General features: G+C 37.5%; 1 protein-coding gene and 2 long non-coding RNA genes across 3 annotated transcripts; 1 reads left to right on the top strand and 2 right to left on the bottom strand.

Moving 5' to 3' along the window:
* Nucleotides 1-35533: 35533 nt before the first annotated feature.
* LOC148217071 (uncharacterized) lies at nt 35534-95264 on the top strand. The gene is made up of 3 exons (XR_015796002.1): nt 35534-35676; nt 51894-51990; nt 95091-95264. It is a non-coding gene; the product is annotated as an uncharacterized LOC148217071 (long non-coding RNA).
* LOC148217070 (uncharacterized) lies at nt 78487-126127 on the bottom strand. The gene is made up of 3 exons (XR_015796001.1): nt 126004-126127; nt 81389-81468; nt 78487-78641 (listed from the first exon to the last, which is right to left on the bottom strand). It is a non-coding gene; the product is annotated as an uncharacterized LOC148217070 (long non-coding RNA).
* A 5443-nt stretch (nt 126128-131570) lies between these two features.
* Nucleotides 131571-143031, bottom strand: GJA1 (gap junction protein alpha 1). Its single transcript, XM_007431733.4, has 2 exons — nt 142795-143031; nt 131571-135087 (listed from the first exon to the last, which is right to left on the bottom strand). Exon 2 carries the CDS (start codon nt 135069-135071, stop codon nt 133923-133925), a length of 1149 nt encoding a protein of 382 aa, XP_007431795.1. The 5' UTR covers nt 135072-135087; nt 142795-143031; the 3' UTR covers nt 131571-133922.
* Nucleotides 143032-144179: the final 1148 nt, after the last annotated feature.

Genomic DNA, 144179 nt, shown 5'->3' with positions numbered 1-144179 from the left:
CCTGCTTGTGATTCACATAATGGCATAGTTGGTCTGTTCAGCCCCCTCCATCTGTATGGTCCTGAGTTCAGCTGACTGTAGCATGGCCTGACACCGCAGTTATATCTGAAACTTCAGCCAAGCAGCTCTTCTGCATGTTTCCATGGCTGCCTAAAAGGGAAGCCTTTCATAAGTGTGTGTTTCATTCCCCTGAGCTTTAAACATCTGCCTCTAGCATCTGTTTTTCATCAAAGCAAAATCCAGGGTTCCCATCAATGGGCAATATGAAACAGATAAAAAGAAACCTGTAAGTGTTGCATTGACAGCTGAGCTTTCAACTTTCTTCTTCCTACTTAGATCTTTTGCCAAAGAACCCAACTTGTCATTTCAGTTTTTCCAGAAATCACCTCCTTTTATCCCTAAACATCCAAGGTCCCTTACCATAATCTAGTCAGTTAAAAATCTTCAGTTTTTGCAGGCATAAGAAACCCTGAACCAGGGTTTAAAATAATTAAAATTTTAATTATTTATTAAAATAATAGGGCCAAATATGTTATACTCGTCCAAATAATTTGATTGTTGTTCTGATATACCACAATATTATTTTTTTTCTCCCTTGCCTTTCTTTTCCATTCTATGGACTACCTATTTAATTGACTTTATTCCTCCATTGTGTGTACTGAAAAATTTATGGGATTAGTAGTCCAAATATTGATAAATCACACGCAAAAAGATCTTTCATTTACAAAGCCCTTTATTGTTTACACTCCAGAAAAGCTAATAGACTTCAAGGAACCTGAAATGAAAGCTGAGCTACAACCTAGTCCCCCAGTTTAGCCAGCAGCTATGAAGCTTCTTATAACAACGCAGATAAAGGGATAGCTGTTTAATCTAGAAGTTATCCAAGTTTTGTCTATATTTTCATTCCACTAAATAATAATGGAAACTTTATTTTAGCAATGTCCCAAAACATTAAAGTCATTCATTCGTATCTGGGCTCTTACTATATATCCCCTTCCAGGGAGGTAGTAAAGCAATACAGAATCATGTGATTTAGAACAAGGCACATTTATTTTGGCAAGAAACCTTCCACTACTGCCCTAACAGGCCAGTTTTCATGCAATTTGGATTTTGGTTTTATAAATGACTAAATATTTATTTCTGATGGCAAGGGAAATTAGGCTGCAATCTCCCTTGTCTCCACTATTTAATATTGTTTGTCCATGAATATGTACTAAGAATTACATATGCATATAATATATCCCTACTGGGGAATTCATGGAGTAGGCAGTCTACAAATGCTTGCATGTATAAATAAATAAACAAACAAACAAACAAATAAATATTCCCACTTGCGAGACAGAGATCTCTGTGTCAAAACATGGGTTTTTATCTCCTTCCTTCCTTCCTTCCTTCCTTCCTTCCTTCCTTCCTTCCTTCCTTCCTTCCTTCCTTCCTTCCTTCCTTCCTTCCTTCCTTCCTTCCTTCCTTCCTTCCTTCCTTTCCAAAAGAAATTCAAATAAATTATCTAGAAAATTGGTGGAGGTTTTCAAAAATCAGTTTATGTCTTTAAGGTTTGACTTAATATACCATGTTGTATTTTTTAATAAATTGCTAGATCTGAATATTTGTGTTTCATGAAAGAACAAAACATTATAGTATTATAATTAAATCATGTATTTAACAAATTCATGTACTTTAGATGGATTCCAGAGCTGTGAGAGCTTTGAACCCCTCGTATGAGGCAGCCATAATCATAACTGCTGTACAAAGGGGCCGGCATTAAGTTGGTAAGCAACTTAACTCCTAGTTGAGCTTGGAGAGCAATGAATTTCATGCATATAAGCCATGAAGAATGGAAAATATATAAGTCAAATGAGGCATTGATGGAAAGATTACAGAGCCATATAAATCAGATCGTAAATCTAGAGAAATTGGAAGGGAATTTAAAGACTGGTTTGGATGTCCATGAAGTCCTTTAACATAGATATTGGCATAACAACTATAATAGTTTCCAGCCAATGCAGCAAATGTTGGTAGAAATGTGGCTCCTTGATCTGGGCTACAAAACCCCAGATGATCAGCAGGAGTGATCCATGTAGCACCAGGAGAGCAAAGTCCATACTGAGGTATTAGTATTAGTCTGGCCCTAAGACTGAAAGACAAGATGTAAGAGGAATCAGATGCAAATGTGCAGAGGGTTACATCTATCTGAATTCCTTCTTATTCTCAATCAGAACCAAGAAGAAATTCAGGTGTATTGTTTTTATTGATATTTGTATTTGTTCATTGGGTTTTTTGTTTGGTTGTTTAATTATGTGAGCTGCCCAGGTCACAAATGTAAGATGGACAGCTATACCACTTGAATTAATAAATAAAGAGGAAAGTTTAAAAGGGTACCATATAAAAGCATAGGTCATGTTGTTCATTGCTAAAGTGACATATTCTTAAGGTGTTTCTTTCAGTGGTCTTACATGTGCATGTCAGCCCTTCAGGGTAGATCAGACTAGGAAACCAATGGCATGTAGATTAATATTACTTTTATTGTAACATCTATAGTAACAGAGTCTTGCAATTCTGAATGTGCTTCCCACCTCCCTCCCTTTATCTTTATGTGAATTAGGCAGGGACTTATCTGAGATATTTACTCATATTACATTCTCGGTCCTGGCTCAGGACCCTTTTATTTGGCCATTGTCTTGGTAGTGGCTTTTCCTCCTGTCCTTCAAGGCCATTCCCTCTGTCCTCTATAGTGTATTACTCTAGACTTTGTTGTGGTTATAAACTTATATTCACTTTGTTTTGTCATCCTTTAACGCTAACTGAAATATGTTGGTTCCTGACAAAACAGGTCCACTATAAAAGTATAAATGTTGCAGAAGTGTGAAGGAGTTTCCCCAAAGCATCAGGAAGGTGAAGTAATTTATCACTTGTGGGAGTAATGGAGTGGGGAAAATGGATGGACTGAAGGAAATACCAGACCTGGTTATGGTTTTTTTCCTCTTCTGTCAGTGATGCAGAAGAAAGGATTCTCATTTTGAGGATGTACTGACATTCTCCAGCCAACTGGGACAAAGCAGAGGAATTCTTCTGCATTAATATGAATTGAAGCATGTTTTATTTTCTTCCCCAGCATGCTCAAACCAGCTAAATTCAGATCTTAATATTAGGTCAAGTGACCTTCAGCTTGATTAGAGGATTTCTAGCCTTCCTGCATATGGATCTGGAAAAATTTGCTTATTTCAACAATGATTGTCCCCTCAGTGGGCACCTCTTTCTTTCCAACCTTTAAACAATTGCAAGCAAAGAAATATGTAAGAAAAATGTCCACATCTGTGATCCCATGGGGCTTTTAAAGCACGAGGCAATCACAGCCCTGCTGCATAGATTCTCTATAGCATCCATACCATGTTTGTGATAAACCTCAATGTCTGAAATGCTCCCAAATCTTTGTAAGCAAACGTGTCTGGCAACTCAACCTTGCCATGAACACTGACATGGTTTCCGTTTGAAAAGTAAACCAGCAAGAGCTTCCTTTGTGAGGTTAGTGAGGATTTGGAAGAAGTAAAAATTCTGTTTCTACATAACTCCAGCCTCCATGTCGGACCAAGCGCTGCATGATGTTTGCAAGTTTTGTTGTTTCTATAAATATAATTACACCATATGTTATAAACCCTTTATCCTTTGGGGGAACAATTTAATCCCTTGCTCATTTGATCAAAACCATATGATATATCCTTGAAGAAAGTAGTATTTGTCTCATGTAAGAATTCCATCAGTTGGGAAAAGCCATTGCTCTCTGTTTCCTTGGAATGATGGAAATGGAGCCTGAAGTTGCCTGTCAGGAGGATAGGCAAGATCCTCCATTGTCTTCCTTTGGAAAGAAATAGGTATTGTTTAGTTCTGCCCCAGCCCCCAAGGCATAGGACCAGCACTATCATTATATAAAACAACACAGCCACTTCAAGCAGTGGGTTGGATGTATGGTGAATTGGGACCAAGTCCTCATCCATTGCTTTCCTGACTCTTATCCCTATCTGGAGCAGAAGCTTCATTATGTCTAAAGCATACAACTCTCTGGAAGAAGTAACTACTCTGGCCAGGTGTCTTGACGTGCTGCCCTAAGGGCATCTTCAAAGCAGTGCATTTTGAGATGGTTGCAGTGGTGATGGGGGTCCTCCTCCCACTCCAGGTGAGATTTCCTTGGTTGTCCCTGACAAGGTAAACTAAAGGTAGGTTGCTGAAACATATTTTGTTCTCAAAATGGCCACTTTTGTTTCTGAATTCAAAGCAAAACCATGAGTCCTGAGACTTTTGTTTTAAAGTCAAAACAAAACTTGCTGTTTTAGATATTTTCCAGAAGGTTTAAAAAAAATCTCCCATTTCATGGTAATTTTTTTCCTGTAAATCGAGCAGCAGGTAGAAGTCATGAGTGAAAAGAGCAGAGCAGGCGGCTTCTTTGGAATTCCATTGTTTTCAATGGCCAGTCAGAACACTGCCAACCTGAAATGTTTGGACAAAAATGTTTTGAGTGGGACTGCTTTGTTCTGGTTTCAAAACAAATATCATTTCCCTTTCTGTGCAATCTCCCTAGTATGTGCCATGAAGTCCTCATCATGTTTGGTGTATAGATAACTGAAATACAAAAGGTTACTTCTCAGTTCATGCATTTTCAAGACAACAGCTATAATGTTGAATTTGGGGAAAAGTAGGAAGTATGATGTTGATGCATCACTGTTTCATTAGTTACATACATGATACACATGTGTTGGAAAAGGAATTCATGTTGGATCATCTGCAGAAATGTTTCGTTCTTTTTTCTTTTTATGCTGATATGTAGAAAAAGTCATATTCGATCCTGATTCTCTATAATTTCCTTTTTGGCTGCATAACCTCAAATGTATATCCAGTTTGGCACAGCAGCTTATAAAGGTCATCACAGACCTGGGAGAGATGCTAAAAGGGCAACCAAAATTATTAGAGGGCTAGTGCCATTCTCCTACAAAGTAAGTCCATAGGAATTTGGGCTCTTTACCTTGGAATGAAGGAAGGTTGACATGATAGAGGTATATAAAATCAGACACAGCTTAGATACTCTGGATAGTTTACAGGTAGTCCTCATTTAGTGACCACAATTGGGACTAGCAACTCAGTCATTAAACAAAGCAGTCACTAAGTGAAATTGCAACTGTGCTTATGAACTTACTTCAGTTTTCCTTGGTTTTAAAGACCTGAGGAGGTCATAAATACGAGGATTAGTCACAAAGTTACTTTTTCATCATCATCATAACTGCAAACTGTCACTAAACAAGACAGTCACTAAACTAGGACTACTTCTACTTCTTTTGCAGGTCTATTTATTCAAATTAATAGTGAGGAGACTCAGGACAAGGATACTGTTTTAACTATAAGTCCATAGTTAAACTGTGTTTGCCTTTTGTCTCTTGCCTGGTTCATTGTCATATATATGTACAGAATTTGTACTGTTTTTCTTTTCAAAATGCTTCTTTCCCAATTGGCAATCCATTAAATGTTTCTGTAGCTTTGTATACTAACTTGTTCAGTTTTCCTCCCTTCCTCCTAGATCCAGAACGGAGGTGCAATTTGTTCCTGGGAAGTGGTAATTTTGAAAGAAAAATATTGGTTTGGAATGTTCAGGAAGTAATAATAGCAACATACCATATCAAATTGAAGCAGATGAATTAACCTCATACGGTTTGATTTCTCATTTTAGCTTTATTGAAAGGAGAAAGTGTGTTTATCAAATGGAAGGTAGATACTTTCTGGGATCCCAAGTGTAAAATATATTTGTTCAGTTCAGAAAAGCTGATGATGGGCTTTCCTGCTGGGCTTTTAATGAATTATGTAAGTACTTAAATGTATAATCACAGAGTGTGCATAGAAAAACTTGTTATTTGAACTCGTTGATTCTCATGTTTTATGTAATTTTATTTCATTGTAATAGCCCCTAAACAATGATGGGACAATCTATACCCCATATCACACAGCACATTGATAAAATGAAATCCTTTTACTAAGGACATCTCTATCTATCCACAAACAGGGTACAGCAACATCTGACTGGCCAATATGGCCATTTGCTAATCATTGGCATTTGGGTGCTGCTGCTGCTGCTGCTGCTGATGATGATGATGATTTAGAGGAATATCTGGATAGATTCTAATTTCAACAAATGAGAAGAAGCAGTGTCTTCTAATGAAGAAAGACAAATCTGGCTTAGCACTCCATCTTCAATCCAGAACTGATTCTTGGCATATTTCTACATCTCTCTCACACTATCTCTACGTCATTTCCGCCTTCTTTTTGGCTCACCTTTAAAGGAAAAGACGTAGAACATTCCACTGAGTGAACTGAATTGCAAAATATTAGCTCATTCAATTATTAGCTTGTTTGTTATAACTTCCATTTGACATTTTCCCCAAAGAGAGTAAAAATTGTAAAAGGGCCATAAAATGGATGGTAGGAATCCAAGGAGCAAATAAAATAAGATTGAGCTGTGCAGCAAAACTGCATTGGAAGTGTAATCAATAAACATTCTGTCACATTTTATGGCCCCAACATTTTAGCCATGGCAGTAGACTATATACAATGGATGGAAAGTCAACAGAATTAACTATATGCTTTAAGAAAAGGATCTGGAAAAGGAAGGGAAGGGAAGGGAAGGGAAGGGAAGGGAAGGGAAGGGAAGGGAAAAGCTGGGTCATGGGTATTCATTTTGAGCACGTATAGGACAACCCAAAGCCACAATCCAATGTGGTGGAAGCCTGTGTGTATATATGATTCTGTTTCTCTAATAAATATAACCCTTTTGTGTGATTCATTAATATGTGACTGGAGAAGGCAATTATTTAGATGTCCTTCAAGTTTGGAACTATATACTTTGAAGAAAACTCTTAGGGCTCATATTGAATGTCTTGTTGCAGGGGAGGGTGTCTCAAGCAACACTGTCTTCTATTTGTAATCCATTCTTTTCTGTTTCTTATTAGTAAATTCATAAAGGAGGGGAAAATGGAACAGCCGAATAATATCTTGAAACTGATAGCACTAGGACTGTCCATCTAGAAGTACATAGAGATTCCAAAACCATCAAACTAAGAATCATGAAATCATACTGAGAATTTTATGAGTCAATACAGTTTTCCTAAATCAAAGCTGGAAGATGTCATACTCTGAGGATTGGTTCACATATAAGCATATTTTTATAATTTGATATCCCATTGCCCAGTGGCACATATTTGATGGCGTAAAGTGTTTCCATTGGCAATCTTTCCTAGATGTTATAGCCCATGAACGTGAAACATCCGGTAGGTATTTAATCAGAATCTAGGACCTAAACATAGTGCTGAAACTATGGCAGCGTATCTAGGAAACAGTACACCAAAGTGGCAACAAAGAAAAGTTGGCATTTCAAGGACATTTCACTCTCCAATGCAATTTATTCTCCTCTCTCATTACCTTTAATGTAAACCTTTTTTCTGCATATAAATTTCCCTTATATGTATGCACTTTTTCAATACTTCTTTCTCAAATGTGTGCTGTTTTTATGATCTGTTTGCACCAAAGACAGATACAAGTTCTGTCATCAGTGCTGTGACAGAATCCATATTCGCAGATCATGCCACTTTGTTCTAAAAGAATGTTACAGTGGATTACATTCCTAACCTTAACATGGAATTTATAATCTTCATAGATGATAAGCAAAATGTTTTGCCCCAAAGTGTATCATCTTATAGTAGTTTACATTAAATAGCATTTCAGTGCCATTCTCCCAGTTTTTCTCTCTTTTTTTTAAATCACCCTACATGATGTTTGTAATGTTAGCAAACTTGGCCACCACATAACTCACCCCAAAATTTCAGATCATTTATGAACATTAACTGTCATTCTATTCTATTCTATTCTATTCTATTCTATTCTATTCTATTCTATTCTATTCTATTCTATTCTATTCTATTCTATTCTGCTCCGCTCCGCTCCACCCCCCACTCCACCCCACCCCACCCCACCCTATCCCATCAGGTTTTTGATAAAAAAGGGCCTCTCCTCTAATTCCATGAAAGCAAAGTTTGCTCAGAAACCTTTCCAAGACATGTACACACATACACACACACACACACTCCCAGTGCCTCCCAAAACAACACCCCCACACACATCAGCAAACGACTTTACTGGGCTCCAACCTCACTCTACCCAAGACTTATGGGGAAAGCCAGCTCTTGAAGGATTTCTGGAAGGCCAGGAGGGTAGGGGCTGGCCAGATCTCAGGGGGAATGGTGTTCCCAAGGGCAGGGGCCACTAATGAAAAGGCTCGCTGCCTAGGTCCTGCTAGATGGCAACATTTAAGGGAAGGGACTTTGAGCACACCCACCTATGTGACACAGTGGAACAGGCAGATCCCCTTAGCTGAGGTGGTCCTGCAAATAACTTGGTCCTGTACCATTCAGAGTTTTAAAGGTGATCACCAGCACATTGAATTGCAGCCAGAAAGAAATTGGAAGCCAACCCAGCTCCTGTTGTGCAACTTGAGCAACTTGGGCAAACTGTGGACACCCAAAACTGCACACACCACTGCATTCTGGACCAGTTGCAATTTCCAGATGGTCTTTAAGTGCAGCCCCATGTAGAACACATTGCAGTAATCTGGGAAGTGACCAGGGCATGAGAGACCATGAGCAAGGCCTTTCAGTCCAGGAAAGGGCACAATTGGTGCACAGGTTAATCTGTGCAAAGGCCCTCCTAGCCATGGCTGCCATCTGCTCCTTGAGGAGGACCCCCAAATTGTCTGTTAGCTCTTCCTGGGGAAGTACAACCCCAGCAATGGTCAGAGATGATATCTCACCAGATCCAGGGGGACAAAAGTCCCAGAGCTACTGCATTTTGCTGTGGTTGAGTCAGAGCCAATTCCTCACCATCCAATCCCTTAGACCCTCCAGGAACTGGTCCAACAACTTGTTGGGGTCACTTGGTCAGTCAAAGGTGGAGATGTATTGCTGGGTATTATCAGCATACTAACGATACTTCACCCTGTGGCATTGGATGACCTCTCCCAGCAGTCTTGTGTAGATGTTTAAGAAGAGGAGTGAAAGACCCAAGCTCTGAGGCACCCCACATTGTAGGGCCTTAGGGCTCGACCTCCCTCCCAACACTGACTAGAACCTGCCACAGAGGAAGGAGGAGAACCACCACAAAAAGGTGCCCTCCATTCCCAACTCTTTGAGGTCATCAAGAAGTACACCATGATTAATGGTATCTGAGAGATCCTGGAGGATCAATGGGTTTAAGTGAAATACAGCACTGAAGCTAATTCCTAATGGTCTCCTGAAATTTTACATTGCTACCTATTCATGCTTAGCTACTGAGGCTCACTTTCTTCAGTACTGTTGAATACAGAGCTTGATGCCTTTAAAGAAAATGAAGGAGTTGCAGACTTCTTTTCATATGCAGCATGTAAAAGAACTAGACATAGAAAGAGACAGAAAAAGATATTCCTGATGGGGGTCTGTTTATATTCTGGATAGGGACTAAAGCAGTGCTCTAGAAAAATTTAAAGATCTAGCCTAAACCCTTCTTATTTAACAAGCAAAATTGTGCCTAAGAATGAAAGAATAAAAGAACAAAGCAGTCCTTGTCTTTATCTAAATTTGAATTTATAGTGATAACAGTGGGCTAACACTGACAGGTGAATCTCTGAAAGGTGATGAGGTCAGCAGATAGATGTTGGTGGGGGGAGGGGAGATCCCAATGAAAAACGTAAATAGACCTATCAGCAATTTTATAATACAAAAAATGGAAAAACAAAGTCTTCATTTGGTGAATGAAACAGCATTTTTCCCCCCTTTCTGATGATTTTTTGCTTAGGATTTTAAGAGAGTCTCAAACTTGATACCAAGATCCTCTCTGTCAGCACATAAGAATTTAGGATGAGCTATATTTTAGATGGCCGAAGTGGAGAAATGCCACGAATTATACCAGGGACTCTCTGTGTTATAGACCGATCCAGAAAGAGCAGATGCGGGTACACTGCAATCCAGTACAGGCCTTGGACCCACAGATCAGTAACTCCAGTGGCTTCCAAGGCCATGAGTTAGTCAAAAAGTATCTTAAGTTGGAAGAACAAACATCAGAAGTTTTGAAATGTAAGATTATGGAAAGTTTACATAGATGTTCTCTTGTGGTGTATATCAGTAAAACTAAACATTCTAGTCTTATTCATATTTGCTTAGAAAGAAGTCACACTGATTTCAAACATTTTTACTCTGAAGTAACTCCCATTTAAATTTATTTGAATAAATGTTCTTCTTCCAGATTGATACATGAAGATAAAGGTTAAAAAATTCAGTGTTACAAACTTATGAAACAATAAGCCATTAAAAGCATAGTAAGTGGAGTTAAGATTGGTTCAAAATGGGGAGAAGATAGTGATGGATGAAACCCTGATTCTATTTTCTTTAACGGTTCTAATTTCTAAACCCAGCATTTTTACATTTACCATCCTTTGTGTGTTTAAATAGTCAGCCACAAAAATGCAGTCCATTGGTTTGTCAAAAACAAGAGTCAAGGAAGAGGAGGAAACTGTAAGGAATTTTGCATATATAATAAAAGGCTGAAATGTTTCATTTTTCAAGAAATAAATATCTTAAATGGTTTTTAACAGGCACTTATTTTCATTTCAAAGTAAGTCTATTAAACATTTTAAAAAGCTATTTTTCAGTAACTTAAGCACAAAGGAAAAAAAAATTAAATATATTTAACACATATGTGCATATTCCAATGATTAAAAACAGTCCAACTGAATTAAAGCAATCTTACTGCACATAAATATATATATATCTTTCATTCCAAGAAAGGATTACTTAGGAGATTGAAAAAAAAATTTTGGAAAATAACATTTTGGTAAGACAGAGTATTGAAAAAAATAAAATAAAACTGATTGAGCTCTACTAGTAAATACATTCTAAATCTAAGTCTTCCAAATAAATAAACAAATACAGTTTGTTACTAAGATTTCCATGTTGCTCCCTTTCAAACTCACTCTGAGCAGTGCCCATTTAGTACAGTGACTAACTGCGTAATCTTTCCCAGTGACTAAAGTGTCAATGGCCATTTAGAGACACGTTTCAGTGACTTGTTTGTGGAAGTCCCAGGGCATTTCTGAATGGCAGCCTAAGCTGCTTGTCTTGCATGTTGCTCTCAGCTGTTTCTGAAGCTTTAAAAAATTCCAGTCCAATTTGCAGTAGTTTCGTATGGGGCCAGGTTGGTGCTCTGTCCAGACTGTGGCCACCAGAGACCCTTGCTGGTTGTTCCCTGCCTCTTGTCCTTCCCATCCTTTCAGAAAAGTCAAGCCTCACTGGCTGGCTCCTATGTGAGTGGGTTTTCCAGTTCCTGCCTTTTAAGATTCATTTTCTCCTTACTAGTCCTCATTCTTTTCATTTGCTTTTCCAGATGTTTACCCACATGGATACCTACATACATCTTTCTAATGACCAGTCGCTAGAGGTGTGGGCTGGGTCCAACTGGAGCTAGGGCTGTCACTAGACTGGAATGAAGCCCAGTAGGCCAGTTGCTCAAAAGGGCTTAAGATGGCTCAGGATGGAAAACAGTACCTTTGAAGTGTAGCTCCAAAACAAAGGCAGGAGGGTGCATTTACCATAGGCTGGGAGTGGGTAGAAAACAATATCATCCATTCCTGCACTCAAGAAATTGTAGGTGGCCCATACTAGCAATGGTGCAAGCAGAAAATGTGGATTTGGCTCAGTGAAAAAATAGAATGAGCTATTGAACATAAAAAAACATTTTCAGGGTAGAGAATGTTCTATCTACTGTTTCAGTTATTGGACTATAACATTCTCCTTAATAATATTCCATGATCTTCCACCAGGAATATTCACATCACCCTGCACATGATAAGCATTCATAATTCTTATTGGCCTTATAATTCCTTATTGTCTGTATTTCTGAAAACCTTGGGATTTAGCCAATTCCCTGATGTGAGTGATGTCATTTTGGCTAGATAAGTCTCAGTAGTCACACCTGATTATCAGAAAAAGAGAGACCATATACAATAACACTGTCAAATCAGTAAGATAAACACAAGTTAAAAAGTCAAATAAAAAATTAAACAGCTGAGTGAAATAAGAGCAATTTAATTCCATGTTTAAAATATAAAGACTTTGTTCTTAAAACCCAATTTATTTCAGATGTCTGGAAGAATAGAAAAAAAATCTTAATAATAATCAAATATGGCAACTGAACAGTAAAATGGGAACACTTTATCACCAGAATGCTAGCCTTTTCTTTGTTTCTTACCACCTTCATGATCTCATTTGGACATTTGATATGGCCAAAAAAATAAAAATAAAATAATCTTTAGAATATCTGTTAAAATAGCCATGCTATATTGAATCTGGAAATAAAGTGATGCTAGTATAGGTATCTTAAAATTAAAAAAGATGTTTTGTCGGTGAGCTGTTCCAATGAACAATCTGACTGTTGAGTTTTGGACTAATAAGAAGTTTCTAAACCATTTCTAAGAGCAGACCTACATGCAACCTATTGTGCAAGTCTAAATGATGATCCAAAGATTGGATTATAATATAGGTAGTAGACTATACTTGTTGAAAAGAGATCAGACCAAGTGCATCATCTAAAACTGGTTTGGTTTTTGTTTGTTTGTTTGTTTTTAAAACACAAAACTTCTTGCCATTGAGGACTTTGATGCCTTAAATGACAGAGCTGGATCATGGAGACCTGCAAGGACATGGGCCTGATTCTTCATGGACAGTATAATCCCATTGAACTGATATTGAAGCCCCCTTCCCAAATCCAGGTGTACCTCCATTATGTCAGAACTGAGCATCAGTTTATAGGCCTTATTGAACTAGGCCCAGACACACAATCAGATTTGAAGTAGACTATATAATGCTCTGCTTATAAGAAGCAAACCTCCTTCCTCTTGCACACTCTTGTACACTCTGCACACATACCAACATCCCATCCTATCCCATCACATGCATGGAAGCTGGTTCCACATATATGGTAGATAATCTGATTTAGAGATCTACAAATTTAATCACAAGCTGAGTCATATGGGCATCCTTTTCTTCTTTGTTCATGATGGAGGCAAGTTAGGGGCATCTGCAGAGGGGAGCAGGTAGTGAAACATTCATTATAACTTTATGATACCAAATGTGCATGCTCGTGTTAGACACTGGGATGTAAGTACACAGGTAAGATTTATATCATGATGCCACTGTACATGTGTTAGCTTGCTGCAGATACCTGTGAGGCAGACTCCATGTTTATATTTTCTATTTAACCTTTTTGGGAGAGATGTTATGAAGATTACTGCAGAGGGATCTTTACTAATGTACTCTACATGTTATTGTGCTTGTAAGGGCTTTCTCTTTCTACCCTTTTATGTTCATACTTCTAAAGCCTGACATTCTCTGTAATACAGTATATTCAGGAGAGGGTGTGATTGAATGATCAAAGGTCAATAAAGACTATGTAACTGATAGTATAATAACATGCATTTATTCACCTAACAGAGGGGTTTTAGAGCACTTGTTACATAAAACAGAGGAGGCAGAACACTGTGTCTTTGTTTCAATAACCAATATTTTATCATCTTAAATGTGAGACAAATGCCAGAGAGCTGAAAGTACAGAGGAGAAGAGGAATTCAAAGATTTTAAAAGCAGTGAAAGAGAAGAATGAGGCCTAATTCATCACGAACAAATGCGTAGAACAATTTTCATTAAGATCATTCTTCCCACACTTAGTATTTTAAATTCTAAGGATAAATGAATCTGTCAAGCCTAAGGAAAAGAGAGAAATGGAATAAGTAAAAAGAAAAAGAACAGATGAAAAGTAAATGATTAAAATGCAGTATACACTAAGACAAAAAGAAATTCTCTTATGAAGCAACGACTAGAAGAACAGGGTAGGCCAGCCTCTTCCTTGTGCTCTGGAGGTCATTCTGCTTCCTTGGGAATTTTGGGAATTGTTGACCCAAGAGAAGATGTCAATGGTAACCTATTGTAGAATCCTGGTCTAGCTTCTAACTTTTTAGCATGTTTGAATGAAAATGTCTTCATTTGTTGGACATTAAAGTTTATAACGTCTCAGTATTTAGAATGGAAAGAACTTGAATCCCAGCAAAAACTGCAATGGAAAAAAATGTGTTTTTTCCTTTGAAAAACATTTGATTGATTACAATGGGCAAAAGGTTTGCATTCACAATTATGTCTTAAAAGTTTCTATTTCAGAGCTTTTATCCTTACTATCTTGGCTTGACTAGGATTAGAGGAACAAAGAAGTTTACCATGAGAGGCAGTATTGTTGTTGATATGATTCTTCCTATTTTTGCCAAAGCATCTTGACAACAGCCTGTGTTTCATCTGCATATTAAGAAACTATTCACTGGGCAGCATAAAACAGATGCTTGCAATACAGGATATTTTTTTAACCTAAAATATACTGTCATTAATGTGGGAAGGGAGGCAGGGAGGCAGGGAGGCAGGCAGGCAGGCAGGCAGGCAGGCAGGCAGGCAGGAAGGAAGGAAGGAAGGGAGCCAAATTGATTTAAAATGATAGGTATTATCTTTCCATGACAAGAGGTTTCATTTTTGTTCTTTCCAATCCAGTGGAATGTTGGAAATAAATTACATAAAGAGGGTTGAGATTCTGTTTTTCAGCAGGATAACTCTCCAGTAACAGAATTTAGTGGGATTAAATTTGGTGAGAGAACTTGGAGGGAGGGAGGGAGGGAGGGAGGGAGGATAAACCTGAAAATGCACCAGATCTGGCCAAGGGTTGCAGAAGGAAACATTGCAGAAAAAATTCTCCCAATGCATCCCCATGGGAGAGTCAGTTAGGGTGTGGTCCAGATTTAGCCAATGGCTCCATTTGAAGACCTCCTCCCTCCTGATTGTGTGACCCAGAATAATATATATGCAGCTCACCCTCCGCTTCCCAGTGCACGTGTGCATGCAAACACATACAGATGCAACACAAGGGCAAAGCAGAAACACATGCACAGACACAAGAAGTTACTTTGTTACACAAAGAAAATAGAGGCCTCCCTTGGGGCGCTACTGATAAAGGGGTTGGAAAGAATTCCAGGAGCCAGGCTCTGGAGGCTTTTCCTGCCTGGTTCTTTATTTCAAAGCCAGCCTCCAGTGGCCAAGTGGCTGTGATGTGCCCAGAAGGGCTGAGGTGCTGCTTGTTCCAGAGAAGTACTTACACACAGGGAAGAAACAGAAACTGTGTCAATTTTTGTGAATAGAGTACAGCTTACTTGATACAGTTATGGGATATGAGTGCATGTGAGAAGCTTACAACCAAACCATCGAGTGCCAGATTAGCAGCAATCAGAAAACAGACTAAAAACTGCCTCAAGGGAAGTTACACTTTTGGGGTGGGGGAAAAAGGAGGGGGAGAGTGCTGTGGCCTCATTAACAAGAGAGGACTTTTCCTCCCTCCAGTCCCAGCACACGACAAAACCATTAACTCATGGCCATTGCACATTTACAGTATAAGGTTTGTCTGTGTGTTTTGGAGGCTTTAACAAAACTGTAAAATAGGATTGTAAAGCCTAGTGGAGGCATAACACACTTTTAAAAAAAAAAATTAGTTCTCCCCACCCCCCCCTTTTTTTAAACTCCTGTTTCCCCAAAGCTGTGGAAAATAGGCATTTTCCACTGAATTTCAACAGATTGGGGAGCTCCCGTGCTACCTAAATAGGACTGGGATCTGTGTTCAGCCTACAGGCCCTAAACTGCCTATTACTTCCTAGGAAGCAATCTGAATTCAGTGAAAACCTGTATTCATTTTATTTGTGGCTCTTTTTCACCCATAGCTCTTGTCCACAGGGATTTAAAGAAAAATGTTATTTGTCCGCATTTCTTCTGGGTTTGAAGGCACCTTGTCCTCATGCCTACTCCATTGTGTTAGACCATTTCAGAGCAGTTCTCAAAGTATCAAAATATGGGTTACATGGCCCTGTCTCTTAAATTTTAACACTTTTTTGGTCCAAAATCATTAAGTGTCTTTGTTAAATCCCCAGAATTATAGTTTTGTTTTCCCCTGAATATTTTGGAAATATTCTACAATGTCCCAGATGAGTGCACTTGCACATAAAAATATATCAATCTCAATATGAGCTTTGCCATATCACCATCCATTCCATTTGCAAATTATTGCCAACACAGGTTAAATCCAACTTGTCATTTCCCCACAAATCTACAGGTCATGATGTGTAGATCTCAAATTTTAGTTTGCAGAAAGACCATTGCTCAACCCAAGATTGCCAATAACTGAACTCTGAGAATACCAGCCAAGCCCAATTCAGTTCTTCAGTCTTGCAAGTCACTGAGTGTATTCCATATATCAAGAACTTCTAATGATCCCTAAATCCTCTCCTTCATTTTAGACAAAAAAAGAAACAAACAAAATCTAGCATTGTGCAAAGATTTGATGCTCAAAATCAATCAAGACAAACTGGAACTGATTCTGAATCAATTCATATCTATTCAGATTAGGGTGCTTTCTATGCATTCACACATGGGTTTTAATGATCCAGAATGAATGGAATCCCATTCAAAGATTTGGTCTGAGTCAACTTGGATGTCTGAAATGAATTGAATCAGTTTTAAAATCAACTTGACTGCTCAAATCAAAATGATTTTCTGAACTGATCAGCACAAACACACACACACACACACACACTTTTTCCAAGGAAGCTGAGCCTTTAGGACCTTGTAGCACATTGCCACTGTATTGCTATCAATGTTGTGCCATATGTAGTGGCATTCCAACACAGAGCAAGGAATACTTGTTGTATGGTGTGCTTCTATAGAAGTTTTCCCCTCTGAGGTTTCTTTAACCAGTCTCTAAGGCCTGAGTGAAGGCAATAAAACAAGTTTCATGTGGCTGTGGAACATTTTTAAAACTATTCCTTCACATGAGAAGTCTACTTGAAATGGGACCACACTGTCTTTTATTGAAGCAAGTTAGAACTGGGCCTCAGTAATTTTCCTCCCTGGCAAAAATCCACATTTCCTTCATGGGTTCATAGACCGAATAAAATTACATCAGCTAATATTGTACCCCCAGTGCATTCACTGTTTGTGTGCTTGCTTTTAAATCTTCATCATTTACATAGCTGTTAACCTAGTTAACCCTTGGCAGACATCCATTAATGTCAAATGGTTCCTAACAATAATTTAAGTTCTTGGGAGTTCACCAATTTTTTTCTGAAAGCAGCTTTTGCAAATGTCAAAATATTAACTCCAAAACAAATCCAGAGAACTTTATGATTTCTGTCTTCCTCTGCACTCCAAGCAAGGAAGTTAGCAGTTCATAAAATACATCCACTTCTACTTTTGGCTAGCAGGAACATAGGAGAGTTGTGTTAATCTATCAGTGGAGCAAGGCTTAAATCCACATTAAAACTGAGTATGGATAACAGCGAGTTGTGCAATCTAGGCCAGTTAGAACTTCCAGAAGAACTGGAAGTTCTTGAGCAAGAAATGTATGTTTGGAATTATAAACATACTTTGAAAGAAAGAGGATTTATTTGTGAACTGAGAAAGAGAACAGAGGAAATATTAACTATTGTAAGTGCTTGTTAATCAAACTTGATAGAATGAAAAATTAGTATCCAAGATATTTATTATCATGTGCCATCAAATTGTTTTCGACTCCTAGTGACCACATAGATAGATTTTCTCCATGGATTTTAAATTCTCTCAGTCATTGAAATATGCAAATAACAAAGGAATATGACAGAATGATTCCAGTGAATAATCATAGAATAATAAGTGGGGATCCAGGTTAAATTAACTGAACTTCACTCACATTTCTTTGATTCTAAATAAACTTCAGTGGATAGAATTTCTTTTGTTCATGAACAGATCCTGCAGAGAGATCAACTGGCAAAATAACAAAGGCCATTTTCATCATTTTCCCTTTCTTCCTGAAATGTTCCATTTCTCTGAACACATTTGGGCGATGTACAAAGGGGTGTGGGTGAAGAAAAGAAAAATATTCCTCCTACTAAAGGATTTATAACTCTGAAAAGCCAAGGGGCAAAATAGTCATTTGAGTCCACCTTTCTTCCTGTGTCATCCTATTCCAATGTAAGTTTTTCACCATTACTTTTTCTCCATTAAATCAATGGCTCAGTAGTAGGAATGTATAGAGAAGCACAAAATAACTTCAGGGTTGTAGCTTGACTTACTGGGTTTATTGCCTTGAATGAAAAGGTTCAATCCATCCAATAATTCCAAATACTGAACTGTAGTTTGGAATGGGCTTCCTTCATGTTTTGAGCTAAGGGCCATTACCTCCCCACCCACCACTCAACCCACTAACCAAAAAGGAATATTCTCAACATTGGCATTACAATGAGCCAAAGTATTACAAACACCTTCCATGGATTTCAGTGAGCCCCAAATCGGAATAATTAATCCAGAATGAATGAATGATTTATTATGGGCAATGGCCAGCAACTTAAATAAATTACAGGAATTATAACCTCTAAATAGACAATATATACTGGCTATTATATTGTGTATAGTAACATAACAAGTTCTTATATATAGTAACAGTAACATAAAAGCAGCAATTAGTGAAGGAGCTGAATTAGCAGTTGTTCTGGCATCCCTTTGTTATCAGGTACTGTACTACATAGATCCCCATCTGCTCAACTGTTTCAATCACCCTGAGCCTCAAGGATAGGGCAATTCCTCATATGGAGACTTAGTAAATCTGCCTTCTAACAGAGCAGATGAAGTTATTAAACTGAGTCTGAGAGAATACACTGTGATGGCTGGATAGAATCAATGTGATAAATTATTAGCTAGCTGCAGATCTGAATTCAGTCTTCAGGGTCTAAGATCATTAGATACAAGATTTAAATCATTTTGCCCTTCAGCATCCATTGTTTAAGAAGCAACCTAGCTGCTTAAACAGCTAAGTATAAACAGCAAGTTCTTTGGAAAGCCATAAGTCACAGTTTAGCCTATGGGGTCCTTCTCCAGGCTGAATAAAATTTATTAAGAATTGTTAGAGAAACCAAACCCACCAGGTAGCAATTAAGTTTTAGCCAGCAATTCAAGACTGCCAGTAGGTATAAGTCTCCACCTTGGATAAACCAGGACCCAGTTGCATGATAGCATTGGGTACCTGAAATCCTGCCCTCAGGAACTAAGATTACACTATTTCTATAAGGGAATAACTAGGAGATGGTCCTAATTCAACACTACATAAAAGATGAGCCAAATATTTGACTGAATTAATCCAGATCCTATCTAGTATTTTTTGCTTATTTCCCAAGTCTAAAAGTATATCAGTAAAGCACTTTGCTTAACATCAATAATATATATTTTCATGTAATATAGTTTAGGCTGTGTGTGTGTGTGTTTGTGTGTGTGTGCTCTTTAAACACTTCAGTAGAGCTAAAAACTTTATCAGGAACAATTTTGAATATAAAGCTATCAAAAAGCTTCCAACTATTAGAACTAACTAAGCAAAAATAAAAGCAAAAGCAATGTGTAACATAAATAGTAGAAAAGCAGCCAACATAATCACTATTAAATACATATCATGAAAATGATACCAAATATGAGGATTAAAAAAAAAAAAACTTGTGCAGAAGGGGAAACCTGAATGGCTTGAGGTAATATATTCCAAAGGTTTAACCTCATGTAGAGAAGAAATTGTTACCTGTACCTGCCAACTGAACTTCTGTTGGTAATGTACAGTAGATCCTCTAGCAGGGGCTGTTGTTGGAACACCTGCAGAATCATGTAGGTGACATTTGTTCTTCTGATCTAGATTCCAAAACAATTTAAGCATTAAAAGGTAGAGCCAGCATACTTTGAATTAGGTCCAGAAATGAACTGGAAGGTAACGTTACATGATCACAAAAACTGACTCTAGAAATATGCATCAACTAAAGGCATTTTTTTGAAAGTAGGTCCATATGTTATAATAGTGTAACCTGGAATATCAGAAGCAGATGTAACTGGTAAAATCCATATTCAGGAAAAAAGTGATCCAGCCTTTTCTTGAACACCAAAGGCATGCCTGTTCATTACCAGCACCTTACGTTAATTGCCTAAGCTATGAACCTGTTCCTTAAGACAATTGGAATTTTACTTTTTTTATTCCTAAATTTATCAAATTATAAAAGGGACAAATTTTTAGTTTCAGAAATGTGTGGCTGCCAGGCATTGATAACCAAAATATGGGCAGTGTTAAAAGGCCAAATCCTATTTGCCTTCATGGGTAGAGAAATGAATTTGAACTTCGTTGTTTCAAGAGAGACAAGACCAACAGATTGGAGATTTATTTATTTTTTCATCAAAAGCTTAGGTTGCCCAACTCAAGAATGACTCTGGACGGCTTCACAATTAAAATCAGATATAAAGCAATATCATAGAAGAAAAAAAATAATCTCTCAGAGGGAACAAATAAAAAAGAAGACTCACCCCATTCCCTGACTTAAAGTGGCCCAACCACACACTAACCTAAGGCCTGAGGGAACAGCCAGGTTTTTAAAGCTTGTTTAAAGGCAGGTGGGAGAAAGGCCATAAGAATCACTCTGTTCTGCTTATATCAATATAAATTACCAAGGAGATATTGTCTCGTCTTGGCTGCATCAAAGTTCAGGGGCGGGGGGGGGGGGGCAGAATAATATAAAAGGCAAAATGGCAAATGTACAGAAGAGGCAGGGCTTCAATCATTCTGTCATGGTTGCCATCTTGTCTTTTTTGACATATGCATACACCCAACATAGTACTTGCTTGCCCTTGAGAAAATGATTGATAATGTGCATAAACAGAAAAAATAATACATCCCTATTGGATGTAGAAGATGCATCTCAGTCACACCATTTACCATTCAGAAATGAGAGCTACAGGGTAATAGGAAGTGGAATCCCATAGCCGTTCAGAAAAACAGATGTACTAATGATGCTTCCGAAAACGTAGCTGAAGACAATTCCATAACCTTGAAGAGCTTACGGGGAAAGGTTTACCCTGCCCTGTATCTGTTCTTAAATCTCACAGTGAACGAAAGGGACCTCTCTCTTGAGAACTAGACTATTGTCAAATCTAGATTGGTTCTGAGGTATCCATATTGTTAAAGAATTTGTAAGAGTATTAGCACCCTGAATTGTGTAGACATCCTGGCAATACCAGTTACCAGTCCTGATTCCTCCTCTTCCCCCTCTCCTTTTTTTTCTTTTATAAATCTCTCTCATAGCCGAAAATTGCCTTGACTACTCACCAAAATAGAAAGACGGGGTACAAATCAAATTAATAAAAACAATGCTTTTAGTAGGTCCTCTCAAAGCTTCAGAAAGACAGGGCACTTGAAGGACAGATTCTCTTTCTCAGTTTGCAGAAATGATTGTATTTTTGTAGTCTGTGTTAGAAGTTTTTGCTGGGTAAATTTATTTGTGGAAAAAAAACCTGAATGATATATTATTAAGAAAGAAAGAAAGAAAGAAAGAAAGAAAGAAAGAAAGAAAGAAAGAAAGAAAGAAAGAAAGAAAGAAAGAAAGAAAGAAAGAAAGAAAGGGAAAAAGGGAAAAAGGGAAAAAGGGAAAAAGGGAAAAAGGGAAAAAGGGAAAAAGGGAAAAAGGGAAAAAGGGAAAAAGGGAAAAAGGGAAAAGGAAAGATAGTGTACCATGAAGCATTATTTGTGGGAAAGGTATTTTCCTATATTATAAAGTTCTGTGATGATGGTCCAATACACAGAAGGGTCCTGCTCATAAGTAAATCTCTAATGCACAGCTTAATTCCACTAATAAGCATATTGACTTTCAGTGACAGAGTGGAACCTCTTTCTTGCAGCTACCCTTTCAGTCTACATTGCTTTTCCACATGCAGCTTTTCAGAAGCTTTTTCTCTGCCAAATTCCTCGAGATTCCCCTGTGAAAGTTCTCCCCTCCCCTGGCCACTTTCTTGCCTGTTAAAAATACCAGTTCCCCCAAAATCATTTGTCCTTTCTGGAATTCCATCTGTAATGCTGCCTGTCAGTATGAAGCTCATTTCATGAACATGTCCCATCTTTGAACTTCAAATTACAAGACAAGCATTTCCCATTCTCTGTGCTAAAGAGGACAAACTTTAGAACAGCTTCCCATAATTGTTCTGGAACTACATTTCCAGGCTCTATTTTACAAAGAAGTCAACAATATTTCCTTTGTTGATGCAATTCCCACTAGAAACAAAACAAAAAGATCCTGTTTGCTCTCATAGAGGTCACCGCTTCACATAAGAAAACAAAGAAAAACCTGAGACTATTGTATTTTCTTGACACTCAATGTATGGAATAGATGAAAAAAAAAAAAAGCAACCCTATTTACACATTTCCTGGATTCCACACTGCAAATGTTATTCTGTCTTCTCTGAAGGCCAAATCTTTACTTATTAGAAAGGATTTTGTAAAGTGTCCTTCATCAGGTCCAGAAGACCTTGTTCAGCTTTGCTCTGTGTACAGTCTCTTTGTGTACAGGCTATCCCTTTAAAGACTATGGGAAGCTGGTGATCTCTTTCCCATTTATGTGACAGCTGAATGAAGACAAGTAATGGTCTGGAGGACATCAGATTTTTTGAAGAAAATGGAACCTGTGGACCATCTACTTCACCTAACCATCCATTTTTAAATCTTGGTATTTAGAAACTTTTAGCAAGGCTCCATGACTCTGCTGAGATTGCTTGCATAGATAGTATTATATCTATACAGTAAACACAGTGGTTCTTGACTTCCCACATGGGTACTAGCCTGGCCATGTAGATTTCCCTTTCCTTTCTCCATAGTTAAAAAAAGATGTACTGGTAAGAAGGTCATCAGTACATGATGACTAGATAGAGGTAGCCCAAAAGTGATCCTCTTATTTTATTCCTATTTTGCTCAGCAAAAACTGGAGGCAGCCAGGAATTGCTATTAGCTGAGCTCACTCTATGTCCTGCTGATTGAATCTAATAACTGTGGGACCTGATGCCTGTACACCAGTGGTCTTTCCCTTTCACCTCTCCCATTAATTAGCCAAGAAGGAGAATAATACATGTTGCCAAAATGAATTAACCAGTGTCTCTCAGCTGATAGAGATAAGAACAAGGAAGGAATGATGAGGGAATTAGTTGAAAAGACTATACATGCTAATTCTCTCCTTTTAAACTGCAACATTATTCTAAAAATTGAGATAATGAATGCAAAGAGCTTCAAACATTTAGAAAAATGCTCTTAACATTAAAATGTTGTGAATGTTCAATAAGCTCCCAACTTTAGAATGCTAACTGTTGGATCACAGAATTAAAGATTCCAATAACTCCCTAGCTTGTACTAATTTAAAGAGTTATTCAGTCCATAAACATGTGACCTCAAACAACCCTACTTTTAGAGTTATTGCTTAATAGCATTTCTGCGTAAGCAGACTAGGGAAACAAAACATGGTTGGTTCATTCAGATAATTCTATCTGTTTGGGAACTTGTTGACAGTTTCTCTCTAGTTTTCCCCTTAGGTGGTCTGAAAAACACATTTGTCTGATCATTCTCAGATGCTGGTGTCCTATAAATTTGCACATTGTTTGTGTGTACTGCAAAATGAATAAAAATGCCTCTTAAATTGGCTTGTGCTGAAATCAAATTGGCTATGCCCTGAAATGAAATGAGAAAAGCTCTCCCTGCTGAAGCTAGAGTGATCTAGAGTGGATCAGAACACTAAGAGGAAATGCTATGCAAAGGTGTTGTCTCCTCTTTCTGTATATGGAACAATGCTATCCTATGACAAAAGAGCTACGGACAGTTTGCCTGCCTCAAAAAGTTGGCTCATAAAGTAAAATTCATATGCTTGTTTGGGAGTTCAGAGTCCTCTAAATCCAATAAACTAAATAAATAAAAATGGGAGTCCCCTCTTTTAACACATTTGTTTTTCAACTAAACAAATCCATATTTTTATTATTTCTCCAGTCTTTTTAATGAAATTGGGCAAAATGGCTATACCCTGATCAAGAATAACAGTTATTCTTTTTGGTGGAATTAAGGTGACATCGCCAGGTAACTGTCTTTACAAACTGGCAGGCTTGGATACCTATACTTTGTGCCACAGCAATAAGGAATGATGTGTTGAAATATAATGCATGTCTATTTGATTTTAAGGCAAATGCATCAAGTAGGCTAAAAATTGTGGTACATCTGGGACTTATTAATTTTTTTTTTGCAAATTCCTCACAGCACTTCAACTGTTAATGAGTAAGAGATAATAGAACTACAAGAATCAGAGCAAATTAAAAGCACATATTCTGCTTGGAAAAGCAGTGTTGTATTTATTGATTATATTTTTATTAGCTGAGCAATTCAACTGCAATTCAGCTGGCTATGTCTAAAGAGTGACTTCAATTCCCAAAACTAAACAGCACATGAGTAATAAACTAAACATGTCTAGTGATCTTCAGTGTGTGTGTGTAAGTCTGTAGATTTTCTTTTTTCCTTTTCTTATGTTGGAAACATACCTTCCTCATGCTGTTCACAGCTCTCTTTCTCTGTAAGGAGGAACAGTGAATTCTTATATCATATTATTTTCATCCTCCTCCATTCTAATGGGAAGGGGAAAGCACATAATTTTTTTGCTTATGCTGCTCTGTTAGAATTGCTAGATCAGCTCTTTGGCAACACATTCTGGAGTCCCAGTCTAAGTATTAGGAGACCAGCATTCAAATCTCATTAATCAGTTGGTCTACTGACATTGGTTTTTGACATTTGGTCATTTTCAGCCTAAATCATTTGCATTTAGGTAGAAGTGGAAATAGTTTGGTTCAACCAACTGGATTGGCTGGCTCAGGTTCAGATTAATATTTTGGGAGCCTGATATAGTATTTTGGACACTCCATATTTTAAGTGAGTTTCATAAAGGGTTCCTTCCTTCAATCAACCACTAGAAGTACCAACATTTCTGGGCTGCCTATTCATTCCTAATATAGATGGACTTATTTAAAGTATTCTTGTCTGAAACGTGTGTGTCAAAGGCTTGAAAAAACAAAAGATTATTGGCTGTGTTAACAATATTGCTTATTGAGGGTTCTGCTACAGCCTGTTTTCTTAGCATACATTTCAGAAACAAAACAGTGCTTTTCCATTTTGTCCCCTGCCTCAAGTCTGAAATAACACCCATACTTTTCCTCCCACTTTGTCTCTCCCTCTTCCCCCTGCCGTTTCCTCTTTTTTCTCTGGGGGAGAGTTCTCAGGTTTGAATTCCTCAGCATCAATGATCAAGAAAACACTATGGTACATTATGCAGATGTTTGAATCTGAACCTCCTTTGTTGCTAGGCATTTAACCTTATTTTACACTGGTCTGGATTTAAATCTATGGCCAGATATGGAGTTCTTTGGTAGCATAAAGAGGGATTTTCTTCTCACCCAGAGGTACAGGAAAGCATGCCATAGTTTATCCCAGAAGGACAACACAACCTGTCTAACTGTCAGGATTAGAGGCATGTTAAAGTAGAAGGAACAGTGGCCGATTCAAGGTTATGTTTCCCTGCCCACTTCATAAAGGCATGAATGGACAATGAAGACTATAAGCTCTCTAGCATCTATGATCTTGTAACATTTGGGAGAGATCTGCACCAGTCTGAAGCAAATGTCCTCTTGAGTACAGAGAGGTACCCAGCACACAGGCATGATCAGGAGAATATAATACCTCTGAGCAGCCACACAGCCTTGGAATCCTCAAGTTCCACATGTGTTGGACGTTTCCACTGGTTACATTTGAAACAAAAATGAAAATGAATCTCTTACATCTACTTAAGGCTGTCAATTCGTACAAGTCAAAGGTTTAAATTGCTAATTTTTCTGCCTCTGTGGAAAGAAAATTTTCTACTGCAAATGATGCTCTATTTTATAGCTTTTTCGTTTTAATTATTGTATTATATATTTTTTAAAAACCTTTTGGTCTAAATTGCTTATGTGCCATCAAGTCATTTTCAGCTCCTAGCAACCACATAGAGTTTTCTCCATGATGATCTATCCCTAATCTGTTCTTTCAGGTCTCCCAACAGTGCAGTCATCATCACCATAACTGAGTCCATCCACCTTGCTGCTGGTCATCCTCTTCTTCTCTTTCTTTCCACTTTTCCCAACATCAGAGCCTTCTCCAGAGAGTGGGTCTTCACATAATGTGTCCAAAATAGGATAATTTGAGTCTGGTCATTTGTGCCTCAAGTGAGAACTCTGAGTTGATTTGTTTGATATCCATCGGTTTGTTTTCTTGGCTGTCCACAATATTCTCAGGAGTCTTCTCCAACACCAAAGTTCAAAGGTGTCAGTATTCTTCCTATCTTGCTTCTTCAAAGTCCTAAAAGCACTTTTAGGCACTGAAAGGTTTAAGTAGCCAATTTGGTTTGTGAAACCCAGTGTTTTGCTACTCCTCTCACATTGCTTCCTTCAGGCTTTTGTAGGCCAAGAGCTGGGACCATATACAGATCTAAAACTCATGTTGCCTGCTTTCTCCTCCTGCCCCCTTTTTTTCTGAATTAATACCACCATGTTATTTTTCAAGCCAAAATAACATGGTATAAGGAACTAGGAATCTCCCCAACAGTAATCAGCCTGTATCTCTATTTCTACAGACAGTTAGTTTATCAGGAGGAAAAAAACTTTTATGGCCTTATGCAAACAGTACGTACTACATCAACCTAGGGCTCAAATACAGCTACAATTTGCGCAAACAGTTTGTATTTAAGTCAACAAACCCAAACCCTTTAAAATATTTAACAGTCATGAAATAAGCAAGGATATAATAAGAGAATTCTCTTGAAGTAAACTTTAAGAGCTGAACCCAAATAAATGAGGGGACAGAGTGAAATCCTCTTTGATGATTGATTAGAACACTTGGAGATGTGTTTAGCTTTAAAAAAAAAAATAGCCAGGCATAACAGAGAAAGAAGGCAGGTTAGAAATCTATAAAATTATGCACAGTACAGACAAACTAAAACTGGATAGGAAAATTTCCTCCTCTTTATATCATACAAAAACCTGGGATCATTGAATGAATGACATATTTGGGGTACATATGCATGCAACTCATATTGTGGTCACTCTCACTAACATTCAATGGGCCAGCATGTTGTTGTTATTATAAATCTTTTTTTGTCTGCTTTAAGCAAGGCTCCCAGACAGCCTTCAAAGTCCTTGTTTTACAAGCCAACAATCTAAGAGGATGGAAGGAAAAAAAAGAAAGAAAAACACAAGCCACTTCTTTAAGTCATTTTTTTGTAACCAGCAGCTGATCAGATGTCCACAGGGTGTGGTAAAAAAAAGTTAAGATGGTGGCTGCAATGATGTGATTGAAGCTCTGCCTTTTTTATGTCTGTGTGCACCATGGTGGCTGCCATCTTGACTTTTTTCACCATATCCTATGGACATCCCTGGCAGCTGAAATGGGAAAAGGGCAGATAGCCTGAAGGAATGCCAGCTAGGTGATGCTTGAAGAGAGACAAAGCAACAGATCTCTCAAAATGGGTTTCAGGCTAATCCTGCGTCCCTTCTCTCCCTCTGCTATTCTGGAGCTTGATGGCATGGCTGCCAGTAGATGCCAATGAGAGGGAATCCAAGTGTTGTTTGATCGAATTCAGGTTGCTTCCTCCATTTTGTTTTTCCTTGTTTTTGACATGAGTGGTCCAAAATGTCACAAGGAGCAAAATATAACACTGGGCCATGTTTTTTATGGGCTTACTTTTGGCAACCCTTGCTGGTAGCTGCTGACATTCCACCTAACAGGTGCTCGGCATGTGGCAAAGAGCAGCCATTTACGTGATGCATGTCTTCAGAACACAAGTAGGAAACGTAGGAAATGAGAAAAGCAGAAGGCAGGGAAATGTTTGGCAGCTCACTTAACTGAGCGGCAGTCGTGGATGATAAGGAGGAAAGCTGCAGTGGGCCTTTGCTTCCTAATATATCCAAGGAATCAGGATATGAATTTACTTCAAAGGAGAAAATGCCTGCAGATAGCTGTGTTCATGCTCAGGCAGCTCAGATGAAGAACCAAGAGGATTAGTTTATGAATTCCATACTGTTTTAGGGCTTCATCCTCTGAAAGATGAAAACAAATGCCTAGCACCACTCGTTATATTGCGCGTGTTTGCATTACTTGTCAAAAATGAACTGAGCTGAACTGTTTGTGTTGGTGCTGCTTGCTGCTTAGCCTTGCAAAACAGACAATAGCTTCAAGGTGTTATCATTGCACTTGCCAGTTCAAAGAATACACGCTGAAAGGTTTCAAGGTTCTTGGAGAAAAGATAATTTCAGGCCAATTTGTTTCCTTTTTGGCAGTTCCAAGCAATAGCAGAGCGAAAATACCACAAGGTCAGCTGCTACAAATGGCCATCAACAGAGGGAGGTGAAGGATGGATTCCCCCTCCTTTATCTACAACATTTAAAAAAAAATGACAAAAAACCAATCTGAGTGTTCAGGGTTTGCTTGGCTGATACCTAAACCTTGACACTGATAGCAGTTTATGTATGACACAGCTTTGTTGGATTTACATTGGAAAAATATTTGTATGTGTTGGATAATAAAGTGAATAATCTGCTGGAGAATCCTTAAGGAATAGTGATATAAACAGGAAAAGCCTTGGAGATTTCACAGCATCAATATTATTGGAAATGAGTTGCAGACATCACATATCGTTCAGTGCAACAGTTTAGTCCCTCACTAAATGAAGATGGCCCTATCACACAGCACTGAATACCTTAATAATCATTAGATGCACATCCTGCCTTCTCACCAGGAGTGAGAAGTGACTTACATAACATTCTCCCCTCCATTTTTCTCCACAGCAATAATCCTATGAAGTGATCCCTGGGAAAGGTGGTATAGACAGATTCCTGTAAGAAAAGATGGCCATCCTTCAAAGAAGTTAGGGGGAGAGAGAGAATCTAGCCTTTACAGGATTGACTACCATGTTATAAGTCAGAAAAAACACCAATCAATTTCTGAGTTCACTGGTGCATAACTTACCATAAGGAAAAACTTGAGGAGCTTAGTAAGAAGATATTGGTGGTGGTAGTGCTATCACTATGAAGGAGGAAAACCAAACCAAAGAGGAAGAGAAATAGATTACTATGGAAATAACTACCAAGTGAAAGAAGTGACTGAGAAATAGCTCAGATTCAACAGCCAGCAAAATTCAAAATATTTTTTAAAAAACCCAAGTAACAAAATTCAACAGTGCAAAAAAAAAAAAAAAAAAAAGGAAGTGGGGAAACAACAACACAAGGTAAGGAACCAACAAAAATTGTCTCCTTTCTACCTCACCATGATTATCACAGAGTTGTAAGTACCCTTTTATTTAAGAACCCTATGAAGTAAGATGAGGCAAGATGTAGTAACTCACCTGTGAGTTTCCATGACTGACATCTGGGGTGGGGAACTACTTGAACCTGAGAGTTCCCACTTCTGGTCCAAAACCTTATCTATTATACAACACCTACTCTCATAACAAGTATGAACTAACCATTCCATAGCCTGGGTAGATTTAAGAATCTACATCTTCCTTGCAACAATAACTACAATTATGCAGCTATACAACAGCTCATATTAACTTTTCATCTGCCCGGCATGTTGGCCTTCATTTTAAAGTTATCCCAGAGCAAATACACTCATTTTAAAATACAGAAAAACAGCTAAATTAGAGGTAAACCTAAAGATAATCTGGTCCTGGAGTAGATATTATCCTAGAAATGCTGAGGTAAACAGATACATCTTCAATCATTGTTCAAAAGACAACAAACTGACAGTCAACCAGGCAACTCTTGGAAGAGGTTTCTATAATTAGGGTGCTTTTATTGAGATGACCCTATCTCCTGCCACTGGGCTGTGAACCAAACCCACCAATGGGACTCTAAGCTAGACCTCTTCAGCTGTTCTTAATGAAGGACTTGGATGGTATTAGGGGAGGCAATCTTTTAAAGCCATTGCAACTTCAGCTCCTTACATTGAGCTCCATAGCTCATAGGCCACCAGTGTGGTGCTTTCAGCAATGGTGTTATGTGGCCCCATTTAACAATCAGGGAGCTGGGGTCTGCACCAATGGTAGCTTCTAGACCATCATCAAGACTAGCCCCACATGACATTTATCATAATTAACCAGGTAGCGTAAGTAGAACATTGATAATTGAGGTGCCACTATTTTCAAGTATACTTATACCAGGTATGTCAGCCAAATCTGGGTCCCTGGTACCTCTAGTGACATTAGAATTAAAGAAAGCCCTCAAACTATGCCTCTGTTCCTTCAGAAGGAGTGCTATTCCATTCACTATAGGCTACCTTTTCATTTCTTGGCCTGAGAACTACTTACACAGAGTATCTTAATCTTATCTGGATGCAGCTTCAGTTTCTTGGCCTTCATCCAGTCCACCATAGTCTCCAGGCAATTGTTAAGCATTTGTATATCCTCTCCTAATGCAGGTGAACTGGAAACATACACCTGAGTGTTACCACCCAGCTGTGATGTAGCAGCAATCTATAGCAGCCTCAGGTTGATATGGAACACCAGAGGAGAAAGGTATAAGTAAGAGTTTAACAATCTCAGAGAATAGGGCAAATTAAAGCAATTCCATATATCTATATATATGCCTTTCTTATTGTGTTTACTTAAATCATGTAACTTTGGCTGTATATTTCACATGGAATTGCTTTTTCTGAAAAGAGTGTTTGGAAGATTTGGCTAGGGAAGAAATTGCAAATGATACCCCATGCTGCCTGCCAAAATATTTCATTTCAGACCATTTGATTTTTCTCCCCCTTCCTTGGCTGTTGGTTGGACAGTAAATGCTTCTGCCAGATCTACAGGAAAGAAGGATTGTTGGCTATGAAGCTAAAAGCCCCAAAATTATCCTGATGGGAGATGAAGTGTGAAATGATTGTGTCCAGGTATGTATTCTTCTCACAAGAATGGGGGCGGGTGCAGCCTGCACTTCTTAGTGGCACAGACTCTTTCTGGGAAGAAAAAAAAAAGTCTTATTCTAAAAAGAGAATTATTTTTTTAGTAGCCATTACAACTAAATTTCCAGAGTGGGCAAGATCTCAAGATTCTATAGTACTTCTGTGCTCCCTGACCTGGAAATAATCTCTACTGAACACCTCTGAGTAAACATGCAAAAAAAATGTGCACTCCATGTGCCTTTAACTGTAAATCAAATATAACATGTTATGGGCAGCATTATATTCTCCATGACTGTTACTGCAGTTGTCATCATCACTACCTTTACATTCCATTTTTCTCCAAGGACCTGAAAACAGCATAAATATTTCTCCTGTCCCTTATTGCATCCTGAAATGCAAACTCTCTGAAATTAGGCTGAATGAGGAATAGGGCAGTTCCAGTCAGCCAAGGCCAAAGGATTGCAGAAGCCAGCCAGAGAACTTCATGGCCATCAGCAGGAATCTGAGCTATGAACTCTCTAATGCAGTGTTTCTCAACCTTGGCAGCTTGAAGATGCGTGGACTTCAACTCCCAGAATTTCCCAGCCAGCATGGCTGCTCTAACGACTTACCAATTAGGGCTGTGCAACATTTTGGATCTGAAGGCAAAAAGATGCTTCACAGCATGGGAAGCCCTCATGCAAGACCTATTTGCAACTGCTCAAAACAGCTTTGTCTTTTTCTAGATTAACATGGCTGCTGCTGTGGGATCCTGGGGTGGGGTGTGGGGAGAGATGCTTGGTTTAAGAGTTGCAGACTGGTGCTTCTTGTAAGTCCCTGTTGCACTCTGAAGTTTTTGAATCTGAAGTATATACGTAGGACACAAATAGCCAATGTATATAGGAGAAACATTGTTGAATTAGGACTGGAGAGATCCAAATTGGAGTCTGCCCTCAGCCATGAAAACTTTGGGGATGACTTTATACCAGACTCCCCCACTCAGCCTAATCTACCTCAAAAAGTTGTTGCTGCAAAGATAAAATGAAGGGAGATGGACTAATCCACCAGATATTAAGCTTTTATCCTCCAAAGACACCCTAGTGACTACCTGCAGATAGCTAAGTGTGAAAACTGTACAAAATAAGTGCTGCTCACTTTAGCCAGATTTTTGCTCCCTCTGGCTCTGCAAACAAAAATTATACAAATTGGTTCTATTAAGGGGTCTGCTGAACCCCTTCTTTTGCTGTAGGCATGGAATGATTATTATAAAAAGGGCTGTAGATGCCATGACCACTGGCAAATACTGGTCAAGCAGCAGCTGTGTTCAGCTCCTGCCTCTTCTGCATTCACAAAGCCAAACAACAAAGCCAGGTTCTCTTGTGAACCTCTACCAGGCATCCTCATGCATGAAATGTTTATTCAAGACAAGGCATTCAAGACAATATCCTTTGATAATCTGGGAAACTACCTTTCATCTTAGTTTTTATTTTCCTAAGACTAAATTGTCCCTAAAACCTTAACCTCAGTGTGTGTTGGAGGTAGTGGTGGAGGGACGGGTGGGAAGGCTGCTGGCATCTATAGAGAAGACTCTTTTCTTCTCCCTTGTTGTTGTCTCATCACCTTCCTGGTTTTTACCCTGTAAGGACTTACATGTGATTTCAAGATGACCATGCTGAAAAATAGTTTGCTTTGTTCTTGGAATTCGAAGTTCAAGAATCCGTGTCTTCAGTCTATCCACTTATAATCGTGACCTCTAGATTGCACTCTGTATGTGCAAGTTTTATTTTCTCAAATGGATTTCTGCAGTTAGCTCCTCTTCCTTTAAATGCTACCTCAATGGAGGTGTATAACTATCAGTTTTGATTTCATTTTTTCCAAACTGAAGTTCATTTTATCCCATTTCTACATTAGTTTGCAAATTAAAAGATTAAAAGCTATAGAAAAAGCTACAGTTATGAGCATATTTTTCATAATTTTGAGAATGTTGCCATATATATTTTGTTTGCCATTTATTTTAATATACTGTATGCAGTTATGTGAACATTTAATCAAATGCACCTTGGCATATTCTTTTAATTACTTTAATATGTTGTGCACATTTTTTTCTACTTCATGTATTTGATATGCATTTTTGAGTGCTGTAAAATTCAGAAAAGTGCAAATATCAAAGCAGAACTGTATTCATTTCCTGTATAGGTTCAGAAAAAGTGATTTATTTTTAAAGTTCATGTTCAGATCCAAACCAAACACATTTCTCATTAATTCCTAGCCACTATCCTCTCTCACTTATCTGGGATAACTTCCAATAATGAATCAAAGTTTTATTTTAAAATGTATTATGCCAATAACAAACTTTCCTGGAAAATCTCTGAGCTTGATTATTGATAGGAAACCTACCTTTATGGAAATTACAAAGGAATTGGTCCTTGTTTGGGCTCTTGATGATGAGGCTAAATTGGTGAAATTTGATCTGGCTAAAGGTGAAATTTGATCTGCAGATTTCTTAAACTATAATATCAATTTTGTCACATTTTTTACTTTTGGATGATGTCAGGAAGTCATGTGTGTTTATCCTGCTTCACTCCTAGTTGGAAACAAAGATGGTACAAAAAGTAAACATAATTTCCCATTAACTTCATTTTATCTTTGCTTCTTGGCAGGGAACTTGAATAGGAAATAAGGAGAAAGCAATCTGAGGACAGTCTTGAAATACCTTAAGGGAGGCTATTTTTATAAGTGACATTTCTATTTCCTGTCTCAAGCAAGCAGGCAGAAGTATAACAATATTTGTGTGCCTCTCTCCTTAAGAAAAAGATATTGGTATATTGGACAAGGCTTGGCTTGGGACATTCTTATAAAAATTGATTGAGCATTTACATTTGAAGTCAGCTAATGGGATTTTAAAACAGCATGCCCTTTTCACTGGCATGCTCTTTATGGCATGTCTCTTTTGTTACATACTTTTCAAATGGATGTCCTAGATGTAAAGTGGAGCCTGGCAAGTAAGAATGGCAAAGGTAAGCAGAGAACAAGGTATAGAAGATAAGAGTAAGATCAGAGTATAGTTCCTTGCTACACTTATGAATGGACATTTAAACAATACACAGATCGTCAACCTGGGAAACTCTTTGAAAGGCTGACTTGGTTGATTGGCACTTCAGCTAAAACACCCCTTTGATCACTGGAAAAGAGTGACCAACCACTTTGATTGGATTGATAACAGGGGCTCCTGGGCATACTTGTACATGCACAGGTACATAACCCTCTGCGATAAAAGGAAAACAGCTGATCAAGGAAGATTGGCTTCACCTTGGCCCTTCATCAAAGAGGAGCAGTCTGCCACCAGAAGGCACTACCTTCATGAGATGGAAACTACAGGAAGGCTAAACATCTCATTAAGGCAGATCCCAGCCAATCCATATTTAATCCATATGGGCCTAATACACTGTTGTCAACCTCAGTAGACAAACTATATGAAGCAGGTGCCTTGCCTGCCATTAATGAACTACCCAGTGCAACGCTAAAACAGCTGAAGTTTCCAGTGCTTATTCTAGAGAGTGGAATTTGTGGCTCACGGTTGATTTTTTGCATTTTGTCTTTCCTTCTCATACTAAAAATAATACCATCATACATTGCACCTGATGAAAATATTAGGATGTAGAGTTCCCAGAGGAAGAGTGAGGTATAACAAGTCAATATCATGTCTTACTCATCCAATCCTGCCCATGGGCTAATTGTGCATATAACAATAGCTGATGCTGCTTATGGGAATCTGATCAGCTGCTGACTCTCAGTACATGGTCAGAATCAGGATATCCTCAACGTACATATTGTCTGTGTCTGTGCATGTAATGGTCTATTCCTCCAAAATTAATATTTTAATTATTGTAAATGACCATAAAATGAGTCGCCTGGCCAGGAAGAAAACATCACAATGAAAGGAAACTAAAGTGATATTTGGAGCAATTGTTTTAATTCTGAATACACTGCTGCCTAGTTTCATTTATTTCCTGCCACTTTTTTAAAAAAGTAGGTTTCTCTTTTATCCCCATCTTTGTGTAAATCATTTCCTATTTTCAGATGAAAATGCATACCAAAAAAAAGATGACATATATTGGAAGTGTATCTGCACATATCTATTGCCTATATCGAACAGATGGGGAGTAAATTCTTATCAGTGAGAAATAATTCATTACACACCAGGATAAAGTGCTCTGGACTGCACAGCAGAAGATACAAAACCTTGTGAGAAAACAGTAGCATAATGCATCAGAACTAGAGTACTATAGGACTAAGAAGAATCAGATTCAAATCCACTTTCCATTTGTGGATGAACTTGAGCCAGTCTGGTACATAGGAAATCAATTTACATGGCTAGATTCTGGCATTGTGCTAAATGAGTTATAATGGTCTGGTTCACTAAGCCATCAACAAATCACACATTTACATATCTCAATGGCTGTGTTCACATTTCAAAGTGTACCAAAACCATACTATGCTCTAATAGTCTCATGCGGGGACAGCAGGTAGGGTTCCTATCATATCTCTACAATATTCCTTTCTGTCTCCATTCAGCATCCAGGAGGTTGCTTCTGGTTATGAGAAAGCAGATGCAAACTGGTCCATCTCCTGTGTATACAATGCACCTTGCAGCTTATACCTTCAGCTTTTTCAAGGATATCAAGGAGTCTTATCCCTTGTAGTTCCACAACTTATACAAAAAACATTTTGTATACAGGTAAAATATTTATTCTCTCTATTATGCCAAATTAATAGATCCTTCTCTCTTCTTGAAATTCAGTATTAAGTCACATATTTTCTTTGCAGAATACCTGAAGAAATGTTGGGGGTGGGGGGTGTTACTTAATGATACAATTATAGAGCGCAAAATAAATTGAGTCTGAATTTCCAAAGGCCATATTGCATTTGTAACACTTGTTTTAGGTTTTTTTCTTTAATGGGATTTCAGCATGTTGTAAGCTGCTCTGGGAAACCTCTCTTCTGAAAAGTGAGTGGCTTACAATTTTTTCAAATAAACAAACATATGAATCAATAAATAAATACTCTGGATAGGAGCATCATCAGTGTGCAATTCCTCAAGGCAGACTTAAGCTATTTTTACAGCTTGATCCAAAGTGTTTTTGAAAAGCAAAGCTCATTTATTACAACAGGATTTGCTGCCAAGAAATTACACATAGGATTAGGGTATTCAGCTTACCATTTAGGCCAGCAATTCCCAATTTGGCATCCTTCAGATATGTTGAAATAATGGTTCTCAGAATTCCCAACTAGTGGCCATGCTGTCTGGGGATTCTAGAAATTGTACTCCCTAAACTTTTGAAGGTCATCCTGTTGGGGAAGAGCTTGTCTAGGTTTACTAAATCTATTTACTTTACTTTAGCTGAGCTTAAAGCTAAATAGGCTGAGGTCAGGTTAGTACTTAGAAGGGAGGTCCCAGAGTATCCCAGAGTGGTAGGCTAGGTTGGGAATTTGGAAAAAGAAAGCTAGAAGAAGGCAATGGTTAATGGCTTCCATATTATTGGTAAGAAGATAACATAGATGGATCTAAGAGATCACCAGGAGTCAGGCTTGACTTGAAGAGGAATTTACCTTGTAAATATTTGAAGACTCAGATTGCTACAAAAGATCTGTGAAAAAGAGTGCCAACTGATAAATTAGTGCAGATGTCTGGTTGTGCCATACCACATAATTTTGCAAAAACAAAACAGATTATTTCAACATGCCTAGCAATAACAGAGATGATTCTGCCTGCTTGTTAGAGCTTTCTCTCTCTCTCTCTTTAACTTTTTTCCTTCCTTCAAGTACTTTTCCATTAATACTACTCTAAAGAGGGTGAGCTGACCTCCCCCCCCCCAAGTTTGCTGATTCATTTCTCACCAATTGGTTGAAATCAGCTCAATCAGGCATAAGCTTTCATTAGTTCCAATTAACATCTGGCCTTTCCTCTCCCTCTACAAAACATCAGAAGTCTTTGTTTGTTTGTTTTTTTTTGGTCTAATTCATTAATTTTTGGCTGCTGACAATAGAGCAAAATGTAAATACCCACTGCTATGACATGATCCTATTGTGGCTCCATTACTTCCATTTGTCTGGTTTTGCTCTGCAAATTATCACTTCTCACTGTTCTTGTGACTGTGAGCCAAAAGGGTTATATTTAAAAGCCCTGTAGGCCAGGCCAAAAGACATAAGGCAAACCACAGCCTTATGGTCGCCAAAAAAAGCTAGACAGAGGTATCCAGGTCACTAGGAATTGAGCTGGACTCAAGCAGAGAAGAAAAGGAAACAAGAAAACACTTCAACAGTGTTCAGCAACCATAACATGGAACATTTGTCCAGCACCTCTCAAATGTTCTAAAAGTTTTCACATCTGTTAGCTTGGTAATCTTCACATCAGGCCTGTGTGATTTACCACTTAAAAAAAAAAACAGATGAGCAAATCAATCCCTTTCACTTTTACATGTGTGAGTATGTGGAGAGGCAACTTGGGGCCTCTGTGAACCAGGCGTCAAAATTGCTGTAGGCAGGATGGATCTCCACTCATTTCAAATATTTCTGTCCCATTTTTCTGTTTAAAAAGTACTTTCATTCTGGACAGTAGGATATGTAGACATTGTGCCAAAATGTGCATCCATTTATAACAGCCGTGCTGGATTTTCTAAGTATGATCAGGACCAGGGAGAGAGTCAGCATTTCCCAGAAACTGCTGGCAGGGGGACAGGAGACTTCAGTTTGACCAGAGACCACACAGCACAACACCCCAATGTATAGTGCTGACTCAATGTCTCTGCCTATAGCCAGCTTCTACAATTTTGCTCAAATTCAGCTCCATTGCTAGTTCTAGGAACAGTAAAATATCATATTCCAGCTGTTGGTTTGTGCAAAGGAATACGATCAGCCACCCATCACCTGCTTCAGTGAAATCCTACTAGCCCCTGAGCACATCCAAGGGCTTTGAGAGCTTCCTGTTTACAGCTGTGTATCCTCTTGACCAGAGCATGCTGTGCTTCCCACATCCCCAGAGCCATACATAGATCCCTTGACTTCCTGTGCAGAATACTGTTTGCTTTCCTGTCACTACAGTGCATTTGTCCTGAGAACGGCCATCAGAATTTTCTCACAGCATTGTTAACAATTGGTCATTACCTTTTCTTTTCTTTTTGAAATACGTACTGTATCTTGGACATGGAAGTATTCTGGCTTATTACTTCACAAGGGAGAGTCTCAGGCCAGAGGAGGACAAATTCCTCTTCAACGTCTCTGTTAGTGCATAAATTTGCATATCCATGTAAATGATGCAAACTATTAACACATATTGTGACCCAGCCATCTGAAAGCCCATCTCTGTTCTCAGCATTCTTAACACTGATTTTGACTTGCAGCAGGATATGAGTTTTCAGGGCTCTTCTATCCTTCTGGAAGTTCTTTGAAGGAAACACTCTTTTGACCACCCACTAGCACTCTGTCCCAGTAATGTTCCCTCTTCTGCCAAAATGCTAATTTTCATCATATGGCAACGAAGCAGGGATGGTGAAGGTGAAGACAGTGAACATGATGGAAGATTGCTAGACCTTATAACACTAAATAATTTGAAATATGACATGTGGCAAAGGATAATCCTTTAGCACTTCTACCAAGCTGGAATAAATTTTCACCCAGCTATGATAAATTTTCTCAGAACATTCTGATTTCTTTTTATGGCAGCAGCAGCCGCAACAAGAATGAACATTCAAGTCTTGCCTGTATACTCTACATAAGATCTGCAATTGGTTCTCCAAGTGTTTAGTCTTGCCTAAAAACAGCTTTCATTTTTGTACTTGGATAGAAGACCACCAGAAAATACCAGTTGAGAAGTACTGATTATTAAGGAACTGCAAACAGTACAAGACTTGAAGCTATACATACCAATTTATTTTATCTCTGGTCCAACTTGTTAACCAAAACCAATATTGTCAAAAAAGACTGCACAATGGCAACTCAAAAAGAAAAAGTCTTTCCCTAACCTTTAAGGAATCCAAATCCAATAAAATGTTTTGATCCACCACAGCTGCTAAATGTCTAATTAAAACACACACACACACACAACACCTTATTCCAATTTATAATGTTAAAAGCAAACTTGTGATTTGTGGTTGTCAGCAAAAGCTCTCATTTAGTATGAAAACTAACTGGCAATAGTTTTTTTTTTTTTTTTTAATGTGACAGAATTTCAAAGGAAATGAGACTCAGGAGAAACGTGGCTGAAATCCATGACTGGAATCTATTTCTCTGGTTTTTCCCATCATTTGGCAACTGAGCTTCAGCAGTGAAAAAAAAAAAGAAAGGAAAAAGAAAAAAGTAAGTAAAAAAAAAACTTTTAACACAATGCTTCCAGAATACTTGACACAATTAAATCTTATTTTTGTTATATATCAAAAGACTTCCAGCTCACAATACTCTCAGAAAAGCAATAACAAGCTTAATGCTAGAAAATCAAATCTAATTCTTTCATTCAATACGGCTGCATTTACTATCAGTGAACTTTGTATTAGTTTACTTTGATTGTTAAGAATTGGTGGTGTTATTTTGAGAAGATGGGATTTTTATGTAACAACGTATTAACACTCTCCGTGACTCACAGGAAAATATCTAACCAAAAACAATATGAGAGAAATGTTCTCTGACTCCTGTGAACCTGCTGGGAAACTAAATCCTTTCTTTTAATCTACGACATTTTATTAGCAGCTGTGTCCTAAACTGCTGATATGTGAAGGTAAAGGAGATACTTTGACAATCAGCTTTATAATTCTGTTGTTTGATAATGGGCTAAGTCCATTAATTTGTAGAACTGGGAGTGGTAGAACCAAGAATTGTGATCTTGTAGTCTCAGCTGACACTTATAATTGTATAATGAACCAGGGTCACCAAAGAGATCACCTACAACTAGTATCAAGTTCCCAACATTCAAAATCATCACAGTACAATTATGCCACAACTGGAAAGCAGAAGGTTATTGTGCAGAGTGGATAATCACAAGAGAAATCCTCAGAGGGAACAAAACTGCAGAGCATAGCTTTGTCCCACATAGGCATTTGCATACAGAAGTTACCCAACACTGAGAAAGCATTTGCTGTTTGGAAGAGTGAAGTAATAGTCCCAAGGCTATTTAGTAAATCTATGTCAGAGAACTCCAAACCTGTGCAGAGCAAACGTCTTCAGAAAGGGAGCCAAGTCAGGTTAAGGTCTTCCAATTATCAAGGAACTCGACTGCTTCCCCTAAGGATAAGGAGACCTGAATATCTGCTAGGTTTTATATGTTCAGCAAATGGGAATCCAACCACTATATTTTTCTTCATCCCCAGATTGTGTTAAACCCAATCTGAGACATGCATATCACTGAGTACAACCTTTTTCAATCCTATTGCATGGTTTCAGGATCAGGTTGTTTTTTTTCTTCTTCTTTCTTTATCATGCAAGCTGATACAGAGTTCTAGAGGACTCAAAAACCTGCACACTCCTTTGTGACATTCGCTAGCCATATAGTTTTCTTATGGTCAAGAGAGCAGTTTTGCTTTTTAAAAGTTAAGTACCATATATGCAGTAGGGTCAGATTAAGCATGTAAAATATGAACAAGAAGTTCTATTTACGCCTGCAGGCATGACATGCACATAGAGGGACATGTGATCTCTGTCACACTGTTCCCTCATTCCCTCTCTCTGTTTGTTGAAGAATAGTGACCGTGCAAGTGAAAACAACCACAGGCTCTTTACCTTGCAATTGCTGGCTGAAAATAGCAGTTCTCCATTGCCAAATCTTATTCTTACTTCTGAGTAGTAATACTTGGTATTGCAAGCTTCTTTCTTTCCAGCAATGTTCCCCAAACACACAGCTTCCGACCACCCCAGCATATCCCATGACTACAGTTAATATCAAAGGAAGGGAGCAATAGCCATGAATCCTCAGCAGTACTGCATGTCAAACACAAATCAAATCAAGCTTTGTGATAAAGCTTGCAAAGTGCTTTAAAAAATTAAAATGATGATTTTAAAAAAAATCAGAGTAGAAAAGGAAAGGAAGAGCAAGAATGACAACTGAATCAGGATTCAGGAATCAGGATTCAGTTGTGCAATTGTAAAGAAGACAGAAACAGAGACAACACCTATGTCTTCATTATTAGGATTCTTCACCCCACCCTTGGGTCCAACACCAGTGATTGGCATCACTGGTTACCAACCAAATAGTATTTGCCCATCCATGAAGGCCCCTAACTATGCTGCTTTCCCCCTTTCTAAGTGCTGCTTGTTTGCCTATTCCCTATGAGGAAGTGAGCTGTGAAAGGAGTCAACGTTAACAGTTGCCTTACTCCATCTCCATGGATGGCTCTATAGATTGAGCCCAGATGGTGAGCAGATGGTCACAGCCAAGAATCAGCAAGGTGAAAAAAAGAGGAAGAATGGGCCTACCAGAGGCAGCCTGCCTAAACCCCCTTTCAGCTGAGAAAGCCTGAAGCAGTACTGTTTGATCCAATCATTATACCAAACACCGAGCATACAGCCAATGTGGCACTGTGGTTAAGAGGTTGAACTAGGACTGGGGGATCCAAGTGCAAGTTTCCTCTAGATCTTCTGCAGCTCAATATCTTTAGCCCAACCTACCTCTCAAGATAGCTGTTCTAAGGATAAAATGAAATCCCTTTTGAGCTATTGTGTCCAGTTCTGAGCACCACAGTTCAAAAAACTAAGAGTTCGTGATTGTGACAGGTGTAAATATCATAAACAAACAAACAAACGTGGCACTGTCCTAGTTCAACCTCTTAACCACAGTGCCACATTTGTTTGTTTGTTTATGATATTTACACCTGTCACAATCACGAACTCTTAGTTTTTTGAATTGTGGTGCCCAGAACTGGACACAATAGCTCAAAAGGGCAGTGGCAAATTAAAACAAGTTCAGAGAAGGGATAGCAAAGATGGTGAGGGGACTGAAAAGTGAGCCTTATGCGGAATGGTTTAAAGATCTTGATATGGGTTGTCACACAGAGATGGGAGTGGACTTGTTTTATATTATCTCCAAGGGCAGGGTCATAACTAGTATGTTAAAACTGCAAGGAAACATGTTTAGGCTAGACATCAAGAGGAACTTCCTGACTGTATTTGTGATCAGCCAGTGGGAAAGGCTGCCACATGAGTTCTCCTTTGCTTGCAGTTTTCAAACAGATTCCTGCACTGAACAGAGCGTTGGACTTGAGGGTCTAAATGCCCTTGCGACTCTGATTTCTGCTTATGTTTTTAATAACGTTTTTCTTCTCTCACATTACCAAATGCAATTTGAACGCAACTGTTGGAAGAGGGAATAAGTCCAATGCTTTGAAGGACCGGCCCTTTGAATTCTGGTCCTATCAAAAAAGCAGAATGTCAAAGTAAAATTAAATCAGTAATCAAAATACATATTTTTGGCTTCAGATTTAAAACATCTTCAAAGGTGCTCTTACTGTCACAGATAGATTGCTACATGCAAATTCTTCTCAGTATAAATTATTTTCAGACAGTAGAATATATTTCACAGTTCTTGCTCTTTAAAATACATTATTGCCTCTGTAAGCTTAAAAATGACCCACTTCTTATGTTTATGTTTATTCTTGGCTGTTATGTCTTGCAAAAGCATAATCTGTCACTGGATTCTCCCAGAATAGGCATAAACTTTGTAGAGGCTTGTCGTACGCATACCAAAGTGCATACTTGTTATACCCCCATGCTGAAAATTATATACACATAATTCATTGGCATTTGCTCAATGACAAGGGTCTATATTTGCTAGTATCCATCATTTCTAGGTACTTATTTTGCTAAATATAGAAGACTTTCCACCCTTCCAAATGTCTGACTCTGTAGAGCAAATTATACTGAATACTTTAAGGATGTCCTGAGTTTAGTAACAGTAGAAAGACTGCCATCTCTGTGGAGGATGAAGGCAGGGAACTGTGAAGAGAAGGGATAACAATTACTTGGAAGGCTACCTCACTGACTTCAGTGTAATTGCCTCCTGCTAAGTGTCACAGTACAGGTAGGATTATGGCCTTAGGCTCTAGGTAGGTTGATGCCTACAGAATGATAATACAGTTTGTCTTTCATTGTTTCATTGAATTCTAAGATGTACCATGGATATTTTAGAGTTCTTATGTAAGCATCCAAGAGTTGCTTTGGGTTGCAGCAGGATACAAATGGAACGAACAAATGAATAAAGAAAATGCCTCTACATCTCTACAGCACCCAAAATAAATCATTACAGTTATTTTCAACAACAAATTAAACTGAGGCTCAAACAATTAATTAAATGCTCAAAGGCTAAAAGCTGACAAATTTTGTTTAGCTAAGTTTTAGAGTATGGTACATACTTATCCTTCCAGGAGTACCTAGTACATTTTCACCATTTTTGCTACAGTCCCCGCATACTATATCAAAAGCTCTTCATAGACAGACAGATTCCTAGTTTTTGGAATACAACTGAGTAAGGCATTAACATATTTAAAGCTGAATTTCCACTCAAGAATCTAGTTCATTCTATTATCTAATCAAAAAGGAATTACTGATGGACATGACCAAAGCAATATATTACATCTCCACAGGAGAGAAGAACCTAGACCTTAGGAAGAAAACGAAAATTCTATTGTGCTTTTGTGACACCTAAATTACACCAATAAAAATCAGATCTTCATGAATCAAGATTTCTTTCTTTTTTTAAAGTACACATTTCCCTTCATACATTAGCATGTGTGTTCTATATGCCAGTGAGTATCATGTCATAAATGATATAAGAGAAAAGCAGGATAAAAATATTTTAAATAAATTAAAAATGAAGACTATAAAGAGATATGAGTATTTGCTCCATATTCACCATCATCATCATCAGGAAGTCCCATACTAAATAAACTTCCTTGCAACATAATTTTAGAATTGTCTTTCTGGGCAATATTATTTAAAAAAAAAACAGCTGTGTGGAAGAGAAATATTTTAGATTTTAAAACTGAATAATGCAGTTTCAGCTGAACTAAAGACCTTGAATATCTGATGTTTCCAGCAGACAATGTTAGCTCAACGATTGGAAAGAATACTACTTCCTGTTTTATCAACTTTACCTAAAGAGAACAGGGCATGATTCTAGAATCTTTCTTATATAAAGTATGTACTATAAGTTTTTTATTGTTATTATTTTGCAGCACAGGGACAAAGAACATTAAAAAAAACTTCTGGTCACAGTTTGACACTATTTTCTCTTTGAAATTTATACTAAAATTCATGTGAGAAAAGATCTGAAAAAGATTTCCTCCTGATAAATTTGGATTTAAATATATCAGGTTTTTATGATATATTTCATTTTCTGGAGTGATTGTGAACTGTGCAAAGTCTGATCAAGCAGGAGACCCTAAAGGAGAGTATAGCCATTCTTTGTGCTTCTCCTGAAACAGATTCCCACCAGATGGAAATATCATTAGTGAGCTGACCTTATGGTTACAAAGAATCTGTTGTATATTTACACTGATATCTTTTTCAGATATGTTTTATTTTCAGCTATGCACTGGTGCCACAGCCATATCAATTCAGTCCAAGGAAAGCACTCACCAGAAGGCCATTTATGCATTAGAAAAATATTTATATTGTTTCACAACTCACCATGCCCTCACTGAAAAATGAACAGCAATGCTACATGTGCAGTTTCCCTTAGTGGTGAGACAATCTAATTTGGTAGAGGGCTCACATCCCTTGGCGATATTTGTTCTCTACAAATCCATAAAGAGACTTTGCAGGAAAGTGTGTGAAATAAGGAGTCATATCAGGTGTGTTGTCAGTTCCTTTTGAGTGGAGATCTGCAGCTGTGGTGTAAAAACTCTTCAGGAGCTGCACAGATGGGGTTCAGGGTTAGCCATGGGTGGAGCCAAGACCCACATTCATAGGCATGCAGAGATCCCCTGTCACGCTCCCTCTTTCACACACAACCTTTCATATAGAGATGACAATGTTTGTGTGGAAGAGAGAGGAGAGAAGAGGGAGGAGGGAGAGAGGTTATGGTGTCTCCCTATTAGAGTTTCTGTATTAGCGGCAGAGGAACATTAATCCTGCTGGTCAAACCGCTGAGCCTGAGGCTTTAAGCCTATCTCTCTGTCCCAATTTCCTAGGAGAGACATGTAAGCAAAGCACAGATCAAAGAGTTTCTGCTTGCTTTGCCACCCCCAGGTGGTAATTCAACTGCAGTTTGGTGTTTTTCTTTTTTCTTTAATTGTAAATTGCACTCGCTCTTGTTCTCTCTCCTTCCTAAAATAGGGAGGGGAGGACTTATTTGATCTTTTTCAGAGAATATGCATTCCTTTACAACCCCATCTTCAGTCTGCCAGGAAGAAAAACAGAATAACTCTTTCATTACTGGACCTCTTCAAACCGGCCAAAAATTAAAAACAAAAACAAAACAAAAACACCCCCCAAAAACCTGTAAGTGCCAGAAAAGTTAACGCCTTTCACTCTGGGATGTTACCAAGTTTGGATCCTCATCACTTCCAAATTTCCCCATTAACAAAAGAAGCATCTTGATACTTCAAGAGAATATCTTCCAGAGAAGATAATATAGTTTTGCATGACCTTCAAGGTGAGTAAATTGAAGGTTTTATGCCAGTGTTGTCCAGACTTGGCCACTTTAAGATGAGTGGACTGTTGAAGTCTACTCATCTTAAAATTGCCAAGTTTGGACAACACTGTTTTATGCCATACCGCAAGACTTGCTGGCTTTTGCTGCACCAAAGTGGTAGGACACCTTTCTAGAAGTGCAGGGAACAAATGTATGCGTTTGTGGGACAAGGCTGCACAAAAATAGGAATATATTGGTGTGTAGGTCTTCCATAAAGTAACAATCAAAACATTAGGTTGTTTCTATTTGTTTTTAATATTACTCAAGTTAGAAAGAAAACAAGGCCTGAATCAGAAGTTCTGAATGTGAGGTTTTCTTTCTGAATTGAATCCTTGATGCAACTTTTAAAAAATTGCTATGTACTTCTGAGGACCCTTAACATTGCTTTACAGAGCTGTGCCATATAACTAAACATTGGGGCTGAAGAATTCAAATGCTAATTTGATTTTTTTAAAGCAAGAAAACAAGTGCTTAGAATACTGTCCCTGTTCTTTGGTTATTTCTTTTCCTTGTGCTGAATCTACTTTGTTGAGGATATTGGGGAGGAAAAAAAAAAGGATAGAAATGTTTACTTGAATAAGCAGGGAGAAAGGGGAAGAAATACTCCAAGCATTTTTGGTTGTTTCTATTCCAGTTTTACATTTATTGTAATTTTATATTGGTTAACTGCAGATATGAAATGTTCACAGTTATTCTAAAGGGATTTCTACCTACAGTTTTCACTCCATTTCCACCCACTCACATCTCTCACAAACCAGTCTGAAACTGACCTCTGATCATCTTCAGTTCACTACCATTCTTCTTGGAAGTAATAACACCCCCCTCCTTTGCCCTCACCCCACATAAAAGGAAGCAAATGTAAAACATTAGCACCCCTCATTCAGATTTGTGTAACTGGAGAAAGTCAAGCTGGAAGTGGCTGAACAACACACATACACACACTTATGGGGGAAGGAGTGGTGTGGAGCAATGTTTGTTGTGAAAGCACAATTCCTTTTGATTCTGTTAAAAACTTCGGCTAACTATCAAAATGCTGGCATTTTAGGAGGCTTTTTTTTACAATAACTCTAACCCTGGTTGCCAATTGTTTAGAAGCTCATTGTGTTGGGGAAGGAGAATAATTATTTTCTTCAGCTCAGATGCTCAAGTGGGAAATGGATGAGATAAAGGTTCACCCAGAAGTAGGCACTGCTTATCCTGTAGAAGCAAAGAAAACCAAAACTGACAGTTATTTTTATAGGGATTGTGAAACTGACTAGGAGGTGTAAGATGGAGTTTACTGATTTGCTTGTCTAGATTCCTTCAACAATATAATAAAGTTTCAGCAGACATGGAACAGAGCCATGCTTGTACCCAAGAGCTGGGAGGTATGATGAAACGAGCAAACCCAGTTAAAAACCCCACTATTCACAAGCCCCAACATTGCAAAATAAATAAATGACCCATCTTTGCAGCCAACTCTCATCTGAATGCAAAAGGCTGGCTCAGCTTTGAAACAAGCCAACATTGTGGGAGCAGCTCTGAAACAAGGTGGTGTGGGAGTCTTGCAAAGAGTATGTAGACAAATAAAGCAGTTTAATGACTCTAAATAAACTTCTGTATAACAACTGTGCTCTTCACATTTGCTGGAAAGTAGCAACAAGAGTTGCAGGTAACTGCTGCCACAGACACGCGTGGAGAGGGGAAGGGGTTAAAAAAAGTCAAAATGGCAGCTTCAGTCATATACTCAGAGCCCTGCTGCGTTTTCCAGGTGCACTCTGCATGCAAAAAAGGGACAGCGCTTCAATCATATGGGTGTGGCCACTATCTTGATGCTTTTGTGTCTCCTCAGTGGGTGTCCCAGACAGCTACCCTTGAGAAGGTCCATACTTGGCTGGGAGCAGCAGCATGCAGGAGTAAGAGAAAGGGCAGTGAAGGGGTGTGGAGTAGAAAAGCTGATTGTCACTACCAAGCTGTGGACATGGCAAGGAAGATTGGTAACCAAGGAGAAGGAACCCCTTCTCTTCTCCATGGTCTTTCCACATACTTTCCTGCCCATCCCCTTGTTTGAGTTCCAGCCTGCTTTAGAGGCAGCCTGACCCTAAGATGGAGGCCCCGGTGTGAGGGCACTTCCTCACCAAGTAAGCAGGCCATTTCAGCACTGAGGCCTACAGGATGGGTGGGTGAGCCTTTCTCCATTCCATAACAAATTGTGGACAGATTTGCACAGGATGTGGCAGGTTATTGGGAAAATATTGACTTTACTGCTCTTTTATACTACTTGAGAACTTAGGTTTACTGATCAATGAGTGAAGCCAACCTACTAACAAATGTCATTATTACTCATCCCAATATTTGAATATATTTATAAATGAATGATCCAAGAATGTTGCTTTTCATTATTAAAAGGGAATGAGAAACATTTTTTTTTTCTGGTCCATTGCCATTGATACAATTTGAATTATATTATCATTTCCTGATGTTTACTTTATCGTTCCTTCATGGCAATAAAACAAAAGTGTCACACATGCACTGGGTTTTCTTCTCCTCCTGCAGGGACATGCTGACATACATTTTAGGGACATGCCAAGAATATGAGATCACTCATTGAAACCATGACTCTTGGCATTATAAATCAAAAAGAGTTTCAAATACAGCGTTGTCCCAGTCAAAACCCATCTTCTTCTTTTTTTTTAATACAGCAAAATTCAGAAACTGAATTTCATGCATAAAATAATATATTTTAATGCATTCACTTACAGCTATTATTTTCATCTCCCATGATCATATTTACATCTTGGCACAGTGAAGTATATCCCAGAATCGTGCACATCAGCCATAAGCTGCCTCAATGAAATGCTTTTGGCTCATAGAAGATTGATGTTCTACTTTAACACTTTGCAAAGCCTACAAACTTTGCAGAGCCCAAGCTGTTTTATCTGAGGAGACATATCTGTCCTTCCTATATGGATCTGAAGCTTCTGGGTGTCTGATCAAAAGAATGAATTCTCAGAAGAAGAATTAGAATTTATTTACTTACTTAATTGGATTTCTTAAGGCCACCCAACTCCCAACAGACTCTGGGTGGCTTACAGTATGATTTGTTGATTCTTCCTGCCACAGGACATTCCAGTCCAACCTGTTTCCTATTTTGCCATCCAAGCCTTAAAGTGAACTTCAACTGGCCAGGGCAAGCTAGGTAATGAGAGTGAGAGAAATAGGCCACATCCACACAGCCTCTTTGCCCTGGTGCAAAGATGCCCCACTAACCATTTCCAGAGGACATATCTGCATGCCACCACCTGTATCTTACCATGCTCCTGTAATGAAGGCAGCCTGAAGTTGGCTTTGGGTGCTCCATTCTGGAAGTGGTGTTCTCTCTCTTATCCTGGCTCAGGATGATCAATGGGATGTGAAGGAGGAGGCTTGAAGTGAGACAGTCATGGGGTGATGATCCATTCAGCTCCCATTGATCTGGCAAGTCTATGATAGGACCAGTGGCTGCATCTCAAGTGCATGAATCCAGATGACCACTAAAGCACAGCCAAGAGGTACAAAAACTCTCTTTCTTGCCATATAACAGTCAAATGGACAGGATTTTTTTTTATTTTTTTAAAGTTTAGCTAACAGAATGAGGGAGGGAAAAAAAGAAAAGAAAATATAGTCTATGGTGTAACTGGAGCTGGTGCATGCCAATTGGAGGAGGCTTTTCACATGGTGAATGAAGTTCGGCAGGCGTCAGTGTGTGTCAGGGTTGTTTTTTTGAACTGGAGGTGTATTTTGTTCTGCACAGGTGGCAACTGACACAGAAAAGAAGACAGTGAAGACTTTTATGCCTTTTTACTATATACGGTGAGGTTATACACAGCAGGTATTTACAACAGGTATATACTGTATAACACAGTACTGGTGTTCACCTAAGTGTCAGGTTTCTTCCTAAGTCTCCCTCCTAGAGACTTTACCCCCTCTCTCTCTCCTGCTTTCTCCCCCTTTTTCTCCATCTCCATCCCCCACTTCTGGGCTTGACAAGAGAGAGAGTAAAAAGAAAGGAATGGGCTGGAATTTACTGTAGTGTGCTCAGCATGGCTTGACTGTTTCCTGGATCTGCTCAGCCAAACACCTATTGCTTCTTTGTTAGGGGAAGAACCTCTCTCAGGGTCTTCTGCCTAGTCCTTGCCCAGAGACCAGGGCTTCTCCACCAACAGCAGATCCCCTCCTTCTTCTCTTGGGTCTTGGATGAAGCCACTGCCTGCAGACAGCCAGGTCCCTCCTTCCCCTCTGGGTCTTCACTTCCCTTCTTCCAGGGAAGCCACCTGTGGACCATTCTTTTCCCTTTGCAACATTCTCTTTTCAGTGCGCCTCGTTCTAACATCAGGTGGTTTCACACTTTCCACCTCATTATCTGAGACTGACCCCAGCTGTTGCTCACTGTCCAACCCCACCTCTAATGACCGCTCAGCCTGCTGTTCGTCCGGTACTTCCTCATACTCTGACTCCAAATCAGACTCAGAGCAGACCATGACACTATGGTCTCTTACTATGGCTCTTCTCCCCCAATTGCTCAGTTTGGCCGGGTGACCAGCTCTTGGAAGAGTCTTGATTGTGCCAAACTTCTTCCATTTGAGAATTATGGAGGCCACTGTGCTCTTGAACCTTCAGTGCAGCAGAATTTTTTTTGTAGCCTTCCCCAGATCTGTGCCTTGCAATAATCCTGTCTCTGAGCTCTGCAGGCAGTTCCTTTGACCTCATGGCTTTTGCTCTGATACAGTATGCATTGTCAGCTGTGAGGCCTTCTGTAGAGAGGTGTGTGCCTTTCCAAATCATGTCCAATCAATTTACCACAGGTGGACTCCAATCAAGGTGTAGAAACAGCTCAGCAATGATCAAGAGAAATGGGAGGCACCTGAGCTGAATTTCAGTGTTGTTGCAAAGGGTCTGAATACTTATGCCAATGTGATATTTCAGTTTTTCCTTTTTAATAAATTTACAGACACTTCTAAAATTCTGTTTTCACTTTGTCATTATGGGGTACTGAGTGTAGATTAATGAGAAAAAAAATGAATTTGAACAATTGTAGTATCAGGCTGCAACATAACAAACTTGAAAAAAGTGAAGGGGGTCTGAATACTTTCCGAATGCACTGTATTAGATTCAATGCTCAAATTGATAATGAGAGTTCTTCTGACACCTACATAAAAGGAAGAAAGTCCCAACAATTGTTTTGGCTATTTAAAACCCTGAAAGATTGAGGATATACATCACTGAAACTTAAATCTTACTAACCAACTAATAGGAATCCTGCTATTGACCAATCACTACTGGATTAGAGTCATGTTTTCTTGGAAGGGACTTCATCAGAAGGACTGGCCCTGCTTCTGATTTTCCGAGTTGCTACTAGACCTCTGTAGCTACCTTTGCCTCCTTAGCTGCCTTGTTATGCCAGCAACAAGACAATCACCCTCTTACCAAAGCTGAGGGCACAGGATTCAACAGGGGCAACAGGGGACCTTGTCCTTGGTGAACCATACAGACAATATCAATGGGAATTGCCCTAGAGTTTGTTCATCAGCCAGAGAGAAATTTTGGATAACTCCCCAATCCAGAAATGATAAAAAACATCAATTGTTTAAGCAAGATATCTAATTCTTCTTTAGTTTTTTTTTAAAAAGGAGGATGTAGAATGTTTTTGGATCTTTTGAAGGGCAGCATGCCCAATTATAAAATGGGTATGAAATAAAAATAAATTAAAAAAATTAATTTATCCAGAAAAACCAGTTCATTTATGTGGCATCCCCAGATCTATGTGCGGCATATCTCCTTTTGCCCATCAAAGCTTACAAAGGTAACTCTAGCACTACCTTATCAATATAAGGTAATGTTCTCAGGGATGACATGAATACTATGAGTATTCAGAAGATACTAATATCTATTGTGGTTCACTTAAGTCAACAGGAAAGATGGCTATATTCTCAGCTTTACAATATCTTAGTCTGCTCTGCAGATGAATGGAACAGAATTCAGATCCCTCAGGCTTGTAATCAGTCTGAATACCATGATACCGTTACAGAAACTGGATATGATCATGGACATAGGAAAAGTTGTAGCTAACCAATGAAAATTTAATCACATTTGTTCAATTAATTTCCACATGGTACATGCACATGATTAACAACTCCAGAGTATATTATCCTACCAAGATTTAGTTCCCACCTCTCAGTTTTATTCTCATCCTCTGTGTAATCTACTGCTTCCCAAATGGGACTAGATCTCTTGAATCATTGTAATTTTTTCCCCTTTTGAAGGTTCTGCATTGACAGCTGGTTCTTTATTGCTGACTCATGGAATACCCTTAGAACAGACCATTAGAACAGCTATCAACATAGCCACCAACTTTATCAGGTGAGTAGGGAGGTGTTTTAAGTAATACTAGAACCTGATCAAAAGACATTTAGCCTTTCCTATTTACTCACAGAAGAGGAAACTTCCGTGAACTAATCCCAATGTCTTCTAGGAATCTAGGAGTCATGGAAATCATGAATTCACAATTAACTTTTTTTCCTGTGTTTCTTGAGATAAATTTCTATGAAGGTTATCATGACCTTTATATGTTTGTATATGGATAGTGATAGGATATACATAGATGGTAATAATGAACCAACTCCCATTTTAATGGCACTATTTTTCTTTCCGTGAAAATGGAGATAGGATATTTTCTGCTGCTTTTGAGGGGGTAGAAATAACTGAAGGGGGAGGCTGGCTAAGAACACTCCTGTTTATTCTTAAAAATGTTTCATTACCTTCCAGCCACTGAAGCTTTCCACAGACTCTTGAGTCTCAGATGGATTTGCTCTTCTTGTAACAAATGTCCATTTAATTGATTTTCATTGGCTGTCACCAGCAGCTGGAAAGATTTTTTTTCCCCCAAGAAAAAATTTTTTCTTTGCTACCTGATCATCAAATAATGTAAACCTTAATTAGTTTCATCCCCTCTCCCAAATTATTAACAAATTTCTCCTGTTCTATTCCCTGCCTGAAACTGGACTGAATTGCTTGACCTAGCACAAGAGCTATCCTTCTGTTGTTTGAATAGGGTTTTGAAGTCTCTTCTTCATCAGACAATGGTTGCTGTGGAGATCAGGGCCAGCTGGAAAGAACTTTCTAAACTGTAAATTCTGAACAGTTTGTCTTAAGGTTTCCACTTCTCTTTCATCAACTAGCATTCTTATGCCACTTCTTTAAGGAATAATAGGGAATTGTGTCCCTGCAATTCCAGCATACAATATAGAAATGCTTTTGAGAGAGCAATTACAAGGAAACATATCTTCTCTCAGGAAGAGAAAAGTAATTAAGGATTGATGTAAGGATTTTCAAGCAAAATAATATGCGTATTTCAGTTATTATTCTTAGAGTTGTTCCCAACATTAAGAAAATGTTTTATTTATTATTAATATCAATGTGCATGTTTGCCTCTACAGCCACTTTCATATCACTACCATTCCATGCCCCAATCTCTCAAAAGCATTTTGAAACTGCTTTGCAATTGTTCCTATTTCTGCTAACTTCAAATGCTTAGAACATGAAGGAGGTGAGTAGTGTCCTGTCCAGCTAACCAGTAGAAGAATGTAGATAATGACATTCAACCAGTTGCCCAACTCACGATAGTGCAAGTTGTGCAATAAAGTAACAAAAATCTCACTCTCCATTCTACTCAAAGATGAAAGATAATTGCTATCATCCTTCTCTCCTTTTTTGTTCATTACACGCATAAGTTGTTTTCGGTTAAGCCCACCCTCATAATTGCTTTCAGAGAAAGACACTAGCAGCCAAGACACCATTCTTCTGTTATACTGAAAAGACCCTTTTCAATGTATCCATTCTGTTGAATTGTAATAGGAGACAGGCATTATTACATTTTTTCATTCCATGAATACATTTCTCTGCACATACCATCTAGGTATGCATTTCTTAAAATGCAACTAAACTGGGAAGCGAACCCCATGTTTCTATACACCTGGTTCCAAAAGAGGATCTATATGCAAGTTTAATCTTTTAAAGTTTCTCCATCATGGGTATATTGAATGAACTTAAAAATCCCTTTTAGATCTTCATACTAAGCTCATAATAAATCTAAGTAGATTGTGCATGAATATGGCATAGTTTATGTTTGGCTTAGGACCCTCCCTAGTTCTGGTGTACCAATATTACAGGCTCAGTCTACTTGTGGTTTTGAATAACACCCTAGGAAGAACAACATTTATCCTAAACAATACTACTTTTTGTAGAGAGAACTGATACTAATGCTATGGGATCCATCCTTGGTTTATTATTGGATTTGCAACATAAAGCAGTATTTGCATATATTTACACAATTATTCTTAGCACTAGTCTTCAAAAAGATTGAACCATTTTATATGAAATGCTGACATCCAGGGAAGAGTCAGCAGAGATAGAAACTGATTCATAACACATTATCTACCTAGCTTTTAATATCCCGCAAAGAGAAATGTCTTCTCTATTTACTATGCATAATGGCAATAGATGATTCATTCATGAGAATGGAATCTTCAAAAGATTTGTATTTGTATTTTTTTTGTTTTTACAAATATGTTTAAATATTGCAAATTGTGATCACATCTGTTCTGATATAATATATTCTATTATAATGCACACACACACACACTTACTTGCAGTATACTTTCTGTCTTAATACTGCCCCCAAATGCTAGAATTCCTAGTGACATAATTTATGGAAAGTATTGACATGCCAATAACCTCAGCTGAAGGTTCTGGGATCAAAAAGTACTTTTTGCCCCAGAAGGAATTTTTCAAAGCAGAACTAGAAGCTAATGTTACTGGTGGATTAGTGTTAGCTTCCCATAATGCTAGTTGGGCTTTATATATTCATTAATAATGTTCAAAATCCAACTGAGTGAAAATCTCTTAATCCTGACAAATACTTAGGCCCATGTGTCACTGAGTATATATGCTGGTCTCGTTATTTTAGCAAAGGCTGAGTATCTGTGTAACCCATTGTCTGAATAAGAAAAATCAAACACGCAGTATTTGCTTCATGGATTGCAAAGTGAAAAAGTAAGCCTCCGTGAAGCAAAATAATCATTTTGGAAAACAAACTTTGAAGACAACTTTAATTATCAGTGCATAGATCTATGTAAGCAGCATTTCATCAGTACAATCCTATTCTTATTTTCTCAGGAGTAAATCCTTTTGTTCTTAGGGGGCGTGATCCCAGACAAATGTATTTAGTCTCACCAGATAACTTTGGACCAAACAAAAAACCCAAAATACAGCTTTTTTTTTTTTTTTTTTTAATGGCTTAGTGAGAGATAGGGTGAGGCATGAATCTGCTTATGGATCAGCATTACGTCTGTGAACTCGGTCATCATGGCTTATTCAAAACAAATAATGACATAATTCAATGTGTGAATCCAACTGATTTCTTTCAGCCTAACCTAGCATATCTATTAATCTCTCCAGGGTTGTTAAAAGAATAATATAGAAATCACCCTACATGTCTTGGAAGAAAGTTGAGATGGAATGTGATAGGAAAGAAATAATACGATAAACTTTAGGTTTGGTTTGCTTACACTGTACTTTTTTATGCCTTTTAAATTGGGTTTTGCTTACAGTTAAGAGTTGAGGCATGGAAAGCTGAGTTTTATATTTGTTAATTTTAATATTTTAGAGCTCTGTTTGGACTTTTGGCTGACAACTGGATAAGAAGATGTTATTTATTACTAAGAGATGGGTTATGGGATGAAGTGTTTTATATTTCTTAATTAAGAGGGGTGAGGAAATTATGAAATTGTTTATTACTTGTCATGATGAGGGTGGGAAGTTGCTTTTTTCAAAGGGGGGATTTGTTTGTATTCTTTTTTCTTTTCCTTTGTATTATCTTTTATTGTTCTTTTTAAAATCTTAATAAAATTATTGAAAAATAAAAATAAAAATGCAAACCAAGAAGCAACATCACTGAGTTTCATCCATCATGAAACTGAATTTCATAAAAGGCCTGCCTCCAGTGAGAAGAACTGAATGTAGAAAATACTTTAGAATAGCTCTTGCAGAATTTCCAGTTCTTAATCAGACCGCTAACCCCTGCTTAGTGCAGAGGTGTTCATACAATCTAATAGTTTTGCCAAAATGATGATATGACAAGTGTCACCTATTTTCTACATGTATGCAATGTCACAATGTCCAAACAAAATGGATGGAGCTTGTGTTGTGCCAGGTTAATGCCGTTTCATAATTTATCTTGCCCCCCCCCACCCCCAGATGGTTCAGTTCAAGAAATCAAGAACTAGAACCCACAAAGGATTTTTCAGAACTGCCTCTTTCAACTTCAGTCTGCTCTTTGTTATTCCAGGGTGCAGCTCATGGAACAGTGGATTTAGGTTACAGGAACACTAGCTTTGATGAAATGTTAGAATTTTTTTTTTCCAACAGTAAGAGCAATTTGGCAATGAAAACTTACCCAGAGACTTGGTAGGCTCCCATTTCCTGGATCCATTCAAGCAGAGAAATTGGCCTTCCAATTCCATAATTCCACATTTTCTTCAACAATTCAACAATTATTTTATGTTTCTTATTATTACTACAATGATTCTATTCTTCTATGGTTTTGTATTATTATTCCAAAGACCTAGTATCCTAAATTAAATAAGTTGAGTATTTTGCATGAATTTTTAATGTGTTAATGGAGCATGTAATGGTAAAGAATTTAAGAAGTTCTGAACCCAATAAATCTTTTTAAAAGAAATGATAGGTGGGACAATTCAAGTTATGAAATTCAGCCAATAAGTTTATAACATTGAGCCAGCAAAAAAATAGCTGCTTCTACTTTTCTGGCAACTTTAATTCACTTTACCTTCTTTAGTGACTAATCATGTACAGGCTATTCATATTAGCACACAATTAATGTGTCTGAAATGAAGAAAATACTAAGATTCAACTCCTCTACTTGCATGATACGTATATGCTACTAAGCACATGCAAAGAACATTAAAGAAGAGGGGGGAAAAGTTTCATAAGCAGAGCCACAAGCCATATATTTTATTTTCCCAAATATGCTTGAGGGACAACATTGTAGAGAAATGTGTATGAAATTCATATATTGCTTTTATTTTTACAATTGAAATTGTAGGTCATTAACCATGTTTTAAGACAAGTGTGGTAGGGATACCAGCTACCGTATGTGAGAGGCAAAAATACAGACCACCGCTAAATGGCAGTAAAGAGATATAGAAAACTGTAACCCTTTGCTTGCTGTCATCTACTGCTTATCTGGATTTTTGCAGCCCATGTATGTCAGTCCGAACCAGAAGGCATTTGAAATTAATATGACAGCCATACAAGGGCTATCAGCTGGCTATCCTGATATTCATTCATTGGTGGCTTTAGATATAGCACCAACTCATCACTTGCTTTATGGGGAAAATGGACAATGTATGAAAGATGAACTATATCCATAACTTTTCTCTCCATTTTCAATATTCACACATATTGAAAGAAGCTGTCTAAAGGTATTTGCAGACTGGGCCTTTGCATTTTGCACTAACTTCAGTTTCTAAATGGCCTCCAAAGGCAGAACTATGTAAAATGCATTGCAGTAGTTAAGTTGCATGGTGATAGGGGCATGAGTCATTGGTGTGGTGGTGAGGGCCACCTTCACTGATGTTTTCTGTCAATTGTCTTTTGTCTGGTTTTTAAAACTGCTGGTTCTTCAGATTTCTTTTTACATCAAACCAAAGTTCCAGAGAATGAAAAGATCCTACAAGCTTACTAACCCAACCCATTCCATAATATCAACATTTTTTTACTTTCGAAGAGTATATTCTATAGGCAAAAAGTAATTATTTTATCCTTTAAAAAGGGAAATCTGGATTTCTGTTTTTCACATTTCCAAAGTCAGCTGAAGGCAGTTTGCAGGATGATAGATTCATTCTATACATTCTATACATTCAGACACTGACTTACATAAAAGACTGGGCAACCTGAAACAGTAACTGGACTAACACAGTACAAGTCCAGTTACCTATTAACAATAGCTTTTTGGTTTAATAAACAGACAGGACCATTTTAGATCATTAAACAAGAATTTCTGCAATACTATAATCATATTTACAAAAATACTTTGGCATATTATGATGATAGTAGAATAAATGCAAAGAAGTTGATGCTTCTTATTTTTGTGTGATATAAGGTACACATGCTCTTTATAGATTATTAATTGTTATTCTACTTTCCCCAATAAGTAAGTAATTGAGAATTGGTTCATTTGGGTTACCAAACAAGATGGCTGGAATTCTTTTCCAGTATGATTTTTGCCTAAGCAGGTTCAAATATGCATGAGGGGCCTACATGAAGAGGACAATAGTGATTCTAGCAGTACTAGCTTGGGAGAGAAAAGAAGTGGTAAATAATTTTATGAGATGAAAGAAGCTTTCACTTTACAAAAAATACCAATAGAGGTAATGAGTGATGTTTGTGTGATAGAGGGTTTAAGCTCCTGGCCTATGACAAGAGATCCATGTTCAGATCCACCCTCAACCATGGAAACCCACTGGTGACTTTGTGCCAGTTTTCTCTCAGTCCAGTCCACTTCACTAGGTTGATGTTGGTATTATAGAGATAAAATGAAGGGACAACCCCATTTAAACCATCTTGAAATTCTGGGAAAAAGATGGGATATAATGATGATGACAATGATGATGACAACGATGATGAGTTTTATTTATTTCATAAGCTAAATGTACCTGGTGTGAGAGGGTTTACACTTCCCTGCAAATTACTCAACTTGGAAAACTTTAAAAATTCCTCCTTACCCATCATAGCTGACTGCCTTTGGTTATGTGGTTCCTCTATATTAGCAGAACATTTTCCTGCTGATTTTGCTGACCTTTTCATAGAGAGCAAGTCTTGCTGAATGCTGGAGTATCTGGTTTTGTTTGAGATATTTTGTTTCATAAAGACTGTATAATTGTCAATGATTGCATGCTTAGCATTTTCAATCTTATTCAAAAAATGGCCCAGGTTCTTCTCAGAGAAATTACAGCCTTTGGGGATTAGGTCAATCATTTCAGTTTATTTCCAGACTAGTTTTCACTTCTTGTCCAATACTGAGACTGGGAAGGGAGGAAAGGTTAGTACAAGGCCAGTTAAAATCTTCAGGGGAAATAATCTTGCATCCCTCCTATATGTGGTCTCAGCTAGCTCAGTTCTTGTCCAGGAAAGAAGAAAATGAGGTAGCTTGGATCTTGGGAGACTGTGCTGTCTTGGCTTCTGCTGTTATTCAAGGGCAGAAGAGGGAATAAATGACACTTTTCTAAACAAATGGACCTCTGTAAATAATTCATTCAAACTATTGTTCAAGTTGAATGAGGAAATATTTTGGGGAAGAAATGGCTACTACATGCTGTCAACAAAGTAATTCCTAGAGGAGGAGGATAGAATATGACAAAAGGACAGTGTGAGCAGGCCAATGACTGTAGCAGCTCTCTCACCCTCTTATAATTTAATTGCCTGGTTGTGGCAGGGGCAGGAGGAATGAACATCTGAACAGGCTTCACTGTCCCATTTATCCTCTTTCTTAAGACTACTGCGCCCCCGGTCATTCAATCCCATACCCATGAAACGTGTTCTTGTGGCTCTTTTGTGCCATAACGTCATAGGGAGAAGCCTCAAAGCAAAGGTATAAATGTGTTGAATGCATCATCGCAGTGCGGAACAACCGTCTTAATTTCCAAAACGTATTTTGTTACTAGTAATAAAATAATCAAGGTGGATTTATTTGGGAATACATTCTTCTATATTTTCTACCAAAAAGCTGGGACAACCAGAAAGAGTACTTATTAACTTTACAAAGGTAAACTTAATTAAACATTCAGCCCAGCCTTTTTAATTCATGACTAGAAGGGAAAAAAGGACGAAATAAAAGTAATCCAGGCAAAAATAATATCCAGAACTTTGTATTTCTTAATGTCAAAATGGTTATGGTTCAGAATCATTTTATAAGAACTCAGCCAACATAAAGGTTCATAAAAGCTTGATTATTATTTATAAAAATAATATAGGATAGTCTTAAATATATCTATTACATATTAGATGTGTATGTACCAGATTTATTCTGAAAACTCAACTATTATTATAGCTGCTTATTTAGGCATGTTGTATCTTGGCTGGAAAAAAATATGGACTACCACTAGAAGGCAGCAAAGCATTAGAGCTTTTTGAAGCACTCTGTTGCCAACTTGTGGCCATCCAAATTTCTGCAGCCCAAATACATTCATCCTAGTTTACTTGGAAATCTCAAGAAGAAATTGGAAGGGAATAATAGAATTATATATATATAAACTGAATTACTAATCTAATTAGACCCAAGATGCTTCTGGACCCTAAGGAGACAATGCAGGCTGAAAACATCATTAATGTCTTTGCAGCAAGTAGAAAACTGGAATGGGTTTACATTGTACTGAGATATTTGGTGGCTTGTTTGATTTTGGCTGGATGCATTGTATGAATGCAGCCATTCGGGTTTAGGAATCAAAGTGTATGGCTTTGCATGCTGTGTGAATTCAACCAAAGTAAACGATGGCTTAGCATGATGCGTGAACTTTACCTGTTTCTTTCATTTATGTTACATCACTAGATGGGCTTTCTGGCTTGCTACTTCAAAAAGACAGCTGTAGTATTTCAAATGTGCATGTTCAGCTTGGCTTCAGAGAACTAGCCACTGAATGGTTGAGCCGAATATGCTTTTCCCATGTCCCTGGTCTCCCTCATGATGTCTGTAAGAACCAATGTGCCTGCACACACTTACTTCCTACTCCTTATTTATTTAGACTGCTTTATAGTTTAGAAATCACTCATAAACTATAGACCCCACAAACTGTTGGTTGACTGCAGCCCAGTGCTTTATTATACAGTGCATCCAATTGCTCAGAAAATCAAGCTTGGTAGTGGAAGATGGTACTGAGCAGCATTGGAGTGGCTAATGGAGAAGACACGCAACATGGTGTTGGCTTGCCTTTGTTGTGCATTCATGTTTTGCCTATTTTTAAAATGCAATTAATTAATTAAAAATGATTAATTTTTAGATTAATCTTACTGATTAATCTGTTTTGATGCAATGGGCTTTTTACCTGGAGTTTGTATACAGGCATGGCTGTTGCTTGTTGAGGATCAAGACCCACAACACAGGTGAAGGGTGTGTGTTCATTTCCCCCACTGGGGTCCTGACAGAAAACTTGTACGAGCCTTGGAGAGGAGAGGATATTCCCTTCATGCCAACAGCAGGTGACCAACAGCTTTGGGTCAAGCATTTTCACTGGGACCATTGCATGAGAAGAACAACTGGATCCTGCTCATTGGTCTCAATATTAATCAAGATTCACACAGTGATTATATTGAGAAGTTTAAAACGTTAAACGATGTATTTTAGAGATAAAGCTCTCATCTCCTTCCTTCCTTTACAGTTGAGAGTCTGGTGGTCATTGGGAGCCAAACCCTTGTGCAAAGAAATCAGGATTAAGGATTCCTTTGCCATCTATGGCTTTATTAAAGATGTCCCCCTCCTCCCCAGCATGGCTAAGGGTGTCAGGGTAGGCATTTTCTAAGCCTTTCCCTGGAAGGCTCTTTACCTAAATAAGGAAGGAAGAATTAAGCCTACCATCTTGCATAAACAGACTCCAGGAAAAAGTTCCCTCAACTGAGTTAATTTAAATAGTTTAAAGACATGCTACTTTAAAGTAACGTGCAGTCTGGCTTTCCAGCCCCAGCATACAGACAGATGATAGATAGACAGACAGACAGACAGACAGACAGATGAGAAATGGGGGACAAGAAATGGCTGCATTGGTTCCCCATAATGTTCTGTATAGGCCCAATGTAAGAGATGAAGAGCACTCCAGATTTGAATATTTGTGGTTAAATGCATATCCTGTTTAACCCAAAGGCCCTTTAAGTCTGTGGGGGAAAAAAAAAGCGTAAAATAATTGCAATGTGGTTTGAGTGTGATGCTTTGTCAGCAAGTCCTCCTGGCCAGGCAGCGGAGTGTATGCCACATCATCAAACTGAAAGTGGGCAACAGGATCTCCTTTTTTTAAAAGGCATCCAGTATTTTGCAAAACAACATGGGTGCTGTTGGAAGGGAGAGAATAGGAAGAAATGCTGTTTGAACTCTTTGTTTTGCATAGCAAACGAGGGAGAGGCAGAACAGTAGACAGAAATCTTGCCAATGTGTGTCAGTAAATGAAACATCATTGGTTAAGGGTGGCTAGAATATACACATAGCCAAATTTAATTTAGTTCTGAAGAAAACCACAAGAGGAGAAACCTTGAAACATGAAGTTAAAGGAAGGGCAAGCTGCCCAGTATGTCTTTTATATATGTACATAGCACAGCACTGTCTGTGAATAAACCTCAGGAACCATATTTTTCTACGAACAGTATCTTTCATGCTATGAAGTGATTTAACTCTGTCTGGTTCCATTTAGTTCAATGTAGTATGTGCATATTTGCTCACTACATCACAGGATTATCCATGGCAGTTTTGTATCTGGTGTTTGGAATTACAAACACCAGCTACAACAAAACAAAACAAAACCCAAATATCCTTAATGAGTACTAAATAAGGAATCAGAAAGTTTCTTATGTTAGTTTATAATCACTAAAGCTTCAATGCTATACAGATTTTCCTGGGAGTAAGTTTTCACTGAAATTCAGGGATTTACTTCTAACTATTACCAATAGATTTAGTACATTTTACTTATCAAGGGGTTTTGCAATACCTTGTACTAAATATACTAAAAGTCTCTTTAAGAGACTTTGAGGTTATGACCAGAAACTGAATGAGATCAGAGGCACTATTTTTAAAATAAGCATTCTCTTCACAGCCAACGTTCACTGTTTACCTTGGGAATCTTTCCTATTCATTTTCTTTCCATAGTTTAAGCTGGAAAACCAGCTTTCCAATTTGAGCTTTATTTTACCCAGTCTAAACTTCTCAAAACTAACCCAACATGCCTAAATTTTTATAAGTATGGTATTGAATATTCTGCCAAGGATTTTAATGGAAATTTTGTGATGACAATGGCAAATTGATTGAAAGTCATGAAGATTTTGTTTTTATGAAGCAGTTTCCTCTGCTGATTTTTCCCCTTAAGTATCTATCCATCATTTCAGTCACAAACAAACTGACTGAGAGGTTATAGCTTTATTGATTTGTTTTGTATTGTTTCTCAAAAAATCTATTCCTGAAAATAATAGAAGATCATCCAGACTTCTCATTTAGATTACTGGCTTTGGTGAATTATGAAGTTCAAGAGCAGAAGACTGGGAAGATAAAAAGTACTACGGTGAAGAAGGTGTGACATGAACCTATAATATGAGAACTTAAGTATTACTTTCATTACTTTAAGTAATTCTTATGTTGTATCTTTAGAGCTAATTTATATCTATGCCCCTCATATACTAATCTGCATTTGATGTTGCATTATTAGAGAATTTACAGCTAAATATAAAATGTTTTCACTGAAAATGAAGTGATAATAAATGGTATGAAAGCTCTTTCTTTGATGTTTGATATCTGATGAGTATTCTAAGACGCAAGCCATGATAATATCACCAAGTGAAGTACATGCCATATGCGAATAACCTCTTTGAGATGGAGTCACAAACTTGGCGAAGTTACTAAAATGAGGTTTTTCTTTTCTTTTTCACCTTGCATGGGATGCAAATAGTGATTTGAATAGTTTTAGGCTGCAAAAATCTAGACAGACATTAAGATGGAAGTAGGATTTTTTGTATTTCTTTGCTGCCAACTTGTAGTTGTCCTGAGCTTTGCAGTCCAAATCTGGCAATCCTAGATTCAAATGTCTGATATGTGGCAAGTTATAATCAAAATAACATCTCATCATCTCTTGAATCAGTTTACTTTCCTGATGTTTCTTAGGAACATTAAACAACATTCTTGAATTCAAAAACCAATGAAAAACCACAACTGATTTTACTTCAAGGGGTTGTCTACTTCCAGGGGTTGTCTGGATGATGAATTCAGGAGTAAACCTAAGATGCTGAGTACAGGCTGAGATGGAAAATGAAATAATGTTTTCCCTCTTGTATGTTTGGAAGATCAGATCAGATCATGTGGGGATCTAAACTATGGTCAAAACTCTTGTTATGATGGAATTATAAGTGGAGTGGAGTGAATAAAAGGATTCGATCCCTTTTTAAAATAATTTTTCAAAGAGTTTCATGTAAAATGTATATGCTGCATTGTTGGTTTCAGCTGAATTCTTAGCATTAACTGCTATAGGTAAATACTATATTAATGTCAATAAGTTGTATCCTTGGTCATTTCTGTTTTCTTGTTTTTGCCTGAAGAAAATCCATCCATCAAAAATACTTTGAAATTCATCTTGGCGCAGTTAGCTTCCTTGCATTTGCTGAAGCAATCTTTTCTATTTTCCAGTGTTAGTTTGAAAAACCTCTGTATGAAAAATATATAGATTTCCTAAATATACCTTTTTAACCTTCTTGGAACTATTAGTCTTTAAAATCTGTCACACCTCCTCATGCTGTCCAGAAACATTTTTCCAGGGCGTGTTACTCATTTTGGAGGAGTGAAGGACACAAGACATAAAGTAACTGCATTCATTAAGATCAGTCTGGATTCAACCCTGACCTAGAACAAAAAGGCATTTAATATATTTCAGGGAACAGACTGTTACACCCATAACAAGCTAGGTTCAACTGTTGGTACGTACAACTTCCTCACACAGAGCAGACGAAGTTCCAGTATACAAAGTGATAGTAAATTCTGTGCCTGGCATGCCCCATTGCAGCACACCTCCTTATTTCTTTTGAATGTATGCTATTGAAATGGGGGACAACCCTACCTTTTAAATAAATTTGGCAACTTTGCACTTTTTTCTGGAAAGAGGTTCCCACGTTCTAGATAAGAAACATAGGAAACTGCCTTACAGAGAGCCAGACCCTGCATCATCTAGTAAGTATTGCCAATGTTTACACTAACTGGCAGCTCCCCAGGGTTTCAGATTGCCCTCAAACAGTTCATCCAGTCATGAGTTGGATGCCCTGAAACTATGATGCTTCATCAGGGATTCGACAAAGGTGTTTTTTTTTTTTTTTATCAAATGACAGAACAATTAATTGCTACCTGTCCTTGAGTGAAAGCTGGGATGTAAATCTCATCAGTGAATTAATTAATATGTAATGTCATTAAATCTAGCCTGCAGCCCATCCCTAGAATCCTCTGTCTACATAACATGCGAGACTGGATTTCTTCACTATCAATTTCTTTACAGTACACGAGAAGATGTGCTAATTTGAATCAGACTGGATTATTTATTTATTTATTTATTTTGAGCCAGCAATTACTTCCTAATAGGGAAGGTTAAAAACAAAAACAAACTCCTCCAGACAGCATGCATGCCAATCCTTATTAAAGCTTCCCATTTGTTAACAAATGTTTTTTTTAAAATAATGATAATAAAAATGGAAAAGCAAGAATGGGCAGAAGGGGAGGCTATGAATTTTGCTTTATATTTCTCCTTCTAAAAGAACTAGAGACTAGTTCTTTCTTATTTTGATTAATGAAATCTGAAAATTTGGGGATTATGATTTATCTATGGGATCAATTATCTACTTTGCAGATTCCAGTGCCCCTCACTTCATGTGCAAAGTTTCAGACTAGACTTAGGATGATGTGGCTTTGACTTTTCATTTAATGTTCAGGTCATTCAGTTGAACTCTAGTTCAGGAGGAGAAAATATATGGCTTTCCAGATGTTACTGGATATCATTACAAGAAACCTGGGAATGTTTGAATTGCTGTCAGCCATTCATTGTATTCAATTATTATGGAAAGTGGTAAAAGCTACAAACAGCAGGGCTGTGCTAAGTATTGCTGTTCCTGATATGTGTTGATGAGACTCCTCCCATGTAAGTTGTGTACACAGCACAAGCAACCATAGAGAGAGGAGCACTGTGTGGTCAGTTGTATGGAGGGAGGCTTCAAGTCATTTACAGTGCATGGGGCTGCTTTCCTGTTAGTTGGAAATTATTCTGCTCACAAATTCTCCAGATTCAGGAAAGTGCAATAAGACTGTGGCTCTCAGCTGCCAGTAATAAATCAGCTCAGATGCCAAACCAAGAAAACAGCATGGAATGACCCTGGTCTGGCAGTAGTTTCATCCCATATATATCCTATTTCAGGAGAGGCACTACTGAGCATAAACTCAATATCCACCCATTTCATCTGATATTCTAGCATCTTTTTAGCAAGGGAAGGAAGCTGCCACTGCTCAGTTTCTAAATTAAAGAAACAGATTATGCAGTCGTCCGAACATCTTGTGCACTGCTTTCCAGAATAATAATCACAATAATGTCATTAGCTCCTCAGATTTTGCTGTAGTGGCAGTACAGAAACAAAGATATTTATTTCACATGGATTCTGACTATCTCTTTCCACACAGCATTGGTTTTCTTTTCCTTTTGCTCTAGGAAATCCCAAAGAGAGAATATCAATGATGAGGTGCAAAGATAAGCATAAGGATTAGGCAATAAACCTGACCAAATTGGACTAAATATGTTTAGGACTTGGCTGTAAGTCTATCTCAATAGCCTGACTTTTTTTTTCTCCATAAAGGTATTGAAGTTAAGAAGATGGGTTTGTATCACAAAATTCTCGGTCAAATAGTGCTTGTGCTAGGATTATACACCTGCTCTCAAGGCAATGTCAAGATTTGATTGCTCTGTTGCTTTCAGGCAACCAAGGACTGGATTTAAATTTGAAAGTTTTAAACATAAATATGTATCATATCCTTTTTTCTTTCTTCCTCTTCATTAGATATGGCAGTACTGAGGCCAAGATTTGTGGACAAAAATTTAGGGTCCAAAGGAATGAAAATCATAATGAACTGAGCAGTTTCCTTGCTAATTTGTCATCTAGAAAGCAAGGTACATGAACTTTTAAGGCAACTTGGAAATTTTCAGGTTTGCTGTTGGGACAAGGCTACCATAAAGAGCACATCAGGCAGAAGATGAAGGTTGCCATTTCCTCCTGTTCTCCCTGTCACTCATTTTCCTCTCAGCCTTAAGTCAACTTCCCTCCATTGAGGGACACAGACTAAAGAAACAGAAGCCACCCTTATTCAAGGGAAAGCGTCATATGTATGGGTCAGAAAGGTGGTATTGCCAGAAGAGTGAGCAGCAAGTATGCATCTTTAAATGCCAGTCACTATTTGCTGCCATTTCATGATGCTAAAAAAATATCTACCTGAGAGGGTTGGCTGTTTCCTTATGAGAGGATTGAATTCTATTTCTTTTGAGTATGCAAATTAAGGATCAGGCTGTAAGGCTTCCCATACAGGCCAGGAAACCAAGACTTTTCATATAGTAGTGAGTTGAAATTACCTCATACAGGTATTTTGGTGTCTCTTTTTCACTTAATATAAAGCAAGTACCCTTATTTGGGAGATAGGGAAAGAACATAATGTCTTCAATTTATTCTGTCTATTTTTGGACCCACTATCATTCTGTTGCATCATTAGCTAACAAGAGGACACAAAGAAGAATTTGACATTACAAGTGCCAAATTCATTAATTCTCAAGTACCAACTCATATCTCTTTAAGCCATCCTTGATGGCAGTTGCTCTGTGTAATTTCATCTCCATAGCAAAATAAAAAGAATAGAGATTTAAAGTGACTTGCACAGACGTTCAAAAAAATTTCTTAACTGGTATGAGCAATTTATTCCATTGTGAATTTTTTTAGGTAATTTATATTTCAACCAAGTGGCATTTTTAAAACAACAAAATGGAGCAGAATCCAACACCTTTCTGAATGTAAGGATGTAAAGAAACCAGAAACTCAGTTGTAAGACATTGGTAATTTGCACTTATTCATTTAAGTCTTGGATAAAGATTTTTTTTCTTTTAAAAACCCAACTTTAGGATTAGCCTTTGACGATAATGGATAATGTAATATGATTGATACCTATAATCAATATCTACAGAAGTAAGATGAAGTGATTTCCTTCTGACTCAATAGATTTCTGTCTCTGATTTTAGAATTGGATATTACAAAAGACATAATGAAAATGAAGTACTATGTACAAACTTTATGCTCCTGGAAGAAAGGCAGGATATAAATCTAACAAATAAACATTTGAGAGTAAGACAAATCAATGGTCCTTTTAAATCTTACAGAAAGTGGATGACGTGGGTATGCAAACTAGAGTATTTTTTTATTTAAACATTTACTTGGACTCCATCTTTTTCCTATTGCTTGCTACGTATAATTTCTCCATCAGCCAAGATTCTAAATTTTAGTCTGGATCAGACTTTACAAGAAGTATATTTCTTAAACACAGATTAAACTATCATGACTATATGCATTTTTGTGGTGGTTTGAATAGAATAGATTAAAAACTCAGTAGTGAAGGCAGATGATGAAATTAAACATAAATTCAGAAATATGTATCCTCTCTGTAAAATGATCCATGTTGTCCTGTTGTGCAATTACGTTTAGAATGGTTCCTAAGGTACATGTTGGCCAAATGTCAGTTTGAATTTAAGGAAGGGACAGAAATCTGTTTGTAGCCTAATTTGCAATTACTCACAAATACTATGAACTAACACATAATTGCAACATTATGAACTAAAACATAATTATCTCACATTTGAGAGAGCCAGTTTGGTGTAGTGGTTAAGGCACTAGGCTAGAAATCAGAAAACCTATCAGTTCTACTCCTTCATGAAGCCAGCTGGGCGACCTTCGGCCAGTCATTCTCTCTCAGCCCTAAGAAGCAGGCAATGGCAAACCACTTCAGAAATCTTGCCAAGAAAGCTGCAGGGACTAGTCCAGGCAGTTGCCAGGTGTCAACACTGATTCAAAGGCACCTCCCTGTTCCCCAAAGCATAATTAGCTTTCAGTTTTCTGCATTTCTCTGTAAGTTGCATTGCAGTTCTCCAATTAAAAAAAAATGTACATAATTATTTGTTGGGTAAGAAAAACAGGTGAGACATTGCATACTGCTATATATTGGGGGAAATTATATAACAAAAGTAAGTATTTTGGGAGAAGTGAGTACACAAATAGTGCTGAATGTTTATCTTCAAATCTGCAAATAAGGCAGAATGAAAGTTTTTCCAATTTTGTCCATTCCTGTTGTATGCTTCAGTGAGAGCCAAGGGCATGCTACTCTAAAGCCAATGGAAACAGAAAAGTCTGTGAATCCTTTCAGAGTAGAATGGGGTCTCTATTTGGACTTGTCTATTCAAACCATCATTCTCTACTAGCATTTAAATGCAGATGCTAGTGAAATCATGTTCTTCAGAAAATGTGGCTAAGCATCTTATAAATAAGTCAGGTTTAGGAAGAACAGTAAATGGAAGCTTTTCCAGTATGAAAGAAAAGAGTTTGCATTTTAAAAGCTATACCATGCAATGCTGATAAAATGAGGAATATTAGTATACAATGTGCTCGCCCATTCCTTTGCTTTAGGAGAACTTTGCAGAAGTCTTCAAATATATGATCCTTTTTCCTTAACTTTCTCAGGCTTTTCTTTTTGTTTTCTCCTCCTGCCAGAAGTATATAATTTACCCAAAGTACACTCCACCCAAAAGTTCACTTGTTTTATTGTTCTGTCCCCTACACACAGTGTTTATATTTCAGTTGACCAATCTACTTTTTTTTTCCTACTCACAAAAAAACTTTCAGATGTAATAGATTGCAGACTTACTAGGTACTTCAGAGATTTGCTGGTCATTAAATTTAGGCCTGCATTTTGGCAGATAGGTTTTACCAGTGGACAGCAACCTTGAACCTGAGTCAAAAGTTAAGAAAGCCAAAGCCAAGAGCTGGGATTTGTTTTTGCTTCTGTTCGTTATTGTATGGATATTTGAAAATGGTGTTGGCTTACTATCATTCTTCATTGTAGCATACCAGAGTTGATTAATAACAGTCAATTTATTTAATGATGGTCAATTTTATTTCAGAATTTTATCCTCACATCTCTTTTTTGATGCCAAGGTGCAAAGTTGGGGGCCTACAAAAGTCCATCATCGTCATAACCATCAGTAATAAAGAGTTCCTTTAAATGGGCATTGACTGCCACTGAACAGCCACCAAGGTGGTGATGCCAAGAGATGGGCATTTAGTTCATAAGAGGTAATCTCTGGATAGCTTTGATCCTTAGCCCATCTTATCCTTTAAAAATTAAGCGTAAGTTTGAGATTTGCCAAAATATCCTTATGTCTAAAAAGGGGAAGAGGAAGTAAATGCAGACTCAGAGCCTTCACTAAGCAGATATTCTCAGAAATTGTTGTCTGATAAGCTGACTAGTGGTCAAGGTGTTAGTTCTAATTAGATAATATCATTGTGAATTCATAGAAATTTTGCAAAAAATACTGAACACGTGTTCCATGGTGCAAATGGCATACATGCTCTGCAGGTATCTCTGAACAGTAGTACATTTTTTAAGAACAACCAATTTAGCATAATGGTGCTGAATTGGGACATCTCCAAAATGAAGTATATATTATTATATGTTACATTTGTATCTGTTTAGAGGAGTTCCATTCATTTAAATTAGATACCTAGAATTGTAGCTGGGTAGTACTTTGATGGAACACCCACCAGAAGATCTGAAGGCTATAGGCTAGACTGGAAAGTCAAAACACATGCCACATTGCTGCCAAAAAGTCCAACATAGACCTGTGAAGGTAGTCACCAAAATCATGTTCAATTTGAGGAAAACTTTACCTTTATCTTAAGCACTAGAAACAATGAGAAGAAAAATAGAATCTGACTCTAAATAATAACAGCAATAACAATTCAAAATTAAAAGAGGAGAGACAAGAAAGTACAGAGAACTGCATGGCTGAAGACAACCATTCACTGAATTATACCAAGTCAGATCATTGGTCCATCTAGATTAACATTGATTTCACAACACCTGACAGTTGCTCTGCAAGACTCCAGATAGGAGTAATTCCCAGCCCTACTTAGAGTTGTAGGTGAACCACGGGCTGGGCTGCTAAGCTATGGCAATTTTTCTCTATTCAGTATAATTGTAAGGTAGGTCGTAGAGAAGTATGACAGTGGAATTTTCCAAGCCAGTGTTTTCAAAAGCCCAAAGCTATAACACTTGTCTAAACAGATCTTATCATGTCAGAGGATAAATAAGACACACAGCTTTGCCAAACTCTGAACTGAGAGTGCGTATGTAGATGAAATGGTTGCACAATTTTTTCACCAGTTACTAAAATCTGACTTGTCAAGTAATACTAATATATTGCTGAGTCACGTCCTATCAAATGTTGGAAGTGTTTATGATGATGGAGTAAAATGCCAACCCAGACTGAACATCTTGACTACAGTCAAATCATTTTTTCCATATCAGCCAGCAATTCAGTCTTCCTTTCCTCTACCCACTTGTCTCCTCTTAAGCTAGTGAGTTTGTGTTCACTGTGTTAAATGAATAATGCCCACATTGAGATAAGATAGAGATAAATGTCTATTGAGAGCAACTTACTCTTATCCGGATAATTTCAGGATGATGGTGGGGATAACATATAAGGCAATTTAAGACTTGATTTAAATGTTAAACTGGATGACATTTGCATTTATGGAAAGAAAAAAATAGATGACTGAGCATGATTGTACAAGTAATGACAAGTGAAATCAATAAACTCATATTTCATATTTGTTATTCAAAAACCAGATTATGAATAGGGTTCACATGATTGCAAGGCCTAATTTACAACAAAGCTGTTTCAAAATGTTATAAGGAAGCAACATTTGCCTCTGTTTTGCCTGCTTTTTTGTAATGGGTGGAGCAGGACTTTAGTCTTTCCCAGCATTGCTCTGTGACTAATAAAAGTGCCTTAGCTGTGGTTTAAATAATAGCTTTTGGGGAATTTAATAAAACAGCATTCTGCAAAACAGCTGAGATTAAACCACTATGAACATACTAGCTAATTAAAGCAATGATAAATCCCTGATATTATTTCTTTCTGCAATTAGGCTGGGATCAGATTAACAGGGTTTTAGTCTGACATCCAATTTTGACACTAAATTGTTGACTTGGAGAATCAAGCTGCAGAATTCCCTGTTATTCTGTGCTTAAGAAAAATAGAACTCCTATTCATTGGGATTATATTTATTTGCACAGGGAAAATATCATTTAGACATGTATTCATTAACACTGTATTGTATTCCCCCCCCCCCCACATACACACTTTTGTCTATTTAAATGCTCTTATAAGTAGGACCACCCAGATTTCTTCTCATCTGTAATCCTCTGTACTGAATATATGTTCCATACTGGAGGCTCTATGGGAGAAGGAAGAGTCTGGCTGAAAATATTAGACCTCCCTCCCACATTCTCACAGAAGCATGGGACTGTGGACATTCATTCCTGCAGTCATTTAGATCATTCTCATTCATTGTTGTCCTCTTGGGCAAGTAAAGTTAGAAACAACAGAACAGGGTGCTTTTGTATAATTTATATACAGTACATAAAACCCTTTTTAAATGAAAACAATCAGATAGCAGTGAATCAAGTAATAGCCCAGGATAATGAAGGCTTAATTGTTAAAATGACAAATTGCAGATACTTCACAGACTTCCATATACCTTAAACCAGTGTTTCTCAACCTTGGCAGCTTGAAGATGTGTGGACTTCAACTCCCAGAATTCCCCAGCCAGCAACAGTGAGCAACACTACCTTAAACAAAGCATGCATTTATTATAATGCATTACAGAATCAGTGGACCAATTTAGGTGATTTTAAGAATAACCAAACATTTTTTAAAAAGCTATGTTGGTGGAATGCAGTTGTTTCTTAAGATATATTTCCCCATTGCCCAGAGCTCCCTCATTGGGGGGAGATGGGCAGTTGAATGAATGAATGAATGAATGAATGAATGAATGAATAAATAAATAAATAAATAAATAAATAAATATGCATATTTAGAGCTCTTAAATCCTGATGATACAGCAGAATCAGAGCTAGCAAAGCAACTGGCCTTAGGTGACAAATATTAGTATACCAGAACAGGGCAGAAAAGAGACAACTGTTGGATTCTATTCTGCAACCACAGGATGCACCAAAATGTTCATCTCCAGTTATGAAACTAGCTGGGATGTCTAAGTCAGCACATTATCAATTGCTGCCAAATTGCTGGCCAGCTTCTTACAATACCTCTACCTGCCGCATCAGCAAACACTTTTACCCTCTACAACTTCTGTGGCTCATCAGATGTAATTGAGCCTCAGGTCTTGGATTCTTCTCTTTCAGCAACATCTGGAGGGTCAGAGGACCATAGCCCTGTGCCAAACACTGGAGAAAGGGAATCTGTTTCCTTTCATTAGTTTGCGTTAGAGGCTTGCTTTGCTAGCATGGCAAGAATTAATCGTGGCGTTTGTTCTCAGACTTCAGCAGCATCTTGGATGGAGGCTATTGGTAACCTCACATCTTTTAACTTGTGTCCTTTGGGAAACAATTGTTTGTGTGGCACCTACTTTGTGAATGGCAGCCATTTTGTGTGGATGTCCATAACAATGTTTCAAATGTGCTTACCAGCCCCAAAATGTTCAGTGCCAGTATATCTTTATTTCGCTTGTACAGTGATAACTATTACATATTTAATGAATTACTTTCCTAAGAATCTATGCATAGGTTCTAAAGTATTGCTTTGTTCAAGTCATAGCATTTTCCATATGATATGCTACAAAGTGGCACAAAGCAAATAATTCCCAATGATTTTGTCTGAGACAGAAAGAGAGAGATGAAGTACAACATATTATAGAATATTTTGATTAAATGTATAACCATCTTAATGTAAAAAAGTAGAAATTTGCCTTTGAAGAATACAGAAATCCTTGGAAATGGTTTAGTTTGTATTACTTTTTGATTAGAGGACTGCAATCCAGTTTAATGTATGAAATTCAAAACCAGTAAAAATAGCAGAATGGTTCATTTGGTATCCAATAAATATTGGGAGACAGACAGACCTGAGGATTGGAGGAAAAAACAGTTTAATTTAAAAGCTGACCAAAAACTCACATCCAAGCCTTAGCTTCACTTCATTTGAACGCATAAATGAAGCACATGCACGTCTGAGCTTCTAATGCAGCAAGAATGTTCTCACAGGCATCAGCCCTTCTAAAGATTAAGAGTGCAAGAGGAATCCAGATTTTTACCTCCTTCCCCCAACAAAAAACATATTGATGTGAAATTTATGTCACTGTGAGGTTGAGTCTCGGCGCCACTGCAGACGTCTTGGCATTAGGTGGTCTAAAGTCTTCAAGAGTCATCATATAGTTTGGTCATTATTATTGTTGCACTTAGATTAACCAGTCTAAACCTGTGTTAGAGGAACAGTTTACAGAACAGCAAGTTCCAGTATACAGGAGTACAGGCATAGATTTTTACTTGCTAGCTTTGTTTGGCTTGCTACAGTCTGGGATTTACTTCGGCAAAGCGGAATGGAATGAGACGTTAAAAATGTATTTTCAGAACTTCTTTACATGCTTTTAAGCATCCAGTAAAAGCACCACCTTTGATCCAAATCCAGCTGATATGGGTCATGGCACAACATACACTTTTGGGTGTGAGCATAAAAAAATATACCAAATTAGGTCATGTAAGTGAATGAACTTTAGCTGATCTCTGCTGCTTCTGCCTATTAAAAAAAGCCTTTGGCAGATTCAGAATCAAGCTTTGGTCAGTAGGATGTGACTTACATACTTTCCTGCTTTCCTCCCTTATGACCACAAAAACAGATATTTAATTTTTTTTCAGAATGCGTCCTAGTGCCAGATTATGGTTTTTTTCTTTCTTTTTTTTAAAATCATGTTGTATTCCTGCACAAAGTAAATTTAGTATGTATCCCTAAGAGTTTTTTTTTTTTAAGTTTTGCTATTGCTAAATAAAATTGTTTATGAAACTCCAAGGTTGAATCCATCTGATGCCCACTATACATCAAACACTTCCCCAATCCTACCCTATAACATACAAAACATTAATCAGTCTGATTATCTCATCCCCCACAATGTTTCTGTCATCACTGTTAATAATTAACTTTATTGTGCTATGAAAATATGCAGTGCTCTCCATTTTAACTTGGGGCCAAGGAAGAAAGTAAATGCACTATTATTATCTATGTATTATATATCTATAATCTTATGAAATATAAGTATGTACCCTTACCCACACTGATAAACAAAATAGTGTGTGTGTTTCACCCACAGAACAGTGTGTGTATTGTGTAATGTTGGCAATAAGATACAGATATATTAATAATACATAGATAGCATATAAGTCTAACAGATGTTACTGTTTTTAATATTAAGGCATTTGCATGACAGTACTGAAATTTATTTATTCCCATCCCCCTGAGTCCAGAAAAGTACCATGATAAATGATAACAAAAACTGTTGAGTGATCAAGGAAGCCCAGGATGTATGTACCACCACCATCCCTGTCATGCCACAGGTCATTTACAACCATGATCGATGCTGTCTCAGTGCTGTGCCTAGTCTGAGACCTAACTGGAGGAGTTCCAGATCATCTGTTTCCTCCAGAGCCTCTGAAATTGCAGCCTGGCTATCTTCTTAACATCCTTCCCCTGAAAATATATATGGCACAGAAGAAATGTCTTAGGAATTGTAAACTAGCTGTTTGGTGGGCTGTGCATTAGGGAAAGAAGGCAACAGCACAGAGAGCAAGAAACTGCAACCATACCAGCTGCCACATGTAGCAGGAGAAAAGTGTTGACCTGACTTTTCTGTGCTAAAAGCTGGAGAAAATATGGTGGGCCACAATGGAACTCCATTTCTGTGCTGGAATTTTGTGTAAGCAATAGCACCCAGCTAAATATAGAGCATACTATTTATTATATATTTATATTTATATATAGAACGTACTAGTGCTCCCTTAAGATCTCCTTGGAAGTCCTAAGCTTTGCTCTGTGTGCGAGAGAGGAGACTGAGACAGTTTCAACATGCAGTGAAAACGTATAGCATGCTAAGTCAGAATGTTACTTGTATGGTTTTGTCTTAGGCTATTGTTTGAATCTGTCCATTACAGCTGGTAAGTGATGCTTTGTGGCTTAGTATAATATATGACCCCAGCCTGCCAAGAATTGCTTCTGTTAAATTCATTCTACATCCCACCCAAAAAGAGTATGATTGGAAATATAAAGATGAGTCTTAGTAAACTCATTCGCCAGTTGGAAGCTAGGGCTGACAGCTACAAATTCCTGCCTCCCCATACTGTAATGTTTTCTTAAACAGAGAATTTTGGGAAAAATATATATTAACTTTTGCCAATTCATTGTTGTCACCTTTGTAACCTTCTGAGTCTCTGAATTGTTTGAAGGGATCCACACAGAATTCAGTCTGCTTTGGAGGAATCCCGTGTTAATTTGTACTGGATTCTGGATTTATCTGAAACTGATGGATACTATTAGTCACTAGACCCCAAGTATATAGAAAGTGGTATGTGTAGAGCAAGAAAAAAGAAATGAGGGAAGATTCAAGGGGAAAAAAAAGATCTCTTTAACAAAACAATATACAGTATTGAGAGATTTTTTTTCTGCATTATTGTACTTTTATTGGTATTTCTAATGTATTACATGAGGAATTGGGTATTAGTGACAAGAGACATAAAATAGTGACTGCATTGTTTCCCCAGCTAGATATAGATCTTTTAAAAGTAAAAGTGATTCAATTCTACAGCAGGAAGCCATATGCAAGAATGTAAATGAATTATTTCTAGGTTTAAAAAAATAAGATGTAGGAATTTTATATAAAATAAACTTCCAGTCAGCAATGTTTATTTGAGAAGTGTGAACATGTGGTCTTTCTCTCTTTTACCCTGAAAGCTTATGCAAACATTCTGGCAAGTGTCATTTGCTTAATGTGGCCTGTAGATCTTGCTCCTATTCTACAGTGTAGATACATTAAAGACCACGCTACTTCTTAGCATTTCCACTGCTAGAAATGAAATATACTGAATTTATTTGTAAACACTGAGCTGTACAGAGTTATATTACTCTGCAATGCTCTGATTTCACCTGGTTATGAAACAGTCTTTCTAAAACTGACTGTGCTCAAACCTTTTGTGAATATTTAGCAAAGTCAGTTAAAAATGCTTATGACTCTCTTTTAAGTTGCTTTATGTGAAAGGGGTGACAGGCAGAGTTTTATGGAGTTTTTGTAATAAGATTTAACCAGGTAAGCCAGTGATAGAGAAAATGTGGTCCTCCAAATGTTGACCCATAATTCCAAGCGGCCTAACCAACCTGGGAACACTAGGTATTCAGTAACATTTGGAAGGATATAGTTAAATCTGCCCTGACCCTACCCATTCAGGTAAGTGGTGTGCAGTTACCAATGGTATACTAAGTGCTACAACTTGTACTTTCTCATAGCATAATGCAAGGACATTATATTAATGAGATCCCAATCTGAACTGGAGTGAGACGGGGATGTATTTTAGCCTCCTTGTTGTTTAATCTGTATATTCTCTTGTGGCCACAATAACTAAGCTAGAGCACCATCCCGCAAAATTAGCCAATAGGCATGTGGCAACCTTATTGTATGCAGACAATGTAGTACTTCTGTCACAAACATCAACTGAGCTCAGCTGAGCCCTGAGTACCCTAGCCAATTATTATTCTGAGGAAGCACTTGAAACCAACTGTTCCAAAATAAAGGTCCTAATTTTCGCAACGTGATCTAGAATACATCTCATGCTGTCGTCAGTGTTCAGTGCTGAGCTGATTTATTTGTACATCATTGGACAGTGTATTTGAAACCGTAATAAAATTAATCTCTTTCTTGAAAGACAGCAACTCCGTGGCAGACAATTTTTCCACTTCCACTTCCATTTCTTGCCTCACTCCACCTCCTGGTTCCTTGAAAATTGGCTTGATGCCTTGGCAGATCTCTCTCATAGGGATTGTCCAGATTTTTACAGTTAGAATTAAACAAATTCACACAACATGAAGTAAAGAGGTGTGTATGTGTGGGCATTTTGCTTTTGCGTGAAGAGGAGGGGATTCGGTGTACTCAAGGATCTGCAGCAGCTTGGAAGAGTCAGTGATTATGAGACTTTTTTGGTGACATTCTTACTGGTCTTTTGAGGTCAGCGGAAGTAACAACGACCGTAAAATCTTTCTAAATTCTGTAAAATTTAAAAGGCATTGGGGAAAGGAAATGGAAGTGCTCTAACACTTCTAACTTCAGGAAATATATGCAGGTAGTTTTCATTTAGCAACTGCCTTGGATAGCAACCATTTGCAAATACAACAGTAATAAACGGTAATAAAAAATTCATTTTCCAACCAATGCAGTATGAAACTGATTAAGGTCTGATTGGTTTCAGGCAGCAGCTGGGAGCTAAGGGGAGGGTTCTAATCAACTAATTAAGGTCATAGTTCTGAGCTCGTTAACTTGCGGTTAGCACTTTTTAGGGATGCTCCGCACTGCAGAGAAAAGCAGCTCTCTGCCCTGCAAGGAAGCAAAAAAAGGGGAAAAAAGGGGGGTCAGGCACAGGACACTGTATGGAAGAACTTTATCTGAATGAGACAGCAGCAACCAGTGATCTTCACAGTCTCTCCCTCTCTCTCTCTTAGTCAAGTGTTCACTTAGCAACCATTTTGCTTAACGACTGAGTTGTTGGAATTAATTGCAGTCACTAAATGAGGACTACCTGTATAACCAAACTGGCATACTGTTAAGAACATGTTTAAAGGTGAAGCCATTGGATAATTCCCCTTGTATATTTTTCTGTTTTAAGAAGCATATCAACAGTACTCTGTGCTTGTATTTTTTTTTATCATCATCCTCATCCTCATCCTCATCCTCATCCTTTTATTTTATTTAAAACAAAGGTATATTTTCAAAAAAAGATAGTATCTATGAATAAACATAATTACTGAGATAATTCTCCTTTTTAAATTTCAGAGATTTCTTCTAACTTCTTGTCATAAAAGTTCCTATGGAGAAAGAAGAGGAAAAGTAATTAATCATTTTAAATTATTAAAGATGAGTCAAATTAAGTTAAAAATGCTTTAAAATATTCCCAACAGCTCAACCAGCCCTCTCAGTTTTCTTTAAAAGTTAATCAACAGATGAGCCAGGCAGATGGCCTGCAATTTTATTTTTTTTTCTTCTGAGGCTGAGGGACTTTGAATCCTGCATTTTCTTCATCAGGTAATTGTTGCTGACACACTGTTTCCTATCCACACCATTTTCTTTCAGCGGAATATGTTTTTCTTCCAAAATCTCAGCCAAATGTTTCCAATCCCCCTCCCCCACCACAAAATAGGCTTGCTTGTGGAACAGTAAACATTTTAATCCAAAATATATTGGAGGTGACTGCCACAGAGTGTACCAGAACTCCATAAGTATAGGAGGAGAGTGGAAATCTGAATAATAATAATAATAATAATAATAATAATAATAATAATAATAATTTAACAGAAAGCTGTCATACTTGCCTCTGGACAGCCTTGAAAACAGACTGGAGCTGACAGTATGTCAGGCCTATATAAACTAATTCAGGAAGTTTCATTGCTAACTGATCCCACAGTGTGTTTTTAACTCGGCAACTAAGTAAACTTAAGAATGGACAAGATGTGCAAAATTGTTCAGATCCCTTTGAACACGTTCTGACATTACATGATGGGCTGGCAAATGCTCTTCATTCTCCATGCTGCTGTATTTTGTTTAGCATAATATTCAGCTTGAAGAAAAGGTCTGTTGCATAGCTCCTTGGATGGCAGCAATAAAGGTGTTATCAGTGCACTAGCTGTTTTATTAAAACAAATTAATGTGACTGCAAACATGTATAAATAGACGTACTCACTTTCAAGTGTAATTGTCTTAGCTTTTTTTAACTGCAGTATCAATTTCTCTTGTGAGTCTGTGCTTAATAGACAAAATACGTTGATGGCTTTGACTTTATTTTACTTCCCTTTGTTATTTTTTTTTTTAATAATTTGGCTGCCTGAATTATAGTTAGAGCTGATCATGGCAATCTTGTATGTACATGCACTGAATATTTTGGATTTGTAAATCAGCACTACATGTCCACATAGTCCGTGAGGCCAATACCCACTATTGTTGTAATCTTTGGCTTATCAAACTTTTGCACATGGAATTCTAGGACCAGGAATATAGAAAAAGATAAATCAGTTCCATAAATATTTTCACATATAATCTTTTCTTCATTCAATAATACAACTGCAGTCTGAGCTAACACCATAGATCTCTGCTTCTGTTCAATGTGCACTCTCTTCCCCACTAATTAGATCTTTCCCATAATGTAATTCCTGTAAGACATATATATCAGGAAACATTTATGGCTCTTTTTCATAGTGACCAAAAGCAGCAGGAGACCCAGCAATGGATCAGGTCTGGGATTATCTCCGACTATTCTTGTAGAAAATAATACACAAACACAGCTTTCTCTCTATTATAAAGTAAGAGTGGCCACACAAATATGCTTGTTTTTCAAATGGTGTGGCGAAAGCTGAGTGCTCAGAGACCTCAGAGTAGGGGCTCACTTAAATTTTTCTAATATTTCCACTAGAAAATTCACATCTCCTTCTCTTAAGGTGAAGTAGACGAACTAATGGAGTGCTCCCTGAAAATACCAAAACTGATTTTAGAGATTTCAGAGAGACATTTTTAACAGACAATGGCAACAAAGGGGGGGGGAAGCTTATTTTGGCACTTCATGCCCCCATTCCTGAGTCTGTTCAATCTTTCCTATGGCTATTCTTATCATAATCATCATCATCATCATCAAACAATAATAAAAGATGTGTGTTAGTGTGTTAATATGCTAGCTAGATATATACTAATTATGTTCACATAAAAACTTACCTCACTATCTTCTGGGAACAATTTAGATATAGCATGTACTTTTCATGACTAACTGATTGGAATAAAGTGTGAAATTGTTTTAGTTGATATGCATGAAAATGTGCTGCTGCTTGCCTTCCTGTGCACATCTCTGCCTGCATCTACATGCTAATCAGAAGATCACAGATGCCGGCTCTGACAGCATGGCCTGTCCGGGTCAGGGAGGCAAAACTGAATCATTTTCCCTTAGGATGAATCTCACCTAGAGTGATGCAACATGTTCAATTTGTATGGAAATGTGGGATCACAAATTATTGGGCTTTACTTTTGAATCTGATTGCTTTATGCTGGGAAAACACAAACTGGAAGCTGCCATTCCCCCTCCTTCTCCCACAAAAAAGATTGGCCTTCCAGAGGGAATCTACTCTTTATAAACAGCTGTGATTGTGGTTGAAAGCCCACTGCATATGAAATATTTACCAAGATTGGTAAAAAGTTCTAAAAGTTCTGGATAATTCAGGATTTTATCATATTTCTACAGCAATGTGGAATTGTTTGGGCAATTGTTTAGTTTCGAAATAACAGTTTCCCAAAGGTTTAAGTAACTATTTTAAGTAAACCTTGCTTTATGAAATATATCCTTATTTTTTCTAGAAGACCAGCCACAGATTATAACCTTTCGTTTCACTTTGTGATTATTTCTGGCTAGCCAAAAGGACAGTGGTGAACCGAGAATGTGTGACAACAGAGTCGTAAGAAAATGATGAAATGTTTGGTCTTTGCAGTTCTTATCTCTAAAGGGACAGACATATTCTTATGTGACATGTTTGAGAAAAATTTTCATTGTGGCTAACAAATTGCAAATGAACAATACCCGTTTTCTTGAACTTTGAGTGAAACTGCATATTTGATGATTAAAGTGTTGTCTGGATGTCTTAGGTTTGTTCTGAGATACTAGAAGAAAGAAAACAAAAACATCTATAAACATTTTAGGACCTACACAGAGAATCTTCACTCCCACCCCCATCCCCAATGAGGAAAATTGGTTGACAGCTTTATAGTAAGTGGGCCAAATCCAAATAAGTCGAGGGTTAAATGTAGAAAGAAAGAAAGAAAGAAAGAAATAAATAAAGAAAGAAAGAAAGAAAGAAAGAAAGAAAGAAAGAAAGAAAGAAAGAAAGAAAAGAAAAGAAAAGAAAAGAAAATGCAAATGATATTTCTCTATTGATTATTTTAAAGTAGATAATTCATAGGTTCACCTTATTTTTTTTAGAAGAAAGAATGGACATGTATGTAGCTCAACAGAAAAACAATTTAAAAAACACCATTAAAAAATTCTGCCAGGTTTCAAATGAGTAACCTTCTACATGCAAGTTAGCTCTAGAAGACATGAAAGACCATGGCACTAAATCAGTTGAGGGGCCTTTCTTGCTCTGTGAAGTACAGGAGCTGGCCTATCAGCAAGTAATGAAATCCAGGCAAAATGGACAGTAGCACCAAAGGTTGCTTTTGTGGTTGGTGAGAGGTGAGCACGTGGCAATGTTGTTCATTCCTGCCATCCAAAAATGATTGCTGGCCCATACTGGTGATGGAGCAACCTGGCAGTGTAGGTTGCCTCCCTAACTGCTTATATAGTAAGAGAAAGAATTTCACAACCCCTTCCAACATTAATTTGATGAAGACAGAAACAGAAACAGAAATCTGTATTTAAAACTTATTTCTCTGACAATAGAACCTTCTTGAGCAAAACAATGAGGATAATTTCCCTACAGAAAAGGGCATTACATTTCTGAAAACACATTCAAAACACACATATACAATTAATTTTCAAGAGACTAATTTTATCTCAAATATTCAGTTTAGTAAAGTTCATCTATATAAATCTGTTGCTATTTCTAATAATAATACATTTCAAATAATGTAATCATCTGAGATGTATTCCTAGCTATAGTGTACTTAAGCTATACTTAATAAGTGGTTTCCTCTGGACACCTTTGAAACTTTTCAAACAGAACAGATTTGGACATTTTATAAGCCTCCAAAGTCATCAAGCCAGCAAGCTTAGGAGTTGGGAATGATGGGAGCTGCTCAAATACATTGGAGGACAAACCCTGCAGAGACACAAAGAAGCCTCCAGTACTGATGAGCCTGAAGGCAACAAGGAGAAAAACAAATTGTTTGGTGGATTCAGCAAGATTTGGATGATTGCATAGAAGCTTAAACTGCAGATAAGACCATGAGAACAAAGCTGTAACTACCACCATAAAACCACAAAGTCTAGGCATCGCAAAAAAGTTCAGTTGCATTAAAATATGTGCTGTAAAGGCTCAGGAAAAGGACAGACTGGTCATCGGGATAACTTCATGGTTCCTATTCTTCATAATGACTGTATCAGTGCATTATCACTGTACTTCTATAAAATTTTATCAGATTACAGTTCTGACGACATGATATACAGTAGATCAAGAGGTAATCTCTTTATTTATTTCCAAGCTGTGAAGTCTTGTTTTAGTATCATAGGTATGAAGTTGCCTTCTTTAGTCATCAATCAATAGGATGCTTATGCAGAGTCTTTTCTGTTCCCCAATTATTTTGATTATGAGGTTAATGTCTTTGAGCTCTTTGAAAGTTGCAAAAGTAATTGCTTTACAACAGAAGGGAATTATTATCTATACAACATTAGCCTCACAGCAAACGCTGTGTATGATCTGAAGTGTTCTGTTTCAGTTACTTAAACAAGACTGTACTTAGGGACTGCAGTTGTTTTCATGTCTTTTCATGTCTTTCTTTAGTGTTCCTAAAAATATTTGCCCTGGCGCAAGAAGTGATATTTAACATTAGATTATTTACCAGTGAAAACATTTTTAGAATTCTGGGGAACAATTCTGTGTTCATTTCCCAGTTCTGCTGCAGAATGTTTGTGTTTTTCTTTCTGAGCCAGGCCTTGGATGGAAAACTTAATTTTTTAAGGTAAGCCTTAGGGACACTGTAAACTATCCAACCAAGTGTTTGGATTAAACTTGTGAAATAATAATTTCTCCTCCAATTGTGGATGACTAGAAACTAGTAGGCTTAAGAGAAAATTATTATAAAATGCATTATGCTTGATAGAATATTTGAATACTGTTGACAGTAAATCAACAAGTTCCAGTTCTTCCACAGATTCTCTGTTTTGCTCTTAATGTGACACTGACTTGCTTCATATCAATCCAACATGTTGTTTATTGTTTCAAGATATTATATCAAATCTTAATCCTTAATCATGTTACCCTCACCTTCCTCCCCAGATATTGTGCATTTTAAAAATAACATTGTTGTTGTTTTTGCTTTTTTAATATTATATTTAAATGTGCTGTATTCTTTCTGGGGTATAAATAACCATACACCTCAGGCGCTACACGCCAAGGAAAAATGCACATAAAGCCATCTGGTAGACTCCTGAATGGATTCTGATGTTTACCATCAAAAAGCTGCAATAGTAAAACTTAATAAAGTTCCTAAAAAAACAACAACAAAGAGCTGCAATAGCCATACTGGAAATACTAACTGACACTTTATAGGCTATTACAAACTTATACAATTATGCTGAGATACTTTATTCCAATTCATCCTTATCCACAAGAGGATTTGCAAGTATTATAGGAAACAAAATGGCTGGTATCATTAAAATAGGAGAGGAAGAAAAAAAATAAAGGAAGCCATTGTATTCAATATTCCTAAAGCAGTCATGCCTCATTTTTTAAGGAACAGTAGCAAAATGCATGATACAAATCACACTTTTTTCCACATTCACGTATATTTTGTTTGTTGGGAGAAATGTTAAGCAACATGAATGGTTAATCCTTCCATACCAAGCCTCTGTATTCTTTCCTATTTATTGGTTACAAATGCTATGAAAATTAATGTCAGATGCCCTCATTTAAAAAAAATAAATAAATTGTGAAGTAGTTCAGTGTTTCACTCTGGGATTTCCAAATTACAGTTGGCCAGGCCATTTCTGTGACAGGCCGCACAGTTTCACTGACATATAATTCCCATATTAAGGGTCTTTGAGGAGTGAATAGATGTTAAGATACAAATTTCCAGCTTTGCTTACTTTCACATATGATTAAAGGACTAGTACTATAATTAGGCAAGGTCATATAAAATTATAAAGTTTCTTTCAAAGGCAGTACAAAATATGAAACCAAAATCTATAATGGTTCTTTACCTATGAATGAGAACTCTACAACTGAGTGAAGTTTTGGACCTGCATTTCCCCAAACCTTGTCCAATACTTTATCCATTACACACCCTGTCTTTCAAAAGGTGCTTGGAAAGTGTTGCACTAAATGCTAAATAACTACATGTTGCATTTAGAAGCAAATTGCTGCCATTCAGATCTCAAATTTAAGTCCTTTAATATGTACTCTAAAATTGCAGCACTCCTCAGATCTGGCTTCTTCCTATACAAACCCATTTTCCCTTTTCTGTTTATTCTGCCTCCCCACCCTCCCATAAAATTTGTGAGGATGCATGAAGAAGCTTGTGGCTTCCTGTCTAAAAGATGCCCAGCACTGTACAACAATACCATCCAGATGTCAAGCAAACAATCATTTTATTTAGGAGCACTTTTGTGGTCATTAACGTTGATTGATCTTGAAGAGCGAAATAGAATCAGAATTGGTTAATCTCTGTAGTGGAGGCCAGGACTATAGGCTAGACTGGGAAGCTGAAAAAATATCCTGGGAGAAGGAATGGCACACCATTTTGGCATTGTTGCCTACATGGGTATTTCCATAAAGTCACCAAATGTTTTGGTGAACTCAAAGGAAACTTTTTCTTTATACAATTCACTGCAGTACTGTCTTCTATACGCATTTGGGAAAGTAAAAAGCCATGGTCTGAAAACTCTGCTTAAGAATCAATTTTCTTTTTCCTTTTTTTTTTTAATGACATTTTCTGTATGCTTACTCTCATATACACTTACCTCTAGGTAATAGAAGGCAATAGCAAACTGCTTTTATTTTGTAATTGCTCATAATTGAACTAAAATATTCCTTCAGCTTTCTCTATTTGATTTCAGCAATAAAATTAATAATAGAACTTAGACATTTCTATCAACATTTGAAAAGTTCACTGGTGCTCAAAATCTATATGAATAACGTTAGTTGCAAAAGAATCAAGGACCTGCAATGATGGTTTCAAAGTACCAAATTTAAATCAAATGTCCATATACTATTAAAAACAAAAAATAAAATCTTCTTCCAATATCATTATTTTTAATTGGTAACTTTAATACATTATACATATTAGTAGTACTAGTTCATTTGTATGTAGTAATCAGCAAAGGAAATATAATGTAAAACATAGGAAAGATAAATATTAGTACAGTTATACATATGTCACATGTATTATGAACACAGTGGAATAAAATTGTAGGAACACTTAGTATTACAACTTTTAAGTAGCTAAAATATATTTGGTCTAACATTGTAACTGTTTACCATAAGTTAGAACCCATTTCATTCGTAATATAAACCAATATGTAAAGAACAGAAGTATTATATATTCTGTGCTATATATTGGTAGAATATCTGCACCTAAAGAGTGCATGCAAATGGTTCTGTGTTTTATAGAGAAAAGTGAGCTTCCCCAGGGCTTAATCCTACCTAATGTCTTCATAAATGACTTAGTGGATGGAATGAAAAGTTTGCTTCTCATTCTCGGATGAAACCAAGACTGACAAATGCCTTGGAGGTTAAAATCACAGTTCAGCAGGACCTCAGTTGGTTCTAACTTTGAGTCAGATTCAAAAGGATGATTTCTGTTGTGACAAATTACAAATCTCTCAAGAAGAGATGTGTTGAAACTGAGAGCAAGACTAGAACTGGTGGGTTGAAATTTAAACAAAGGAAATTCAGGCAGAGCATTAGAAAGGATTTCTTGATAATTATGATGTATTAAGCAATGGAACAGTTAATGGACATTTTCAAATGAGGGCTGGATGGGTACTTGAGAATGATTTAGTGGATGCCTACCCTGAGGACCAGGAGGCTAGATAACCTAAAATGATCAATTCATACATTTTTGATGGTGTGATTTTTAAAAGATTACCTATTTTGCGGCATTTGTTTTTGTACTCCTCTATGCCTTGATTTTCTCTTTCAAAGCATATAATTTATTTAATAACCTATTAATGAAGGTGTGGTTTGAATGGAAAGTACCAAGACAAGGAAACTGTTCATTTTCTTGATCTCTGCTAGACTCCTGAGCAGATATTTGGTAAAATCAAGGTAGAATCAATGCACACTTCGAAAGGAGCAAAGCTCGGGACAGAAATAGAAATGATGAAAGAAGACGTTCAAGGCAGCATGTCCTGACAAAAGGCAACTCTGCAAGAATCTCATTGCTGTCCAGAACCATCCCTGAAAACTTTGCTATAAACGTAAGAATGTGAAGGTGTGGTTAAGGGAGGGTTTAATTTCCCATTAGATTACAGCAGAAAGTGAAGTGCTATGCCTCTTATTTTAAATCTACACACAAATATCTGCAATGCCTCACAACAATCATTCTTACACGTTTCCATTCATCTGCTCCATTCAAATTCCCATAACGTCATTATGCCAACATTTTTTCCAGATCATCTGTCTCTTCTCACAGAAATAGCTTATGCATCTATACTTTTAAGAGGCAAGACATTGCATGCACATGTATTTAATAACTCCTACGCCCTGTCATATGCAGTACGTGTATCAAATAGCATGCCAGCATTCGGTGATGAAATCTATTGCAGTATAGGACAACAAGATACCTTCCTGGTTCTCCTGACTCTTTTTATATAATGTACTGTGGTTCTGATGATGCAGCAGCGGTTAAACAGCCAATGCAGTGTAGTGGATAAAGTCCTAGTTGTTTCTCAGACTAGAACTAAGGAAACCTAGGTTCAGCCCCCCTCAGCTGTAAAGCTTTCTGAGTAGTCATGACCCATTCGCTTTCCATCTACTTCATGAATTGAGGTCAGTATATTGCCCTTAATAAACAGAACAGAGCAGGAAGGAGACTGAAGAATCATTCTTAAGAATAGTTTTAATGGACATGGGCATGTACATTTGATTCTGCTGCTGGTTGAACACAGGATCAGAACTACATTGTGCTGGCATTAGTCCTGAAACTATGTAACATGTTTTAAGTTTTACTGAAATAAGTAAGAAACATGAAAGCATAACTGACTTGCTGGATCTGATCAGTCATGATTTTTTAGTCTAGATTCCTTTTTCTTCCAGTGACTAATTAAATGTGCATGATTAACCTACAAGGAGAACAAGTGCTTAAGATCCCTGTCTTACTACTGTTCAAGTGAATGGCATTTAGAAGGTCACTCAAGAATGATGTCTATGTAACGTATTGATGAGAGCTATTGATATCATCACCAGACTAATTCTCCGTGAAATTGCCTAATCCCTTTTAAAACTAAGTTGATAGCAAGCATCACACATTTTCATACTGAATTCCATGGTTTATCTATGTTATTTATTTGTAACATCTTCATGTCAACAATTGGTCCTCTGGGTATTACGCAGAAAAATAAATCATAAAAAAAATATTAAAAATGCAAAACAAACATAAAATGAAGAACAAGTTAAACCAAAATAAAAACAAGGTGTCTAAATCAATAAGGCACATTGTAAAAGTGGAAAACCTGAAAATCTGGGAAAAAATGGGTTTTGACATGGTGCTGAAAAAGGCAGAGGTGCTAGATGAATCTCCCTCCCTATTACTGATAAATCCTTCTCTTTAGCAATTGTTATTCTCACCTCATTAGACAAGTAAACCCAGAAAAAAACTCCCTAAATTTATTTTAGATCCAGGAAAAAAAAAAAATAGTCCTCCAGATAATCCCCAAGATATTTAGAATATTAAAGGTTAATATCAGCACTTTAATATCACTCTAAAATGGACTGGAAGTTAGCATAAGACTATACAGTGTCCTGGTATAATGAGATAGTATCAGCCAATTCTTATGAACAATTTCACAGTTTGTTTTCAGGAAGCTCCATGGACAACATGTTTACATTTTACACCAATGAAGGGTTGGCAAATTTCTGATCCTCCAGATGCTGCTGAACTATAGCATTCTTTATCATTGGTCATTTTGTCTGGAATTTATGGAATAGTATCTCAGCGGCTCAATCCAAACAAAAGCTTGCTAAGCGTGGATGATGGCAATTTTTTTGTGGACTTCTTTGTTATCCTTTTTTTGCTTTAACCACCCTAAATAATTTAGTGTCATGACCAGCTCGGTCCTTTCACTACTCAATTGTAACTCCAGATTATGTATGAACAAATTGTAAAGTACTCTTCCCAAATCCCAGTATAAATCCTTGAGGATCTCACTTCTTACATGACTCCAATATGAGAATTATCAATTGATTCCATCTTGTTCTTTAACCAGTTACCAGTCTATAACAAGATCCATCTTTTGGTTCTTATCCATACTATTGGTGACTCTCAGCCCTTCAAGGTAGCTAGGTCAGGAAAAGGACTCACAAGAAATCCTCATCAATATTTCTCTAATAATCTACTTTATTGATACAGGCTGTAGTATTAAAAAGCTTGATGGTGTTTTCCTTTCCTTCTCTCTTATGCCAAAGAGAGTCAAGGTGGAGTCAGTTTAAGTTTCTTTCTAATGCTTTCTTCCCTTCCTGGGGTTAATTTATGTTTTGCTAATAGTCTCCACACATCTTCTCCAAGATCATCTCTGTGGTTCTCTACATTGGCTTAGGAACTTCTGAAGGGGGATTTTGTGAGAAAGTGTTTCAAAAGTCCAAAATAAATCCTAGAAGACAGTAAGAAATGCAAAGAGCAAGCAGAAAAGGAGGCATTATAATTGCTATTGTTATTTAAAGTTTGCATTGTTAAAAACACTACATTTTAAAAAATGTGTAAAACATTAAAAAAAGCCAAGGACAAAGTTAATTTGTTTAATCCCAGGGGAGTTTATAGTGTGCTAAAGGGAGATCAGAACATTGTGGAGAACCTGATTGAATTTTTGAATCTCTCTGCTGTACAGAAGATATAGAGCAGGTATTTGTGTATGAACTGAAATTTTGAGAAAGGAACTTTGAAGAATTGAGACAAATACCTAGCTATGGCTGTATGTTGCTCCATTGTTTTGAACTGATTTCCATGCTGAATTTATTATTGCTGTAGAAGTTTTAATTATACCATGGATGCTTTAATTATATTGTTTTGTGTGTACTGGACAAAATTTATATAGACTGTGGTAAGAAAGAAATTAGATATAAATAAATGTCAATTTCTAGAACTTATAAATAATTTAAAAATTAAAATAGAATCCATTCAAGAGTTCTTGAAAACTTACATATGTAGTGTATTAAATATATAATCTCTCCCTAAAATTAGTTGGACTCTGCCTTGATCATGTTTTTATTTATCATATTACTCAACATTATAGGAATGCTGTTAATTAAAATCTATTAGTCAACAACAACAATAAAAAGCCTGTGTGAATGCCTACTGAATGTCTAGCATAATGTTGAAACTGGAAGCACCCAGTCATTCCTGAGGCGTTATTTCTAGTAAAACGTTTGAAGTAATGATGCCCCTTTTCTTTAAAAAGTTTGTCCTTTCCTCATCTCTTTTCTTACCTGTGTCCCTTACAGAACAACAATAAAAGAACAGGTTGTTGAAAGCTAGCCAGGGCTTGTGCAGAGTATACAATATAGCAAAGCACTGTAGTATAGCATGGGGGAAAAATAAGTCTAAAGCTCAAGGGGAATAATTATTAGCTAAGGAACAGTCTTCTCCCAGCATTTTCTACCTGTCCAATTCAGTCTAGTAGATTGGGGGTGCTGTGGATCCCATCAGCCAAGGAATGTTGGCTGGTGGGGACCAGAAGATGTACCTTTTCAGCAGGAGCCCCTGTCCTTTGGAACATTCTTCCTTTGGAGTTCAGGATGACCCCAACCCTGCTAGCCTTTCATAAGGCTTTAAAAACCTGGCTATGTGCCTGAGCCTGGGGTCCCAAAAGTGTTAAGGGCCTGGTTGCGCTCTTGATTTTTATGTAGTTTTTATGATAACTGTTGGCTGCCTATATGTATAATTTGTAATTGTTTTAATGGTTTTAATTATTGAAATTATTCGCTGCCCAGAATCACTTGGATTGAGAAGGGTGGCTATAGAAATTGCATAAATAAATAAAAATAAATAAAAAATTATGGTTGTACCGAAGAAGGTAACAATAGCTTCCTCCAAGGCTTTCTATTTACTTGTTCATGCTCTATGTTAAAGGGCAAAAAGTTGGCAGGGCTGTAATAGTAAAGGAATGATGGAGGGAAATGCCTGTCTTAGATGCCAGTAATCCTAACCACTGAATTTAAATTTGCAACTGTCTTGGATTTCTTCAGACATCTTCCTAATCAAATTTTTCTTCCAAAAAATAACCACACATAAAGAATAAAAGGGTTAGCATATGGAGACTTTGTTTTAGTGCTGAACACAGAAAATTTGCAATAATGAAATGTTCATAAATTAATACACTCCATTACTGACGTATGTATTCTTATGTAAACAACTTGCATACATAGAACCAAGAAACTGAAATCATTGCATTTGGAGAAATGAATGGCATGACAGCAGATGGAGAACAGGGCAAGCACGAGACAGGGCCAAGAAGCAAACAGTTTTCACAAAAGCTTTCATTACCTCTTCCAGTTCTCCCCCAGAGCAGGGCTGCACACTGGAGTCCAATATTGGAATCCAAATAAATCAAAATTGTAACACTGAAATGTAGCCAAATATGAATAAAATATTTAATATCTTACCTGCTTGTCATCATTTTGCAGAAAGAAAGGAACAGAAATTGTCTAGTTCTTATTAAAAACAGATGGCAGCAAAAGACGTTAGTGGAAGGTAGGGAAGGACAACTAGACTCTTGCAGATCCACAAGCACTGTACAGAGAATGTACATGTATACATGTACATGTACATGTACATGTACATGTACATGTATATGTATATGTATATCAATGGCAGAGGAACAAGTTGTCTTCATCATATTGAGTGTTAACTCTTATTTAGTAGCTACATGTGAAGGTAATTTAATAAATAGGCACCTTGAATCAGTAATTCCTGCAAATATAGTGCCCTTGTTTATGCAAGTCTCTATAAAATCATGCTGTATATTCAGATCTGCTCCCCCAAGACTATCACAGATGGAACAGTCACGACGCTGCCTTAGGTATCCATGGGGGGGAGGGGGGGAATGATGAGCAAGCAATGAAATGGGCATCTTTATGTCACAACACAAACCCCATGATATACATAATGTCTGACATCAGGATGCAAGTTCAAAAGGATGCAGTTTATGTTGTAATGTCACTGCATTGGCATGTCTGTTATCACTGCAGCTAGCAATGGATACCTATGAATGCTGCTGTCATGCACATCCAAAGTAGTTGTTCTGCCAATAATTTATAAATAGGATTAGATATGAAATAAGTATTAGATGCAGAATGTTAACTAGATCTCAAACTGCACCTCACATCCAGTAATTTGGATGTGAAACTATCTACCTGCAGGAATTTTTGTAGGAAGATCTTTGGGGGGGGGGGGAATTGCACCCAGATTTTTTAATTTTCCCAAATGAAAGGTGGGAGGAGACTACACAGTTTTGCATAGAGTTTAATTCAGCCTTCCCCAACATAAAGCCCTCCAGATGTGTGGGACTACAACTCAGTTCCCTTATCTCCAGCTAGCATAGCCATATGCATTAATTTTAGTGCATTTTTACATAGTTTGAGATTTCAGGATGAGTATAAGTTAGAAAATGAAATGCTTTCCTAGAAGTCCAAATTATTATTTTTTTTTAAAATAGCTTCAGCTGGATTTTTAAAAAGGAAGAAAAAAAGTGCATTGAATAATTAAGATATACAATAATGTACATGTATGTATTATATTGCCTTCCAAAATATAGATGATAAATGTGTTGCACTTGCAACAATTGTCAGTTTGTAGTAAATATCAAGCCTAGGCCATTTCAGAAAACCTGTGGACAGACTCATTACAGTCAATGGGAGTTGTACAGAAAGAATAATGTGAGACTGTGGATCAATCTGACATTTCAATAAAGAATATACAGGAGAATATGGCAGTGATTTTACCCAATGGCATTCTATTCAACATTGCAAATATAATGCTGTTCCTTTACTCAAAACCTAGGTGTAAAAGATCAAGAAGCAAATGACTAATGGGGGGAAAAAATGGGGGGGGGAGAGATCTCCAAATGGCAAAGTGCGTGAGGCAGAGCTGAAGGAGTTGGGTGTGTTTAGTCCAGAGAAAATATAATTAGAGGAGACCTAAAATGTTTAAAGAAGAGAGCCACCTTAGGTTCCTTACAAGATTCTGCAGAAGATTTTGGAAATCTGGATTTCTCTAGAAATATGTCCCAAATACTACAAATGCAAGCTATGTAGAAGAGGGCAAGAGAGACTGATGAATTGAGCTAACAGCACCTTCCAATTCTAAATTCATGTTCTTCCTGATCCTCATTGAGTAATTCCCAGGATATATGAAATTGTGATCACATATGGTACCTTGATCAGAATTGTGGGAGGTAATGGTTATATTAAGAGGTATCTCTAAATGGAGGCCACCATAAAGTGGTGCAATTTTTCACTATTGTAGCAATCTGGTTTTCAGCTTCTGTAATTATATAAATTGCAGCTGCTGCATTTTTTATTTATTGTTACCTATGTATCCTGTCTATCCTCCAAAAGCTCAAGGTAATATATATAGCACACTTTCATCTAATTGCTTCCTATACTAACCCTGTGGAGTATGCTGGACTGAAAAATAACTACTAGCTCAGAGTCACTCAGTGAGCATCCATATTAAGATCTAACTTGAAGCTAATCTACTTGGTGAAAATTCAGTGCCTTATCATTACATAACCAGAAACTGTCTTTGACTATGGCACATAACTGAGTATGTTGACCTCAGATGCCCCATAGAAGCAACTGATTTGTATACCTAAAGATATAAAAGCCCTGATGAAAGACGCCCAACCTTCAATTTAGTGCTCTACTTCTTGAAGGCTCTTCCTTCAAGGGTGTGTACTTCCTAGAATTTCCAGCCCAAATGGAAGTCCTTGGAAGAGGAAGAAGAGTTGGAAGAGGACTGAATCACACCCATGATAAGTCCAATGATATCAAAAATCTAAGTATATCATTGAACTATAGTGTTGGATGTAAAGTTTTGTTTCACCTAGTCTGGGCAGAATCCAAAAGGGTGCCCACTGCAGGATGTAAGGTTGAATGAAGCTTCTAGTTGGAATGGAAAAACTTGGGGCAAAAGAAATTTATTGATTTAATGGACCATTATTAGACCAACTGCAATATAAACTAAAAAAAAAAAAAATGGCAGCTGCTGACCAGCGGAGAACCTAGGAACCCAGCAGCATAATAGCTGGATAGAGCAGCATAAGTCACAGGAAGGCAGGGGACTTGCCAGGCACTGTAATCAGTTGGGGCTGTCATTAGATCAGAAGGAAGCACTGCAGACTATTCTACTGCTTGGAAGGGCTTAAGTTGCCTTAAATAGGAAAACAGCAGTTTTGAAGCAGGCTACTCAAGAGGTGTTGGGTGACTCAGACTGGTGATGAAGCAAGTGGAAAGTGCCAATGTGCCCTTAAAGTTTGTTTTTAAATTAGAAGCAGTGCTATACTCTCTGCATTATGTCAGTGCTGAACTCAAAGGACATATAAGCCAGCTATTCCCAACCTGATACTCTGGAAGTGATGGGAAGTTAACAAATCTAGAGGGAAATAGGTTGAAGAAAACTCATAGAAATAGCAAAGTCTTAACACAGATATATTATTCTTGCAAATAGTGAAGAATCTTGGAAACCTGCTGAGACTGTATTGGAAAATAAATAGTTTTGCCTTTAAATCTGTTTCCTTATACTTGTGTCTGAAAAAGATTGGCTGAGTTTATACAAACATTAATCCTAACTGTAATCCATTACAGTGTAACATAATAGCCTGATAGCTTGGTTAGAACAACAGCTGTTTTTCTTTTTTTCTTTTTTTTTAACCTTGATTAGGTATTGCATTTTTAAGTGATGCAATGGCTATATAATTAATTAATTTGCTTTTGACTTTCTAGTATGTTTAGTGGTAATGATAAGAAGAATAGTCTATAACATGCTTGTCAGAAGAACACTTCCTGACAAACCCAGATCTTCCACTTTTTGAAAATACCTGCCTTTTTTGTCTTTAGTATACTGACATTCAGAAATTTTGCAAAGATTTCCCCATCAGATAGGCAGCTATACAAATATGATAAATAAACAAATAAATAAACAAACAAAAATATTATCTGCACAATAATTCTTTCCTGGGATTCTAGTCGCTGCTACAAATGGTCAGTAGTGTAACCTTTACAGAAACTGGAATCCTACATGCTTTACCATTGTGAATGAAATGGCTCTTAAATATCATAAGAGAGTGCATATGGAATATTATATTTATTAATGTGTTTGGAAAAATTTTCAGGATTCTCTCACTGAATTAACAGGTTGGATGCCAGGACCTTAGCTCTGGATACTAAGAATGTGCTCAGCTCCAACTCTAAGGTTCAGATCTACAGTGAATTCAGACAATATATTTATGGCTGTCACTTCAAGAAACCACTTCCAACTACTAACAGAAGATTCCAAGGAATCTGAAAGACTGACAAGAGAAGGCAAGATCAGAGATCCAAGAGTGAAGAACAGGATCTAGCACAACTATAAATCTAGTCTCTCTAGACTCTCAATCTCTTGTTCTGGAGTTGATTTATTCAGTGGTAAAACATGAACACAACTTGACTACTTTTAAATTAAATTACTTATTAAACGTACATAACTGCTTCAATCTAAAAAGTCTCTAAATTTTATCTTCCTACTTGTATACATCAGTCAGAGTTTCTGTACATGTCAATGTTTTTGTTGGCCTGTATTCTAGTGTGGGTCTGTCCTGGAGAGAATAATGAGTGTCAATTATGGTATTCCTCATTCTACACTCCCTTTGTATCATAACCATCTACAGGAAGACAGGAAGGTTAAACTGAAAGTGTCCTGGATTGGAACAGAGAACCAATCTTTATTTTTAATACATAAGGGAAAATGCTAATGACAAACTGGTGTGCAAACGAAAGTATCCAGCAAATAAGCTCACTGGTTGTAACTATGAAAATGAAACTTGCTGAAGATTACTCTTGCTGGAAAATCCATGTAATCTATAAAAAGGACCAGATGTGATGCATAGACTTTGAAATGACAATCAGATGGCAAGGCTAGGGAGAAACTAACACATTTGTACAATGGCTTCAATTTTTTCAGACATCATAGGAAATTAAAAAAAATATATATCTAGGTATATTAGCCCCTTTTTTAGCTCAATGCCTTTTCAACATGTTTCTTAGAGATTTTAAACAGAGCTTAGGTGGCTATTTGTTAGGGATATTGTAGCAGTGGCTTTCTTGTATAAATAAAGAGATTGGACCAGATGACCTTTGAGGTTCTTCCAATTCCATAATTTTCATTTCTCAGGGGCACTCTTGAATAATCAGTTTTACTCTTGGGTGTGTGGGTGTGTTTGTATGTATTAAGTTGTTTTTATGATCTAAAAAGAAGTACAATTAGTTTCACTCTTAATCCGTATTTGCACTTAAAATTGCAAGAAGAAAAATCCTGTTCAAAATATATTGACCATAGTTTGTTTCTTCTTGTGTTCTTGGAAGTTTCTGACCTTTCTCTGAAATTGATGCATTTTCATTTTTTGTCCTCTTTCTTATTTCTTGGCTAAAGTTGTAAATGAACCAGCCAACCTGCTTTGTGGCCAGATCCTCAGCTTCAAATATAGCCAAGCCCATCTTGTGTTGGCATGATATGCACCCTGTCCTGACTCATTCCCTGTTCTGGAGCATGAATCAAGAAAAATGGAGCTCCACCCTCCCATTATCTCGCATGTGAAGAACACAAGCACATAACAGTGCAAATAATATTTTTCTTTTTCATGAAAAGGGGATGAATTTTGCAGGTGATTTAGAGTATTATGAAGAGGTGAGACATGCCACATTTTACAGAAACCAATGTCAGGCGTTTTGAGTTACATTCCTCTAACTTGAAATGTGGTTGATTAAAGTGCTAATAAAGTGCTTCCATTCTACCAAAATGGGATGCAATTTGTGTGAAAGCTAGAGCATTTTTAGGATATGGGGTATGTCAAAAGTTATAGAAATTAATGCAGAGCTTTCTATGCGGCATGGTGACTGCCTAATCAAACCACTCCCATAGCATTCTCGGCCCACCCACTCTTGGCATAATTGACTGAGCCTCATCCCGCTGCACCATCCTCTGTCTCTGATGAGACTGCCTAATATACTAACACATGTGGGCACACACAGACATATGCACCTGCCTATGAGTAAGATGAAATTGGCATGAGGGACATGCCGCCTCAAGTAATGCAACTACATTATTGTTTAAAGTTTTGCTCAGTAGAAAATAGAATTAAATTAATTTTTGGAAGGAATAAACAATGAGAGGACTACCTATAAACTAGTATAATAGAAACACTACTGTCCTTAAACAAAATAAAAGATCAGAATATTAGCTTCTGAGAAAGGAAAGGAGGATGAGGAGGAAGGGGAAGAGAGGAATGGAAAGCTGGATGAACAAATTAGTCAAAACATAAGAAATAAATCATTTGGTCATTTACGTCAGATCACCTTCACGTACAGAATCACCCAAATAGGACAGGCAGGATGACAATCAGGCATGACTGCATGAAGAGAGAAATCTATCTATCTATCTATCTATCTATCTATCTATCTATCTATCTATCTATCTATCTATCTATCTATCTGTCCGTCCGTCTGTATCTCTCTCTCTCTCTCTCTCTCTCTCTCTCTCTCTCTCTCTCTCTATATATATATATATATATTGAAAACTGAGAAGATGGAGTACTATATTGCCTTGAGCTCCTGAAAGAAAGGTTGGATATTACTGTAATGTTAATCACACATACACATAGACAGACCCACATGTCTGCACGGGATTTTGAAATAAAGATGGGACAAATTAGAGATGTCTTGCTCATCTGGAATGGGTTGATAAAAATTACAGTGAAATTGCTTTACTCTTGGTCTGAGTTCAGGCTTTGTCTTCAGTCAGGCCACAGCTTCATCATTAGGCCATCATTATAAGATGGAATTTTTTTTGACCTTGTCAGATAGTAGAGGCGTGGAAGCTTGAAGATTTTTGAAATGATGGGAACGTATAGCTCAATCCTAGTTACAACATAAAAACTGTCCAGGAGATGCACTGAATTTCAATGAAGAGCTGCTATATTTCCACTGAATGAAAAAAAGTGTCACACTGAAGTTCAGCTGTCCTTCATATAGTTGGTGGGAGATATAGACCAGGCTGGAGTTCATTTGATGCTCTCCTAATTTATTCCAGTCAAATAAGCAGACTCATTTTCATGCAGGTCTACTTGGGAGTAAATTCCATTCATTTACCATGTATAGGATAGGTTTGCATGTTTTATTTATTTATTTATAACATAGCACAACTCCAGAAAACTCATATTCCAATAAGAGAGTCTTTACCACATGCTTAATCCTCCCAGTGAAATAAGGGACTTAAAAGTATTCAACTTTTGTTGGAATGTGTCCATACATTTTACTGATTCAGCTAAACTTGTATCTTTTCCTCATTAGATGTATATTTTTATAAGACACTTTCAAGAGACAGAGTGAGATAATTCAAACACTATCAAGCTGCTTATTTATCTTTGATTCCTCCCATTTTATCCTCTCACAAGAGGCCTTATTATTAGAGCAGCCCATGAGGTCTTGTGTTTCTATGAACATTCTAATAAAAAATTCATTTCTTAGCACTTCAAGCCTTGTTATCTTTTTGAAAACTCTGTAGCTTTTTTCTTCCTGCTGGGCTTAATGATTTCTGAGTTCAATAACATCATAAAGAGCTTTATTGCATTCCTATCTTAGCAGACATAAATGATCAAACATCACTCAAAAATAGCAATATTATTTAGAAGCCATCCACAATATGCACTAATAATGAAAAAAAAAAATTGGATACAGTAGCTTTAATTGAATTCATGAGACCATGGGAAAATAAAGTTTTTCTGCCTCAAAGTATAACAGTGCTTTTTCTTAAGCTTTGAGAGGCTAATATTTTTAAGAATATTAATGTTTCATTTTCTCTTATCAACATGTTGTTGAGATTGTTTCAGCTTACATCATTGCACTTTTAAAATAACCACAACATGGTCATTTCAGGATTTATTAATTGACTGATTGAGTTAAAAATGCTTGCTAGACGATGGCTGTCACAATGCAGTTCAGGAGCCACAATTTATTTTGAAATGGAAAAAAAATGTTCTCATAAATCTGGAAATCTCCTAAAGCCCTTTTAAAATAAGACTTTGGATGAAAAGTTTATTTTATGAGCAATGAAATTTGAAGAACAAAGTGTTTGGTTATCCTAAAGTGTCTTCCTTCGTAAGTTCTGTTTGTTTTTTTGTCTCCTGGGAGAAAGTAAAAGAGAAATCTTAAGTTTTGCAGTTACTTTGGTTAAACTGTGGAAAAAATTTCCTGGCACATGAGCACATTTTTACCATTTCAAATCTTTTTGTGTTTAATCATAGTTTGACTTCTGAGGAACAGCAAATGTCAGAGGATTATTCTTACTACATCTTTCGAGGATGTTTTCTTGTCTACGTTAGATATTCTTTACCTACCATCATTATACATTGCTGGTGCATATGGTACAATACATGCTTCTAAATATCATTTGTATGTGTGATGGTTTTTTATGAATCCCTCATACATATTTCCTTCCACTTCTTCCACCTTTTCTGATACTATAGAACATCCTTTGAGAGAAGCAGGATGAAAAAAACAGGCAGTACTAGAAGCACCTGAAAGCATTTTTTTAAAAATCTAACTGATGGAAAGTAAAATAAAACAGCAACATTTTGAAAGGAATTTAGAACATTCAATGAGCTTCATCACTGAGACCAAACAAATTATGACAGTGATGTGGAAAAACTAATAGAGAACTGGGACTTCCAGGGAAGCAATGGTGAATTGAAGACAGCTCCGCTTCAATGACTATGGTGGAATGGGGAGCTGGCAAAGGGATTGGCTTCTCAGAATTCCTCTCCGGATAAGGAGAGGACTCGGGATCGCCCACCAGTACTCCATATAGTGGTCTCCAGTGGGTTCAAGCTCTGGGAGCCAAGGGATCATCATTTTTGTCCAAGCCACAGTGGGTGCCTTCTAAAGGACAGTGGGTTCACATACTTCCTTTCTTAATCACTTCTGGAAATTGCTTAACTTTTTTTTTGGATATTAAGAACCTTAAAAATGGCAAGTTTTACTACACCAGGTGAGTTTTCTTCAGTCCTTGGCAAAAGAAGTTTTATACAAGTTTAAGGACTTAAAAATTTATTATTTTGAAATAAACAGCAAAAAGGTGGTTAGAATGTTGATTTTAGAAAGTTATAAATGGACTAAGGGGCCAGGTGGATTTGAAATAAGATTTTGAAATTAATTACAGAATCATTCCTGTGGGTTGTTTAGAATTCTATAAAAATATATGAAGATTTTGAAATCTTCCCATGGGAAAATGTTAAAAAAAATGATAAGATGGGGCTTTGAAAGTTGGACACTAGAAAGAACTAAAGATTGTAATTAAAGGAGAAGAGACCCAGTAATGCAGAATGGTGGAGCAAGATACTGTAACTCTTGAAGAATTCAAGGATATTTGGGAACAATGCATTCAGAAATTTCTCTTAATATTGTCTGCTATCATAAAACTGGATCTAAAAGAGCTTATAGAAACTGGTTTTACTGGATAAGATCAAGACTGAATCTGATTCGAATGTGGATTTAAAAATAGATTACAAGAATGATATGGAAAAAGATGTTACACTGGATTTACAAATGAAACCGACTGATGTCTTAATAATTAAAAGGGATATACAAATAACAAACCAGAAGAGTGACTTGGATAACTTTCTTATTTTGGATTTACAAAAGAGACGTATTAAAATTTTGAAGGAGTTTCTGAGATGAGACAAAGAGAAGATGAAAAGAAATCAAGTTCTGGAACACTATTTAAAGCGATTAAAGATCAAGATTGTTAAAAGCAAAGGAAAGGAATATAAAGTTGGTTTATTTGATCAAGGTTAAAATATATAAATTGTTGTTTCTGGTAACTCTTACTGGATTTTTGCTGACCAGGACCAAATGACGAGGCTTTAAAGATTTGTTTATAGACAAGAGAGGAGATAGGGAAGAAGAGAATGTTTGTTATATTTTCAGAGAAATTTATAAGTTACTGTGTTAAAAGTAAATGAGTATAAAGTTTGATTATTTGATTAAGATTAAAAAATATGTTATTTCTGATAACTCTTAATGGACTTTTGCTGATTAGGACTGAATGATGAGGCTTTAAGAATTTGCTTATAGATAAGATATAAGATATAGAATAAGGCATCTTTTGTTATCAGAGAAGGTGATAAGTTACTGAAATTGTTTGTACTTGTGATGAAGGGAGAAGTCATTTCTTTTTTCTTTACTATATATTCTTTTCTTTTTAAAATGTATTTTTTCTCTGCCCTTTTTCTTTTTTCTTTTTATCCTTTTATATTTTCTTAGTTTAAGTTTTTTTAATCTTTGTAATTGTAAACTTTATTAAAAATTATTATGAAAAAAGAAAAAAGTGAACTTTATCATCCATAGCCGCTGAAAGCAAACGAGCAGGCAAAAAATAGCCAAAATATTGAGAATTTGCAAAAACAAATCATGAAACAAAATCAGTCTTTGGACACTTAGGATGCATATATGGATATGCTTCTACGTCTGTATTCATCTTTCTCTACAATTTAATTTTGTGAGTACTTTCCATCTAATCTGTGTCACTCTTAGCTTGACTTCTTTTCGTTTTGCTTATTTCACCAAAAGTTTTTGAGAACATGAAAAACTGGCATGGATTTGCACCCCATTTGAATAAGATTGAATAAGTTTTTTTTTTTTAAGTCTACCTATACTTGGGCACAAATCCATTTTCTATGAAGTAAATTTGGACAACACATTTTATCTATTATGAAGACATTCAACTTTCCTTAAACCTGTGAATGCAATGTGTGTATGCAAATCTTCTGTTATGCAGATAAATATAAGAACTCCCTCTGCCCCAATGTTTGGTAACTGTCATATGACACCTAATTTTCCTCTGATCCACAATTTGTCCACTTGATGGAAGATTTGGTTTCTCTGTATAGGTCTGCCCTTTTAGTTTCTGAACTAAACTTCAGCAGGCATTTCCACAGTAAAGTTTCCATTTAATTTAAAGCATTATTTCTACAAACTTATAAACAGTCATATTTATGGTCTTTTTGTGTGCCGATGGAATATTTATATAAACCCAGGATCCAAGTATCTTATACATTTGGTTTGAATTCATGGGGAAGCTTTAACGGAAAGACTGGATAATCCAGTAAACAGTGCTGATGATTCAGTAGGCTGGCCATTCACTCTTTGAGATAGCTTGGAATTAAGGTCTCAGCAGGCTGTTATGAGAATAATTGGGCAGCTGAAAAATGTCAGTAAGGAGGAGAATTGATATGGTTTAAAAAATGAACAAAGAGATGTCTAGAAGGAGTACCTCCTGAACGTTCAGGACATCAAGGAACAAATACACCTATGAAAACCAGTTGACCTCAACATATTGTGGTACAATTTTAATTCACATGGTCAAGATTTTCTGGCACAACAGGTGTGATGGCTGATCTCCAGCAATGGGTATCTCTGTAATGTTCTGTTTCCATCACACAGACGAGTGTGACAGCTTTATTAGTCCTTGCAGCACATTATTTTTATTAGTACAGAAAACAACCTAGGAGTGAATTAAACTGAATTCAAAGCATGGTAGAATAAATCAGTTATGCTGACTCTCTACCTAAACTGTGTGAATGAAACTGGAAAACAACTAAGATGCATCACATATCATCCAAATGATGTTTTTAATGGCTTTCATACTCAGTTTGCAGCATATTCCATTTCCTTTTTAACAATTTCCCTAGAAATACTAGTGACTTTCGCTTAATGTAGAAGTAGATACAATGGGGTTAGTGAAAAGTGGTTTTGCTTCCCCCATCATAGGAAACTATTTTGGCCAAAGAGAGAAGTTTGTGAATTTACTGTCCCCATTCTCTTTTTCCTGACCTCAGTTCCTTTTGAAATACAAAATATTACTACAGTATTTGCAAGATGATGACATACACTCTTTCTTTCCATGATAGGAACAGAGAATGGGCACATGGGCATCTGTGGGCAAGTGATGCTGTGAGGAAGTGAAGCTGGGATTAAAACAATGTCATTTGCATCATTTGTACAATGACATGATATGTGCGACGTCTTTGTGATTTCTACCCAGTACCAGTGAATGGGTGAATTAGGGGTAAGTTTTGTTGTTTTGTAGAAAAATAATACCTGGAGACAGCAGAATAGAAGAGAACGAACTGAAGAAAATCACAAAATATAAAGACTTGCAAATAGAAGTCGAATGACTATGGCAAAAGAAAGCAAAGATAGTACCAATAGTTATAAGCGCCTTAGATGCAATCCCAAAACATCTGGAGTACCACTGGAACACCATCGGCATTGACAAAATCACCATCCGTCATTGCAAAAAGCAGCTTTACTTGGAACAGCTTATATCCTGTGACGATACCTTTAACACCATCAAACAACAACATCTGCCTATCCCAAGTCCTTGGGAAGGACTTGATAGATGGATAAAAATGCCAAATTGAGTATAAACATCTGGCTGACTGTGTGACCAACAATGATAATTTGAGTAAGAGAGAAGAATTAGAGAGGGAAAGAGGATGAGGTAAGCAGAATACATTTTCTCCTGCCATTTTGACAAATTGCCCTGATGAAGCCCCCACATCTTTCCAACAAAGCCAAACAAACAAATGGTTGTGAAGAGGTTTTACAGTTTTAGGCCCCATAGAAAGGTCGCTTTCTCTCCTAAGCCAGTTGTATTTTTACCATGAAAAGTAGATATAAATTATAAGGAAAATGTTGAAAAGCATTGCAGGTATGTATTAGGGGAAGCTCTTTCAGACACTCATTATAGAATCCGACTTTCCTTTATGCAAAAGATTTTGTGGTCCTCCACATTCCTCACTGAGCTTTTTTGCTTGCCTCCAATGCTTAGAAGTGAGAGAAAGTTGCGGATTCCTAACCACAACAGATATTCCTGTTTCTTTAATAGCAACGTGGCAGAATCATAAAGTACTACTTGCCTTTATTGAGCAGAACTTTTAAATCAGCCTATAACTGCAGCTATGAACCCTGTCATTAAACATATTTAATTATTAGGGTGGTGATTCTGAATTCTACAATATCATGTGCACATTTTACTAAAACCAGTGCAAGTTATACATGTTGTAATGAGCTTGCAGAACACTTTGGTGCTAAAATTGCTTGTATCCATTCAACCTGGTTAATGCATTGAAAGCAAATTCTAAAGTGATGATGGAGGCTGTGACTTCTCTACTCCTGATGGAAGAGTTCCATCTTCCTCAACGTGAGAACATGAGAAAGTTATTGAAGGAGTGAGGCCATATGTTCATTTATTGGGTTGTTGTCTGGAGTAGAATCTGCTACTTGGGCAATAGAGGTATTGAATGCTTCCAGGAGGCAAGGATGCATGGAAGAAGGGAAGCTGTGACACTTCCTTTAAAAAAAGTTACTATATGACTGCAAATCATTGGAGTCCAAAGGAGAACGAGCTGCCTTAATTGAATCATGAAAGCAGCCATGTCCTAGAGGATGCTTATGCAGCAACTTTGAAGACTGTCCTTGGTTGTAAGAATGCATGATAGACAACATTTGTACTGGACTGATAAAAAAAGCAAAAGCAAAATGCTGGGCATGCACACATCCATGTGTCCAAGCTTCATTAGCTAGGAGTGATAATTTTGGTTGGTTTTTAGTTGGGTTATGCTCCAACCCTCATGTTTGGGGCCAATACTTCTCATAAAAGATTGTATTTACCCAACTGAATTGTACCCTATCAGTATCCCTTGCTTCTTCTGTCATCTCTCTATATGCTTCTTTCCTGATCTGTTCCAGGGAATTCTCATTTGCAATTCCTTTTTAAAATCCTCTGACATGCACAGAAGTAGGCTGGTTACTGTTATAAAGGTGACAATGCAATAGATAGAGTTCTCTGACTTCTCATCCCTTCTCTTCATCTACTGTCTGTGTATTAAACTAGTTTCAGAACCAATTCATGATGTACTTTTCTGCCTTTTCAGCTGTTTAAAAATTATTTCAGCTCTGGTTAAGCGCACATTTGTATATTAACTATCATTAGATATCTTCCCATAACAAAGATGCAAAGGAGTTTTCCATAAGTCCTGCATCCTATAACCCTCTTTCATTTCTCCATTCTACAGATAACCTGGGCCTGAGTATTTGAAAGGAAATACTCTGCACTCAACGCTTCTTACATAAAGATATACAGTATGTTGGAATGATAGCTTTTTAATCAGCTAAATCCACTTTTATTAGGAGCATATCAGTGCAGTACCAGCCATGCCAATTAACCATTTTCTGATGAACTTTCACCATTTATGTTAAGAAATCATTAATTTATTCGACTTTGGTGATGAGAAACCACACCTTTGAACATCACTCTCCTTCAGTTAAGTTGATATATTTTTTGACATTTCTGGTTTGTTTGCATAGGAGTTGTCCTTTAAATAATAGTCAGATCTGACACAACCTTTTCTCCACAATACAAGGATTTTATATCTTCTACTTTAGCCCCTTCTTTAGTCTTTCCTCTTTCCAGCAGGGTTACATGTTGTCTCAGGGATTACTGATTTCTCTGAATAATCCACATAATTAAATATTTTCCTCACCTCTGATTTGTTAACTCAGTATGGGGATTCTTTTGTATTTCAGATTAATTGATCTGCTATTTCTACCACTTTTAAAATAGTGTTTTGAACCAGATTTTTAACTTTCACCCTCAGCTCATGAGGTAACCATTAATAAAACTGGTGTAACCTTACCAATTCTATCATCATCTTTAGGAAATTCATTCTAACCCTTTCTACCCATTTCCTTATGAGTTGTGACTCAAATTCACTGAAAGATTTTCCTACCTTAGGCTATAAGGTTTTACATTGTCTTCTGAAAAAAATCAGGACCCATTGTATAATACCTCATCAGGGTCTTCCCATTTGAATAGAAATTTCTGCACAGTCTCCTTGAATTTATTTCATAAGCTCCTCTTCTTGAACTTTTCATCTCTTACTGGCTCTTTCCGAATTATTTGAGAAAGGGAATGGTTACCATTAGGAATATATGAGGTAAAGGCTTTAGGAGTGACTTTCATAAGATGTTATACTTTTAATTGCAATATTTCCCTTTCATGTCTCCTTTGATCCTCTTGGACCTTCTGTTTTCCGATTTCTAGCTGATAATATACCATTTTTCCTCAGATATTCCAAATATTCCCCACTAGATAGTATCTGTTTTTTCCCTTTTATCTACACTTGTAGTTTGTTTCATGAGAAGCCTCCTATCTTCTACACCCACACCTTCATGAAGAAAATCTTACTTCTGACATTCCTTTGCTAAAGCCTCTTATTCACTGACCAAAATTTGGCAGCCTTAGTTGTCTGTTTGTTTAGCTTTAAATATAATCTGTATCTTTGTCTTTTCCAATTATAGTTGCAAGTTATGACAACTTTTGGCTTACCAATGGTTTGATATTACTCCACGTCTCCACTGAGTTAGTGTTCTTCCTGATCACTAACTTCTAAGGTAACATCTCAGTTTATTTGTTTATTTGTTTATTTGTTTGTTTATTTATTTATTTATTTATTTATTCAATTTATATAGCTGCCTATCTCATATTCATGACTCAGATCCCATTCCTGCCATGATGTATCACATACTCTCTCTGTTGTGCTTATTTTTCTTCCTTTTTTTCAAAATTGAAATGTAATCAAATTAACTCAAGGATATCTCAAAAGGATTTTTTTTTTCAGTTTTGTCACCATCACCAAATAGTTTTCTGATTTAGAAATTGTTTTATTCCATTAATATTACAACCTAGCTATAGCCTGTCAATCCTTGCCTCCCTGGTCCTAAATATGTATGCATAAACCTATCACTTTGATTGATGGAAGTTTTCCTAATGCTAAGATTTCAACTTTCCTGAAACCCATACTTCTACCCACATTCCCAAATCCTGTTCTCCTACTCCCCTCACTCCCAAACATAACCTGGGAGGAGGTGCCTTGTGTTACCATGTTTTGTGCGACCTAATACCTAATCATCATATCCCCATATGTTCATGATCCCTGGAGTACTGACTTTGATGGGGGAAAAAAAAAAAGGAAAAAAGGAAAAAATTGCATTGATATTGTGATGCAGCCGTAAGAAAGTGGAGAGAAATACTCAAGTGAGCATTCTGCTCCTAGCCTCTCAGAGTCTTTAAAAAGCTTGGAATCTGCAAGCTGTTGAAAACCTAACTCCAGCATGAATCCAGGACAGAGCAGAACATGAAAGAGAGAAAAAGTCCAAGAGGGATAGTTAAATGTTGGGTGCTGATCAACAGAGACGCTCATCCCTCTCACATGGGCTGCATTCCTTTCTTGCTATAGAGACAGAGATCCAAAATATGTGGATGGGGGAAAGGACTGGTGTTAGACTGCATCGCACAACAGCTGTGAGCATTTTCATAAAATGACTAAGTGAACATCTGGACAGATCTGAGCAAGAGCTATCTTTTTCAAGTGATAGCTAACGTTTCTAATACATACCAAATCAGTGGGGGCTGGAAAATTACTGGAAAGCTACTTGCACAATGCTACTGACAAACAAAACTTGCTTCAACCAAATGTTGAAGAAAAGCTTGGTTTGATTTTGCAAAGTGTTGAGAATTAGGATTCTGTAGAAGCCTCCCCCTCCCACCCACTGCGAGAAACTTCAGCTTTTCAAGGAAGGAAAGAGATACCTCTTGATCATCTCTAGAGAGGTCAGTTGAGCCATTCTGTATCCTAAGCCATTGGTGTTATAAACAATTCAAATGGGCCTCTGGGTACTAAAATCACCACTCTCTTGGTGTAAAAATAGATGTCTGATTTGCATTGTTAACGTTACTGCAGTAATCATTCTTATTTATTTATTTATTTCTCCAATTTATATGGCTGCCCATCTCACAAGAAGTGATTCTGAGCAGCGTACAGCAAAAAATATAAGACAATAAACATGTCAAACGCAGTCATATTAAAAGTTTTAAAAAAACATAAAACACAGCAAGGGATTATTAACATTATTATTATTATTCTTATTATGTTACTATTAAAATTAAAATAATAAACATGTTTAACATTATAAGATATAAAAAAACAAGTAGGACAAAAAAAATCTGAAAAGCACTCTTTTGTCCTCTTGACGTAAATATATTTAAGAACAGGTTTTCCGACTTGCTAACGTCGTCTTTTCCTTGTTGGATACTTCTTTAATTGTCATTTTATTTATATAATTACAAAAGTTAGATCACATCTGTATCTATATCCCATCTGTATTTCATTATGGAACATAAAATGGCATGGTGTTAGCCAAAGGAATTTTGCTTCCTGAAGTAGAATGACAAACGTTCCTTCCCACAAAGCAAGATGCAGAACAGTACGCATGAATAACACTTTAAAGGTGGCAACCTTCATCTCTACAGCTACACGTGGACCATTTCAGTGATACGGTTGCCAAAAACTGGCTTCAAAGATTGCTGTCATTCTGAGATCGGACATGCACAAAACTTGTAGTGTAAGCCCAAAATAGACTTATCACCATTTAAAGACAAAATAACTTCCCTCCCCCAGTTGCTCTGCAAAAACGGTAAACAAGCAAACCTGGATCTGTCCATGTGTGTGACATGACCCTTCTCACTGTCATCCTCTGCCCTCTCCCCCCAAAACATCTAAGTGCAGCTCTTGGCCACCCTGTGGAACTTGCTGTCTATTCTTAGAAGATAATCCACCGAACTGAGATGAATCCAGAAACAAATATTTGCTATAAGATACCAAATACCCTATGGAATTAAATGTATTCTTCCACCTCTCCTTTTTGTTACATTTATTTACCGTTGTTGGGTGAGCTCAGGGTGTTCATTAGAGAGACAGGCAGTTGCTATCTTACTGTGTGGAATATATAAATAATTTGGTAGAATAAATAAACAAACCAACAAATATTATCAGCTTCCTCGCTCAGCACCTGCCACCTGGAGCATCTGCCAAACCTTTCCAACTGGTAAGGCCAGTCATGGAGCTTCCCATCTACACACCAATCAAATCTAAATCTGCTTCTCTGTGTTATTTCTGGCCATGATGTGCTTAGAAGCAGAACATGAATAAAGACAAAAGTCACATTCCCCATGCTTAAATACAGGCACATTTTTCACAAATGCTAAATCCGGCATTTAGTTTCCACAAAGTGTTCTCTGTCACAACTCAAATATGTCTGCATCCTATTAGGTTAAGAGAGTTGAATCCTTTTTGTGAGAAGAGGAAAACAACTCCTTATTGGGTTTAGTAAAACAGATTTGTTACACCATTCAGACCACACTTCAGTTTCCTTTTTGATACAGTTACTTAAGGCACAAATTGTATGGTATATGTTCTGCTTTGGAGCTTATCAAAATGAGCCCTTTTGAGCACTCTTAGTCCAGAGTAGATTACTGTCATTTTTTTGACAAAGAAAAGTTGATGGTAGTGGGGAAAACAGTATCATCAGAAAGCAACAAGTGAATATTTTCTTTAAAAATTCTTGTGGCTGTTTAAAAAAATAGATAGTGAACAAAGGCTGCCTTAAAACTCCTAGTATATATTTCCTTTTCTACCAAATCTATGATGCACATTTGAGACTTTGGTGGCTTTCAGACAACAGTTATTTCTATAATACAATATATTGGATGATTTGAGTAAAGAGGCTGGTGTCTGGTTTACTAACAAATATTTCTAATTTGTTTATTTTATTTCTTTCTTTATTGACATTTGTATTCTTCCCTGCTCCAAAGACTTTGCGTGGCTAACATTTGAATATAAAAAAACAGAAATAACAATGATAAAATAACAATGATGACATAAGAATAACAACAATACACTAAAAGTGGCAGGACATAAATAAGGATTAAAAACATTAAATTAACATACATTTAAAAATTTTAAAATTAAAATAACAAATTTAAATAAATAAAGCAATAAATACATTTTATTCAGCTTTGATTTTCTTTGTTAAACAACTGGTTCTCACAAAACAACAACAACCATGATCTGATTAAATAACTCCTGCATGAACCTAGGCCATATAAGGCAATAGAGCTAGTACCAATACCTTGAACTGCACCCAGAAACAAACTGGTATCCAACACAGTGGTACGCTATTGTCATGTCTGTCGTTCACCCATTTTTTGCACCAAGTGAGGTCTCCCTTCTAGAGGTAGGGCAAAGGAAGCTAGAAAACCCTCCAAGTTCTGGGCAATTCCAACCATTCTGTCTTGTTGGGATTCAGTTTCATCTTATCCTTAGAGACACCTGGTCAGAGCATTCTCCTACTCATCTTAGATTATATTTAACTGGGTATCATCTGCATATTGATGATACCTCATCCTGAATAAACAGATCACCACTCCCAGCAGTTGAACACAAGGGCAAGATATTCTTCACCATTCTTTCCCTTAGCTCTTGTGCATCATTTCCAGTAATAAGCAACATGCCATAAATCAATGTGGCTGGGGATGATGGGAGTTCACCCAGGGAAAACTGCTAAGCCTTGCTTCTTGCAATGTTATCAGAAATGAATTCTGTTCACTTTGACCTTCATGAGTCTATGTTCAGAACTACATGTTTATATTTAGCTAAGACTTCACCACTGGGGGACCATAATCTGAAATATTATTGAAACATGCAATGGATTTAGAAGAATTTGTTTATTTATTCATTTAACTGGTCTTATGTGCCACATTAGCTGTAATTCACTCTGAGTGGCTTATAGACCATATTCTGTAAAATAAGAATAAATCAAGTATATAAAAATAAATCAAGGAATGAACAACACACAATTATATGCCAGGGACAATAAATAAACTCAGTTCAACAGAACACCAGATTCCCAGAGGGAATGTTTTATAACATATCTGTCCCCAAGCCCAGTAAAGCTGAGACCAAATTATCTCAGGGGAATGCAGTTCCAAAAAAGGGGATCAGCAGTTATAAAGGCTTGCCTCCAACATTCCTGAAGGTGAGATTCTCTGAGTAAAGGGATCTGAGGGAACCTCTTCTACCTAATCTTACTGGATCAGCATAAATAATTGGAACAAGATGGTTCTGAAGATATTCAGGTCCTGAGCCACGCATGGCAAACTGGTAACCAGCACAGCTCTCAGAGTACAAATGTTATTACAGGCAAATTATAATGCGCTCATAACAACTTGAGCTGGTATATTCTGAACCAGTGGAAGCTTCTGAATGGTCTTCAAGGGCAGCCTCATGAACAGTGCATTGCAATAGTTCAAATAAGAGATGATCAAGGCATGAGTGACTTCTACTCCAGGAAAGATTGTCACTGGTGCACAAGATGAAGTTGAGGAAAATTTGTCCCTGTCTCAGTTGCCATCTACTCCTTCAAGATTACAAACCCATTCAGAATGGGAGACTATGACCTTGTCCAGAACTAGGGATGGAACCTCCCTAGAATCAGATGGTTGTCTAATCCAAAAGCACTCCATTTTATTGGGATTAAGCCTAAATTTATTTCTCCCCATCAAAGCCCTAACAGATGCCAGACACTGGAGCACAACCTTGATTGCATCATCTGTTTGATTGTTTATTGGCCATGTTGTAAAGTTGGGTATTATCAGCATATTAAAGATACCCATCCCCACATGGGCAAATCACCTCCCACACAATTTTATGTGTGTTTGTTTATTTTATTTTGGTTGTAGACCAGCATAAAACTAATAATATAACAGCCACCCTAAAATCAAAGCAAAATTTTTTTAAAAAATCATATTGATAGAATAAAATAAAGTAAAAATAAAATGTATTAATGTAAAATTACAAAATACAGGAATTAAAACCCAGGAGACAACTATAAAATTACAATCAATTTTACAATCTGTAGTCTGAATGCTACAGATAACGAAGATAGATAACTATAAAAAGACATAAGAAATACTAGGATTTGTGAAGCACTATGAGACATAAAGCCATGCTAACTTACATTGAGTCTAATACTTGCTCAAGCCCTAATAGGATTTATTGGGATTATGCCAGTTATGATCCAACCAAGTACAAAAAAGAAATAGCAAAATAAAACATAGAATGGTGTGTGTATACTTAAAAGGAAAAAAAGGGGGGGAGGAGGGAGGGGAAAAATGGGGGGAAAAAAAGAGGGAAAGATTATAGGTTATAATTTATATAGGCCACAGAAAACTAATTCCTCTTTCTGTGACATCATTTTGATTTTGCTTATTGTATCTATAAATAATAAGGCAGGAGAAAACCAAAATCTTAATTTTTTCTGGATTTCAGAAAGATGTATTTCTTAGCTGCAGGTAAATACTGTATATAATTATAACAGGTTATATTGAGCTATGGGAACCTAGATAAGGCTCAGCATCAACTCACTTGAAAGAATTGTTTGTTTGATCATAGCTCTGATACAGTTTTATGTAGATGTTAAATTGGAGTGGGGAGAGCATCAAGCCCTGTGAATGGACAGATGGATATTTATAGAGAGCAAGGGAGAAGATCTAGATAGATAGATAGATAGATAGATAGATAGATAGATAGATAGATAGATAGATAGATATGCAAGAACCATTACCTACACAAATGGGGCTGAAACATTCTCTAAGTCCTGGGAAGCAAGAAAATATTCAGAAGTGGCTCAGGCAAACACCTCCCTGATTAAGTGGCATATAAGAAGGTGGGGAGGTACAGCACAGTCAGACTTGCAAGATTTTGTTATTATAGCAACAAATATTTGCTATTTACTTTATTTGTTAATAAAGTGCAGTTCTAGTCTTCCTGTGGAGTTGATTTTCTGGTTTGGTGTACCTAGTGAGGCTACCTATATCATCTATATATATCTATATCTATATCTCACTGATGGATAACATAAGCTGTTTGCATCACCCACAACAGAGATCCTCATCGGTGTGATATGGCACCATTGTCTACATACAGCAGTAAACTGATTTATTTAGCTGCAGTGTATCTAGAATCACAGAAAAGGCAATTAACCATTTGGAATGCTGATGGTCTTCTCCCATTGGGGTAAATGTTGGCTTCGTCCTGGCGCCTGGACAATAGCAGCCTGTTCCTTCCTTTCCTCTCCTCCTAGAGCTTCAGCATCATGTTCAGCATCCTACTTTCCATAGCCATTCTATAGGATGCCTCATTCCCCCATTCCAGCCACTGCAGCAACTCATAACCATGCTTAGAAGCAGAGGGGTTTGTAGAATCTGATAACCGCTTGCTTATTTATTTATTTATTTGCTTATTTGTACAGCTGTCCAGCTCACAAATTGGGACTCTGGGTAGCTAACAGGATTAAAAAGACAGAATAAAATAGCAAACAAACATTAAAAAAACACGGAAACACAACGTAAAATACAACATGAAATGCAACAAGGCCAGATCACAACATAGTCAAATTCCCAAACTACTTACTAGATGGGCACATCCAATGCCCGAGCCCAACATTTGGCAAGGAAACTATGTTTTTAAGGCTTATGGAAGGCCAACAGGGTTGGTGCCATCCAAATGCCTAGGGGTGTGTTGTTTGAAAGGGCAGACACCTCCCAGGCCCCATTAGATGACATGGTTTCATAGAGGGAATCTGAAGCATGCCCACTCTGTTGGATCTTGTGGGATGGACAAGACACAGACAGAGACAGGCAGTCCCACAAATAACAAGACAAGTGTTGCAATATCATGTGTGTACATGCAACATCTTGATGGACATACAAAAGGGCAGAACTTGCATCACAATGGTGTAAAGTTCATATACCCTCCCTTGCTTCCTGCAGTTTATAGATATTGGTTAAAATATCTATAAACTAAACTGCCTATATATTATCATTTTACCATCACGGCTTGCAGGAGGCTTTTAAATCTAATACAGAAATAGTATTTTTGCAGCCAGAAAGTATCCTTTCATAGCAGATTTGCTTTCTTTTAATTACTAGACAAAAGCATTAAGCATATACTAAACACTTGGATTGCATACTAGCAACTTATTCAATATGATTCTCTTTTGTTTAGAATGTGGGTAAGAGATTTTTGTTACTCCAGGATTTGTCATTGTTCGGGAGAGTGAGCCACTGCTCAGATAATGCTTCGTAAAATCTTATATTAGTCAACCGGAGGGGCTGAGTGCTAGTTGGTTTGTGGTGTTTCTTGCATGTCTCAGCATTTCATGGTTAGCAGAAGGATAGATGAATGCAGGTTAGCTTTAGTGAGACGCTGGAGATGTTTTGTGATATTGGAGAGTGGAAACAATGTGATATGAAAGTGGCCTTGAAGATGTTGAGATGGCTTGTGAGAACTCTTGAACCAAGCTTATTCTGAGGCAGATTTTCTTTAACCCATTAAAAACATGTAATGAAGCTGAATCAAAAAAGATGCACCCAAGTTAAGATCATCAAGAAGTACAGACAAAACCCTTCAATCCCTTTCTGTCCAAAAAGAGGCAGTGCTGCTATCAAATGTACTGACCTGTTTTACAACAGAGCTTTGATTGTTTCCTCATTATCGTGACATCCACTGGAAACACTGTGATTACGGTCAGGGCAGCTTAGTGACTGCCTCAGTTTTTCAGAGACTCAAATGGGACTTTTTTTTTTTTTTTCCCATGGAGCACTGAAGTTAATCAGATTGCTCAGTTGGCAGGACATGATGACAACTTTTTGTGCAGACTATGTCATCTATCATTTATTACTCTTCTCAGTATGCTAGTCCATTGAAGAAGGGAATTCAAGAAATTGTAATAATGTCTATAGAGGTCTGTTGCTTTCCAACTCACAAATGGATTACTGCAAATTAAACGTTCCTCCTCCAGCAAATGAGAGAAAGCACATTCACATCTCCTAATAGTGCTCTGATGTGGAGACACAACTCTTTTCATGCCAAGACCAAGATCCAACTTTTGAATGGCTTGCCAAGTTAGGGTTTCTGCCTTTGCTGAAACATGGACGGGGCAAAGAAGAGGAATGGATGGGGCAAAAACTAAACTGAACTAAATTACATAAAATTAATCTGACACCACCTCACGTTTTTAAAAGGAATATTCCCATTCTGGTGTGCTAAAAATTAACATTTGATGGCAAACTTTGGAAGGACTAGAGGGGTCACACACAAGCTTTTAGTACATATACATGCTGTACATTGCATCTGGAAATTGCAATGTGTGCTATTTTGCTATTTGGCTATTTTTTTTAGGTGGCATTCAGTTTCTTCCTTATCTTGATATTTGTCATAACTATGTATGTTTAAAAGATGCGTTTCTTGTACTTGTACTGGTATTATTAGGCAGAGTTGAAGAATTCATGGATGGCAAGAATTCATTTACTGTTCTAGAGATGATGTTTCATCAGAGACTCAGTGACCTACCCATTCCCAGCAGGAAGCCTGCAAACAGGGCATAAGCCCCTGAGCACTTTCTTGTTCATGTTTTGAAAGGGGTTCTGTCTCTAGTTGGGGAGATAATATATTGTTATCAAGCTACTAGCCACTGATGGCCTTAATCTAAAAGACAGTTTTGTGTAGCAGTAGTAGGCTAGAAACTGGGAAACCATGAGTCCTAGTCCTCCCTTAGGCACAAAAGCCAGCTGGGTGACCCTGAGCCAGTCATCTCACAGATTTGTCGTGGAGAAAATAGGAGGAGGAAGAAACATTATGCACACTGTCTTGAGTTACAGAACATAATGGCAGAATATAAATCTGATAAATAAATAACATCTAGGCAGCTTCCAAATTTCTCTTTAAGGCTCCTCCTCCCTCCTGAGTGAAATGGTATTTCCTTCTCAGCTTCCCTGGATAGACTTGGACTTTTATAATTGGGCCAGAAGGGAGAGAAAAAAAGAGGGGCAGTGTGGAATAAACATTCCTGACTTAGATTATGAGAACTGAAGTCTTTGGAAGACACTGGGCCAGGGCTGTCCTAGGACTTGGTTGGAGCAAGGCGGGGGGGGGGGGGGCAGACCAATGAGTTGTAGTAAAAGCTGTCTTTAAGCTTTGAAAGAACAAAAACTGCTTTTGTAAACTGGTACAGTTGAATCTCCTCTGCTGTTTGGCAAGGGTTAGCAAATTTGAAATGAATTGAGTAATGAAAATAATAATAATAATATCAAGAGACTCACAGCCTGTGCAAACAGCTTCCATGGTAAAGTCCTTGGTATGTGCTTAGAAAGAAAACAGAAATCCAAAAGTGTTTCATAGATAAAGAAACAGACTCCTATATAACAACATGTCGAGTACAAAAATTTAGGACATACAATATAGAGTGCAATCCTTGAGGATCCTCTCCTATCTTAGCCCCACTGAAAACTGAGAGGAGAGGTGAACAAGGAGAGGACAGCTGTGCTTTTATGCAATCCTTTATTTGTTTCCAAAGTGGTGGAGTCCAGCAAAGTTGAGCTGTTACACAACTGCTATACATTTCATTTGGGCCCCACATAAGTGTCCTTTCTGGCATATCATATCCAGTAGCCGTGCAGCTTCCTTTCATAACTTCTGGGATAAACCCCCCTTCTTTCAAATGCAAACTAGGGGAAAATGGTAATGCTTCTTGTCCAGATTATTTTAAGCTTGCTGATGATATAAATATTTGCTAGTGATGTAACAGACTGAGGTAATTCCCATGATTTAGCCAAATCTAAGTCCACATTATTTTTCTTCTGCTTACCCATGCAATCAAAACATCCTGTCTATGTCATGCTTCTTCTTATTCATGAATTCTTTTAGCACAAGAATGTTATTATCTTCTTGACTTAAAGAGACACTGTGATGTTACCACATGGGATGAGATAGCTGTCCTGTTAGGCACATTCTGAGTAACAAATTGTTGGTTATGGTAGCTATTTTTATAAAAATGTTTTTAGATATCGTTTACTATTTTCCAGAGTTGTACTTCAAATGTAGAGCCTCGATTAATGGAGGAGGCTTTGCTCTGTAGATAATCTCCTTCTATGGTCAGAGGCTGGCGAGAATGACAAGGCAGGATAGAGCTGGTGTCTTCCTTTCAGCTTCCCTTGCTTCTCACAGAATAAACATGCAAGTTAAATAGGACAGCATCCCCAACTTGGTTCCCTCCAGATATGCTGTAAATACAATTCCTAGAATTTCTGGTCAGCGTGTAGTTCCAAGACATCTGGAGAGACCAAGTTGGGGAAGGCTATATTAGGACGTTAAGTCTCCTTTTCCAGTGCATATAACATCTGTTCAAGGGGAAAATAATAAAAGATACCTTCTATTAAGTATTTATTACTTACTTACTTAGGCTTATTATGCTGCTACCATTGCAAGTGACTCTAAGCGGTCCTATTAAGAGGATATGTTGACTTGCAACATATCATCTATCTGCTTTGCTGCAATGAATTCTGACCTGAATATAATCTGTGTTTATAATCTTGAAAGTACCAGGAAAAGAATATAAAAACTTCAGAAAGGACAAATTCTTAAAACCCAGCAGGTAAATGAGGATATGCCAGTTTGCTTTTCCAGTCTCTATTTAATGACTAGGACAGCCAGTAGACTTTTTATCTCTTCTGAAAGTTTAGTTTAATGCTGTCAGAGTTTATTAAGAAACTCTGCTTCTGAATCACGCTCAGTTTCACAAGCAAACTAATGCCATTTGGAATAAAGATCAGTCCTAAATGATGTTTGGAAGAAATTTCATTCTTGTGGAAACATTTATTACAACAGAGGCTTTGGAAAGACCAACCTTAGGCTGGTCTAGCTAGCTTCTGCTGATTCAGAGGTTTGGTCAGACATTGACCCATTATGCTGCCATTCTGTCTTTTCATCCTTTCTGCAAACCTTTTGGAATGCTTTTAGTGTTCATGAATTGTACTTCCTTCTAAGATTGCTTTCCCTGCATTTTGCTCTTGCTGTATGAGCGAGAAACCTAGCGAAGAAGTTAATCTCTGGCTTTCTTGTACATTGCGAAAAATTAAACTAGATGATCTTTGGAATCCCTTCCCACACCACAATTCTTTAATTATGTGATTTGTTAAGTTCTTCCTCGTCATGCTATCCCTTCCTTGCTGGTTTTTAGGAAAATCTTGAAGACTGGATTATTTCAGAGGGCATTATTTTATGATTATATAAGATGCCATCTTTTTCCCCCCTTTATTTTTTGTCTTTATTTTATTGCCTTTTTTAATACCAAGTTTGGTAGACCCTCTTTGGGGTTTTAATCAGACCATGAATGTTTTAACTTGTTTTATATTCTGTGTAAGCCACCAAGAGTCATTTGATTGCAGCAAGGCAGAGGTTTGACAAACAAGCAAACAAACAAATCAGTGTGCTTTCTGGTAAATGAGTGTTTTGTGACTGGCTTACCCACTATAGAAGCCATGTTGTGAAAATGTCCATAATATGCCATCATTAGTTCAAGCAAGCCCACTAGCCCAAAGCTTACCTATCTAGTATAGCACTAGGCTGACATAGCAGAATTCAGAGTCAGATTCACACATCATGCTAGGCTAGATTAAATTGGTGTGGGGCAAGTTGTAGAAAACCTGTACATTTGTTTGGGCCTAGCAGGTTATATGACCATAACAATTGTTTTGAAAAGTGAATTGTAGAGTTAAGTGTGTTAGGTGAGCCCAGGTAGATTCTTTCTAGATTTAGGGTTCCTATTACTACAAATCCAAAATTGTTGTGCATATATTTGATCTTTTTTTTTCTTGGAATAAACTGAGTGATTTCACAATCAATGCTTCGTGAAGAAATACCCTTAATCTGACTGTACATGTTCATAACTCCCTTCAAGCTTTACCAGATGTTGAACACACCAGGCTTTCTTTTTCCATCAATCTGAAATATTCAACACTCTTGACTGGATTTGAAATTCTTGTACAGATTATACCATTTCTCCTCACAAAAATGTTTTTAAGCAACATAACTACCACTTTCCACAGACATGTCCTTTTGCCAGTTCAGGCAGTTACCAATGATCCAAGCAAATCAAACCTCACACCTAACTTCCTTTACAGTGAAAGTGTCGGATTCTCTCTCTTTTTCTCCCTCCTCTCTCCAATTCCCCACACATACTCTCTTATTAAAAATAGAGCTTTTCCTGCCCTAATTCTTCAGTGGCAAGAGTAGAGGAGGGAAGTACTAATACTGGGGCAAAATCAGTATTCCAATTTGTGAAAGCTTTCTTCCACTGCAAAATATTAAAGCTTATTTTTCCTATAGGAAAGTGGAGGAAAATGTAGATTCCTTGAGAATTTTAGAAAGTCTTTTGAATAACTTCTGGCAGTGCTTTTTGGGCAAATGTTGCTGATGCAATGTCACAGAGGATGAAGCCACTATAGTTTTTTGTTCTGTGTTTTTGTATCATTCAGCAACTATCTTGACTATATGATTTCCTCATTTCTTTTTTCTTGGAATCTGATCGGAGCCAAGAAAGGTGCAATTCACTTGATGCCTACTTGCAGAACAGGTTGCAGCTGAGTAAGTTGCACTTAGCCACCTTGTAGAACTTCACCAAAAATTTTCTTCTCTGAAAAAAAAGTGTGTGAAATCCATTTAATATTTTAGCTAAGATTACCTATATAGCCCTGAGCTTGAATCCATGAAGATAGAAGGATTTTGGAAGGGAACAAGAAAGGGAGAAAGAGAAGAAGAATCTGAAGCAGATAGAGATAGAAGATGGAAGGCCTTTGCAACTGATCAGTTGTAGAATGAGAGGAAAGTATTGGTGGAAAGTGAGACAGGTAGAGATAGCAGGTGGCCTGGCCATATTTAACTGTTGTTTATTCAATGGTAGGCAGGCATGCAGCTCCCAAAAGATGGCCTGTTGTAATCCTTAATGGGAACAAAACTGCTTTCATACAAGAAATCATAGAGAAAAGAGTTTCTAGTAAAGAAGCTACATTTCCCTCTGCTTTGCTTCAGGAAAAATAAGCTTCAATATCTACTTCACTATCCTAAATAAATTAATTAATGCCCCCCAAACCCCCTCCCCCCACCCCAAAAAGAAGGAATAAATGAAAACCGAGTCTCTGTTTGATGAAAGTTGGGAAACAATGGAAGACATTCAGTAGCCTATTAAAAACAAAGAGATTCTTACCACTTTGCCAATGGGAAGTATGCCTGTATGACTGGCAATGTAGTGGCAGTCACACAGAACATGTTCTCTAAGTACTGAAAGGTCCCTGTTCAGCCCTCTCTATTAAATATGATTAAAGCAATTGAGAATGGTGGTTATCCTTTGTGTTTCATGTGGCTGAACAATTTCTTCTTTGTTCTTGTAGAAGATCATGAGGGTTTGAAATTATCATATGTAAAGATGATGCCATGCAACTTTCATTACATAATACTGCTAAGCACTTTGAAGATAAAAATACTTTATTCAAATGCTTTGGCTAAGATGAGTTATGATGATGTATATAGGTAGCAAGGTATTCTTGATGGTGAGCCGGCTTCTGAGGCCCACTGGAATGAGCACTGAATGGAGGGCTTGGATGAATCTGTTCACTGCAACACGGCTCACATTGCTTTTGCGGCAACCAACAAACTAGGAAATGCAGATAACTAGCACCATAAGTGCCACTTCAATCTGCTTTAATTATAAAGTGCTGCAGAAACGAAAAGCCCAGACAAGTTTGTTCAGCTGTCAAGAGAGAGATAAAAATGGTTTATTCAGCTATTTGGCCCCAAAACAATGTAATTACATTGGGTAACACCTGCAGGCTTCATCCCAACCTATGCAGCTGGAGACAGACTGAAGTATTCATTTGCAATTGCAAAAGAAAAAAAAAGTTTATATCCACATGGCACTGCTCAGAGAATACAATTTAAAAAGAGACAGGAAGAGAAGAGAGAAAAAAAGAAGAGAATAAGGAACACTACTCTCTCACTGCAAGCAAAAATGGGTGCTGGGCTCATCTTTGAAGAAAGGCCCAGCATCTCATCACCTACTGAGTGACATTTCACAGTGGATTCAAATGTTGAACCCCAGTCCTGTTTCAATATGGGGGTGGGGGTGGGAGGGGAACTGAATCTCCATCCACATCCCTGTTCCTACACTGGGAGAAAGTGAGGGCTGTGTCTTATGGAGAAGAAGAATGTGGAAGATTAAATCATTGCACAGACTCTTGCTGGAGAAATTATTTCTTTTCCCTAGCATGCCTATGGAAGTATTTTCTGGTAGAGTGAGAGCTGACCTTGACCCAGGAAAGGCCAACTAAAGGGCTCTCTCATTATCCTCTCTACTTCCATGATATAGAAACAAAGGTATTGCCAAAATAGCAACAACCATGCACAACAAAGAGGTTACAGCAGGCTTAGGAAAACCTCATGATTTTCAGAAATACAAAAAACAAACAAAAAAACAAACAAAAAACAGCCATTAATGGCACAGGCACTCTAAAAATAATCTAATAAAAATTGTGCATTCCTACTGGGAATAAAATACTATCATTACCTTAGAGGGATATAAAGAATTTTTCTCATCATATCAAGAATGCCATGCTCACTATACATGAAGGAAGGTTCCATGATCCAACTCAGTTTGGACTGAGCCACTGCTGTTCCTGACTTATGTCCTTGGTCTGAAGATAATTAAAATGCCTGCTCCCTCCTATATTTCTAAGCTGTTAGGCTCTGCTAGCTTTTTCTCTTCCTGGAATACAAGTCACAGCCTCTCATTTTTTTATGAGTTACTGGAAGATCTTTCCCTTACGGATATTCTTAGGAATTTTTTTCCTTGAACATTAACACTTGTAAAACACCTACCTTTATACCTTCAGGCATCCATGGTTCTGGAAATTCTGAACTTTCATCCTCTAAGTCAGCATGGGAGAGGATCTAATGGATTTGAGGGTCCTTGGCAAAATACCTTCTGAGGGGCTCCAAGTACACTTCTAGATATTCTAGTTTCCCCCTGCATCCCCTCTCTTGATACTAATATTTTTCTTTCTCTATCCATCAACTCTTACACTCTTATTTTGCTTTCTTTCCCTACTCTTTCACTCTCATTGTACTTTCACTCCCACAAAAAACAAATTGGCATTTTTTCCTGTTATTTTAATTTTCAAAAGAGTTTGTGGCACTGTAGAACAAATCTGCAGCTGCCCCCAGTGCCCAGGTTTCTCAAGAAGGCTTTTAGGGGAGTGAAGGGGAGAAATAAGTTTGAATGAACTTTTTTTTTAAAAGTCTCTCTGACTTTGAATGTGTGACCTCTCTACAGTGTGGAGCCCTAGACCAGTGGTCCAATCCTATGTTGCCACTGTTTGCCTTTTTTAAAACTCTGCACTCAGGCTGTTATGATCTAGTTCATTTGAACCAGATGTTAAAAAGGTTAGCTTAATAAAAGCTTACAGTCAGAGTGGGAGAAGTGAGTTGGGAAAGATAAGCCCGAGGGTGTGACAACTCCAGGAATGGAAAGCAACATTTTCAGTTCCAGTTGATGGCAACTTTCAGTGTCAAGGCACCTTAGAAATAAAATGGAAAGTGGCTTCCCATCCTATTCAATCATGAAGCTCTAGCTGGCATTTCAACGGCAGAAAGACTATAGAATGATTGACCCCCACCCCCACCCCCACCCCATGAATTTCTGAAATAGAACAAATATATTTTTACTTATATGTACTGAATAAATTGCCCCTTGAATACTTCAAAGCTTATGTATTTGTATGTGAATGAAAACTTTTTTGAGGGTGAGGGATGGGCAGGCAAAAATACTGAGTTTAGATTGAAGAAAATAAAACCAGGAAATTTGGGGTCACAGACTAGCACAGTAGTGCTAACAAATCTGATAGTAATTAACTAACTTATTATAGCAATTATTTGCGAATAGCCATAATAAAATTAGTATTTAAAAAACTAGATTGGAAGATTTTAATAAGCAGCATTAATGCTCTATTCACTAAAATCTTTTAACATATTTTGTGATTCAGGCTGAAGTAGAAGCTGACTTTGAGTGTGTATGTGTGTTCATGTAATAATCACTACAACGGTTTCCTTCTTTTGCTGTATGATGGAAAGAAAAAAGAGTATAAGGATACATATAACTTACATTATCTGAAATAGGACAGAACAAAATGAAAGAAGAACATTAATTATGTTAAGCTCACAAGAACATAAACTTTCTTGCTGGAGTGGAGAGTAAGTGTTTCATGTTGTCTGTTAGTTCTGTTTGGAACAATAGATTCCCTTAATAATGTTCCAGACTAGAAACTGGGACATTAGAAACCTGGATAACAGGCAAGACAGAAATCAGTCTGACAGTGTAAGTTGTTCTTAAGTCCTTCAAGACAGACAACCTTTAGCGCATAGATACATTTATGCTCATGTCTAGTTTTTATCCATCCAAAGGTTAGCTAAGGTTATTGACTTAAAAAAGATTATATACTCCTATTGTATGAGAAGGACAGGTAAGGACATCCTGTAGTTGATGTCACTCAGCAAGTCAAGGAGAACTTAATGGCAAACAAAACTTCAAAAGTACAGACTCTTCCATATAATCATGATGTGTAATAATTTCTGACCCCGTTATTTAACGGTGGAAAAATGTTGTTACCCCTGCCTAAGAGCTCAGGGTGGTCATGACATGAAAAACGAAATAAGGAAGGCATCTGAAGGAAACGGGTTATACTAATAAGGAAAAAATGAGAGAGAGCGAATGAGCGAGCTAGGATCTAGAATGAGTTGTGTTGTTGAATCAGATGGAAAAAAGTAACCCTGTTGCTATCACTTTTAGTACTTTTTAAATTAAATGAATCTTTACAAAGAGAACAGAGATAAATGGACAGTGCTTAAATGGAGGGATATAAACAGTTGAGCTTACGCTATCTTTCACCCATAAATTATCTTGAGTTAGGGCTATTTGCTGGTCAAATTTACTTTTGATACCAAACTTTTAAACAAAAAGGCATAACTCCAAAATTGCTCTCCAGACTGGAGGAAGGGCTTTAAAACGACAAATGCAGTTCAGTACAAAGAAATATAGAGCAATGTACATTAGGACCAAAAAGAAAAAGAAATCAACCTCATACAAATGCTGATGTGGTTGGAGCTGGTGATGACTGAGCGAGAAAAGAGTCTTGACAACTCTCGACAGCTCAACACAATATGCAGTTACTGTTGCAAAAATAAGTCAATAAAATCCATGTTAAGTATTATTAAGAAAGTAGGCAAGAGTAGAGCTTTAAACATCTTCGTGTATTTATAGAAGTCTGCAGCGTGGCCATATTTCTGGAAGCTGCAGATTGGGATTAGCTGTACAAAAAAGCAACTAGAATGATAACAGGGGCAGTGAGAACAGTTACAGTGTGAGCTTTCTACAGTAATACATACTTAAAAAGCAAAGGATGGATGGCATGATAGAGTTATTAAATTTGGATAGTGTACAGAAAATAGAGATGGAGAAGAATTTTCTGTTGTCAGAATAGAAGCTGGGGTCAGTGGCAGAAGATTCCAAATGGATGAATGGAACTGTTCCTCCACAGAAGATACACAGAATGTACAGAGTTCGTTCTACAAGATAAAATAAGGATCACCAAACTGGATTGGCTCTGAAAGGGGAATGGACAGGTTCATGGAAGATAAAGCTATCAATGGCTAGTAGCCATTAGGATAAATATTTTCAGTATCAGAGGCAGAATGTCTCTGAAAACCATTTGGTGGGGTAGTATAAACAAGAGAGTATTATTCCCTGTTGGAGTCCCTTAGATATACGTATGATTGAGTACTGTAGTAAGGAAAGGCAGGACAATATAGGCCATGGTCTGATCCAGCTGAGTCCACACAGATCCTTTTCATCCCTCAGTTTTTCTCTGCATTAATCAAGTGCCTCATTAAAATATTCTCCACCCAATTACACTGGCATCTTTCTGCAGCAGTTTCATCAGCTTCTAATTCATTACACGTCACAGAAGCTATTAATGCCTTTATGGCCTTGAATGGCTGAAAAAAGACTATGCAATCATCTCTTCCATATGAAGCCAATACACTCATTACAATTTACTGGAGAGTGAATTCACTTTTACATCCCATCAGCTTCTAAATGGAGTCTTGTTGATAGTCAGGCCTAGACCAAAGAATGTTCCTCTTTGGCAGACTTACCATTCTGGTTTTCCCTAGTTCCCAACGAAAGGATTTTTTTCCCCCCCGGAGGCCATTGGCTATGGTGTGCTTTTAAAAGTATTTATATAAAATTAGTGTCTCCTTGTCTTTTGCTTTTTTTTCCCTTTTAACATGTTTATGCTGTATTATTTCAACTGTTGTAATCTACCTTTAATGAAATTTTAAGCATATAAGCAATGGTGATCCTTATTGTTGTTGTTATTAAAAAATTTTATCCCACCTTTTTTTGTATACATTTCTTAGTCAACTCAAGGCAGCAAACATACCAAATACTCCTGCCTCCTATGTTGGGCTGAGAGAGAGTGACTGGCCCAAAGTCACCCATCCGGCTTTTGTGCCTAAGGCAGGCCTAGAACTCACTGGTCTCCTGGTTTCTAGGCCAGTACCTTAACCATTACACTAAGAATACAATTCCTAGCACATTTACTCAGATGTAGATCTTCTCTAACTTCAGTAAGATTTACTCCCTAACGGATGTACTGTACATCTGCAGATAAGCCAACCCTTGAATTTTTAACCCAAATACCATGAAAAATGCACTACCTGCAGATAAGCTGATCCACATTTTTCATGGTATTTGGGTTAAAAATTTGAGGGTTGGCTTATTCATGGATGGGCTTATCCACAAGTATATACGAGAGATATGGGTATTTTTAAAAAGTATTACCATATATAGTCATGGATAAACCAATCCATGGTTAAGCTAAGCCTAATTTTGGGGGTGTATTTTGGTACCTAAAATTCTTGCCTTATCTATGAGTATGTATGGCACATAAGATTTCAGCCTTCATAGGATTTGCGTATGTGATATTGTGGCAAGGACATTTGAAGAAGGAAAATGCATTGCCTTCCCTTCAACGCATTACAAGGTGAAATGCATGGCCTATGCCTAACTAGTCATCACCACTCCTGTGATTGATGCATTTATATGCCTGCTTTCAGTTTTTCTTGAGCTTTATGGCAAGGTACAGTGGATTTGAGCCTTAGCTACTTACCACCTGATGTTCCTGTCACTTCTGTCAATGCAGAACACAAGCATTTCATTAAGGAATAAAGCACATCCGTTGTGGTTCCTCAGGCCAAGGAGCTGGCACCCAGCTGTCAAGGAAGGCAGAATCTAGGCATGAAAAATAACATGGTCAGGCCTTGTTTTGGCTAGTTAGCGGGGGGGGGGGGAATCACAAGAGCAACAGAGCAGTTGATGAAAATGTAACCTTACATGTCCCCCAATCTAGAAACCAGAGTGGAAGGCTAATCTTCAGGCAAGTTAGAACAGCTTAGGCAGACAAGGCACCACTCCAAAACTACAGATTTTCCACACAGGGACTCTTTTCTTCTGTTCCTGTCAGCCCAAGGGAATAATAATACAGGTGTTTTTCTGTATTTGGGCCAAAAAGGAATGTCTCTTTCCTAGCAAACAGATGGGGCCAATTTACTTTTGCACTCAGAAGTTTGGACTCCTAAAAAATGCCACATTGCATATGGTAGTCAGAAACATTCATGAGGAGGCATCAGGGCTGCTATTTTCAATATGATATTATTGAGTATTATTATGGTTTTTTTTATCCCACCTTTTTTTAATCTATAACTCAAGGTGGTATACTATATACACTTACAATCACTTTAGAGCAGTGGTTCTCAACCTTGGAGACTTGAAGGTGTGTGGACTTCAACTCTCAGAATTTCCCATCCAGCATGCTGGTTGGGGAATTCTGGGAGTTGGAGTTCACACACCTTCAAGTCGCCAAGGTTGAAAACACTGTTTGGGGAGATTCTAATTCTTTGAAACTGACCATCTTGGTGATGCTGAAATAAATATTCGGAGACCCCAGTTTTGTAGTGTTGCACATTGTGTTTCTAAGACAGAACCCTAATTTATGTTTCTGTAAGCAGCAGACCTACTAGCTGTATTTATTTCTAAAATGGAAACATGAATCTTGGGGAATTACAAGATGAAAGCCCCAGTTTGGGTGTGAGATGAACCCCACCTTCCACCCCCAGGAGCAAACAGTACTATGATTAAGGGTTTATAAAACAGTTCCAGCTGGTCTGTTGCTAATTAACTGTGGTCAGCTTCATCCCTGCTTGCTTCACAGGGCCTACTGTCCAGGCTGGAAGAAAAGAAAAAGAGCTGAAAGATGGAAAACACGGTTGTCTGGGATGCTCTTAATGATGACATCATTAGTGTGTTGCAATGAAGGAAGTATTCAGAGTCAGTGACTCTGCAGCATAGGAGACAGATGGAGGAAAGTGTTTGTTTGTTTTAAAGATATTTTTACTGCAATGGTGGAGTAAAAGAAAGAGAAACAACTACTAAGCATAAATAAAAACATGGGAAAACTTTCTAGTGACACATTGTCCTCTTCCCTTCCGTTTGTTTCTAACCACAACCTAGATATTTATCCTTTACACTGAATATTGAAGATTATTGCTAGTATCTATTTAAGTCCTTCCATTTATAATTTTTGATTGATCTCATAACTTTTTTTCCCTATAAACCATATTCCAATGGTATAAACTTGCCTTGCTGTGTTATGTGTAGTATATCAGACAGCCATTCCTGCTTAAATTTGGTTAGACTTGTATTATGTCAGTTGACTTGTCTACGGTAAATTTTGCCATTTATGCATATTCTCCAATTTTGGTCTCCCAATCTAATATCATCAACAATGTGCCAAATTTGTTATTGCAGCTGTCAGCATATAACTTAGTAAACTGTGACATTTTTTCATTTATATTTTCTGGAATTATACTTAATAAAAATATTTGTGGTTTCAGTTCAAATTTTATTTTTAGGATTTTCTGAATATTTTGATATATTTCTTTCCAGTACTTTTGAGGTTTTTTACATAACCACCACATATGATAAAATGTCCCTTCTTTGTTACGACATTTCCAGCATTTATTGTTACATGATCTGTCTATCTTGTATTCATTGACCGAGGTATATACCATCTGTAAAACATTTTAGACCAATTTTCCCTTAAATTATAGCTTGGAGTAAATTTTATTGATTTTTTCCCCATAGCTTCTCTAGTGTTGTATTGTGATTATTTCTTTGAAGTTCTGCATCCACTTCATCATACAATTTTTGTCTTCTTCCATCTATGTCTTTCAGTAAAATTTCTAGATACACCCATATAGGTGAACTTGGTTTTGTATAAATGTTTCAATTCTGTCATTTTCCCTCCTTCTTCCTTGAAATCATTTTTGATTCAGCCAGCAATCTGCAAACACATCACCTGTGATAAATTCCTACCTTCATTGAGCAGTTCCTGCTGTGTCTTTAACCTGTTTCCTGAGTTTGGATGTACCATACCAGCATATGCAATTAAATCTTTCTTACTATAGTTGACCCTGAATAAAAGGTATTTGACAGTGAAGCTAATGGTGCTTTCCATTGGCCTGTCTGGCCTAGATGCGCTCCTTTCTATGATTCCATCAAAGCTTAGCAACTTGGCAGCTTAGGAGTCAGAATGGGAAAGATTCTTATGGATTCCAGCAATCACCAACTTTCACATAAAATGCTTGGCAAGCAAGAGCCAGTGGGGTTTAATGGTTAGAGCACAGGATTACCCCACCCAAGCCATAAAGCTAATTGGATTATGTTGGGACTGTCACTATCCCATGTTGCAAGAATAAAATTTGCATATTTCATATATATGTTAAAAAAAACAAAACTACTGTGTATGCCAACATGAGTTCTTAAAGAAAAAGCAGGGTATCAATGAAAGAAATGAAGTAATGAAATAAGAGTTGCAGTGGCTTGCTTTGGCAGATATCCAAGGTTCTCTTTTATTTTCCTCCCCTTTTATTTCCTCCTTAATGTGCTATGCCTTTATCTTTATATTGAAAGTCTGGCCAGCAGAGTCTATAACAACAGCCAAACTTAGGTCTCCTTTCATTTTCTCCCTTTAAGGTGTTTGTGTAGCTTACCTAAGGATGGAAATACTGTAGATTCAATCTTAAAGATGGATTTTATATTTTCAAAAAAAGGTGATCAAAAATGATTTGCTTCTTCCTTCTTCCCAGGAAAGCCCCTGGTGTAACTCAGAGTTTCTCAACCTTGGCAACTTGTAGATATGTGGACTTCAACTCCCAGAATTCCCCAGCCAGAATTCCCAAAATTGGGAACTGAAGTCCGCACATCTACAAGTTGCCAAGGTTGAGAAACATTGGTGTAACACCATCTCTGTCCTTGTTAAGATCTAGTGGCCATGTCTTCAGATGCTTCAAGATGGTAACCTGCACTAAGATTGTAACCTAGTCTTGATAAGTTTCAAACATCAGCATCTTTCTTTCCAAACATTTTTCTGGGGTTTTTTTCCTAAATAATAATAATAATAATAATAATAATAATAATAATAATAATAATAATAATAATAATAAAAAAAGCTATCCTGCCAAATTAAGAAAAAGAAAAGCTGAAATCTTAAAAGCTTGCAAAACATTCTATAAAATTTATGCTGGTTTGTGGATTATCTTTTGTCAGTAATAGGGCCCTTTCCCAACAGTGGTTTGCATGTATCTGCAGTCAGCTAATGGATGTAAGCTGAACCTGCTGGCCTTTGTACATTATAACATATTGTCTTATTCATATTTAAATCCAGAAAGGACTTGTTGAAGACCTTCTCTGTTTGAAATAGTAATCTACCCTTTGGGGGAAATTATAGATTTCGGTTAAGGATCTGTCTAAAATTAAGAGCAGTAAAAATATACTATAGTATAGCAAAATAATTTCAACAAGATGTTCTGCAAAGCCAAAAATCAGTGTCTGCGTCTTCATGTGAAATGTTTTGCAGTTTCTCAGGAGGAGAAATCTAGGCATGGTCTGTTGTTCTGTAAGGAGTGGCAGAAGGAAACTGAGGACAGAAATTAATGACAGAAATGTCTAGTTCTGAAACTAACTTAGAATGATGAGTTTCAAAAGGAATGTTCTGGCATAAAATCATTTTAAGGATAGGGAACCATAGCCCTTCAGATGTTTGGAAGCTGTAATTCAGCAATATCTGGAAAGCCATTGATTCCCCACCTGTGGTTAGTTTTGTACTTTCACATTGTGCCAAGTCATAATAAAACAGAGTTTACAAACCACAATGGCTGGGTTTTCACATCACACTAAGTTATCATAGCTTTCTGTATTGCTTCTGAAATCCACCTTGGATCATAGAAGGCTTAATACAGAAAGTTTGACCATGATCACCTGAAAGATGATATACTAATCTTTTTTGGGAATGGAAAATTGAAAGCTCTGTCCATCGCTAACACTATACCTTGTGCATTTAGAGATTTTTGAATCATGATGTCCCCACACAGATAATAAGGTTGGAAAATAAAAGAATTCAAGAAAGATTAAGTTAGCTACTATAGCTTCCCAGTATAAGAAAAGGCAAGCAGTTTCCTCCAAGGTGATAATAAGGTTTAAATGCAAGGCAACTCCATTTCAGTGTTGTTCTTGAGTTTACCCCAAAATACTGTTTACTATATAAGCTGACATTAAAGATTCTCAAACTATGGCTTGTGTCTTCCAGCAGGTCACAAATGACTTTAAGGTGGGAGGTTGCAATTAAAAAACAAACTGATCAGGCTTGTCCAAAGCAGGAAGGTGGATCTGGGGTGTGTTTTGGGAGACTGCTAAACCTGTGCAAAGCCATCTGTCAAAACCATTTGCCAGGCCTAGCGGTACTTATTGACGGATGTCTCCCCACTGGCTGGTGACTTCTGGCTAGTACATCTGTAGTTTTTGAATTGGCTGTAGATGTGTACATATTACTGAGCTTCAATCTTTTTATCTGTTATTTTTACATTTGAGCCTTTTCATTTTGAATTTTAAGAGAAAAGTTAAATACACCCAATCTACCAGTAGTGGTGATAAGCCTAAATCTAGAGAGTATGATGAACGTTACCCCTTTCAGTATGTGGTATATTACTTGTTGCCCAGCCCTAATCCATTAGTTTAATTCATAAGGTTTACACAAATTCATTTATCATTTTGGGGCTGGGAGGCACAGTACTGCAGCACCTGCATTAAAGGGAAAAAAATCTTGACCTATAGGCTGATCCAATGAAGCATTCGGTTGATTTTAATTTCACGTGTAAATGACATAGTATTTTAAGGCATTGTCTGAGAGCTTAATTAAAGTAGCTCCCTAAATATGGAAACAGGTGGTCTAAGGGTGGACGCGTATTCCCTTGCCCCCAAAAAGGACTCAACCACAAATTTGCTTGTTTCTTTCAAAGTCTGAAACTTGGAAAGAATCTTTGCTGTCCTATAGCTACCACTTCTTTACATAACCAGGCCCAGTTTGCCTGTTTTTAGTTTATCTCACACTGTGCAGCACAATTTTTAACTATCCTACTTAATGAGTGGCTATGTGAACACTTGCACACTAGTAAAGTGTAAGTTGGCCTAATAATGAATAAATTGCCTTTATATGGATTTTCATTTTTCAATCCCACTTACAGCATAGGAAATGCCACCAATGAAACCTGTAGCCAAGCTTCCCACTTAATACTTAAGGCCAAGTTAAACAGACACACAAAATGACTATTGACAAACCAGTTTATACTAAATTAAAACTTTATTGACTAAGGTTTGTTCTCCAGACAATGTGATTTGATAAACTATGGCGGTATGCATGCAATCAATGAGCTTGACAAGTTTTAAAAGTGAATATCAAACAACTTAGTAAAACATATTAGATAAACACTTAAATCTGTGTTGCTGCAAAATGAAACCAAGGCTATGTTCCTGCCTGAACTGTGTTGAACTAAAAGGCACTGTGGTTGAAAATGGAAAATAAACACTGGTATATTTCCTTAGTATATATTTCAAATAAATTAGAATTGTACTCTTTCAGCCTCACTTACACCCCAACAAAAATGTGTGCAAATATTAAAACTGTCACTAAGCAAGAATGGACTATTAAAAGTGAACTGAACCATGTTATTATTGAGATAATTTATAAGTGAACAGCAAGTGTGACATTCTTGATACCGTAAAATCAGCATAGGGATGTATTATTAGTACAGCTCAAAACAGTTTGTGTTAGGATCCATTTACACCATCCAATGAGGTTACAGTGCAGTTATTAATTGCTCCACCTCTCAAGCGATCACATGATAACTGCAGCTACTGCACAATATACATGGATGTGTAATTTATCCTCAAGTCTCTCACATTATTGGCAGGCTAACAACCCTTCCCTCTCCCAATACTACCATCACTGTTATTCAAGCATAAATTATAAGAAGTTGGAGAAACAAGCAGAATCTTTCCTTAATTTTAAGGAAAGAAAAATAATTCATAATTGCAGAAGTATGCGACTTTGAATGTTTTACTCACAATTTTTATTGAGGCAAAACTTCTGGTTGGAATGCAAATGAAAGGTTTTCAAAAGCCATCAGGACTTAAAATGATATTCTTAATTTGTGAGATACATTTACCATAAAATATATGGAAATATCATTAAAATTCTTTAAAAGAATATCTGATTTGTTTGCACTGCTGGAATCTTTTAATGTAAACAGGATAGTGACCCATAATATCCCAGAATAGTTAACCATTTTGTGGGCATATCAGTGTAATCGTATAGCGACCACAAATAACTGTAGTTATAATGGCTATGATTCCAACCACAGATTTGTCAACCCCCCTGCTGCTGGTGGAACTTAACAGTGAAAAGATTTGCACCTGATAGATGACAGCATCAGACAAAAATGACTTCATTGTCCACCTTCACATTTTGTAGCTAGTAATTAGTGAATGCTACAGTAGGGTTCTCACATCACACTGAGCCATTTTGCAGTTTGTTGCTTAGTGTGTTATGTGGTAGGGTAGGATAAGTTCTCTTTGGGGGCAGTAAAATGCAGATGGAAACCATAGTTGTTTGTCGGCTTGCTAACTGCAGCCAGAGTTTCCAAAGATGTATGCCTGTGAGTGCATGGTCTGTTTGTGGTTTCTAGCTGATTCTTGGTTTGGTTTCATATCCCTCCCAAGCTTCTAAGCCATTCACCGAGAGGTATGGCAAAACCAAGTTTTTAAAAGAAGAGAAAACAGCAAGAGTAAGACAAACAACCCATGATTCCTCTGATCATCTGCAAAACTGTTTCTGTCTTGTTTCAGGGTGGGTCACCCAGCCATAGCTAAAAATAATGAGGCTTGCCGTAGCATCCTATATGTGGTTGACAGAATCTTGCAGTAGTGGTAGAATGAAATCTAATAAAATGGAAAAACCCTTGAACTGATTCCCTAACTTAGATTGGCAGATCTGAAACAGAGGAAGAAAATGGTCAAAGCATATTGGGTGGGCCTTGTCTGAAATGTAGTTGATTGATTCCAGGGAAACATATAACTGCATGACAAGTTCATCCCAGGAAATTGTCCTTCAAAGTGCACATTTTAGCAATGGAATGTTCTTAATAGGAAAACGATCAATATCTGACTTAAGGCTGCCAGTTGTTCAGTAAAAGAATGATATCTCCATTTCATCCTAAACCATCCCCCCAATTTTATTTCAGTGTAACCTTTCTTAGTATAACAAAAATGAAACTTTTTAGAAAACTCAACATATTATAAACATACATTTCCTGACATTTTATAATCTTTCTAAAACAAAACAAAAACCACCTCCCCTAATGTTGTGTTGACTAAGTTTTTCTTTTAAACCAGCTACTTTAAATACCAGCATGTGCTGCTCTTCCCCACATCGCCCAGCTTCCCAGTTAACCCCCCCCAAAAATCCAAAGTTTTTTTTTTTTTTAATATATATATATAATTATATATTGCTTGTTAAAATCTCCTGGCTGAGATTGTTAAAGTACCACCTCCATGGGAACCACATGAACACCACATTCGCATCTGCTAATGCAATTCGTATTTCATAGTCGCATTAAGTATTGCAATTACAAAGGGTTAGATCTCCAGATCGTCAGGTCGTGGTCTGCTGCTGGCTCGACTGCTGGCTCGACTTGGTGGCCGTTGGTCTACAGCTGTGAGAGGCTGGAGCTCATGGCCAGAGCCCACTTTTTTGGTGTTCTCAGGCTCATCATTAAATTCAAAGTTCTGGGCGTGTGAGTTGGAAATGGTGCTCCCAGCCTGTCCAATCCTGTTCTGTTCAGCACTGTAGTTTGCCCAGTTTTGTTCACTGGCTTGTTTATTGTAATTGCGACAGGATGATGTATTGTTCCTATCTCCAGTCACAAGCTTGTATCCTGGTGGAGACATAGGAGACAAGGGGGCAGTTGGAGAGGAGCACCCATTGAAGTAGGCATATTTTGGAGATCCACATTCCTTGGAGGGACTTAAGCCGCTGTTGGGAGAGAAAGGATCGCTTTTGGACTTCATGCGATCTTTAATGCTCTTGAGGGTGACGTAAAAAATCTCAATGATGTTGAGGGTCAAAGAGACAATAGATACTACCAGCATGAAAATAATAAAAATAGTTTTCTCTGTGGGACGAGAGAGGAAGCAATCCACCTTGTGCGGGCATGGTACCCGTTCGCAAGTGTAGATGGCTTGCAGGGTGAATCCATAGATATACCACTGTATAAGCACAAAGGCCACCTCAAAGATAGATTTGAAAATGATGCTGATGATGTAAGTACGGAGCAGCCCACCACGCATTTTGACCTTACCATGTTCTTCAATCCCATACTTGAATTTCTTAATTTCTATCTGCTTTAGGTGGAGGTCTACATTTACTCCCTCACTTTGGACCACCTTGAGCTCTTCCTCTTTCCTGTTTAGTTTCTCTTCTTTTCGCATCACATAGAAGACATGTGCTAAATACAAAAGAGTTGGCACTGAAACAAAAATGAATTGCAGCACCCAGAAACGCACATGAGATATCGGAAATGATTTGTCATAACAGACATTTTCACAACCTGGTTGTTGAGTGTTGCATCGGAAAGCTGACTGCTCATCTCCCCAAGCAGACTCCACTGCTGTTCCCAGAAGCAAGATTCGGAAAATGAAAAGGACAGAGAGCCACACCTTTCCTCCAGCAGTAGAATAGGCTTGGACTTTGTCAAGGAGCCTACCAAGAGCACTCCAGTCACCCATCTTGTCTACCTGCTTCCTAAAAGAGAACAAAGGAAAGAGCTGAAGCAGGGCCTGCACAATTCATTCATGATGTTCTTAAAAGAGATATTCTGTATGCATGTGTGATCATACATGGAATTTGCATGAGATCAACAAAGACAACTGGATCATATTCATATGACTATGTAGTTTGGTTATCAATAGGAAAGTTAGGGACTTGTTGTTTGGGATCTTCACACTTTATGTTTAACATTTTCTCATGTGATGAAACAAGACCAAAAATCTGGAAATTTTATTGCACAAGTCTGTGCTCTTTGGAGTATATGTGAGTACACCTTCTTCAAATGGATTTTTTTTTTTTATCCTGTGAGTTCCAGTAAGGAAGATGCACTGTAGGTCCCAACCCACAGGGAATGTTGCCATCACGGGCACTTCTCTGGAGCACTTCCCTCCTTTGGAACAACATACCTCTAACCCTAACATATTTACTTTGACTCAAGACACACTACAGTGGGATAACACATATTTACTGTATACTGATTACCTTGGGGGCCAGAGGGTTTCTGGGTTTATTTTTTTATGCTGAAAGAGAGAACCAATGGGCTAGATTCTGGCTTGCACTCTGTGGAGCTGTGTGGCAATTGGAAGAAAGGTTGGAACAATAGTTTTCACGGATTCTTCCTTTTCACTGCAGCTCCTTATGCTTCCAGAAACAGTATCAGAAGATGCAAGAGAATCATTAGCCCCTCTCTTCTTCCATCAGAAAGTCTCTGCTGTATCCAAATTTCCTCCATGAATCCAATCTTAGGTGCTATGATGTCAAAATCCTTTCCATATGAAAGGTGTTGTTAAATTATAGTCACATGGGCTGAAAGGTCAATGTCCCCTATACAGCATGTGTGTGGAAGCTTCTGCAACCTGAATGCTGAATGTAACCAACTGTGATACTTATCCTTGAAAAGCTTCATTTCCCTGTTAGTCTGAGAAAGAACCATTTCTTTTCCTCTAAGAAAGGGTTTCTATTGAGAAACACTGATCTAAGGTTAAAAACCTTTTGATTTCATTAATTTGTTTCCTGGTGATTTTACAATATGCCATTATCCACTCCATTCTAGGATCAGTGGATTTCTTTATCATATACCCAGTTTAGACTGAAACTGAAATTGAAAACAAAAGTATTATTCCAGGGAAGCTTGAGAATAAAGTATACTGATCAAGCAACCAATCCTGATCAGGCCCATTACTAAGGAAAATTTAGTTCACATTTTTTTCTATTTAATTCAACGACAGCAATATTTCTTTTCAATTTAACACTGATTTTTAAAGTTGTTCTAACAGGAAAAATAATTTCATTGCTTCCCTAGGCTGCCAGAAGAGGAGAAAAAAGTCTTGTACGAATTACTCAAACAATTCTAAGAAACAAATGTTTTTCAACAATGATTCACTTTAAAAATTCTTATAACTATCAATGCCTGTGCAGAAGATTCTCAGTGAGATACATTTTTAATGAGACCAGGGATTCTATTTTTGACTTTAGGCAATCTGTATGGTGTCTCAAATGATAATATTTGGGTTGATTGATTTGATTCATATCCTACTTTTTTGTTTATACAACACTCATGTACACTTAATGATTACATTGAGATTTCAATCCTAAACATATATACTTACCACTGTGCTCCATTGATTGAACACAGTGGGACTTCTCTAATTAAACACACATACAAATGTGCTGTATGTAGGCTGCTCGTGTCCTATTCTACAGAATCCTGCTTTATTTTTTTATACTATTTTATTTAACTTGGTATATTGCCAATGGCTGGAGTCTCTCTTTTCAATCCTTTGTTTGAAGGACAGGCTAAGGACAGTCCTCTATTCAATGGCATCCTCTCTTTGAACAGCTCTCCACCCAAGGATGCTGTAAAGTTAAATAATCCTAAGAAGAGAAAATCACCAAGAGCCTTGAAAGTGCCCATCCAGAGATAGTTAACATTTCATTTGCATCTATATATACATTAATATACAACTCTGAAAGATATGTTCTGTTCCATGGGGGTGCTAAGCATTTCATCTTCTGGATAAGTGACTACCAGAGACTACCAGACACACATATAAGCCAAAATGAACTCAACAGGATCTGCTTCCAAATCAGCCTGCATAGGTTTGAGATGCAGTTTACCTTCCCTTAATTTATTACAAAAGCATTTGTCCTGATGTTAGCATTATTTAAAAAAAATTAGGTATTGCAAGGGTTTGAAGTTCTTATATATTTCAATGGTTGACCAGGCAATGGCATTCTTCCTTGCTGCTTTGAATGTTTTTTTTAAAAAAGAACAGAACAACTGGATAGAATAAAATTAAAAAGAACACACTGCATTAGTTTAAATGTAATGGAAGGGCTTTTCATATTAGGTAGTTTAAAAATTCAGTCACAATATCATACTTATTTACCAGAGATCCAGTGGATTTCTTTATGATGCCTTCTTCATTATAAACTGTATATAATATAAATTAAATAAACTGTCTGCCATCTTAGTTGGCCATTTCAGTTTTAACATGCTCACTTGGAAGATAGTCCCCAGAACCTTCCCAAGAAATGTGTTTCAATTATTGAGCAAAATGGTGATTATAAGTGCATGTATTTGAACACACATACTAGGAAAATCAGCATGAGTTAGAAAGAGTTAACATTTAATTTGTTGCCCAGGCCTCCAGCTGCATATATTAAACATCTCCAGTGAGAAATGCTATGTTTGAGATACTCTTGAGTGAGTGGAAAAGATCTGATCTGTGGCACTCAGTCTATGAGTACTATTCTCCACTTGCAAATTATCTCTTGACGCAATCAGAGAATCAAAAGGAAGCATGAGTTAATTCCTAGCAGTGCCCGTAAATCTTTTCCTTCTCTGGAAGTCATACTTTGCATAATCAAAGATGTTTGGAAAGTAATCAGGTGGGAATTACTGCATGATTCACTTCTATAATACAGAAATCCCTTCTTACTTTAGAGACGTATCAACCATAGACCTACAACAGGTATAAATACTGTGGAGGAAGACAATATACCAAATTCAAAGAGCTGTCAAACTTTGTCACTATTGAAAAAGTTAATGCTTGTGGTATCAACTGATTTTAAAAGGGATACACATTTCTAGTGTTCCTTTTAAGATGACAAGCCTTGAAATATGATAGTTGGGACAATACATGACGATCTTTGAAATAAGATGACTCTCAGGGTTCATATTTTCAATACCCATACAGGATTGAATATAAATAAATATCAAAACCCTCTTCCTAAACATTTAGCCTGTCTTCTTTCTGATGTTATCTTGGCTATTAGCATACTACTGCTGTCACAAATTATGTTTTGCAACACTTTGCTGACTTGCACCTGGCACAGCCTACACCTGTGCTGTCACAGCAAGCCTTCAACTGGTTTAGGCATTAAAAAGCACCTTGATTTCTTCTATGCCACTTGTGCCACAAGACAATACTCATCACACAGGAAGAAAATAAAAGAGAACTGATGATCTAATCAATAGAGAGTTGAATTTGTATCTCACTCATGGAAAATTAAAGATTGTAGGCATAATTTTATAAAGAAGGAAAGATTGCTCACATTTATAATCCAGGAGTCAGTCCTAAACCAGAAAACTATCTGAGCTACTTTTCTAGAAAAATGACCCCCTGAGGAAGCAACTTCCCATTTTGCCTACCACAAAATGCAATCTTACATGCAACAGTGAGAGAAAGGATTCACATGGATTTCTCCCCCATTCTGCTTCTTTACACAGAAGCTTGCCATGCTGTTGGCTGGGTGCTTTGGTTCACAGCCAAGCATGTGGGAAGCATCTGTGGAAAATGCAATGTTCCTTTCCCTCTGTGGCAATCACGCTTTCATTTTTGCCAAGCCAGATGTGAATAGTGTACAGCCAACTGTGTTGACGCTGCTGTCAGACTTACACAGCCGGTCAGGGGACAGCCAAAGGTAGAACTGGATGTTGTGATCCCAACAACCAGCCTAACATGCAGTTATTGCTGAAGCTGGCTGGTAGTGCAGGACTGTCACATCCATTGGTCAACTTTTGAAGGGCAGGAAAGTTGAAGTTACAGCTCTCCACAGAGTGCCCTCACTCTACATTTATTCCTTCTCCAGTAATGATGGACCAGTTAAGACAGGGATCTTCAGCAGGAAAGATGAGACTGCCACGTCTGAATGGCTAAAGCAGCAGGCCCGATCTGATAATGGACCTGTCCTTGTGTTTCTTTTAAAAGAAAAAAAGCAAGTAGAAAAATGAAGGAAGTTGGTCCACGAATCATATTACATGGTTCATGTTCTCCAGGATGTGCAATGAAGCTAAGTATCTATGTTGATAATTGAATGGAGTCTCAGGACACACAGAAGTCCTGGTCATAGCTGTGTGGTGTTTGTGATGCAGAGTACTGTATGTGTGAGCTTTTGCAGTTGAACAATTAGCTCTTTGATAGAAAAGGCTACAGAAAATCAATAAAAAGAGAGTTCCAAGGATTGAAACATGTGGACACTGCACTGTAGATGCAATGACAAAGATACAGTAGTTAGACCACCTTTCTTCATGTGGCACTCTCCAGAATGCTGGATTATTACATATAATCCTCCCAGACATCATAGATTGCTAGATGAATAGCAAAATAGGACCAGTAATTAAGAAATAGGGGAAAGTTGAATACAAATACGGTACAAGCGATCCATACAGATGGATAGTAGAGAATTTAATACTGGAAGATGTCTTGGCTGATAGTTACTGTTTCCTTTTGAAAATCCAAATAACCAAGAAATCCTTCCAAAAGCCTTTGTAATAAGAATACAAATCCGGCTACAGCAGAGACCTGAAAGGACCCTAATGTATAAGATTATTGCTAAGCCAGTCTGTTATGGTTAGAGAAGTGGATTTGGCTCAGGGAGACCCAAGTTCAAATTCTCACTCAGCCATAAGCTCATTGTGCTATCCGGAGCCAGTCACCATTCTCAGTCTAATCTGCCTAACACAGTTTTTTTTTGGGGGGGGGAGGGGGAAAGGGAATGGGAGGTGGAGATTTTCAAACACCACCTGAAGGAACTTGGAGAGAAAGGCTATAAATGTAAAAAATACAGGAAATGAATTTGATCAGGTAGGTGAATGTGATCCGTAAGCACAGAAATGAGGCAGTACAAGTCTTTTTCACAGTATTAAGAGATTGCTGTTGCCATCTAGTGATTTTATGGAGTTCTGCAGCCCAGATCTGATAGCCCTAGTAATATTACATCTAAATCCTATCCTGTGGCTGAAACTACAAATGTTTGCTAAAGAGCAATGTCTCTTGAGACCCCTGCAACAAAAGAAAAGAAAAGAAAAGAAAAGAAAAGAAAAGAAAAGAAAAGAAAAGAAAAGAAAAGAAAAGCACGCTGGGTGGCACGAGCAGGTTATTGTCCTTTAGGGGTATGCAGTTTTCTGCAGCAATGTTTTTTTTAAAAAAAATATAGTTGGGTCGACTGGGTAGGCACATATATATTATGTATATACTTGTGTGTGTGCCTAGCATCTGGTTGGCAGGCAGCTTAACCTACATATGTATAACTGAGTAAATCATAAAACTCAAAAAGACTTACTCATAGTAAATTTGCATTATATTTGCAATGCTGAGTGAAAACGCCAGGCTCATTTACTGCAACATTAAATCTCATCGGATGCAATAAAAATTACTACTTAGGTCTGATACCAAGCTATAAATCTGACCTCCCCTGCTACACAATTAGAACTGCAATCTTTAAAGTTACACTAAGGTGTAAGCTTCATTGAATACAGTCTTAGTCACTAAGTCTTGCTTTCTTGTTCATCTCCAAATTCTCTTAAGGCTACTTATCTTATGAGCCTCATTTGCCCATCTATAAAATGGGAACAGTACTCACTTTAGAAAAGTTTATTTTTTTGCAAAATTCTTTTACCCATTCAAAGTACAAGTTTTGTTTGTTGATTTATATCCCATCGTATTTCTCCTTTCCTTCAAAACTTCAAGGAAGCTAATCTCTCCACCACCACAGCCCCGAAATCACTCAGTTTCCATTGCTCAGATTGGGCCTCCACCTAAGTCTCCCCAAACCCAGATCAACTGCTCAGCCACAACACAGCACTTACTACTTCTTACTGAACAAACTTTATCCTTATTGATTAAAAGTGTATTTCTTTTAAGAAACAGGGCGTCTAATTTCTTTCCCCTTTGGAATTCTACGCACGCATCTCTCATTTGTAGGCTATCGAATGTATAATAACTTAGCACCCTTCCCAGAACTACAATAAACAGTTTCAAACTTTGGAGGCTCTGGAAATCCAGATGGTAACATGGCTGAAGAGACACCCCTTCCTTTACCTCCTCCCCCCCAAAAGATACAAGCAGATTTCTGAAACAGAGAGACACATTCTTCTGTTAGTTGACCTTGCTGACTTTAACAAAACTCTACCAACAAAACTCTACTAACATTCTTCTGTTTTTAAAATTGTGCGCACACCAGACTGACCAATGCAGTAGGGCAGAAGTAAAGGGAGAGGTTAGACTGGCATAAAATATTAAGAGGAGCAAAGGAAGAGCAGAGCAAAGGAGTTCGCTGAAACCAGATTCGTTGCTCTGGTTTTGAGCCTTCCTCAGCGACAAAAAACTGCCAATACTAACTGGAAGGTATAAAACGATTTTCCGTGCCTTCAGAAGAAACCAGCCAACAGAGACAGTGACTCTTCCTTCCAGTAATAAGTGACAATTACAATCAGATCCTAGGAACGTAGCCTGCCACAGCCAGATTACTAGTCCTTGAACGCCTGTCTTGTCCAATTTCAGGTTGCAACAATCAAAAGTTTGCGCTGAAGCTGCCAGCTGAGTAAGGCAGAAGCGATCCCGCCGCCCGGCGCGTGTGGGCTCCCAGGATTCAAGGCAACCCCGTCGCACGCAGCCTCGCTTCACGTCCTTATCCAAAGTTTGCATCTATTAGCGAGAAGGGAGGTGGAGGTGAAGCAGACCACGTGAAAAGTCATCCGATGAGTAGTTAACAACAGGAGAAGCAGCGTTTGAACAAAGCCCCTAATGAAGGACCATGCTTGATATGAACCAGAAAACACGAGTCACAATTTCCACATGAAAACAATACGTGTATGTGTGCAGTAAAGGATGGGGGGGGGGGGGAATTGAAGTAGTTATGATAGTTTCAGACTCCTAGAGAACCTTTTTAAAAGTAACTGAGAAATCACAAGAGATGGCTACAGCATGCCTTGGGTACCTGTCCTCAAAGTTGGGCGCTTATTCCCTGTAGAGAAAGAATGATTGTTGTACAAAAAGAAAAAAGAAACATTCTCCTTCAGTAAGTGAGGTGAAAACCAAACCAAATTATATACAGCGTGAAAGCTAAACTCCTAAACCATTAAACAAATGGCTCCTCCTGAAGTATGTTGGTTAATCTGGTAAATGTCCAGTCACCTTAAAAGCGTCCTGGAAGGAGGGAAGAAACCCATTATATCAAAGGTAACTATCACTGTTAGTGGGCAACATTAAAAAGCATACAAAAACATCTCATATTATATACTTATATTATATACTTATTTAAATTTAGTTCATATATATATATATATATATATATATATATATTTGTATTTAATTTTCCAATCACAAGTAACCATAATCTTTAAGAGAGTTGCTTGGAATGAACTCCAAGTCAAACTTTCCCCCCCTCCATCCTTACCTTCCTGGTCAGCAGGGAAGGACGTTAAAGCAAGTGCTTCAGTTCCTCAGAGGTTAACACTCAAATGCCTATTTCAGGCACTCAGACCTGCCTATTTAAACTTTAAAGTCTCCTGCTCTGTTGTCTGGTGGTGGTGGCTGGTGTCCTTCCTTCCCCTTTTGCCTGGAAGAAAAGTGCTGAGACCTCGTTTAGAGGGGAAGAAAAGAACACACCCTCCCACACATCCCGAACACCCCTTTTTTCACCCTTAACTTGAAGAACTGAGAGAGCTTTTTAAAAGTTTTCCAGCCACTAGCTGTGAGGGAGGAGCTGAAGAGGAGGGGTGAGAGCATTAGAGGTGGGACTGCCAGGGAGGGGAGGAGGAAGCTCAGAGAAGACACAGAAGCAGGAGACGGCTTGAAAAAAATGGGGGGAGAGACAGACAGACAGAGAGAGAGAGACTGAAGTGGCTGAGTAAGCACATACTTTTAAAGAATGGGGATACATGAAAGAGACCAAACTGGGATGGTATCCAGGCCTTCTCTTGCTGGAGGGAAGTGACACCACTTAATTTACTGCATGAAACACAACCCTCTAAAGGTGTGTGGAATGTCTGCATGTTGGGTTTGCCATGGGCCAGTGATGAGCTGAACTGGATTTCATCAGCAGCTGGCCTGCAGCAACTCTGGATCCAAAAAAAAAAAAAAATCTGGGAATTAGCAACAGAAGCCATGGCACCACAAACTGTGCGCGCATAATTCAGGGTGAATTCTCCCTGGGAAATTTCAAAAGATAGGACCGTAGGTGGAGAAAGACATCTGATGTGGTTTCCCCCTAGTGGCTGCCCTATGTTGGCTCTGATGCCTTCGGTGCTCTTTCTTGCAGCCTTTTTGCCTTTCTTCGCTTTTCTGAGTCCGCCCCCCCCCCCCCGCAGACTCTACACAATTGCAGAGTTTTCCAAGCATTGGAGGTGGGGGGACGATAAGGAAGACGGCCAAACCTGCTGCTGAAGAAATGCCGGCAGTCTTGGAATGGACATCTTGGCATGGAATAGCCAGCGATGACATAAAGCAAGGGCAACTCTCATATAATTGGACAGAAGTGCCAACGTCCTCGGAACTAAGTTTATTGTGTGGGAAACTATGAGAAGCAAGCTCAAGTTATATCAATCTTCATACTTGCAGTGATTTTTACACACACAAAACATGATCTGAGTATGTATGGGCATGTACGTTTGGGTGTATGTATTGGATAAATAAATAGCCTGGCTTTGAGTTCCAAAGAAGAGATGAGTTCCCCTTTAATACTGTTAAATATTATCTACCCTGAGATATACTATTAGATCCAACTTGTTAACTACTAGGAAACACAAACTAAGTTGGGCTTCCTGATTTCTACAGTGGCCA

Source organism: Python bivittatus, unplaced genomic scaffold (assembly GCF_059951505.1).
Source record: "Python bivittatus isolate LINGU-HERP-01145 unplaced genomic scaffold, Pbiv_v1 ctg000020_np1212, whole genome shotgun sequence".
Lineage (NCBI taxonomy): Eukaryota > Metazoa > Chordata > Lepidosauria > Squamata > Pythonidae > Python > Python bivittatus.
Note: the sequence above shows the minus strand (reverse complement) of the source record. Positions and strands in the feature narration are given on the sequence as shown.

Excerpts from the sequence above, each read along its gene's own strand:
- GJA1 (XM_007431733.4), bottom strand. The coding sequence starts at position 135,071 with ATGGGTGACTGGAGTGCTCTTGGTAGGCTCCTTGACAAAGTCCAAGCC.